The sequence below is a fragment of the Mobula birostris genome, chromosome 20, assembly GCF_030028105.1.
Source record: "Mobula birostris isolate sMobBir1 chromosome 20, sMobBir1.hap1, whole genome shotgun sequence".
Classification (NCBI taxonomy): Eukaryota; Metazoa; Chordata; class Chondrichthyes; order Myliobatiformes; family Myliobatidae; genus Mobula; species Mobula birostris.
Window position 1 is genome coordinate 6,537,060 of NC_092389.1, and position 123,471 is coordinate 6,660,530.

The window sequence follows — 123,471 nt, forward strand, 5'->3', positions numbered from 1 at the left end:
TGCCATCTTATCTGCTTCCACCAATTCCCTTGACAGTGTTCCAAACACATACCACTATGTAAAAAAAAAAAGCCTCAAAACCTTCACCCGCTCACCTTAAACTATCCCTTCCTATTTTTGACATCTCCACCCGGGACAGTCTATTAACCCTTCCAACGTCTCTTGTAATTTAATATACCAATTTAAAAAGTGTCAATCATTTGTGGAGTTGATTCTTACGGTGATGCTCAGAGACCAGTGGTAGAGACCATTTCTGCACATTTACAATTCTATGGCATCAGGTTAGAGGACCATAAGCTTGGTCAAAGAGGTCAATTTTAAGGAATATCTTCAAGGTGGAAAGAGCAGCAGAGGACAGTTTAATAGGGGGGAAATTCCAGAAATCTGGACATTGGCATGTGCCATCAGCAAAAGTTCAGCAATTACAATTGGCACGAGTAATAGGGCAGAATTAAAGGAGTGCGGGTAACCCAGAAGCTTCTGCAACTGCAGGAGTTAGAGGATTAGAATATGTTCTACAATCACAGCAGAGACCTTGTCAAATAACATTTTTATTAGAGTATTTCTACTTAAGTGCAAGTTCTATGGAAAGATTTCAAAGCATGAGCTGAAGAGTAATTTAACTGTGGCATGGTAGCATAGTGGCTAGTGTAACACTTTACAGCACCAGTTAGCAGGGTTCAGTTCTAACCTCTGTCTGTAAAGAGTTTGCCTGATCCCCCTGCGACTACACCTCTGGGTGCTCCTGTTTTCTCCCACAGTCCAAAAATGTAGATCAATAAGGGTTAGTAAGTTGTGGCACGCTATGCTGGCAACACTTGTAGGCCCGCAGCATATATTTGGACTGTGTTGGTCGTTGACGCAAGCAATGCATTTCACTGCATGTTTCGATGTACTTGTAACAAATGAAGTGAATCAAATTCTGAAGTTACGCCTTCTTTGTACATCTGTGAACATCTGCAATGCTGACGGGCAAGGCCTGAGGTTCAAGCCCCGAGATGGGTTGTTCAGTAACTGTATCCACCTGCTCAAATGAGTAAAACAGACAAGGACCTGAATGCTCTAACCCTAGGACCCTGATCACTTCATCCTCCTGCTGCAGCTTGTGTGATCCAATACTGGCCTTGACTTCCATACAAATCTTTTGAAACTTATACAAACACAGGAAATGACAATTGCACACAAGGAAATAAAATACAAATTGTATTTATTGCACAACAAATACAAAATTTAAAGTTGCATGAAAACAAATGTGCCCAGTATTTCATGTAACTAATGCTATTTCTCCACTCTCTCTGACCAGGTGTAACAGATAGAGGATCAATGCTTGTGAAGTGCTTTGGGACTCAAGAACCACATAATTCAAAGGATCAAGAATTCAAAATCCCATTTGCCCCTTATCAGATGGAGGGACTATTTGACAGTGACAGGTGAGGTGCTGTGAATGGACTCCATTACTGCTGCAAACCTGTTACACAGGTCGTGGGGCGAGTTTGGCCGGATCTTTGGCGGCTCTCGTAGGATTCGAACTTCTACAGAACAATCCAGAAGCCTCGGGAGGAATTCAGTGAGTTTCTCCTGCAGGTGAGCTACAAAGTAAAAGCATAAAATTTAACCAAGATTATCGTTTCAACATTTGAGAGTATTGACTCCACACAGATGGAATATATTTCCAGTATATCAGAAAAAACTGTCAAATAAATTACTTCAGGAATTCAGTTAACAACACCAAGTATTATGAATATCTAGTTAACTTGACTTTGGAGAAGCTGGTTGATGGATCAATTGGACTGAACATCAAACTTTCTACTCATCTTGCACTGGTGCTGTAGAATCTCATGGATCTATTGAGGCAGCTTGATTTGCATTTTATCCATGGTACAGTGATTATGCTAATAGTAATTACTATGCTAGCTATAATTACTATGCTAACCATTACTTAAAATTATACAAAAGGAGTGAAATGGGCTTAATCCCTGCATGGATAATTGCAAGATACATACAAATGCATGTCTTCAGCCAGAAGGTGGTGAATCTGTGGGATTCATTGCCACAGGCAGCTGTGGAGGCACAGTCATTGGATATATTTAAAGCAGAGGTTGATAGGTTCTACATTAGGGAGAGCTTCAAAGATTATAGGGAGAAGGAAGAAGAATGGGGTTGAGAGGGGGAAAGAGATTGGCCATTATGCAATGGTGGAACAGACTCAAAGGGCTGAATAGCCCAATTCTGCTCCCGTATCTTATGGATGCTGATTCTAGAGCAGCCATTTTAAAACATCAGTCTAGGAAGATCCTCAAATTCACCTATTTGCAGAAGTAGTTTTTTTTTAAACTGGTTATCTTCACCTTCAAATGGTAACACAACACAACTCTAAATCCTGAGAAAGTCTCTCTTGCTAATGACAGTCCTACTTCCTCTTATGCCAGGGGTAGTGATGGAAACACACACAATAGTGATTTTGTTTATTTCACTTCTTCTGTGTCTTCTTTTATTTTAAACGTGTTTCTGGTACTGTTAGAGCCAGTGATCTACAGTTTGAAGATGAATTGAGCGATCTGGCACTTTGCTGTCTCCGAGAAGATTCCAGAAGGTGAGCAGCTTTGAGGTGAAGAAGCTTGGAGACAGGGCGCGAGCCCGTGATCAACTCCATTTCTCCCAACTAAAGCGTCAAGGCGAATGCAGAAGGCAAGTGTTCAGCGATGACTACCAGCCTCTCGTTCACTGCTGCCGGAGAAGATGTCTATGTGTGATGGACTCTTATTTGCTGCTCCTGAGGGAAGGCCTCTGTGTTCAAATGGTCTCTCATGCACAACGCTGTTGGAGGATGTTACCGAAGTTCTGCGATCTATGGATTGGACTCTTTCAGTTTTATATTTTTATATTCTGTGCTTTTGCCTGTTTTTTCTCGTTGCAGTTTCTGCGATTTGCTGTTTTTTTTTGCGTGGGGAAGGGGGGTTTGATGTTCTTGTTGCTGCTTGCGTGATTTGTTTTCTATTTGTGCGTGGGGTGGGGGAGGGTCTATAGTTTTGTTTCGTGGCTGTCTGGAGAAGATGAATCTCAGAGTTGTATACTGCATACATACTTTAATAATAAATGTAACTTGAAGCTTGTGGTTAAGAGGCTTTTGGATGAACACATGAATATGCAAGCAATGGAGGAATATGGGTCATGAGCAGGAAAATGGATTGAGTTTAATTTGGGATCATGTCCACTGCAGACATTGTGGGCAGAAGGGGCTGTTTCTGGGTTGTATTGTTCTGCATTCTATGCTAATAAGAAGGAACTGCACTGAATCCAAAGCATTCTTCTACCAAATGAACTACAGACACATTGATCATAATCAAGAGGGTAACCAAACAAAGGGAAGAGGTGAAGGAAAATGGGACTAATTCAACAATTTTTTCAAAAAGATGACACAGAGAAGTCAAATAGCTCCTTTTTGTGCTGCCCTTCGAGGAGCAAATACTAAGACTTACAATCCATGTCTTCACCGAGGTAGGAGCACCAGTGGTTTCTCATCATCTCCACTGCAGCCAGGTCTTCTTTAGACAGCTCATTTGTGACGATCAGGTGCATGCAGGGAATGACCAGGTCATTCATTATACTCAATCCTTCCGCCACATCGCTCTCACTGCCACTTTCAAACAGGTTTGCTGCATATGCGTTCAGCTCCTGCAATGAGAAGCGTGAAGTACAGGTTAGTATATTATTATTGAAAGCCAGTTAAATACTGTAATGTAAAATATTGAGTCCTGATGAAGGGTCTCAGTCTTAAACATGGACTGATTATTCCCCTCCATAGATGCTGCATGACTTGCTGAGTTCCTCCAGCATTGTGTGTGTTGCTCAAGATTTCCAGCATCTGCAGAATCTTGTGTTTATAAGTACTGTAAGAATTGTTCTACTCGATTGATACCTGTAGCTTAATCCAAACAATTCTTTTCCTGCTTGTATAGCTATCAACACTAAAATATTATCAGGACTAAGGAGCAACCTTAATCACAATATACATTTACATGTATTAGGAATTTGCTGTAGTGTGTTGATGTGACATGCAATAAAAACATTCAACAATTATAAATAATAAAGACTTTATAATTCTACATTCTATGCCAATGAGAAGGAACCCCACTGGATCCAAAGCATTCTTCTACCAAAAGAACCACAGACACAATGAGGAGAGGATTTAAACTAGATGTGCATTGGGGGTGGGAACCGAAGTGAAGAGACAGACAATAGGGTGGTTAGCACACAAGTACAGACAGCCTGCAGGGAGTTTGTGAGGAAGGATAGGCAGATGATAGAGCAAAGATGCACTCAGCCTGATGTTTTGAGATGTGTCTATTTTAATGCTAGGAGTATCATAAAGATGGCGGATGAACCTAGAGTGTGGATCAATACAATATGCCATTGTGGCCATTACAGAGACTTGGATGGCTCAGGGGCAGGAATGGCTGCTGAGTGTGCCGGGCTTTAGATGTTTCAAAAAGGACAGGGAGGGAGGCAAAAGAGGTGAGGGAGTGGCATTGCTAATCAGGGATAGTGTCACGGTGCAGAAAGGGGGGGAAGTCATGGAGGAATCATCTACTGAGGCAGAGTGGGTGGAAGTCGGAAACAGGAAGGGGGCAATAACTCTACTGGGTGTTTTTTTTTATATAGACTCCCCAGTAGTGACAGGGACATCAAGGAGCATATAGGGAGGGAAATTCTGGAACGTTTCAATAATAATAAGGTTGTTGTGATGGGCGATTTTAACTTTCCTAATATTGAGTGGCATCTCCTTAGCGCAAGGGGTTTACATGGGGTGGAGTTTGTTAGGTGTGTCCAGGAAGGTTTCCTGACACAATGTGTAGATAAGCTAACTAGAGGGGAGGCTGTACTTGATATGGTATTGGGAAATGAACCTGGTCAAGTGTCAGATCTCTCGGTAGGAGAGCATTTTGGAGGTAGTGATCATAATCCTATCTCCTTTACCATAGCGCTGGAGAGGGATAGGAGCAGACAATTTGGGAAAACATTTAATTGGGGTAGGGGAAATATGATGCTATTAGGCAGAAACTTGGGAGCATTAATTGGGAGCAGATGTTCTCAGGGAAATGCATAGCAAAAATGTGGCAAATGTTCAGGGAACAATTTGTATGGTGTTCTGCATAGGTATGTTCCATTGAAGCAGGGGAAGGATGGTAAGGTAAAAGAACCACCTTGTGTGGAAAATCTAGTTAAGAAGAAATGAGAAGCTTACAAAAGGTTCAAGAAACTAGGTACTGATAGAGCTGTAGAAAATTACAGAGTTGCTAGGAAGGAGCTTAAGAATGAAATTAGGAGAGCTAGAAGGGGCCATGGGAATCCTGCTTGCCAAGGCCTTAAGGAAAACGCCAAGGCATTCTATAAGTATGTGAAGAGCAAGAGGGTGAGCTGTGTGAGAATAGGACCAATCAGGTGCGATAGTGGAAACATGTGCATGGAGTTGGAGGAGGTACCTAATGAATATTTTGCTTCAATATTCACCAGGGAAAAGAACCTTGGTGATTGTAGGAATGACTTACAGCAGATTGAAAAGCTTGAGCATATAGACACTAAGAAGGAGGATGTGCTGGAGCTTTTGGAAAGCATCAAGTTGGATAAGTCACCGGGACCAGACGAGATGTACCCCAGGCTACTGTGGGAGGCAAGGGAGGAGATTGCTGAGCCTCTGGCGATGATCTTTGCATTATCAATGGGGACGGGAGAGGTTCCGGAGGTTTGGAGGGTTGCAAATGCTATTCCCTTGTTCAAGAAAGGTAGTAGAGATAATCCAGGAAATTATAGACCAGTGAGTTTTACTTCAGTGGTGGGCAAGTTGTTCGAGAAGATCCTGAGAGTCAAGATTTATGAGCATTTGGTGAGACGTAATCTGATTGGGGTTAGTCAGCATGGCTTTGTCAAGGGCAGGTCATGCTTTATGAGCCTGATTGAATTCTTTGAGGATGGAACAAAATACATTGATGAAAGTAGGGCAGTGGATGTAGTGTACATGGATTTCAGCAAGGCATTTGATAAGGTTTCCCCATGCAATGCTCCTTCAGAAAGTAAGGAGGCATGGGATACAAGGGGACATTGCTTTGTGGATCCAGAATTAGTTTGCCCACAGAAGATAAAGAGTGGTTGTAGACGGGTCATATTCTGCATGGAGGTCAGTGACCAGTGGTGTTCCGCAGGGATCTGTTCTGGAACCCCTCCTCTTTGTGATTTTTATAAATGACCTGGATGAAGAAATAGAAGGGTGGGTTAGTAAGTTTGCTGATGACACAAAGGTTAGGGATGTTGTAGATAGTCTGGAGGGTTGTCATAGTTTACAGTGGGACATCGATAGGATGCAGAACTGGGCTGGGAACTGGCTGATGGAGTTCAACCCAGATAAATTTGAAGTGGTTCATTCTGGTAGGTCAAATTTGAAGACAGAATATAATATTAATGGTAAGACTCTTGGCAGTGTGGAGGATCAGAGGGATCTTAGGGTCCGTGTCCATAGGACACTCAAAACTGCTGTACAGGTTGACAGTGTTGTTAAGAAGGCATATGGTGTGTTGGCCTTCATCAACCGTGGGATTGAGTTCAAGAGCAGGTCATGTTACAGCTATATATGAGACTTTAGTTAGACCCCACTTGGAGCACTGTGTTCAGTTCTGGTCACCTCATTACAGGAAGGATGTGGATACTATAGTGAGAGTGCAGAGGAGATTTACAAGGATGTTGCCTGGATTGAAGAGTGTGCCTTATGAGAATAGGTTGAGTGAACTTTGCCTTTTCTCCTTGCAGCAACAGGGAATGAGAGGTGACTTGATAGGGGTGTACAAGATGATGAAATGGGGCATTGCTTTAAGGTGCTTGGAAGTAGGTACCAAGGGGATGTCAGGGGTAAGTTTTTTCACACAGAGAGTAGTGGGTGTGCGGAATGCAATGTTGGTGACAGTGGTGGAGGTGGATACAAAAGGGTCTTTTAAGAGACTCGCAGATAGATATATGGAGCTTAGAAAGATAGAGGGCTATGTGATAGGAAAATACTAGGCAGTTTCTAGGTTAGGTTACATGGTCGACACAACACTGTGGGCTGAAGGGCCTGTAATGTGCTGTAGATTTTTATGTCTTATGTTCTATATAAATAAGCACAATCTGCTTTCTTGCAAAAGCAAGTCCTGCATAGACTTGAGATACAAAAGGAGCACAAAATTCCATGCAGAAAGCTGATCAACAGCACAGTATAACAATATTCACCAGATTGATTCCTGGGATGGCAGGACTTTCATATGAAGAAAGACTGGATGAACTGGGCTTGTACTCGTTGGAATTTAGAAGATTGAGGGGGGATCTGATTGAAACGTATAAGATCCTAAAGGGATTGGACAGGCTAGATGCAGGAAGATTGTTCCCGATGTTGGGGAAGTCCAGAACGAGGGGCCACAGTTTGAGGATAGAGGGGAAGCCTTTTAGGACCGAGATTAGGAAAAACTTCTTCACACAGAGAGTGGTGAATCTGTGGAATTCTCTGCCACAGGAAACAGTTGAGGCCAGTTCATTGGCTATATTTAAGAGGGAGTTAGATATGGTTCTTGTGGCTACGGGGGTCAGGGGGTATGTAGGGAAGGCTGGGGCGGGGTTCTGAGTTGGATGATCAGCCATGATCATAATAAATGGCGGTGCAGGCTCAAAGGGCCGAATGGCTTACTCCTGCACCTATTTTCTATGTATGTTTCTATAATATGGCAGCAGGAAAAATGTCGAAGTTGCAAGAGTCTAAAATGAAATAAGATTAGATATGACAAAGGGCTGAGAGCAAAGGAGAAAAATCATTAACTCTCTTGGATAAGGAATTTCAAAGGTTTGTAAAGAAGTCTTAAGTATTAACCTACTTATTTCTAATATTGTGTAATAAATTCATTTTAAATAAAATATTTTATTTTATAATAAAATATTAAATCCTATATGTTCTGAGATTCTCTCTTCCACAGCATCAACTGACCAGAAGGCACTTTCTCCTGTAGAATGCAATCAATGCCTCATCAACTCCCCGATTTTCCCCATTCTTCAACAGCTTCAGGTTGCTGTGGTATGCATGGACCAAGTAAGTGAGGGATTCACGGCATCTGCAAGGTACAAATATTTGGATTCAAGCGCTATTTTGAACAAGTAATCCTATCATAGACAATACAAGATCATTTAGTCTATTCTCCCAACACCTCTTCCCTGTTGAGTAGCCCTTTAATGCCTCTAAATCTAGGAACAAGGTTCCACCAATGACATCAAACAACTAGCCCACTTCCAAATTCCTTTCAGTAAAACCCTCAGTAGGGCAGAAGAAGAACTTGGTCTCAAATTTCTTCCACTCCTGCCTCCAGAATGATGTCCTGAAATAGGTTTCATGACCCAGGCTAGTTTGGAGAGGTTTCCCCACGGGGAGTCACTATGATAAACTCAACTTCTGAACTCTCAAAGACTGTGGACAATGCATTTTTAAAACAAAGTTCCAGAGTCAGAGCTTTAGCCTGGCTTCCAAGCATTCAATACATACTTTCCATTTTGGTAGCACTCAAGTCCAGTCAGGAAGTAGACAGAAACTTTCCGAAATAGGCTGTAGTCCTCATGCCATTCCTGGAAACGACAAGGGCAGCACGTCACTGAATTAGTAATGAAATGTGGTGCACAAAAAGATAAATTGCACCCATTAAGGCTGCCATTTCAGATAAAATTGGCATTCATACACTGTATGGAGATGTTTAAAAAATATAATAATGTACTGCAGGAAAAGCAAAGGCAGGAGCATTTGACATTTATAATAGGCTTCCTGAAGCCAAAACAGAAATGGGAGAGAAACAATGAAGTGAATTTATAGCAAAGGTTAAAAACAATATACTTAGTTGTCAATAGCTATTTTCCCCCTCCACATTACAGGGCTTAAAAATCTAGTTAACAAAAATCATGCATTAGACAAGAATAATCGTACCTTATATTCCTGCATGTCCATATCAGAGGGTCCAATAAGCTTGAGCTTTGTCTGTGCCACTTTCATTATACTTATGGATCTGCAAATTGAATAAAAAGGGATTTACTTTAATATTTTGCAATAGTGTTGATGAATATGTACATATATTTGCTCCATTACATCCATTATTGCCCATCCCCAGTTGCTCTGAGAAAGTAATTCAGTGGCTTGTAATGTCAGTCCATGGAAAAGAGCCAAACACACTCGTATAGGGTTGGAGTCACATTAGGGCTCGTGCCAGATGAAGTTGAAGTTTTCTGCTAGAACTATCAGATCAACCACAACTTTACTGAATGTCAGAGTAAGTCCAGAGGCTGTATGATCCACACCTACTTATGTTTTTACATAAGATCCATGACAGCTTGCATTTAACACAGATGTCACTTCATAAGAGTGTAAAGTAACTTTCAAAAGATAAAAGCTTAGAGGACATTAATGGTTGTGGGAAAGATGTAGAGTAGTGGTCGCCAGCCAGTCGATCGTGATCGCCCGGTCGATTTTTGAGACTTTCCTAGTAGATCTCAAAAAAAATGAAAAATAAATACACAAATACATTATGTCTGATAAACCTTTTGATGCAAAAGCAAATTTTACCCCTAGAGCGCATATGTGAGTCATTTTTAACCCACACTAAGTTGCTTTCCCTGGTTATTGTGTTTCTCTTTTTCCACTGCCCAGCGTTGTGAACTTGCCGCCGTCTGTCAAACTTCCATGGAGCGTGGGAGAGCTGAAACAGCGTTTAAGGTAAACAAACAAATGGGCAAACTGTCCAGTGGCGAAAGAAAACAACACGTGTGGGTAAAAATGACTTGCTTATGCATTCATGACTTAACTAGAAAATTTCTCAGTATAGCACAGACCTCTGCCGAGGGGACAGTTAACTGAGGAGTAATTGTTAAAATCTGTAATTCAGATAACGTAATTGCAAAATGCAGTCCTCATTGTCATAAAAATTTGATCAACTTTAATCGGTTTTGACTCTATTATGCTGCTATTTATATTACGTCAGCTATGCAAAAGTTTGATTAGTTGTACTGCTCTTTCTTTCTTTCAAATTTTTTGCCTTTGATAGTGTGAATTTATATTTAGAATTTCAGATAGTGTGCTAGTAATTAGCATTAATTTTAGTTTTTACTGAAAAGTTAGCGCCTCTCTCTCTTTTGATTTAGCTGTTGTATTTTTTTCAACGTAGCTTGTGCTGCATCAAAGTGACCAATTAGATTAGATTAGATAGACTGTCGCAAACATCAATATACGGCACTTGCTGGTGATATCCTGCAAGGTAGCTAGCTAGCATGGCGGAGGCTCCACAATAGAAAGCAAAAACGTACAACTTCCATCCAGAATGGGAAGAGGAATTTCTATTTACCTTGGTGAAAGACAAGTGTGTATGTATGTCGTGCCACCAAACACAAGCACCGACTAAAAGAGGGAATCTGGAGCAGCACCACAACACCAACCACCAGGAATTTAAAGACACCTACCCCTCAAAGAGTGCAATTTGTGCCAGGAAAGTTGAGGAGCTGAAATCGGGGTTGAAGGCCCAGCAATCGTTTTTTTTTTACAAAACATGCTGCTCAAAATAAGGCTGCTATTGAAGCATCATTTTGTGTAAGTCACCTTTTGGCTAAACACAAGAAGCCTTTTACAGATGGTGATTTATTCAAGGAAGCAATGGTCATTACTGCAGAGACTGTTTTTAATGACCTTAAAAGCAAAAACGATATCACAACCGCAATACGTAATATACCGCTTGGCCCTGCAACAGTGACAAGGAGGGTGGAGTCACTGTCAGAGGATGTGGATCGACAAGTGTTAAAGGGCTTGTCACTCTGTGAATATTTTTCACTACAGTTCGATGAATCCCTGAATGTAGTGCAAACAGCTCAGCTTGCTGTATTTGTCAGAATGGCTTTCCAGGATTTTACAAAGGAGGACTTCTTCACTTTTTTGCACTTAAAAGAGAGAACGAGAGGTGAGGATATTTACAATGAGTTTAAAAGATATGTCCGTGAAAATGACATCCCCATTCATAAACTGGTGGCAATTACTACTGATGTGGCCCCAGCAACGCACGGTGTGTGGGTTGGTTTCATAGCACTGTGCCATAATGACCCTGATTTTCCCAGCTTCCTAGATTATCACTGCGTGATTCATCAGCAGGCCTTGGCTGGGAAGGTCGTGGATTTTTCTCATGTAATGACACCGGTGGTCAAACTGATTAACTTGATTCGAGCAAAAGCGCTTCAGCACCGCTTATTCAAGGTGTTATTGGATGAGCTCGATGCCGCTTACGGAGACATAATTCTTCATGCTGATGTTCGGTGGCTGAGTCGCGGCAAAGTGCTACAACGATTTGTTGACCTGCTGCCTGAGATACAGACCTTTCTGTCAACAAGAAACAAGGAGCACGAGGAACTGTCCGATGATGCATGGCTACTGGATTTAGGGTTTCTGACAGACCTAACGGCTAAATTAAACGCACTTAACAGTGAGCTCATGGGAAAAGACCAACACCTGCCCCACACGATAAGCGAAGTAAATGCGTTTAAGGCCGAGCTCGGTACTCAGATTTTAAATTTAAAGAACGGGAGGCTGACACACTTTCCCAATTTGGAGAAAATGTTACAGGCCATCAAGAAAAAAAATGCTTTTCGCCCTGAGCAGTACTGTGCTTACCTAGACAAACTGGCAATAGAGTTCGATCAGCATTTTGGGGAGTTAAACGTCAAGAAAGATATTGCTGCATTTATTTCAAACCCATTTCTGCCGATTGATATAGAACAGATAGCAGCAAAATTCCAGCAAGTATTTGGTGTGCCAAGTGATACTGAAATGGAAATATTTGATTTGCAAAATGACATCAAGCTTAAAGCAAGATCAAGGGACGGTGACTTTTGGAGTCTTGTCAGCAGGAAGAATTTTCCTCATCTCACCACATGTGCACTGGAAGTCAGTGCCTACTTCGGGTCAACTTATCTGTGTGAAATTGCATTTTCACAGATGAAAATTATTAAATCTAAGTACAGGAGCTGTCTTACTGACAGACACCTCACAGACCGTCTCAGACTGGCTGTCTGCAGTTATGAGCCAAATTTCAGGGAACTAGCAGAAAGCATTTAGCCCCAGTCATTACACTGAGTGCAACAGTCAATTTTTATTCATTTATTTTTCATGCTGAAATAAAATTAAATAATGAAACTTAGAATTAAAGGTATGAAGTATTGTAATATTCTTAAAGAAAGACAGCTATGGCCTCTTTGATATGCTAGTTACAGTGTTTTCTTGGTTGAATTAATTTAAAAGTTTGACAAAAGCATTTTATGTAATTCAAATACAATTAGCCCAAATGAAAGGCCTCAAGTTGGAAGTACAATCTGAGCTGTTTTTTCTCTAAACGATTTAGTAGGTCGATCTTGCCTTTCACTAAGGCTGAGGTAGGGGATATTGGGCTTAAAAAGTTTGGCGACCACTAATGTAGAGGAATGAGATTAACTGGATAGCTTTTCAAAGAGAAACAAAAGGCTGACTTGTCCAATTCTGTTATGCATGGCCCAACTCATCCACGCCAACAGCATTGCCCATTGAGCTGGTCCCATCTGCCAGTGTTTGCTCAGAGCCTCTATCAACCTCTCCTATCCATCTACTTATCTGGATGGCTTTTAAATGTTGCTAAGGTGCCTGCCTCAACCACTATTTCTGGCAGCTCATTCCAAATAGAAACCTCTCTTTGCATTAAGCAGCCGCCCCTAGTGTCCCTTTTAAATCATGCCTTCTTGTTTTCAGCAACCCCTCCATGGGAAAAAGACTGTGTGCTTTCATCCTTTGTCTCTTATGATCTAGTAGATCTCTACTGGATCATCCCTTAATCTACATTCCAGGGAATAAAGTCCGAGTCCATATTCCATGAATCCAAGCATTACCACTTCTGATCAGTTTTTATACAAATCCCAATGGACAACGTCAGTTTGTGCTACAACAACACCCTTAAATTAAAGTAGTAAAGTGATTGGATAAAGCAACATTACACTGAAATTGTGACATATCTAATTAGAACTAGAATCGGGTTTAATGTCACTAGCATATACCATGAAATTTGTTGTTTTGCGGCAGCAGCACGTTGCAATACGTAGTAATAAAAACTATAAATTACAATAACAAGTACAGTATATATAAAAAAGAATTAAATTAAATAAGTAGTGGAAAAGGGAGGGATAAAAAAAATAGTAAGGTAGCATTCGTGGGTTCATTGTCTATTCAGAAATCTGACGGAGGAAGAGAAAAGCTGCTCCTGGAGCACTGAGTTTGCAGCTTCAGGCTCCTGTGCCTCCTTCTTGATGGTAGCAATGAGAAGAGGGCATGACCTGGGTGGTGGGGGTCCTTGACGATGGATGCCACATTTTTGAGACATCACCTTTTGAGGGTGTCCTGGATGCTGGGGAGGCGAGAGCCCATGATGGAGCTGGCTGAGCTTACAACTTCCTGCAGCTTTTTCCGATCCAGAGCGGTGACCCCTCCATACCAGACGGCGATGCATTATGTTGAAGTTTTTATACCATAATTAGAATGGAGGATGAAGCTTCATTCTAGAATTGGGGAGTCCCAGCTCTAAACTAACACTGTACAAATTGATGCAGACTACTTTGTATCTGAATAAACATTGAAGAATTGATTGCACTGTTTGAAGATTCAAAAGAAAGTGTCAAAAGAAATCATTCACCCAACAAAGCTGTTCCCCTTCCAGCACCAATGAATGTGGACAATGATTAGTTGGTATAAAAACAGAAAACGTTGGAAACACTCAGCAGGTCAGGCAGCATCTGTGGAAATGAGGAACAGTTAACATTTCAGGTCTGGAACTCTTATTCAGAAAGATCAGCACCTTTCATCATAACTCAGGTTTTTATCTGCAAACTGCTCCAGGAGCGTCCGCTCAATTACCCGCTTGGAAGCCTTGTTCTGGAAAAAGTAAACCAGGACATGCTGTAGTCGAGGATCATTCTGGGGTGTCGGTTTGTCCTTGGCCAAATCAAACAACCGTGAGTACTCTTCGTGGAATGCCTAGGTAGGTAAGGGAAAGAGAGGAAAGAGACATATAATTGAGTACCAAACAAGAGAACAGAAGCTGGAAGCAAAATAGGGGTGAATGGTGGATAAGTTCATGAAATTACTCAGCATGCCTGAGGTATCTCGCCTTTTTGAAGATGATGGGTAGAGATCACAACTGGCATTTAGCACACAAAAAAGGACATTTACAGAAGAGATTGAGGCTTACAAGGGAAAGAAGCACTAAGGGAAATGTGGCTAAGCAGCTCTGCAGAATGGCAGGATGGAAATCATACGAAGATTGGACAAGCTCTCCTTAGACTAGTGGAAGACCAAAATTCACAAAACTACCTGGGCAGACATTCAGTCTGAGCTCACAGGTTAGTGACACTAGAAGCAGAATAGGTGTTACTGACAACATGCAGTTCCATTGATTAGAGACTGAATACGAAATGCAAGTCTGGGGAAGAAGACACACCAGAGAGACACACACATAAACACAATTGAGCCTCACCCTGCCGCTACCTTATTTGGAGAGTTGCTTTAAAGCTTCACCCGAATTCATTATAAAATCATAAGACCTTAAGACAGAGGAGCACAATTAGGCCATTTGACCCATCGAGCCTGCTCCGCCATTCCATCATGGCTGATTTATTAGACCTCTCAAGACAACTCTCCTGCCTACTCCCCGTAACCTTTGACATCCTGACTAATCAAGAACCTATCAACCTTCATTTTAAATAAACCCAATGACATGAGACTCCACAGATGTTTGTGGCAATGAATTCCACACATTCCGTGGATTCACTATGCTCTGGCTAAAGAAATTCCTCCTCATCTCCGTTCTAAATGGACATCCCTCTATTCTGAGGCTGTGCTCTCTGGTCCTAGACTGACCCACCATGGGAAATACCCTCTCCACTCCACTCTATCTACGCCTTTCAATATTCTTTTAGTTAGTCCTGACGAAGGGTCTCGGCCCAAAACGTCTACTGTACCTCTTCCTATAGATGCTGCCTGGCCTGCTGCGTTCACCAGCAATTTTTATGTGTGTTGCTTGAAATTCCATCATCTGCAGATTTCCTCGTGTTTGCCTTTCAATATTCAATAGGTTTTAATGAGATTCCCCTTTATTCTTCTCAACTCCAGTGAGTACAGGCTCAGAGCCCTCAAATGCTCCTCAAACATTAACCCTTTTATTCCCAGAATTATTCACATGAACCTCCTCTGGGCCATTTCCAATGCCAGCACATCCTTTCCAAGATAATATGCCCAAAACTACTCACACACTCAAGTACGGTCTGACCAATGCCTTATAAAGCCTCACTATTACACATCTCTGTTTTTATACTGTATTCCTCTTGAAACTAATGCTAGCATTGCTTTTGCCTTCCTTACCACTGACACAACCTGCAAGTTAACCTTTAGGGATTCCTGCACAAGCACTCCCAAGTCCCTTTGCATTTGTAATTTTTGAATTTTCTACCTGTCTACCATTCCTTCTACCAAGGTGCATGACTGTACACTTCCCTACACTATATTCCATCTGCCACTTCTTTGCCCATTCTCCCAATCTGTCTGTCCTTCTACAGACACATTGTTTCCTCAACACTACCTAGCATCGTATCACCTGCAAACTTAGCCACAAAGCCATCAGTTCCATCATCCAAATCATTGACATATAATGTGAAAAGAATCAGACCCAACACAGACCTCCGTGGAATACCACTCGTCACCAGCAGCCAAACAGAAAAGGTTCCCTTTCTTCCCACTCTTTGCCTCCTGCCAATCAGCCAGTGCTCTATCCGTGCTAGTACCTTTTCTGTAATACCATGGGCCCTTGTCTTGTTAAGCAGCATTGTGTGCGGCTTTCTGAAAATCCATGCAAACCACATCCACCAACCCTTCTTTGTCTATCTTGCCTGTTATTTCCTGAAAGAATTCCAACAGATTTGTCAGGCAAGATTTCCCCTTAAGGAAACCATGCTGATTTTGGCCTATTTTATCATGTGCCTCCAAGTACATAAAACCTCATCCTTAATAATAGACTCCAACATCTTCGCAACCACTGAAGTCAGGCTAACTTGTCTATTATTTCCTTTTTATCTGCCTCCCTGCCTTCTTGAAGAGTGGAGTGACATTTGCAATTTTCCAAACCTCTAGAACCATTCCAGAATCTAGTGATTCTTGAAGGATCATTACTAATGCCTCCATGATCTCTTCAGCTACCTTTCAGAACCCTGGGGCGTAGTCCATTTAGTCCAGGTGACTTGTGTACCTTCAGCTTCTCAAGCACCTTCCCCCTAGCAATAGCAACTACACTCACTTGAGCCCCGACACTCTCAAGTTTCTGGCATATTGCTAGTGTCTTCCGCAATGAAGACTGATGCAAGATATTTATTAAGCTCATCCGCCATTTCTTTGCTCCCATTACTATCTCTCCAGTGTCATTTTTCAGCAGCTCAATATCCACTCTTGCCTCTTTTTAACTCATTATATATCTGAAAAAAACATTTGGTATCCTCTTTGATATTATTGGCTATCTTACCTTCATATTTCATCTTTTTCCCTCTTATGGCTTTTTAAGCTGTCTTCTATTGGCTTTTAAAAGCTTTCCAATCCTCTAACTTCCTGCTAATTTTTGCTATATTATATGCCCTTTCTTTTGTTTTTATGCCATCTTTGTCCCTTGTCAGCCATGCTTGCCTCATCCTCCCTTTAGAATACCACTTCATCTTTGGATTGCATCTTTCCTGCACCTTCCAAATTGCTCTCAGAAACTGCAACCATTGCAGTTCTGCCATCATCACTGCTAGTGTCCCCTTCCAATCAACTTTGGCCAGCTCCTCTCTCATGCCTCTTAATTGTAATACATCTAAGTTTAGAAACACAGAAAACCTATGACACAATACAGGCCCTTCGGCCCACAAAGTTGTGCCAAACATGTCCCTACCTTAGAAATTACTAGGCTTACCGGGAACAGAGGTGACTAACATTGGCCCTCCCACCTTGCCATCCAATTGGTCAAGGCAAAAAGGCCACGGAGGAGTATAACTGACCCCAATCAACAAGTCAGAGCAGTGATAACTCCACCCTGGTGGTCTCCAGTGAAGACTTTCAACAGCAACCACTGCTTTTTGACCTGCCCGAAACTTCCTGTCCTTCCACCAAGATATACATACGCAAGTACTGCTGACTAGTAGATTCCAGACTACAGGTGAGGGATGCACTGAGGCTTAGTGCAGCCAGTGCAGTGGCTCTGTGGAAAAGGGCCACAGTCCTGGCTCCTTCCACTACACACATGGAGTGGCTGAGATGGATGGGGAAGACCCTCAAAACGCCAGGGGGGCACACGAGTACAATCATGTTAACATTCTCTTTAAACCATGGTGCCATCAGAATCAGGTTTATTATCACTGACATACAGTATGTCATGAAATTTGTTTCGTAGTAGTTATAAGACATAATAATTACAGTAAGTTACAAAATTAAAAAGTGCAAAACATGGTGGAGTGAAAGAAGCTATTCTTAAAAAGTAGAGTGAGAGACTTCTGGCTCCTGTAGCACCTCCTTTTGTTTACATATTTAATTTGGAATTAAGTTTATAGTCGAAATAATAAAAATGAGCCTCAACAGCAACCATTAAAGCCAGTGAGGATCGCAGCCAGGCTTACTGTAAGACTCCAACAAAGTGTGGGGAGGCACAATAGCTTTACAAAGCCAGCGATCATCGATCGGGGTTCACTTTCTACCGCTGTCTGTAAAGTTTTTTTTGTGTTCTCCCCACAACTGTGTGGGTTTCCTCCGACATTCCAGAGATGTAAGGTTTGGGTTAGTAAGTTGCGGCCATGCTATGTTGGCACTGGAAGCACGGGGACACTCATGGGCTGTCCCCAACACTTCCTCGGATTGTGATAGCTGTTGATGCAAAAGACACATTTCACTGTACATTTTGATGTACGTGTGACAAATAAAGCCAAACTTTATCTTTAATCTTTATCAAGCCTAATGTTTAACATTTCTACATAGATAATCTATTTACATTCCAACTTCCCATATGTCAGAAAGCTATCTCTAAGAATCTGTCAGCCAAAAGATGATTCACTGATGAACAACAGAGAGACGATGACAAAAAAAGTACAAAAACTGTTCCTTAAGGGATATTTGCAGACTTTTATAAAAAACCTTGACAATTTTTCAAATTTAGTTCAAACTTCAGTTTTATATGCCTCATTATTTTGCAATTCCAGATATATATGTTGCTAGATTATCTTACTACAAGAAGAAAAATTGGTAAGTGTTACCTTTGCAAGTAATACAGATGTTGAGTTGACCCTAGACATTACAGGTGTGTTGAATTATACATATCGTCATGAAGCAGCTCAGCTTATTGACAAATATAAACTGCTTGACTCAATTAGTGATTTGGAGGTTGAGTTGGCACACACTGACTAATAATACAGATCCATTGGAATGAAAATTAAGTTGCCATTTAGGACTTGTGCATCACTAACCTGACCACCCATCATTGTGAGCATAGCAGTTCTGGTACATAGCATTTACATGCAATGATGGAGAACATGCCATTCTGACCTGGACAGGATGTTGTTGGGTTGGTCAGACAAGCACACCAACATTTGCTGATTTAGATTACTTGGGGGTAAGTACACTGAGGCCAGACATTGTACAAGAACATATTTATTGTCCAAAATGTACTGCTGTGAAGGAGATGGCAAAACAAATTCATAGTTCTTAAAAGGTAACAAAATGGAAATAAATAAGGATATGTCAGGACAATACTGAGTGGAATTAACTGGATAGTGGTTTGAAAGAACCAAAGGAATATCAGTCTCTTTCTACAACCAAGATTCCAGAAATAAATGGCATATGTTAAGATGAAATAGGCAGCATATTAGAATAAATTAAATCCCAAAAATCTACCAAACCACGACAGTAAGATTGTTAATCAAAATAACTCTACACAAGACTTATGTACAGTAGCATAGTGGTTAGCACGATGCTATTACAACTCAGGCATTGGAGTTCAGAGTTCAATTCTGGCATCCTCTATAAGAAATTTTGTATGTCCTTCCTGTGTGATCGTGTTTTCTCCTGCAGTCCAAAGACATACCAGTTAGTAGGTTAATTGGTCATTATAAATTGTCCCATGGTTAAGCTAGGGTTAAATCAGTGGGTTACTGGGTGGCAGAGCTTGGATGGCCAGAAGGGCCGTCTATAAAAATAAAGATCCATGCAAATTACAAGCTTTGCAAAAGTACAACAGAACAAATACCTTTCTTAACCCTGCCTCAGCACCATCCCGGTCATAGACTTGTCTGGACTTGGCAATAGCTAGAATGATGCCCTGCATAGCCGGACTTAACATTTCCTGCCATAAGACAGTGATAGAAAGGAAAAAATGCATCAGACAGACAGAGAGAGATGTCAGAAAAGAAAGGACCGAGACGTATACAAATTTTAAAAGCATTACGGGAGCTGAGCTAAGAACTTGATGCACTTCTGATCATATTAACTTCTGTTTGATAAAACTGCTTGTGAAGCAGCTTGAGATGTTTTACTCTGTTTACATGTGCTGCACAAACGAAGTTGATGCTGCTTTATATTCAAAAAGTATAGGTTTTGAAACTGGGGTGTTTTATCTACTGCTCAGAAGCAAAACAGACAGAATGAAATGAAGTCTTTATACATGAAGGTGGTACTTGTTTGAAAAGGGAAGCTATTAATGGGAATAGACAACAGAAGAGCAAATATAGTGGCATATATAGCCTGTTTCTGCGCTGTACTTTTCTATGACTCTATGACAAATCAAATGACTGAAGCTCATGATTTACTCCCATTCCCATATTCGTAAAAGAGCTCTCTGTCCCTTCAATATTATTTCAGGATTTTACATTTCTGATCAGAGTAGATCAATGATCAGATTGCTACATTCTGGACACAATTCTCAAGCAATTGAGTTATTTTCCATACTCAGCTTGAGTAGCTGTTCATACACATATCTTTATGCATACATAAAGTACAACAAAGCAAATCCTGACCTGGATAGCAAGCCGTCCTGTATTGATAGTATGTCAGTTTCACTTAGCACAGTCTGAACAAAGACCAGATCTACTGCAAAGAATGTGCAACTGACTTGGCTTCAAACTGAAATTTGGTCTGGTCTAACTGGGTTATGTTGGTAACCAGGCTCCACTGATAAGCAAAAATTTGCAATACTAGGGGTATGAAATCTAAGTACTCAGGTCAGGGAATGTCAGTAGAGACAGCAGAGCTAACATTTCTCTAAAAAGCATTTCTCTCATCATAGTAACTGTCGCAACTGCTGAGTATTTCCACCAGTTTTGTTTGAAGCCCAGCACTACCAATGACCAGTTAACACCATTTCCAGATCAGAACTGTTCCACTCTTTGAAGGGTTACCCAAGAATGCCACAATATTTCTAAGATACTCAGATCTCCATTCAGTATACTGTAGCAAAGTGCCAATACTTTCCAAAGTCCTACCATTGTTGGTACTGGATGAAGGTAGGGAATAGGAAGGAATTTGATTGTGGGACTATCAACACTTTCCCCACACATTTACAGAAGATCAACAGGAAATAGTGATATAGTCAAAAGGCTGGCTTCAATTCCAGTGTTGTGAAATAGTTAGTGGGATTACATATCACATCACGATTGGAGTAAAGGCAGGTATTAAGGATAAAGAGGGGGCAACTTTTCACCATTTGCAGTCGTCTCTATTTTCTTTTAAATGTTACTGCTGTAAATCTTTGCTACTTTTGGAATCATGTAAGCTCCTCACTTATATCACCCATTGGCAACACAATATGAAGCAGTTTGGCCTCACGTTGGCACCGGCTTTAACGACAAGAGGAGTCAGTCTTGGAGCTTGAATCTCAAACTAATACTGGAGCAATGAATTGTGAGACACCATAAATGAACAAATTGACTCCGGACTTTGTTGCACCAATATTTGCAATACTAATGATGCCTTTAAAATTCCAACGTCAAATAAAACTTAGCTAAGTTTCCTCAAAAGTTATAAATTACTACTACAATGTACTAATTTCATCAGGCAAAGAATTTAATGTTGCCGGTCTTCCATTGACCTAGTACCTCCTCATTGTAGCCATCAGCATCATGGCGAACCTGAACCTTTCCAATAGTCGGAATGTCCACCTCTGTTATCTGGGTACCAGTGTGTTCAGACTGCTCTTCTTGCTCACTGACTGCCTCCGGCTCTGGCAACTGCTCTGCTTCAGGCTTGAGCTCAGGCTCAGACTTCTCTTTGGTTTCCTTGGTCTCCAGGCCTGGTTCTGACTAGCTCAGAAAACAATGGGGAAAGAGCAGAGGAAGTGAAAGGAAAGGAAGGGAAAGAAGAGGACAGAGAAAAGCAAGAATGATAATCAAGGAAAGTTAAAAGTGTGTGCTTATTAGCAGCATTTGTGCAAAATATAAGTATCTTCAGTAGAAGCATTTGGATAGGGTAGTATTGGAGCAATAACCATGGTCTGATAATCTTAAAAGTTGAGTTTAAATCCAACTCTGCACTGTGAGAGTGAGAAATTAGTTGAAGAACAGCTCCCAGCTCTGGAGGACACCTACAGCTCTCGCTACCTAAGGAAAGCTACAAGCATCTGTAAGGACAATACACACCCATGCAAATATCTGTTTGAACTTCTTCCATCTGGCAGACGTTATAAGATTTTCTATGCCCACACTTCCAGACTGAAAAATATCTTTTTCCCCAGAGGTATAATTGTTCTGAACTAATCAATCAAGCATCATCCATAAATTTGTTATATTGCTACTTTAATACTGGTTTTATGGGAGTTGCACTTTTGTACTGCTGGACATTGCTTGTACTGGCTGGTTACTTGATTTTATTAACTGTTTATTTATTTTATTTGTTGTTTCATAGCATTGAGTATGAGAGTTGCAAACTTATTTTTGCTGTATTGGTGCATGACAACTGTACTATGCAATGACAATAAAGATATTTCATTTCAAATAAATTGTTGTCAACCATGAAGCTATTGTATTGTTGGAGACCTAACTGGCTTGGTCTCGTACTTTTGACAAGTAAGGCTGGACTTGCTTAGAAGCAATTCTGCACCCACAGCCCTCTGACCTAAAACCCTTTTGAAATGATCTAATAAAATTTTGGTGTATCAAACAAATCAAGAGTCAAGCAGTGGAGAAACAACTGAGACTGCAGATGCTGGAAATTCAGAGCAACGCACACAAAATGCTGGAGGAACACAGCGGGTCAGGTAGCATCTATGGAGAAGAATAAACAGTTGATGTTTTGGGCTGAAACCCTTCATTGGAACCGGCCAGACCCCAGTCCTGATGAAGCATCTCGGACTGAAACATTGACTGTTTATTTCCCTCCAAAGATGCAGCCTGACCTGCTGAGTTCCTCCAGCATTTTGTGTCTGTTGATCCAAGTAGATGGTTCACCACTATCTACTAGAAAGCTAGGAATGGACAATAAACTCTGGCATTGACTGCAGCTTCCACATAAATTCTTAGTGATGTCTATATTAGAATCCAAGAAAAAACTTCCTTGATGTAATCCACCAGAAAGGGGTATCAGATCCAGGCACTGAAGAATGGTGCATCTCACCCCGAAGAGGAGTTTACAAAAGGTGGTTAACATTGGTTACACAGGCTTCCCATAATATCAGCATTGCTCCCTAATGGGGGATTTCTCAATTATTCCATTAATTTATTAATTCATTTAAATGGCACTAAACACAATTTAAAAAGGATTGCAAACAGCCCCACTTCCAAAGAGCAAGACATTGCCTTGCTTTGCAGCAATATACTACAACAGGAATTTATTGCATTGATATAAAATATCAGGAGCACCTACAAATGATAAGCTGCAATAGATATTGTGCTCACTCCAACCTCTCAGCAAGTTACAGAAATTCATAACATGGTAATCACAGAATCAGTGTTCACCTACATCGGAATAGAAATAATCGCTGTTTGGTGAACCGGAAGGATGCTGTGCTTTAACATAACCATACGATTTCAATGGCCACTTTAGCCACCAGATCATCTCATCAGACTAATGACAAAGCAGCCCTCTTGATAATACAATGCTTTATGAATTGCTTTACAGCGACACTTCATAAGAACTGGGGACTGGCCGGTCCCAATGAAAGGTCTCAGCTTGAAATGTCAGCTATTCATTTCCCTTCTTAGATGCTGCCCAGCTTGCATTCCATTCAACTGCTCAGATTTCTACTACATCTCACAGTTTGTCACATCTCAATGTAAATTGTCCCCAGCGTGTAAACAAGTGCGAGAATTTGGGGAAGTTGCTAGGCAGAATAAAATGGGTGAGGATAGGATTCATCTATTATTGTGGTTGATGGTAGGTGAAATAACAATGGGCTGAAGGGCCAGTTTCTGGGCTGCATCTCTTTACAACTCTTGATCAGAAATTAAGCCTTATTTAAATTTGACTCAACGAGACAATGCAGGAGACATATTCACAGCTAAACTGCTTAAAACTGAGCTTATGGTCTTTTTCTTGCGCTAAAACTTCTACACCAGTAACACGCCAAAGAAATAGTTGTATGCAGCTCTAGTGCTCTCACCTCCTTCAGGGCAGCCTCAGCACCAACGTTCTCATAAGACGTTGCAGCTTTCTCAATGGCTTGGGCTGTCTGATCCTTGACCATCACAGCGTGCTTGGCAGAGGCAGAACATGTACTCTGCTGACTGGCAACAGTCTGTTCTGTAGGACACAGGGCAAAACCATAGGAGATGAGAGAACTGCCGGACTTTACTGCAGTGTGGCTAACACTAACCTGTCAAAAAGAGAACTTAAGAATTTTAGTCAGATTCCTTGAAACTTTAAAATTATGATCTTTTCCAAGTGTTTCAGAGCACTGCAATTGTGCATGCAGCATATTCATCAGATATAAAGCACTCACCTGTTCCATCATCGACTACTCCCAACACCCAACCCAGGCTCCCTTCTCACTTGTGTCATTGGGAAGGTGGTACAGCAGCCTCAGGACCCATACCACCAGGTTCAGGAGCAGTTATTATTCCTCAACCATCAGACTTCTGAACTAGAGGGAGTAACTTCACTCACCTCAACACCGAACTGATTCCACAATCAATGGACCCATTTTCAAGGATTTTAATGCTTAAGTTCTCAGTATTATTTATTTATTTATTATTACTACTTGGTTATTTTTGTGTTTGCAGTTTGTCTTCTTTTGCACATTGGCTGGTTGCCCAACTTTGTGTGAAGTTTTTTCATTGATTCTATTGTATTTCTTTTCTCTACTGTGAATGCCCACAAGAAAATAAATCTCAGGACATTTACTTTGAACTTTGTTGTTAGTTTCCAAATCCTTTCATATGCTTTCAGAGGTTAAAACCATTGAAAACTCAGAAGCAGTGAAGCATTTTCCATTACAAGGAAAAAGTGCTCTTGCCCCACTATACTCATACCACATGCTGGTCTCCGAACCATCAATAACCCTGTGCTCTTACAATTGTGGTCTTTCACACATTGATAATTTTCCTGAGTCCTTCTTTGGACGTAGTCCCAATCAGCTAGACCTCAAGCTCTGTAATTCCCTCCATAAGCTTCTGCTCTCTCTGTACTTTTGATGGTTATAAAACTAGCTCTTTAACAAAGCTGCAATCATCTACCCTACTTTCTCCATGTATGGATCTTCCCCTGTTATACTCTTACTTTGCAGTGAGAGATCCTATATAATAAGCTATTTTCATTCCTCATATGTTCATCTTCCTGCCCTATATTTACAGAACTTTCTGCAGGTATTTCATATTTACAATCATCAAAATTGTTCTTAAACATTTAAGTTTGCAAAGTCACAAGTTCCCTAAAATTTAAAAAGACTGAGGTACATTGCTCAAGTTGTATAACACTTGACAACTCTCTCACATTGAATGATATCCCAGTCCTGTGGCCTTTCTCCATATTTGTGAGACTTTTTCTAACCAGATATTTATTCACATTCCTTTATGCAGTTACTTCCAACTCTACTTCTATCACCTTTGTTAAGTTTTATATTGCAGATCATAACAATTAATTTCATTTAAAAATACAGAATTCCTTCAAATTGCAATTGTTTTACCTTAAATTTGTGTTTACAATCATTAAAGCTTTCCCAAATCTTTCATATTTCTGATTTATCAGCTCTACTGTAAGGTGAACAATCAGTTACTTTGCTCACTGCACAGAAATGAAGTGCCTCATCTTGGTACAGTTCCAGTTAATCTTTCCTGTAAATCCTTTCCTTTCAAAGTTCAGTGTCAATTACTGGATTCTGATTATGCTCTGCAACATAGGCCCTTGGCTCTCAAGCCAATTCCCAACGAAATCAAATACCTTCAGTCGCACTGCCCGTAGGTTCCTGAACTTGTGGCATTGGAACCAGTTCCTTCTGTGGGATTTTTCGGACCTGCTCGTCATTCCACTCTTCCAGTTCCTGCAGAAAATGCTGGTTATCTTCACAAACAAACTCCACAAGTTCAGGTGGAAGGGCGTGGATGGATCTCAAAATCTGTCCTGTCTCCACATCCGTGTCCTCTGTAATGTTGACAACACTCATGATTTAACAAGCGAAGAATTGGAAAACAACATATCAATATTATTGCCCTCTTGACCAACAGCATAGTCCAATGAGCACACACCCACAGAATAACTGCTCAAGAAACCTTCACAAAATGATAGTTTCTGCAGCTGTGTTAGCATTTAAGCCAATTTAATCAACACATAATGAATATAATCTGTAGCATATGGAAAGACTACACCGCAAACACCATTTTAGGGTCTTGTCTTACTTCTGAAAAATGATCTAAATAATGTTGAGTAGACACTGGAAATTGCAAACAAAAACAGAAAATGTCACAAATGCACCATAGGTCAATTTAGGAAAGAACATCCCTTTCATCTACACCAGGATGGTCTAAAGCAGCAGTTCCCAACCCTTTTTTAAGCCATGGACCAATACCATTAAGTAAAGGGTCTGAGGACTTCAGGTTGGGAGACCTGATCTAAAGGCCATTCACTTTCTCCTTAAAGAGAGGTCCAACACATACACTCTGGTCAAGTCCTTGCAGCTAGAATGACAGAGCATACTTGACCAAAGGATTAATAAATCCAATCTAATGGTGCGGTGGAGCCCAATGTCGGGGTTGAAACTTTTAAGCGATTTGTAAATGGGAAGAAAATGCCCAGGTATTTGTTGATTTAAAAAATGTAATTTTTCTCTGGATATTTACTGCGACACTATTACCCAAGCAATAAGCCATTATAAGAACAAAGATGACTGTGATGTGTCTAGCTCTGTCCTCTCCAGTCATTTGCAGGTTTGAATATTCATGGTAAACACAAGAGATTCTGCAGATGCTGGAAATCCAGAGTAACACACACAAAATGCTGGAGGAATTCAGCAGGTCAAGCAACATCTATGGAAACAGTCGATGTTTCGGACCAAGATCCTTCATTAAGACTAGAAAGTAAGGGAGAAGCAGCCAGCTTCTTCCCTCTTCCTTTCCCGTCCTCATGAAGGGTCCCAGCCTCAAATATTCATGGTATATTTGATAACAAGTTTTAGACTCAAAAAGATTTCAAAGCATTTTTGTTGTGCTAATGTTTGGACATCAAACACTTCTACTTGTGACAATTAGAATGGAGATGGTAAAAATAATAGAAAAGTTTGAGTGAATCAAATTATTTGGATGCAATTGTTGGATTATAAATTTAGTGCTTTGAGGGTGAAGCAGCTCCAGTTAAGGGTTAAAGTGCTGTAAGAGACTCCTTGTAAACAGGCAGAGGCAGAAGATCCTGAATATGTATTTTCATTAATGTCATATGGACATAGAAAATACACCCTATCCTCGTTATATGCATCTTCAGACAATGCGGATTCACAGTTATGCGAGGAACCTATTTCTACCAACGTCTCTTTATATGCGTCCAAGACTCACACAGTTATGCAAGGAGCACTGCTTTCCCGCCAATACAAATCACGTGCGCACGCCTCACAATCTCTCTCCCGCCACTCTTTTTGGCAAGGTGTGGATGCGCAATCTTAAACTTCTGTTGGTTTTACCTACGGTGCAGTGATTTTGTGCTTGAAATATTTAACTCTGCCTCCTAAGCATCCAATATCATTTCCTAGGCCATCAGCCGAGCAGCAGAGAACCACATTAACACTTGAAAAAAAAGTTGGAAATTATAAACAGCGCGGCATCAGCTGAAGGTAACACAGCTCTGGGACACCACTGCCGGGAACAGAATCTTGCCTTTAAAGTTCTTTTGTTGCTTGGACAATGCGCCTGCCCATCCTAAACATTTGGACAGCATTCATCCTAACATAACAGTACGTTTCCTGCCACTTAACATCACTGATTCAACCACTCGACCAAGGTGTGATCCACATTCAAGGCGTACGTATTTTTTTTTAAACGGCGAACTCTCTCTCAGATGCTGCAAGCAACAGACCATAAGACCATAAGATATAGGAGCAGAAGTAGGCCATTTGGCCCATCAAGTCTGCTCTGCCATTCAATCATGGGCTGATCCAATTCTTCCAGTCATCCCTACTCCCCTGCCTTCTCCCGATACCCTTTGATGCCCCGGCTAATCAAGAACCTATCTATCTCTGCCTTAAATACACCCAATGACTTGGCCTCCACAGCCGCTAGTAGCAACAAATTCCACAGATTTACCACCCTCTGACTAAAGTAATTTCTCCATATCTCTATTCTAAATGGACACCCTTTAATCCTGAAGTTGTGCCCTCTTGTCCTAGACTCCACTAATCCCGGGAGTTTACCAACGGTGAGGGAATGGTGGAAGTCGGAACACTTGGCACAAATGGCGATGGACATGGACCCAAGTTTAGAATGGAGTCAGCATTTCAGTCGTTCCCTGCCGTCAACCCTTCTTCCCTACAAGCAAATTTATGCTGAAAAACAAAATCCTGCCAAGCAAACAACCCTCACCACTTTCTTCAAATCGGTGTCATCTCCTGCTGCCGGCAGCTCTAAGAGTTCTGAGAGTCTTCCTTCACCCCTTGCTGTGCTTGATATGATCCTGACGACCTAACCATCCACCTTATCCATGTAAAGCTGCCCGGCACCACAACAACCACTCATCTCCCGGAGCAAACACACCTGCCACTGTTGGTGAGTACTGTACACCCTCGGATGTTAACTTTCTATGATTTATTCAATTGAATATTACCTTAAATTGATTAAATATAATACAAATGTTGTCTTGTGGTACTGCTTTTGTGTCGTATTGGTATGAAAATGTGAATAAGTTACAGATAAAACATATTTAGGAAGCCCTCTGGAACGCATCCCTATTTTCTTCATTTAAATATTTATTCACATTATGCGATTTCACATTATGCGTCGACTGCGAGGAACATATCCCTCGCATATAACGAGGATAGGGTGTAGTCACATTTAAGGTTAGCTACCAAGACAACAGGAAACAATATTGCCTCCATGTACAGGAAGGGGCCAGCAGCAGCATTTAAGGATTAAAGCATGTAAAATGACCAGACAGGAGACCTATTAGAGTGTAATAGGTTGCAACATTTTAGAACATTACTTTGATAATATTGCATAACATCATAAGCAACATCATTTGTCATTATCATCATCATCATCAGGTGCCACGCCCAGTTTGAGCTTTGACTGCCATGGCCCACACACTCCTGTTTCGGGTCAAGTGGATCAATGCATTGGTATTCATTTCCAGTTCTCTGGCTGCTGTCTCCATCATCATTTGTCTTTGTCTTCCTCTTGCTTTCTTCCCTTCAATCTTTCCCATAAGTACCGTGCATTCTAACTCCTCTTTCCTAATCACATGTCCAATGAAGTTACACTGCCTTTTCATGATCTCATACATTATTTCTCTTTTTGTGTTTGCTCTGTTCATGACATCCTCATTAGATATTCATTTCATCCATGATATTCCTTGCATTCTCCTCAAAAACCACATCTCCGCTGCTTCAATTCGTTTCCTCATGTTACTAGATATTGTCCAACATTCTGAGCCATATAACATAACTGGATAAACGTAACATTTCAGTACTCTGAGGCTGGTTGTCATGCCTAGTTTAGTATTGGTCAGTATACTCTTCATTCTCGTAAAGGTGTCTTTTGCCATCCCTATTCTTCTTTTGATGTCCATGTCGCACCTGCCATCTGACGTCATCTAGCTTCCTAAGTAGCAAAAGTTCTGTACTTGTCTTATATCTTCCCCGTTTATTCTCAGCCTGCAGATAGGATTCTCCTTCTTTCTGGATATCACCATACATTCTGTCTTTTTGCAACTGATAGACAGATCCATTTTTGCACTTTCTTCAACAATTATATCAATTAAGTTTTGTAGCTCTTGTATTTAGATTAATTTGCTTCTGACATTGAGTAAGGCTTTAATAAACAAAAGAGTTATGAGGTTTGCTGCTTGAAAATTATTATAAGATTTTCCCTGCCAGAATAGATTCACACAACTCAGAAAATAAAAACTAAAGCATGTCTACACCTCTTCCAGTAAAAGGTCCTGACCTGCTATGCGTTTCTACAATCTTTTGCTTTTTTTATTGTTTGCATTTTGTAGTTTTGTCCAATGCAAGAAAGACTGAAAAATGGCCTGTGTTACTGCTAATTCTACAGGGCACCTTCATCAACTTCATTGGAGCTTAGTCTAAAATCTTGAATTTAATGTAGTCTCCATTACTCATCATTATTATGTGCCATGTCATATGACGTGGGCGATCATTGTCTTCGATCTGTCTTTAACCTCTACTACAGGGGTCCCCAACCTTTTTTGCACTGCGGACCGGTTTCAAATTGACAATATTCTCACGGACTGGCTGACCTGGGGGGGGGGGGGGGGGGGGGGGGGTAGGGTTGCCAACGGACAAGAGTAGCAGTCAAATACGTTGTTTCCCCCAGAGGCTACAATGACCATGAAGCCTTGCGTGGGCACCAGTGCGCATGCGTAATTTGCGCATGTGTGTACGTGCCGATTTTTTCTACAAATCGTTTTTGGCGATCCTGTTCGGGGATGGGGGGGTGTTAATCACGACCGGAATATAGGTGATAAGTGGCTAATACTCTCAATTTCGTTTCTAAAAGGGTTTATCTAACGAATTTAATATTAAACACACAGCGCATATTTTCCTCGCATGAATATAGTGATAAGTCAATTATCAGGGGAGGATAGGGGAGCTTGAAGTAAGTGTTGAACGAACTTCTAGTAGAAGTGGCAGAGGTAGGTTCGATATTATCATTTAAAGAAAAATTGGATAGGTATATGGACAGGAAAGGAAAGGAGGGTTATGGGCTGAGTGCAGGTCGGTGGGACTAGGTGAGAGTAGCGTTCGGCATGGACTAGAAAGGCAGAGATGTCCTGTTTCCGTGCTGTAATTGTTATATGGTTATATAAGTCACTTGTAAGTCAATAGCATCATAACATTTTAAGTAACGTTTGGATATTAAACACACAGCACATATTTTCCCCGTATGAACATATAAAATCATTGCAACACACGAATATTGCTGAATCAGTGGGAGCCCTGGGGTTGTTTTCCTGCAACAAGACGGTCCTATCGAGGGGTGATGGGGGACAGCGATACTCGACCGGGGCTTCCTTGCGTCCAGTCTATTCTGCAATTTAGCTTTCATTGCATTCATTGCAGAGATATGTTGGAAATGGAAGCAACGTTTTCAGTGCTTTCATGGCTATCTCAGGATAGTCAGCCTTGGCTTTGATCCAGAATGCCGGCAGAGATGTTATGTCAAACATACTTTTCAGCCCGCCGTCATTTGCAAGCTTGAGGAGTTGATCTCCTTCCCGCGCTGACATGGATGACGCGCGGGTAGTGACCTCGCGTGCGTAATGGCTCAACAGTGGGTGTGACAGGGAATGAGGAAAGGTGCAGCTGACTCATATCGCCAAATCATATTGTTTCCTCGCAGCCCGGTAGCGCATGCTTTGCGGCCCAGTGGTTGGGGACCACTGCTCTACTATCTCTACTACTAATGAACTAAAATATCAATCCAAGTGCTTAAATTTTCTGGTAGGAAATGATGCAAAGGCCTTATGTGATAATGACCTCAACAACCTGCATTTGTATTGCACCTTTAATGATGTAAAATATCTCCTGTCTTCTCAATTGAGGAAATACTCAAAGAATGTCCACAAAGTTGATTTTCAAGGGCAGACTAAAAATAATGAGCTGTGGAGGGGCAGAAGACTTCAGTAAAGTTTCTAAAGTTTCTGTTGAAGACACGGTAATTAATGGCTGGACAAGGAAAATCGGCGATATAAAAGCCGCCAGAGTTAGAGGATCAAAGAGCTAGAGCAGAGTACAGAGATGGGAAAGTGTAAACCCACATAAAGAGTGAGAATTTCAATAAATCAAGTCTTTGTTATCCACCAACTCATTATCTGCTGATCAAATACTTGCAATATACACCCAAGGTTCCACTTCAGATAGTTCTAGAGGCACCAAAGAGGGGGTGCAATACTGTACACACGAAGTCAGTCAAAAGTGTCAGCTGGGCACTCAGCCAGAAGTGAGGTTGGAAAAACAAGCTGGGTGCATGACAACATATAAAACTTACAAGGGTGTTGCCAGGAGTTGATGACTGAGTTACAGGGAAAGGTTGAACAGGTTAGGACTTTATTCCTTGGAGTGTAGAAGAATGAGGGGAGATTTGATAGAGGTATACAAAATTATGAGGGTATTGATAGGTAAATGCATGCAGGCTTTTTCCACCGAGATTAGGTGAGACTAGAATTAGATGTCATAGGTTAAGGGTAAAAGGTGAACTGTTTAAGGACATACTGAAAGGGAACTTCTTCATTCAGAGGATAGCAGAATAACAGTTCAGCACAGACTAGATGGGCCAAAGGATCTAGTTCTGTGCTGTAGCGTTCTATGACCGGGGTGCAGTGCCAATTTTTTAGGTGCCGGAGCTATACGAGGGGTGATTGATAAGTTTGTGGCCCACGGTTATACAGCTCGCGTTACATGCACGTGTAGTTCAACTCTTTGATTGATTATGCAGAAAGTTTAAAGTTAATAACTTTTGTGGTATTTCTGTTTCAGATAATTGAAAATTGCTAGGTTTTCAAAAATTGACTCCTCCTACCTTAGGCCACAAACTTATCAATCACCCAAACTTGTGCACCTGCTCATTTCATGTACTGGGCAACTTCCTTGCCCCATTCATGTAATGAGCAGGTACACAAATTAGGTGTGATTGATATATATAATGTCTTATAATGTCAAGCACTAAACCAAGATGAAAGAAATATATGAATTCCAGAGCTCCACAGAAATATAGTGATAGTTAAGACATTAACAAGATTATAGCCCATCACTACATTTCAGTGTATAACTGGTACAATAAAACATATAATATTTAATTTAATAATATGACAAAGTATTGCACGGTTGCACTCACTAATTATCATAAAATATAATTATCACAGCTTTTGTCACTTTTACTGTTATCTGTCTCTTGTATGTTATTCCTGTTACACTCCTCAGCTTGTTTACGAAAGAAAGTTAACATTGTTTGCTAAGAAGCCATAGGGTTGTTAGTGAGGAAAATTAACTTTTGTATTAGCGAGTAATCCATGGGCCACCACAGATGTAGCCTTACTAATACGACTGAGTCAGAGCAGACAGCAGGGCCCGCAGCACTTAGCAGTGTTCCTAAGCAGGTATAAAAATAACAGAAATAAAGCAAATAAGCTTTTTACACTTCTAACCACCTGAATTGGAACCAAGTAATAAAGTATGAAAGAAGAACATTTAATGAACGATTGCTAAAGCCACGAATATTGCTGAATATTAGCATCAAAAGCAGTAGGTTGGCAACTCTGCCTCGTACCGTTTCTCTCGCAGAAAAGGTTGGACAGGAAGTGTACCTGTGAGCATTGATACTCACAATATCCTCACACGTCGGGTATTACATGGTTAGACAAATACCAATACAGATCCTGTTTAGTCTTTAAATATACAAGTTAAAGAAGCTTGAATCTTTACATAAATTATTATCGTATCTATACGAATAAAAAATATCGTATTTTCGAAGTGACAGATGTTAACGGGGAGGAGAGCAACCATTTGGAAGGTTTGGAAATACGTTTCATCTCGTTCATTGCCTCCCTAAGTTACTCTTTTTCCTATCAACACAAAGAGAAAACGAGCCTCTTTCCGATCAGCTATAGTTGGTGGAGCTCGGCCAAGGGGTTGACCCGTTATTAATGATAGTTGAAGTGACGTAAAACTAGCTTATAGCAAGTGTCTTTTTTTCCCCATTTGGCTTGTAAAAAAAAAACTAAATTCACGTTATCCAGGTGTAGAAGAGGATTTTGGATGATTACCTTGAGTATTTCATCAAAATCTTGCAAAAGATAAGTGAGGAGTGAATTTTTCTTTCATTATTTTCGACTCTTAACCTTGGGTTTCGATGTTCATTCCTTGCTTAATATAGCTCCAACCTGGAATCCAATGGTACCCATTGGAAAGAGCAGAAAAATGCTCACACTTGTGTACAGTCCTCCCGCGGCTAGAGAGAGACTGAGGATCTGTGAAATGGCGGGAGGCTACAGCAGGGCATGCTGGGAAAACAACGGATCGAGCAAGGACAAATTTCACAAATACCTAAATAAAAAAAGTCACAGCTCCAGGATTTCAACAAAAATGATCAAAATATCCTATCCTAATGTTATTAGTGGTATTTTCCCCACCAGTCACCAACCCCTCTCCCCAACCCCCACTTCTGTAACATTCCCTCTATTTAATATGTGGCCGCTGTTAAATTTCCCGCTTGTTTATTTTGACTTTTTTTTTATATACAGAGGTGCCGGAGCAGTGTTCCAGTGTGCTCCAGCAGCACTGCACCCTTGTCTATGACTCTATACAAGCAGAAACTTACATACTTATATAAATATTATAACAGAGGGATCTTCACCAGCAACAGGATTGATATTCTTGTCTGTGATCCATGGGAAGCCCATGATACTATTCACGGATAATGAAGACTTAATATGCACAGAGGTATTGCCAGATGAATTCAATATACGTCAAGCTGCAACCACAATGACTGAATAATCTGGCATGGTACAAGGGCAGCATGGTAGCAATGTGGCTAGTCTAACACTTTACAGCGCCAGTGACTGGGATTCAATTCCCACCAGAGTCTGTAAGGAGTTTTTAAGTTCTCCCTGTGATTGCATGGATTTCCTCCAAGTGCCCTGGTTTCCGCCTACTTTCCAAAGATGCATGGTTAGAGTTAGTGAGATGTGGGCGTGTTATTTTGACTCTGGAAGCAACAGCACTTGCAGGCTGCCCCCAGCACATCTTCAGATTGTGTTGGTCATTGACACATTTTACTATTTCGATGCGCATATGACAAATAAAGGTAATCTTTAAATCTGGGAAAGGTGCTGCCTTCTTAACAAATGTCAGTCACACAACTGCAGAGAACTGTGCTGAGCTCTGTCCGTGTCACAGAAACCAGCCCCCTCTCTATGGACTCTATCTATATTTCTCACTGCCTCAGTTAGGCAGCCAGCATAATCAAAGACCCCACCCACCCATCAGGCAGAAGATACAAAGCCTGAAAGCGCAGATCACCACACTCGAGGGCAGCTTTCACCCATTGTTACTAGACTATTGAATGTTGGCCTAGTATGTTAAGATGGACACTGAACTTACAATTTACTTCACTATTGCCTTGCACGTTATTGCTTCCCTGCACTGCACTGCCTCTGTAACTGTAACACTTTATTCTACTTTCTGATATTGTACTACTTAGTACTACCTTAATACACTGTGTAGTGAATTGATTTGTATAAATGGTATGCAAAACATTTTTTCCTTTTCTTTGGCATGGCAAAACATTTTTTTCATTGTACCTTGGTGCACGTGACAGTAACAAACCAATTTACCAATTCAACAGAAAACATGGAAGGGCTTTTTTCTTTACCAGCGATAAGCTGAGGTAAGTTATCATTGATGTACATCAGGCAATATGCGCTAGCGTTCCGTGACCCTCCATATGAATCTCTCTGCAGCTCTTCCCATGACGAGACAGAGACTGAGACATCATTGTACTTGAGCCATATTTTCTTGCTGTGGTCATAGATGTAGGCCCAATAGTGTCCAGCTGAAGCCTGACCTTCGTGCACAAGCACTGCGTGAAGCCGATAAGGAACCTAGTTGGCAGAGAAACATTCACCAAATTAACAATGTCTTAACAACACTCCAGAAAACTTATTCCACCAGCTTCAATGTAATATAGCTGACCCCAAAATTATTCATCAACTCTGAGACACAGTTCTGGGTTCTGCAGCACTGCAACTCGGCATGCTGTGATACAACATATTTCAGTTGTTTCTTATTATCACGGGAAGGGAACTGGAAACTGGACATCTGTGACATTATGAGGCAGCAGAATCAGATTTAATATCACTGACATACAGTATGTCATGAAGTTTGTTGTTATGCAACAGTACAGTGCAAATTACAATAAGAAATATATATCAAAATTAAATTAAACAAGTATTGCAGAAAGAGAACAAAAATAGTGAGGTAGTATTCATGGGTTGGTTCACTGACTGTTCAGCAATCTGATGATGGAGAGGAAGAAGCTGTTCCTAAGATATTGAGTGTGTATCTTAAGGATCCTGGTTGAAAATGGTTACAAAACTTTCCGCCTTATATTTGGCTCTCAAGTGCCGTGTGTTATCATTGAACATATATGTGTATACTGACTGGCTGCATCACAGCCTGGTATGAAAAAACCAATGCATGTGAACGGAAGATCTTACAAAAGGTAGTGGATTCAACCCAGTACATCACAGGTAAAGCCCTCCCAACCATTGAGCACATCTACATGAAATGATGCTATAGAAAAGCAGCATCCATCATCAGAGATCCTCACCACCCAGGTCATGCTCTTTCCTCACTGTTGCCATCAGGTAGACGATACAGGTGCCTCAGGACTCACACCACCAGGTTGAAGAACATTTACTATCCCTCAACCATCAGGCACTTCAACGAAAGAGGATAACTGCACTCATCTATTAAGATTTCCCCCAGAACCAATGGTCTCACTTTAAGGACTCTTTATCATTTATTTTGTGCTCTTGTTATTTATTGCTAATTTATTCATATTTGTATTTGCACAGTTTGTTGTCTGCTATGCTTTGGTTGATCTTTCATTGATCCTATTACAGTTACTATTCTATAGATTTGCTGAGTATGCCTGCAAGAAAATGAATCTCAAGGTTGTATATGGTGACATTTATGTACTTTAATAATAAAATTTACTTTGAACTTTCTCCTCTTCCCACCAGTCCTCAAATGCTCACCGTAACATCATTGGGTGTGACAGGACTTCACTGCCACCTGGCTCCACGATTAACTCCAGATCATTTTAGACCTGGTAGGGGAACACAAATACCTACTGTGCACTGAGCCATCATTAAGGACCCTCACCATCTGAGATATGCCCTCTTCTCATTGCTACTATCAAGGAGAAGATACAAGAGCCTGAAGACCCACACTAAATGTTTCAAGAACAGCTTCTTCCTCTCCGCCATCAGATTTCTGAATGGACAATGAACCCACGTACACTACCTCACTTGTTGCTCTCTTTTTTGCACTAGTTATTCTATAATTTTATATATTTTTTAAAATTTATAATTTAGAGTACTTTTTGTATTGCACTGTACTGCTACCACAAAATAACAAACTTCACAATATATGTCAGTGATAATAAACTTGTTTCTGATTCTAAGTCAAAAATGAGCGAAACCCACATTATTTTCTATGGCCATTTTCTGTTTGTTTTACACTCAAGATTCTCAAAGAGCAAAACTGTGTGGCACAGTAGCACACTGCTTTACAGTACAGGAGACCCAGGTTCAATTCCCGCCGCTGCCTGTAAGGAGTTTGTACATTCTCCCCGTGACTGCTTGGGTTTCCTCCGGGTGTTCTGGTTTCCTCATGCAGTCGGCAGGTTAGTTGGTCATTGTAAATTGTCACGTGATTAGGCTGAGATTCAATCAGGGGATTGCTGGGTGGTGCAGCTCAAAGGGCCGGAGAGGCTTGCTCCACACTGTATCGCAATGAGTAAATAATGATGACTGTACCTGACACATTAAACTGTCCGTGTACATTTGTTCAATTGAATGTTTGATCTGTGTGATCTTGTTCTTCAGATCTTAAATGGAAAAAATTAAGAGACTGTAAAAGATGCAACTCCATAAGTTCATTTAACTGACTATTCTTTCCAACGGTTGCTGAGATTTCTGTCTCTCATACACACACAAAAACTCTAGGACACATGTACACATTCCAAAATACATACACACAGGCAAATGCCTATATACACATTTTGATTTTCCATTTGCTTACCTGCAATATCATGCTCGACCTCTGCCCTCCAGCGCTGAAGGCAGTTCTCCAAGAAGGTAAGCTCTTCGGCCGTGATGTGTCGGGGTGCTGGGTGTGCAGGCATTTCCATGGGAGGCTTGGTCTGGGTGAAAGGCTTGTGCAAGGTTGCACGCTGCAACTGGGGTGTGCTTGTGGGGCTTGCACTTTCAGGCAATTCAGCATTTGTTAATTCTGAGTGACTGAAAAGGGGGAAAAAAAATTAACTACAATCATTGATGGGGAGGTAGCAGCCTCAATGCAGAAACATCCCTCAGGAAGTTCAATGGCATCCAGAATGAAGTAATCCTAGTAACTACTGCAATGTGTAACATCCACAAGGTGTACTGCACAGCCTAAAGCCATGACCTCCATAAACTAGAAAGATACAGACAGCAAGCCCAGGAGAATACCATTAACCAGGTTACACAGCTAACCACGACTTATCCTTCGAAAAGCCGGTACTCATCTTTAACACAACACCAACATGAGACTGGACAGAACATAGACAGAGCCAGGACTTATACTTAGACAAAGTAAAGGCATGTCAGATGTTACTTCAACACTGCTGGGTCAGAAACCCTAGAACTTGCTGCCTAACAGTATTGTTCTGCATCGAATGCGGCAGCTCAGGAGGAAGGTTCATTACTGTACCATATAGCCTACAGTATAATAAGGGACTATAACCATATAACAATCACAGCATGGAAACAGGCCATCTTGGCCCTTCTAGTCCATGTCAAACTCTTACTCTCACCTAGTCCCACCGACCTGCACTCAGCCCATAACCCTCCATTCCTTTCCTGTCCATATATCTATCCAATTTAACTTTAAACGACAACATCGAACCTGCCTCAACCACTTCTGCTGGAAGCTCGTTCCACACAGCTACCACTCTCTGAGTAAAGAAGTTCCCCCTCATGTTACCCCTAAACTTTTACCCTTTAACTCTCAACTCATGTCCTCTTGTTTGAATCTTCCCCACTCTCAATGGAAAAAGCCTACTTTATGTTTTAGTAACATGTCGTTGCATGCGCTATTGGGCACGTATTGAGCTGTACGTGTGTGCTGAGTTCGGACTCTCCAGTAAAGAACCATGAACCTTAGCTCCCGTCTTCAGCGTTTTTATTAACAGCATTGTTGTGTAAGCAGGCCACGTACACAACAAATTGGTGACAAGGTTAATGAACCTACATCGTATCGGAACGCCGTCTTTTAATTGATAACGACATTCAGAAGAAGAGTGCAAGGAACAAGCCAAGGAGCAGGAGAAGGAGGCAGAGCAAGGCCCCGAGTCAGAAAGAAAGCGGGAGCACAGCTGGGGTCGGGAATGTCGGGAGACCAAGAGACACAGTCGGAGTCGCAGCACGTCCAGCCGAGACCACAGCCAGCGCTGACCCCCAGGGACTGAGGATCTGCCTGCCCCAGAAGGGAGATAAAAAGGAGCGACACACACACATCTAGACAGAGTGCACTCGTGACACTAGCAGAAAGGACACGTGAGTCAAAAAGGAAAATAAGGGGAGAACGGGGCTTAATTAACATAACAAAGATGGTGATGATTGGAACCATTACAGCATTTGATAGTGGCATTGAAGACTGGGCAACTTACATTGAAAGAGTGGAGTTATCTTGTGACGCTAACGGTGTTAAGGATGAAAAGAAAGCCAGCATTTTACTCAGTATTATGGGAGCAAGAACATATGGGCTGCTACAGAGCTTGTTAACCTCTGGAAAGACAGCTGACAAAACATTCAAGCAAATAGTAGACACTCTCCAACAGCATTTAAACCCCAGACCACTGGTCATTGCTGAAAGATTTAAATTTCACAAACGGAATCAGAGCAAAAAATGAAAGCATTTCTGAATATTGTGCTGAATTGCGCAAATTATCAGAACATTGTCAATTTGGAGCTGGTCTATCGGACTCATTGAGGGACAGGTTAGTGTGTGGCATGCACTGTGAAACCACACAGAAGAAGCTTCTGTGTGAAAGAGACCTTACATTTGAGAAAGCGCTAAACATTGCAATATCAACGGAAACAGCAGCACAGGGTGCTTCAGAGATACAACAAAAATCTCTGGAATATGCTACGAATAAAATGTCACTGAACAGAAATGAAGGAAAGAAATGTTACTGTTGTGGGAACAGGTCACATGACCCTGATGACTGTTGGTTTAAAGATAAAGAATGCAGAAACTGTGGCAAACAGGGCCACATTGGCAGAGTATGCAAAGCTAGTAAACAGCAGAAAAAGGGATAAAATACAGAGAAACAAAAAACCTCAAAGGAAAATACAACAAGGTACACAAAATGAAAGAAGGCAGTTCTGATGAAAGCAGTTCTAATGAAAATGACTCCGACGAAAGTGAAGTCTGCAACTTCACAGCGTGAAAGAGACAGATGATCGAAGAGTAATAAGGACCATTCCACAAGTGGTGGGCGTGAGACTGAAAATGGAGTTGGACACAGGCTCAGCTTGTGATCTCTGTACACGACTGCGAACAACTGTTTTCTCACATACCCCTGGAACGAACTAAGCTACTGCTAAAGATTTACACGGACAGAAAGTGCGTCCCAAAGATAAAATTAAAGTGACAGTGACCTACGGAGACAAAACACAGCAGCTGAACCTCTACATACTGAAAAATGGAGGACCACCATTGCTGCGACGTGGATGGCTCAGGAAAATACAGTTGGATTGGCACACCATCAAGGCACTAGATGTGTCAACAAAGGAGGGCAGCAAGACTACATCTGAGAGACTGTCACAAATACTTGCTGACTCTGGGGATGTGTTCATGAAAGGAATAGGAACACTTCAGGGCATGAAGGCAAGGATTGAGATTGAGGAAAATGCATGTCCAAAATTTCACAAAGCCAGACCAGTGCCGGTCAATCTAGAAGAGACCCCTCCCCTCCCCCAGAGACTCGAGTTATAAATGGGTCTTAGACCAAAAGTAAAAAAACAGGTTTGTTATAATTTGATATTATTAAGTTACTAAGTAAACAAATGGTCGGCGTTTGTATGTTAAGGGTAAACATATTTGTTTAGCATAGTGCCTCAGTAAAAAAAAAAGTTGATACCCTATTAAGATAAAAGGGGAGGGGTGTACCGTAATGGCTACAGTATCATAAGAGACTACTATGTTTTAGTAACACGTCGTTGCATGCGCTATTAGGCGCGTATTGATCTGTACGTGTGTGTCGAGTTCGGACTCTACCAGTAAAGAACCATGAACCTTAGCTCCCATCTCCAGCGTTTTTATTAATAGCATTGTTATGTAAACAGACCACATACACAACAATTACCGTCCTCTCAATGGTTAACTTGCTCAGCAATAAATGTGGTGATGCTCACATTCTGAGAACAAATTAAAGAAATACTGGTCACAATTTTAGCCTCTGGGCAAATGGTTTCTTTTCTTCCGCAGTCAGTGTCCTGCTCAACTGACTGGAAAATCCTAACACTGACATGTCGACTCACTCTCTGACCTCACTGTTTATCTTGCACCTTAAGACCATAAGACATAGGAGCAGAATTAGGCCGTTTGGCCCATCGAGTCTGTTCCACCATTTGATTATAGCTGATTTATGATCCCTCTCAACTCCATTCTCCTGCTCTCTCCCTGTAACCTTTGATGCCCTGACTAACCAAGAATTGACCAACCTCCACTTTAAATATACCCAATGACTTAGCCTCCATGCCCGTACACAAATTGCATCCCATCTCTACTACCTGACTGGCATCGGCAGGGCCACGTTCGTGTCAGGCTGTGGCTTTGGAGGTGGCGTAATCGTGGCATCTTGAGTAGGAGGCATGCTTGATGGTTGAGTGCTGGCAAACTCCCAGACGTATTGTAGCATGTCTGCCAGAGGGAACCGACTGGGACCAGACCCATAATTCATGTACCTAAAGAGAACCACAGGGGAGAAAACAAATTACATTGTAGTAATGGGAAAATGGTTTCAAAGAATTATATAGGATTTACAACACAAAAACAAAACTTTAATCAAACTGGTCAATGGGACATAGAACAGTACAGCACAGTACAGGTCCTTCGGCCAACAATGTTGTGCCAACTTTTTAACCCACTCCAAGATCATTCTAGCCCTTCCTTTCCACATAGCAGTCCATTTTTTCTTTGATCATGTGCCTATCTCAGAGTCTCTTAGATATCCTTAATTTATCTGCCTCTACCACTGCCACTGCCAGTGTGTATCAAGTACCCACCACTCTCTGTGTGAAGACTGTACCTCTGACATCCCCCTTATACTTTCGTCCAATCATCTTAAAATTATGCCCCCCTTATTTCAGCCATTTCCACTCTGGGGAAAAAGTCTCTGGCTGTCCACTTTATCTATACATCTTATCATATTATACACCTTTATCAAGTCACCGCTCTTCCTCCTTCACTCCAACTATCCTCATAAAACATGCTCTCTAATGCAGGCAGCGTCCTGCTAAGTCAGCTCTACGCCCTCTCAAAAGCTTCACATACTTCCTATTATGAGGAGACCAAAACTGAACACAATACTCCAAAGTGTGGTCTAACCGGGGTTTTCTGGAGCTGCAACATTACCTCACAGCTCTTCAACTCAGTTCTCCAACTGATGAAGACCAACGCACCACCCTATCAACTTGTGCAGCAATGTTGAGGGATCTATGGATGCGAACACCAAGAAACCTCTGTTTGCCCACACTACTAAGTATCCTCCCATTAATCTTTACTCTGTGTGACAGAGCAGGTCTTCCTCCTCCCCACCTCCCCAGAGCCCCGTAATTCCCATTATCTCTTTCTGGCAATGCTGATGTTATGTTTATCAGCTGCACATGTTAGACTAACGCTTTTGTTTGTACTTGCACACTCCAGGACAGGGGGATTCTTTGATGTGTCCTGCTTGTCGTTGCTTCCAGTTTCGGGGAGGGGGCCTGACTGATGGGTTGGGTGTCTTCAAAAAAGGTGCCTGTTTGTGGTGGCACGTGCTCTGTGCTGGCTCAGTGAAAGTGTTCATTTTGGGGATGGGGGTGGGGGGGGGTGGGGGAGAAAGAGTCCTGGCTCCTGGAAAATGGTTAGTTGCGGATTGATTTTGTTGCACAAAGTCATTGTGATCTTATTGTGATAACTGCTATTTGTGGACATTTGTGATTGTGAAGAAGGATGTAAATTCCTGTGTTTTGGTTTTTGTGTCATGGTTCAGGCTCACGGTAACAACTCCCTCCACATTCCAAAGAATGGAATATTCCTCTTCTCCTCTAGTAAAGGAGATCCCAGCTTAAAGGTTCATTTTGGTGTAAATGGTGGGGTGAGGGGGGGGGTTGCAGAGAGGCTGTGGTAAGGTGAGGTGAGATGTGTTACATAACAACATACGAAATAGGAGCAGGAGTCGGCCATCTGGCCTGTCGAGCCTGCTCCACCATTCAATAAGATCATGGCTCATCTGGCCATGGACTCATCTCCACCCACCTGCCTTTTGCCCATAACCCTTAATCCCACTACCATGCAAAAATCTATCTAACCTTGTCTTAAATATATTTACTGAGGTAGCCTCCACTGCTTCATTGGGCAGAGAATTCCACAGATTGACCACTCTCTGGGAAAAGCAATTCCTCCTCATCTCCATCCTAAATCTACTCCCCCGAATCTTGAGGCTATGTCCTGCCTCTATCTTATCAATCCCTTTCATAATTTTATGTTTCTATAAGATCTCTTCTCATTCTTCTGAATCCCAGCAAGTACAGTCCCAGGCAACTCAATTTCTCCTCATAGTCTAACCCCCTTATCTCCAGAATCAGCCTGGTGAACCTCCTGTGCACGGCCTCCAAAGCCAGTATATCCTTCTTCAAGTAAGGAGACCAGAACAGCACGCACTACTCTAGGTGCGGTCTCACCAGTACCCTGTACAATTGCAGCATAACCTCCCTGCTCTTCAATTCAATCCCTCTAGTAATGAAGGTCAACTTTCCATTTGCCTTCTTGATAGCCTGCTGTACCTGCAAACCAACCTTTTGTGAATCATACACAAGCACTTCCAAGTCCCTCTGCACAGCAGCATGCTGCAATTTTTTTTTTTTTACCATTTAAATAATCTGATCTCCCATTTTTCCTTCCGAAGTCGAAGACCTCGCATTTACCAACATTGTACTCCATCTGCCAGACCCCTGCACACTCACTTAACCCATCTATATTTCTCTGCAGACTCTCCATATCTTCTGCACAATTTGCTTTTCCACTCAATTTAGTATCATCAGCAAACTTAGATACACTATACTCAGTCCCTTCTTCCAGATCGCTAATGTATATCGTGAATAGTTGTGGGCCCAGCACCGCCCCTGCGGCACACCGCTCACCACTGATTGCTGACCAGAGAAACACACACGTATCCCAACTCCCTGCTTTCTATTGGTTAACCAATCCTCTATCCATGCTAATAAATCAACCCCAACTCTATGCATCCTCATTTTATGGATAAGTCTTTTATGTGGCTCCTTATCAAACCCCTTCTGAAAATTCAAGTAAATAATGTCCATCTGTTCCCCTCTATCCACTGCACTCATTATATCCTCAAAGAACTCCGGTAAGTTTGTCAGACAGGACCTGCCTTTGCTGAATCCACATTGTGTCTGCCTGATGGATCCATTTCTTTCCAGATGCCTCACTATTTCTTTGTTATGATAGCTTCAAATATTTTCCCAACTACAGGTGTTAAACTAGCCTACCTAGTTAACTAGGCAGGTAACTAGTTAATTACCTAGGTAACTAGTTACCTGTCTTTTGCCTACATCCTTTTTAGAACAGTGGTGTGACATTTGCCATCTTCCTATCCGCCGGGACTTGCCCAGAGTCCAAAGAATTTTGCTAATTTATCACCAAAGCCTCTACTATAACTTTTGCCATTTCTTTCAGTACCCTGGGATGCATTCCATCAAGACCAGGGGACTTGTCTTTCTTCAGGCCCACAAATTTGCTCAGCACTACCTTTTTAGCGATAGTTACTTCAGATGGATGGTTTGGAGCTGTAGGCCTAAAGGTCTGATGGTATACATCTGTATTTTCTCTTTTTGACATTTTTTGTTATTTTGCTATTTTTTGTACTGTAAATATTTTTGGATTTTTTCTGAAATGTTTACCTCTGGCATACCATTAATATTTTTGCACTGAATGTGCTTTTGCAGACTGCCATCTGAATTTTAAAGTTTTAAAACCTTCATAAGGGCACGTGACCCTCACCAGGATCTATGGTGTGACACTCTGCCTTCAAGTTTGACCTTCCAAAGTGAATCACTTCACATTTTAACAGATTGAACTCCATCTGACATTTCTCAGCCCACATCTGCATCCTATCAATGTCCTGTTGTAACCCTTGGCAACCATATATACTATTCACAGCACCACCAATCCTCACACCATCTGCAAACTTACTAACCTAGCCCTCCACATTCCTATCCAAGTCCTTTATAAAAATTCACAAAGAGCAGGGATCCCAGAACAGATCCCTGCAGAACACCACAGGTCACTGCCCTCCAGGCAGAAAACTCTCCACCTACTACCACCCCCTGTCTTCTGAGAGTAAGCCTACTCTGAATCCACACAGCCAATTTTCAGTGGGTTCCATGCTTCATGTCGTTCTGGATCAGCCTACCATGAGACCTTATCAAGTTTTATTTATTTATTGTAACAGTATTTAGAGTTACAGCTTGGCATAGGCCCTTCTGGCCCTTCAAGCTGCCCCTGATAACCGCAATTTAATCCAAACCTAATCATGGGACAATTTATAATGATCAATGAAACTACCCGGTACATCATTGGACTGTGAGAGGAAACCCGGGGAAAACCCACCCATTCCACAAGGAGGACGTACAGAGACTCCTTACAGAACGGTGCCTGAATTGAACCCTGAACTCCGGAATCCCTCAAGCTGTAAAAGCGTCACGCTAACCGCTACACTACCATGGCCGGGATTTAGAAATGCCTTACTAAAATCCATATCTACTGCTCGATTTTCATCAAATTGTTTTGTCATTTTCGCAGGATCCAATCAATTTCTTGGTCAATTAGTCTTCAATAGAAAAATCAATAGATTTTGGTTATCAATGGGATTCCAAAGCACCTAGAGTCAAGGTAAGTAAAAGGGGTGAGATGTGGATAAAACATAGTTTGACAAGATGAATTAGCAAACAGGCCTAAGGCTGGAATAACCTCAGCGCTTCCTTTAATTTTCCTACCTTATTAATTTTAGCATGATGGTTCACACAATCCTCTCAGTTTGTTCTGTCAGTACACTGGTCATGTAAAACCGCATGAAAGAAATAGCACAGGGGTTCCCAACCTATTTTTATGTCACGGATTCCCTATCATTAACTGAGCAAGTTAATTACAGGAGGAAATTTAATTCAAATTAACCAGTCAGCAGGGGAAATTAAACCTGTTTGTTGCAAAATGATGCCACACCCAAAGGATGATGGGATATGTTATAAAAGATGCCAAGGGTAGAGAACAGTGTTGGATTGAAAACAGAATCCAGGGCTTCAGTAGATGGAGAAGGGCCTGGTTTGTTCTTGGAAGAAAACATTTCAGGATTCCAAGATTATTTATTGTCATGCCGAATGAAATAATTGTTACTCCATGTCCAGTGCAGCATACAATAACACACTAAGATAAAGAACACAGTAATAAAAAAACAATAAATAGAAATACATAAGATAGCTTTCATACATAGACTGGTTGTATGTCCATTAAGAGACACTAGGTACAAGTGTCTGTACATAAGGTGACTGACAGGAAATGATAAAGTAGTGATGGTGGTGGGAGGTGTGGAAGGGTGGGTTAGTGGGTGGAGGTGTTGATCAGCCTTAGTGCTTGGGGAAAGTAACTGATTTTGAGTCTGGTGATCCTGGTGTGGATACTACACAGCCTCCTCCCTGATGGGAGTGGGACAAACAGTCCGTGAACAGGGTGGGTGGGATTCTCATGATATTGCTGGCCTTGTTCCATGTTCCTGATGGCGGGCAGGCTGGTGCCATCAAGTCAAGGTAACTTGGAGGTGTTCAGGATAAAGGATAGCTTGAAAGCATGAGTAAGGAAACATTGTTTCAGATGGCAGGAGAGGAGTTGGCATAACCAGAAAGGATAACAAGCTTCATCCCTTCTGCATCTCTCAGTGACAATTCTAAGTCAATACACTTGAACCCTCGCTAATACAAAAATCAGAGAACTTTCTCTTTCGATAAGTCTGAAATGACTAACTTGTCAATGAGTGATGAAAGCATCTGTATCACATTGAGCTTACTGCACGGGTTTTACCACAGCTCCAGTTTCCTCCCACCTTCCAAAGGCCTGCAGGATGGTAAGTTACCTACACTGACCACTCTGAATAAAGCAGTGCAGGTAGCCTGTGAGAAAATCAGGGTGGGGTGGGGGTATTGGAACGGGCATGGGAGAAACAATAGCTCTCAGGAAAATACATGGATGATCGATGGGGCTCCTTCAGGAACCAGTATAGGCTCAATAGGTTAAGTAGCCTATGTATTAAGAAAAAAATTGACAGAATTATGGAAATAACCTTTCTAATCGCTGCAGGAGGACAGCTGATTGTTCTTTGAGCTTCTTCACCTCTTCCCTTCTGCTGCGAGTCAGTTCCTTGTTCTTGTGTAGATACCTATGGATACATAAGAAAAAGGTGCAATGCAAGCAGATTTTCAGTGCCAAGTGAGAATACTTTACCAGACACATGACAATTATGATCTATATTCCTCCAAATCTTGCATCCTCAACAGAACATACTGGCTTTGGAGAGTGGGACATGCTTATGCACTTTCATATCATAGTATGTGAAACTGCAAACCACGTCCCACTACACAAAGTCAATATTAACACCACGTGGTGGTTAGTGTGACATGACTACAGCTGGGAGAGTTGGTGTTCAGAGTTCAATTTCAATGTTGTTTATAAGGAGTTTGTACATCCTCCCTGTGAACAAGTGGGGTTTTCTCGGGGTGCTCCGGTTTCCTCACACAGACCAAACGTGTACCAGTTAGTAGGTTAATTGGTCATTGTAAATTCTCCTGTGATTAAGCTTGGGTTAATTAGGTGGGTTGCTAGGTGGTGCAGCTCGTTGGACCAGGAAGGGCATGTTCTGTGCTGTACCTCTAAATAAATAATATATTCCTTCCCTTGAACCACAGAAACTGCAGATCGTTTTATGGTGAATTGCCTTATCCTGTACAATTTATAACAACATTAACAGTTAGACACTAATTTAAAGACAAACTTTGCTTAAATCTCAATAGCAATAAAGGCTATCACAGGAAAGAAGAGTAGATAATGGGGTCTAGCAATCAAAATTTCATTTAATAATTAGCTTGAAAGGTGTAGTAGTACTACATTATCACCAAGATGCAAAAGCATCATGAAAGACTAGTGTAGATTAAACCATGGTGAACACCCACTTCCTGAAGGACAGTAATGAACCAGTTGTTTTAAATAGTGAAGCTTTAAACATCAATGCTCATTAGCTGAAACAGACTACCTCCTGATATAGTAATATCTAAATACAAGCTCCAAGTTACTAACCCATCCTCAATTATCAGATCTTTATAATTCGGAAATAACTTGCCTTTACAGAGAACTTTTTACAGCTTTTGAATATCCCAAAGCGCTTCATAGCCAGTGAATTACTTTTGCAATAGGTCACCTGTACTGCAGAGAAATACAGTTGATAACTCAAAGACACCAAACAACAAGAAATGAGATCCGTGCTGGTTCTTGGTCAGGGCACCAGGGAAAAATGTAGTTGTTATTCGATAAATATCTATCGATGTCCACCAGGGTACGTGAGAACCAGATTCCAATTGTTTCACCTGAAAGATGGCATGATGCTCCCTCAGCATACATCACTTTGGATTACAAACTCTGGTCTCTGGTGTGGCTTAGAAATTATCTTTCTCCCAAAGGCTGGCATTGGTTTAAACATTTGGGATGAGGGAGTAGGGTTTGGGGAAGTTAAAATGGAGTATAGCCCCAGAATCGTAAGAAGGTTGCAACAATGAACTGGAGTCTCAATTCCAAGCAGGAAAGAAGAGATTTTGCAATATTATTCAAATTGCTGTTTTATTTTGGAATTTACATGAGAAACCAGAGATTTACTGAATTCCTTCCTGCCTCTTGGAAAGAGGCATGTGGCACCTCAACACAGGTACCAAATCACCTTTTACCCGTACTTTACTGGTTGTATGCATGTGAGCGGGTATAAATGAAACAATCTGAAATAGTTTCACTTGGCTAAACTTCCATTCCCACCTTGCTATCAGCACATGCAACACTGAACATTCCAAATTCACCTGCAACAGCCACATGAAACGTAAATCACCATCTAACTGTTGGGCTTCTAAGCAAACATCAAAGATTCATTAAGTAAAAAGTGGAGTCAAGTGAAATTGGAAACTAGCATATCTCTACTGTGTCAAAATTATCTGATAAATTTAATGCAAAGCGTGCATTAAAGTGTAGGAAATAGACTGGTCTGTCATAAATCAATGCAATTTTCTAACAAATCTCTCAACCTTGCAACAAGATTCCAAATTATAAACACAAAAGATTCTGCAGATGCTGAAAATCCAGTCATATACACAAAATGATGGAGGAACTCAGCAGGGCAGGCAGCATCTATGGAAAGGAATAAAAAGTCAACGCTTTGGGCCAAGATTCTTCATCAGGGTTGGAAAGGGGGCAGAAGGCATTATAAGGGATTCCGGATATACCATTTTAGCCCCATCTCATAGACATATCATGCAACTATCTCAACTTTTGTAATACATCTGGTATAACAAATGACTATGCTTCATAGTGAAAATACATCTGTAGCATTCGAATATATTCTGAATTTATAATATGAATCTTACTTACTCTGCGCCTGTGTTATAAATCAAGCTGCAACATCAGAAGACCAACCTTACACATAATTTGGATATTAAAGACCTGTGATCTTTAAGGTATTGTAAATTATAAATTGGTTTATTGTTGTCACATGCACCAAGGTAGAGTGAAAAACTTTTGTTTTTCATGCCATCCATACAGATCATTTATCAAAATAAACCAATCATTAATTCTCCATAAATATTTTCTGCTGACCACCGGTTGAACCTACCTGTCCATATAGATGATGTGAGGAAATTCCAGTTTCTTGTGAATTTTTTCTGGCCTTCCCAAGGATTGATTGAACTCAAATCTAGAGAGTTCAAAAGTCAGCACAGGAGGCAATTTTGTGAACCAGTTCTGGAAAACAAAATGGCAGAGCTGAATATCAGAGTTTTAGTGAGAACTGAGGTTAATTTGAACACTTGACAATTGAACTTGTCCATTCATGGATTAAACTTAAAGGTTAGTAAGGAATAAACAGAAAGGAAAAATAAAATAAATAAATAGTACAAAAGAGCAACGCAACCTCTTTGCATTATTCATTTTTTTATTGTAACTTAAAGTAATTTTTGTTATGTTTTGCACTGCACCGCTGCCACAAAACAAATTTCAAGACATATGTCAGTGATAATACACCTGATTTTGACAAAGCTCATACACAGATATTGATTTTTCACGTCTCCTCTCAAACTCGATGGCACTGAAAATCTCAGACATTCTGCACATGACAAGGTCCCTTGAAATAGTAATGAAACTCATGTTCATTTACTGGATTAAAAAGGTGATGAGAAGAGAAAAGAAAATGAAAATATGGATAGAGATAAATCCCGGTCTTGAGAGGCCCCAAAATAAGACATAATTTCCAAGATGGAAGACAAAATATTGGGGCCATAACCAAGCTGTTGGGACTTTCCTGCATTTTTCCAAGAAAATCTAGACAGAATATTTCCCAGATGGCATCTTCTCTTATGGAGATGGACTGTCACCATGGATAAGAGCAGTAGCAACAGAGGCAAGAAGATGTGGCACCTACTGTTCTTTTCTTATTCTCACCTCTTGGCCAGATCTCACTGACTGATCTGAATGCAGAGTCTCAATCTCTCCAACAACCATGGCTCCTTCCAGACACTCATGGAGATCATTAAATCCGTTAACCTGCAGAGGATACTGTCCGAACGTTTCAATATTAGAGAACATCTTGCCTGCAAAAGTGACAATAGGACAAACAAGACTGTAAGATGGCTTCAGGTGGCATAGCTGATAAAAAAGAATGGCACCACATAAACTCATATTTCGCAGGGAGTACATTTTATAAAAGATATTTTTCACATTGACAAGAGTTAAGAATTGAAACAACTGCATTGTTGAAGAAAGTGAAGTATCCCAGTTCATGTTGGAAAACCTATCATTAACTTTTCATCATAACGACACTCCTTTTGTATCTGACCAATACAAATAGCCAGGTGCACTTTTTATAGACTTTAATAAAACCTTTATCTCACTTACATGGGTCCATTTTAACCTTCAGACATTTTAGGTGCCATTCCCCATTAAGAACAAACATGGAGCCAGGTCTTAATGTAGTATTTATTTGATGATCTATTTTCAAAATCTGACAGAGATTTTGGGAATGTGGACAACCAATTCTTAAGGGAATACAGAATAAATTTTATCAAGAATAAACATCATGGTATGAATGAAGAAATGCTTCCGAATATTTTTTTAACTTTCACTAAAAGTATCAGGGAAGGTTCCACAACATAATGGCATGACATGTTATCATTGCTGATCTAAAAGTGAGTTGAAGATTGAATAAGACCAAAAGGAAATAATTTATTTTACAATGCACAAATCTTTTAAGTTACCAAACGGAGCCTATTTGAACTGCACGATAATGCTCTACTGAATAAACTTTGCAATTTGCTGAAGAAATTGCCAAGTGAATGGAATACAAATTACATGTAAAAAAAAAAGAATCTCCGTGATTTATCATAGTGAACCAATAAATTAACAATCCCAATGAGTGTAGTGGTGTCACAATAAATACGATTAAAATGGGCACTGTATCATGCTGCAGTTCTCTACTCCAGCTGTATGAAGGTAAAAAGCTAACAAATAATTCTACAAAATCAACAGAACTGGAGGGGGAGGGAGTAGATAGACTAAATGAAAAGAGACTGACACTGAAGGTGTGCTAAAAGATCATCAAGTTTAAAATAAACTGTGCTTTCACTTGGCCACGGTGTATGAAAGGAAAGGATCTTGTTCATCACATTTGGGGAATGCCACACTTCAGTATTAATGAACTATCAATTATCGGCTCCTTGGCTTCTTAACGTGGCTCAGAAGTGAACCACCTCCTATGAAAATGAAACTCTCACTTTCACATCAATGAGCTCTATAGCCTTTCCCATGAAAAAATACAGCAAAGTAACAGGAACGCCAATGAAATGACCTATACTGGGCTTGTGACTTCTTGAGCTGAGTCAAGTTCATCTGGCATAAGGGTCTTGTAGGAGTCATGAATCCATTCTCCATCTGCACTTGTATTCAGTGTTGCGTGTTTATTATGTGTATTATGGCAACTTGTTACATGAATATGGGAGCGGGGGGAATGCGGTAAAAGCAAAGGGAATAAGTTATCTATTCACACTTATTTCATAGCCGTTTGTGGCTTGGGACCAGGGGCGGTCGTATTTTTTGCTGACTGCTGAGGTAACGCTCAACAATGCTAAATATTGTTTAGCTTACACTTGGGTAGCCTTCAGTTTCATTGCTTCAAGACTGTATGCTTGCTAATTGCTAAAGGATTCGACTCCTTGGAATAACCATCTCAGTGGAGCTGAGGGCGCGCCATGAAAATATTACAACTCCATAGTGGTCGCAAGCTAGTAGCAGTTGTTTAGTTTTGCCACTAAATTTTGTCAGCAAAAGCTTTTGAGTTATACCAAATGAACACTCATTCGCTATGTCCTAGAAATTAGGAGCACTGCAGCTTGGAGCAGCTTGTAGCAAGTAACGGCCATTTGCTGATTCATGCTATGTATTTGATTTTCGAACACAGTTTTTAATGGTCATCATTGCCGTGTCCAACTGGTTTGGACTGAAAAGCTATATAGTAGTGGTTGCCTGAAGATTTTGCCCTTGGTTTTGTTGAAAAGCTGAAGAATTGAATTGCTTCCATTGTTGAAAAGCTGAATTGAATTTGCCGTTGCTTTGTCTGGTTTGCGCACTTAGAAACAACATGAGTCCAGCTGGAAGCAGTGACCTTGAAGCCAAGACAAAGAGAGAAATTAAACAAACATGCGATGTTGATGGGCAGTTTGTTGGAAGAAATGAAAATATTTACAAAGCCAACGAACAGGCTGTGATTACATACAAAGGTAATGAACTGCAGTATGGCGACACTGACGTTTCAGATGATAAAAGTCTAAATGCCACGCTGGAGGCCACAAGGACCCGAAAGGAAATAACAAGCATGGTGATGCAACAACAACACAATGCATCTCTGCCTAAAAGAGAGAGTCACGTCTTTGCTGGTGATCCATTGCAGTATCATTCATATATGAGGACTTTCAAGAACAGCATTGAAGGCAAGATTGATGATTCTGGTGGGTGTGGCCATTTTCCAGAACAGTTCACTGGAGGTCACCCTAGAGAGCTTGTCAAAGATTGCCAGGGGGACAGCCTGGAGCAAGGATATCTAAAGGCCCAAGCTTTACTACAGGAACATTTAAGTCATGAGCACAAAATTGCTGTGGCATACATGGAAAAGGCTCTTTCTTGACCGCATATCAAATTGGAAGACATAAAAGCTCTTCAAGATTACAGTCTTTATCTTAAAGGCTGCTGCAATGCCACAGAAGACTTGTAGGACATGTGTGAGTCGGACGTACCTGCTAATATGAGGATTGCTATAAACAAATTGCCTGATAAACTTTGGGAAAAATGGAAAAAGAGGAAATTGGCTGTCTATGAACTGCAAGAAAGATGCACCCACAAGATTATTTTCACTGATATTGTTGATTTTATTGAAAGGCGAGTAAAGATTGCTACACACCCAGTGTTCGTAAAAAAAATACAATGCCTACAAAAATAGAGGCTATGCGGTAGGGAAATTCCAGGCAGCTTCTAGAGTAGGTTACATGGTCAGCACAACATTGTGGGCTGAAGGGCCTGTAATGTGCTGTAAATTTTCTATGTTCTACATCGCTGGCAGTAAGCAAAAGCGTGAACAAAACTGGATCACAAATACATTCTAAAGCTAAAGAAAGCAGCTTTGCTGCTACAGTGGAATGTGAAGCTACAACTGAGCTCGGAACTGATGAAAAGGGGGCTGATTCAAAACAAGCTGAGAGAGAATCAGACACAGCAGCAAGTAACACCCTGGTATCGAATGGCTTTATGGGAGCTGGCGATCATGACTGAAAACTTCCGATAATTCCAGTTCAGGTGAAGAGTAACAAGACAGTGGTTATTTATGCTTTCCTAGATGACGGAGGTGCAGCAGTGTTCTGCACAGACAGCCTCATGAACAAGCTGAAGCTGACAGCAAAAGGAATTACACATTCTCTGACGCATGAGGGGTCATGAGAACGCTATGAGTAGCTACGCCATTTCAGGATTGGAGGTGGCTGGTTTAGATGGTGAAAACTTACTGTGAACTGCCTAACATCTCCACACAGGAACGTATGCCTGTCTACAAAGGAAACATTCCTCGTCAGAGAGATGGTCAGGAATGGTCTCACTGAAGCAGACAGCCAGAAACTGAGCTGCTGATAGGGACGAAGGTGCCGAAAGCACTGGAGCCACTGCAAGTGATTTGCAGTGTTAACGACAGATCCTAATGCAATCAGAACAATGCTGCGTTGGACTGTTAATGGACCACTGAAACGAGACGTGGTGGTGGAAGGGACTACACTCGGCCAGCACCGACAATTAACGGGATTTCAGTTTTGCACTTCGATGAGCTTTGGCAGCAGCGATTCAAGACAGAATTTCCCGAATGCAGTCAAGAGGAACAAGCTGCTTTGGCAGAAGAAGAGTGCCATCCAGGATAGGCCACGTACCAAAAAAGGACATTTAAGATTTCATGTCTCCTGTGTTTTGGCAGCATGTAGTTGTAATTATTATAGTATAATAATTGGTGGGCTGGGGTGTAGGAGCCATGTGTCTGTTCTCTATCTGCATTGTATTCTGTGTTATATGTTTATTATGGTAACCAGTCACAAGTGGGGCCACGGTAAAGAGAAGGGAACAAGTTATGTGTTCTTGCTTCTTTCATGGCTTGGGACGGGGGCGGGGGGGGGGGGGGAGAGAAGTCACATCTTTTGCTGACTGCTGAGATAACGCTCAACAGCGCTAAATATTGCTTAGCTTACCCTTGGGTAAGCTTAAGTTTCACTGCTTCAAGATTGTATGTTTGCTAATTGCTAATAAAGGATCGAATAAAGGATTTGACTCATTGGAACAATCATTTCATTGGAGCTAAGGGCTCCGCAGCAGTCGCAGGCTAGTGGCAATTGATCTTGAATTAGTTTTAGTTTAGTTTTGTCGCTACAGGTCTTATAACCAAAAGAAGCAAAGTTAAAAGAATCAGCCCACTAGGTATGTTTCATGCTCCTTTGCCTCCCAGCACCTAAGGATCCAAATGTCATTTGACCTTCCTAATTACATGCAATTTACAAAATTAACAAAATAAATGCAACCTTTTAAATTATCTAAATTATTTTATGAACTCTGTACCGTCATGAATGCCTTCAGCCAAAAATGTGCCATAGAAGAGTTCCACCATTGGATTTTGCGTCGTTTTGCATGAATTTCTGTAGCACACAGAGGACAAACATTTTTAAGCACAGTCATAGGCTTCCTTTTAATGCAGGGGTTGTCAACCTGGGGTCCACAGACCCCTCAGTTAATGGTAGGGGTCCATGGCATTAAAAAGGTTGGGAACCCCTGATTTAATGGTTAATTGAGAGAAAATACAAAATAAATGATTTTCACAACAGGCACCTGAAGAAATAGAAGACAATGGCATTAAAGGGAAAATGGGAGTCTGGATATTACACTCAGTGGTCACTTTATTAGATGCTTCACGTGCCTAATAAAGTGGCCACTGAGTGTATTGTTCATGGTCTTCTGTTGCTGTAGCCCATCCACTTCAAGGTTCGACATGTGTATGTTCAGAGATGCTCTTCTGCACACCACTGTTGTAATATGTGGTTATTTGCGTTACTGTCAGCTTCAACCAGTCTGGCCATTCTCCTCAGACCTCTCTCATTAACGAGGCATTTTTGCCCCGCAGAACTGGCGTTCACTGGATTTTTTTTTTTGTTTTTCACACCATTCTCTGTAAACCCCAGAGACTATTGTGTGTGAAATCCAAGAAGATCATCAGTTTCTGAGATACTCAAACCACCCCATCTGGCACCATGGTCAAAGTCACTTAGATCACATTTCTTCCCCATTCTGATGTTTCATCTGAACAACAAATAAACCTCTAACTATGGCTGCATGCTTTTATGCATTGAGTTGCTGCCACATGATTGGCTGATTGGATATTTGCAGTGACGAGCGGTGCACGGTGTACCCAATAAATTGGCCACTGAGTGTATGGTTTGACAGGCCGCAGACAACAGGTGACGGAGCAATATATACAGTGACAGCCTGACGGGAAGTGCTGATTATATATTCGCAGAAACTTTGTAAAGTGACTGCAAAATTCAAGAGAAGTTTGAATAAGTACATGGCTGAGAAGGGTATGGAAGGCTATGGTCCAGGTGCAAGTTGATGGGACTAGACAGAGTAGATGAGCTAAAGGGCCCATTTTTGTATTGTAGCACTCTATGACTTTAATTATAGCTCTAGTAAAGTTAAACTATAAAACATTCATTTGCCCCAACTAATTTTGTACCAATCTTTTCAATGATTTGGAGAAAATTATTGGCGACAAGTGCATGATGATGATGATTCCTATTCAAATGTTTTGTTTTAAAATATCAAGTTCATATTAAAGCAGAATCTGCTGTCTGCAAGGTTCGTCTACTGAGTGTTTTTACGACAGTGAGCATTCAGGTGCAAAGAGGTACACTTACTGACTGAGGTTAGTAAGTTGTGGACATGCTATGTTGGTGCCTGAAGCATGGCAACACTTCCAGGCTGCATACATCCCAGGTGGGCTGGTCATTGACGCAAACAATGTTTTTCACTGCATGTTTTGATGTATGTGTGACAAATAAAGCTAATCTTTATCTTGCTCTTTACTTACTTCGTACTTGCTGCCAATTGGAAAGAATCTTCCAACCAATCCAGGAGTTTGTGTGTAAACTCACTCACATCCTGCTTAAAAGCAAAGACAAGAATCATTTCATCTGATCTCCTCTTTGACAGTTGTTCAACAAAACCCAGCTGTTTTCACCTTTAATACTGTACTTAAACAAGATGGAACCTGTCAGAAGACACATCTGCAAAGGCAGCATTCCCTTTGTTGTGCATAGATTCAGTCTGTTGGTTAAAAGTCTACGGGATTCAAATCCGTAATCTTATGATTCGAAGTGTTGACAACTTTGCCAAGCTGCCAGAAGAACTAGAGCAGCACACACACAAAATACTGGAGGAACTCAACAGGTCAGGCAGCATCTATGGAAAAGAGTGAACAGTTGACGTTTCGGGCTGAGACCCTTGTTTGGGACAGAAAGGGAAGGAGCGAGATGCCTGAATTAAAAGGTGGGGGGAGGGGAAAGAGGCTGGAAGGTAATAGGTGAAGCCAGGTGGGTGGGAAAGGTCAAGGGCTACAGAACAACCCCAGTAACAATATCACAATCTAAACAGTCAGCTAATAAAAACCAAAATGCTGAAAATGTTAACACATGTTGAACTACAAACTGGATCACAGCTTAACTTCTTACCCAAAGGGACATCACCTGCATCGCCCCTTTTCTTCTGTGCTCAGACATCAATCACCACCTTCAGAGGTATAAGTGGTAGCAACCTAGCCAAGCCAGGATCTTTCAAACTTCACTCAGCAACTCCTTCTCAAAGATGAAATTGGTAAGCACTTTTCATAACTCCAGTTATGATGTACCAATCAGTGTAGTTATAAATACTAAGATAGCTACGTTATAACTGGAAATGGAGAAAAGGTTACTCAAAATATTTGAGGTATATTTGAAAAAACTTGGAGGCCATTCATTCAGCATTTTCATTTGATGTAATTTGACCATTTCCAAACTTGTTTTATCTCTCTGTACTGTTGTTGGAGGGGAATGGAGTCATCGACACTAAGGTTTTCTTCTTTTCCATTTTTAAGTTGTTAGTTTTGCCCAAGTCTTTTAGTTTAGTTGATTAATTTTGTTTTTCTTTGGGGATGGGGTTTGCTTTTTTTTTGTTTTGTTTTTTTTTTCTTTTCTTTTTCATGATTTTTTTTCCAGTTTTTTTTTGCTTTGTATTATCCATGGTTAGTTCTACATGTTTGGGAGCTTTGTTAATTTACACTACTTGGTTTGGCAATTACTCTTTTTAAGTGTAACAATATAGCTCCTATTATTTGTATTATTGCTATGTTTTGTTTTTATATTTTGAAATTAATAAAGAGATTGAAAAAGAAAGAAAAATATTTGAGGTATGAAGAAATCAATAACACATCACACATGGAACAGACTACATTGCGGTATGAAACAGGACTAGGATATAAAAGCAATGATGATGCTTTATAAGGCATTGATCAGACCACATTTGGAGTTTTTTTGAACAGTTTTGGGCCCTTTGCCCAAGGATGGATGTGCTGGCATTGGAGAGGGCCCAGAGGAGGTTCACGAGAATGATCCTGGAAATGAAAGAGTTAACATATGAGGAGCATTTGTGGCCTCTAGGCCTGTACTTGCTGTAGTTTAGAAGAATGGAGGGGGCGGGGGAGTAGTGTCTCATTGAAATCTACTGAATAGTGAAAGGCCTAGATAGGGTGGATGTACTGACGTTGTTTCAATAGTGGGAGAGTCTAGAACCAGAGGGCACAGCTCAGAATAGAAGAATGTTATTTTAGAACAGAGATTAGAAGGAATTTCTTTAGCCAGAGGGTATCTGGGGAATTCACTGCCACCGTTGACTGTGAAGACCAAATCATTAAATATATTCAAAGCAGAAGTTATAGGTTCTTGATTCGAAAGGGAGTCAAAGGTTACAGGAAGAAGGCTAGAGAATGGGACTAAGAGGGATAATAAATGAGCGATGATCGAATGGCAAGCAGACTCCATGGAATGGCTTAATTATGCTCCTGGTCTTATTAAGCATATTTATATTGAGCATTCTGTATCTAGTCAACATTAAAAATTACCCAATAGTGTCAATTGATCAACAAGCAGGTAGATTATCTCCTGAAGCCTCAACAACTGTGGCAAGTCCACAAGAGAAATATTAACCTCTCATTCTATTCCAGATGGTTTCTGATTCACCAAGCATTTTAACATCTTCTGCACTTATCAGCATTGAACACTTCTGTTTAATTAGCCAGTGTATGCCATGGATGACAGTATTTCCACATGGTACAAACTCACCTGCTGTGCTTCAGCTGACCGAAATGCATCTTTAAGAAGGTCTACTGCATTTGAAGGGTCAACATACTTCCGTTTGGAGGCAACCATCAATGCAAACAGGCAGCGAAGTTCCTGCATAAAGGCCAAGTTTCGCAGCTCCTGTTAAAGAAGAAACACAGTCAGAAGTCTTAAATAACTCACTAGAGTAAATATACTCTGTTGTAAGAGCTGAATAAATTGCTCAACATTGCTTTGCAAGAACCAGAATGAAGTCTTGTAATATCTGAAGTGAACCATTTCCAAAGAATAAGAGGGTTCCAAATGTACGTTTTTTTTCCTGACTAAGGAGTGATGCATGCAGTTTACCTTCCATCATTTATAAACACAAGAGATTCCAGAGTAACACACACAAAATACTGGAGGAATTCAGCAGGACAGGCAGCACCTATGGAGGGGAATAAACAGCCGATGTTTCAAACTGAGATCCATCAGCAGGTCCATTATTTATCCCTAAATTTCTTTCCTAGTGACATTGCAGTTCATTCTCTTCACCAGAAGCAGAAAGACTGAGAATTGGAGAAGATCCATTGAAATGAAACAAAGAATGATCCTCTTTAAAACCTTAAAAGTTCAATCTGAGCAAAAGGAATAAATCTCACTTCTGTAAAACCATAGTTTTAAAATAGATTACATTAAAAAATTCAAACAAAGACTGATGTAACACTGCAACATCATGACAGAAGTGACTGACAGCTGAATAGTCAGAAAATATACCCTGCTATAAAGGGTCAACTATTTAGGACAGAACGTTCATGAAATGTTTTCAGTCAAAAGTTTGAGAAAACAGTGGATGCATTAATGTCCAAACTATTTAAGATTGGTTATCAATGGCCAAATTTTAAAGAGGTAAGATTGATAATATTCACTGTCATTTCATAACATCATAAGATATAGGAGCAGAATTAGGCCATTTAGCCCATCGAGTCTGCTCCGCCATGCCATCATGGCTGATCCAATTTTCTTCTCACCCCAAATCTTCTGCCTTCTCTCTATATTCCTTCATGCCCTGACCAATCAAGAATCTATCAACTTTTGCCTTAAATATACATACAGACTTGGCCTCCATGGCTGCCTGTGGCAGAGAATTCCACAGATCCTCCACTGTCTGGCTAAAGAAATTCCTCCTCATCTCTGTTTTAAAAGGACACCCCTCTATTCTGAGGCTGTGTTCTCTGGTCTTAGACTCTCCCACCATAGAAAACACCCTCTCCACATCCACTCTATCAAGGCCTTTCACGATTTGATAGGTTTCAATGAGGTCACCCCTCATTCTTCTGAATTCCAGCGAATACAGGCCCAGAGCCATCAAATGCTCTTCATATGACAAACCATTCAATCTCAGCCTCTCTACTCCACATGGGATAATGAACTCGTGTACACTACCTCACTACTTTTTGGCCCTATTTTTCCACTACTTACACTACTTTTATATAAAAAATATATACATACAGTGCCTATATGAAGTATTCACCCTTCTTGGAAGTTTTCACATTTTATTGTTTTACAATATTGAATCACAGTGGATTTAATTTGGCTTTTTTTTGACACTGATCAACAGAAAAAGACTCTTTCGTGTCAAAGTGAAAACAGATCTCTACAAAGTAATCTGAATTAAATACAAATATAAAACACTTTACGCAGAGAGGGGTGAGTGCGTGGAACGGGCTGCCGGCAACAGTGGTAGGGGTGGATATGATAGGGTCTTTTTAGAGACTTTTGGATAGATACATGGAGCGTAGAAAAATAGAGGGCTATGGGTAACCCTAGTAATTTCTAAGGCAGGGACATGTCTGGCACACCTTCGTGGGCCAAAGGGCCTGTATTGTGCTGTAGGTTTTCCATGTTTCTATGTTTTTTTGTCAGTCACCCTCTCAACCTTTTTTATAATCATGCAGTTCATTGAAATATATTGTAAACCACAGAATAAGCTAGCAGAATTCATAGGAGTACATTGTGAAGCCAAGAATCCATTGGACACAGCCACTCCATGTTGCATTCAGATCTCCTTACATCTTCATTGACAACATTGCCTATTCCCTTTTGGGTCACACAGCATCTGTGGAGAGAAACGGACAGTCCACATTTTCGATCAAGAATCTTCATCTGGGATGCCCATCTATCGTCTATCCAATTCCTTCCAAAGATGCTGCCTGACCTGCCAAGCTCCTCCAGCAGCTGTTTTATCCTCCAGATTCAAGTGTGTCCAATCTCCTACGTTTTGACCTAACATACACAAGATTCTGAAGAGACTCAGCAGATCAAGCAGCATCTATGGAGAGGAATAAAGAGTTGAAGTTTTGGGCCGAGACTATTCATCAGGACCTGTCCATTCCTTTCCATGGAATCTGCCTGACCTGCTGAACCCTTCCAGCATTGTGTGTTACTCCAGATTTCGAGCAACTGCAAATCTCTTGCGTCTGTTTCCACCTGTTCCTTTCTCCCTCTCAGATTCACCTGCCACCACATAATGTAGTTTGTGGACCATTACTGTAATTTTTCTGTGAACTATTGAGCCCTTTCTTTCATGTACTTACAGTGCGGCTTCTGCAGTTTTCGTGTGGATTTTCTGGCACCTTGTAGCTCAGCACAAGGCGACGAAACACAGGTAGTTGGAATAGTGACTGAAAACAAAACACACACAGATGTTGAACCAAAGAAATTGAATGAAATCTGAAACAGAATTTGAACCCAGAATAGCTCCCTATAGATTGTAATTGTGAAATAACTTCATTCTGCTCTCCTGTCCCTCAACTTCTAATCACCTTTAGCTCTACAAACTTCCAAAGTTTTCCTGTTCTGACCTCCTATGTGTCTCCTATTTCCCTTTATTCACTATTGGAAGCCACAAGTTCGGAACTTCCCTTTCTAATTGTTAAATTACATAGGAATCCTGACTTGCTCTCCAGGAGCTCTGTATAAACATTGGCCATTAATGGATTATCAAAGCAGACTCTAATCTATACAGTCATTATTATTGAGGCTTACTCATGAAGAATGGCCACCGGAGATGCTGAGAAGGCACAGCGAGCTATAAATGAGAGTGCAAGTTAAGATAGAAACATGATAAAATTCCTCATTTTCAAGGCGGAGGTACATCCAGAGATTAAAGACAATACCAAATGGAGTAGAAAGGAAGAAATGCCTCAGATTATGATAATGCTGGAGAGGTACAGGGAAAACTAAATTTTTCAGATATTTTCCACCTCATTCAACACAATTATTCAAAGGCAGTAAATATACAGATTTATAGCAATTAATTGTGGATATTGTTACACAACAGGAAATATAAAAAATCACAAACAAAAAGGGACAAGATGAGGAAAATCATCTTGAAAAGGTTTTGGAGAGCTGCATTGTTAAACGAGGTTGCTGGAGATGGATTTGGATCAAGTTGTCCCACTACCTATTCCTGAGCAATTATATTCCATTAAGATTGTGGAGTGAGCTCATCTGTTCCGATAAACAAGAGTGTTCTGCCTCAGCCTATTCTCAGCACCCCGTACCAAACAATACTATCCCATCCGCTCAATGAGACATACAGTATATCAGAGATGCCAAGTTATAATTCAATTCTATAGTCTAGCTTGGCTAGAAATTAAAGTAGTAATTACTGCACAGATTTGATCTCTGTCAATATTATTTTACACCGCTCTCTAATCAGTGAATTTGAGCACAAACTCAATTTGCATCCCTGCAGCCTTGCAGATCTTCCTGTAAAATCTGCCACTGCAGTTTATGCAGTGATGTATAAAACACTGCGATGTCCCAAACGAATCCATCAGAAAATGTGGATAATAACTCAAACCAAGTAGCATGAAGCCAACTGTCAGCGTATACTGTTTTCTACAGGAACTTTCGAGCACAGATTAACTAAGAAAAATAACTGTCAGGGTAGTATGCTGAAAGTTTACTGAAGGAAAGAAAGAGTGCAATAAGTTCATTTCATTTATTCATTACATGTACATGTAAACTTTCAGTGGAACGCATCATTTGCGTTAACAACCAATACCACGTAAGGATGTGCTGGGGCAGCCTGCATGTGTCACCACACTCTTGAGCACCAACATAGCATGTCCACATTGCTCAGCAGAACAACAACACTAAACAACAACAGTAAAACAAGCACCTTTCCCCCCTCCCATCTACCCACCCAGTCACATACACTGACAGTCCTCCAGCCCCAGGACAGGCCATCTCAAGGCCTCCAGGCTCCAATGGATTTTCAGCCTTGCAGATATCAGGCTCCAGTGGACTCAAAGACCCAGGGCTTCGGCCATTAGGCCTTGACTTCCGGACTTTCATTTTTGGTATCGACCCCAGAACTTGCTGATAACAGGGTGCCAGACTCCTCAAACTGTAAGAATGACCTGGGATTCCTTTCTTCCCCCAGATAAATTGTGTCTTATAATTCCTTTGTGTTGGCGCGTGGCCAAATGGTTAAGGCGCTCGTCTAGTGATTTGAAGGTTGCTAGTTCGAGCCTTGGCTGAGGCAGCGTGTTGTGTCCTTGAGCAAGGCACTTAACCACACATTGCTCTGCGATGACACCGGTGCCAAGCTGTATGGGTCCTAATGCCCTTCCCTTTGACAACGTTGGTGGCGTGGAGAGGGGAGACTTGCAGCATGGGCAACTGCTGGTCTTCCATACAACCTGGAAACTTTCCAAGGCACAAATCCATGGTCTCACGAGACTAACGGATGCCTATATATACTTCCTTTAGGATAAATTATGCCTTATATTTCCTTTAGGATTAATTGAGCTACATAAATAGCTTGTATCTCTAGTTTTGCATTTCTTTTGTCATTTACAAAACATCTACCCTATATAACCTTTAAGCCCACCATCAGCTTGGATCACAATTGACAGACCACCTCATGCACTAAGCTACCCACACAAGGGTGATGCTAACTTGTGTAAAAAGCCAGTTAAACATGCGCGCATTCCCACATTAACTTGGAGGGAATGAAGTAATTATTTAAATTCAAGGAGAAATAAAAATAGAAAATACTGGAAACACTCAACAGGAATCTGTAGAAAGAGAAACAAGAGTTAATGGTTCAGACTAACATACACAAAATGCCAAAGGAACTCAGGTCAGGCAGCATCTGTGGAAATGAGTAAACAGTCGACGCTTTGGGCCGAGACCCTTCTTCAGGACTGGAAAGGAAGGGTGAAGATGCCAGAATAAAAAGGTGGGTGGGGAGGGGGAAGGAGGATAGCTAGAAGGGTATTGGTGAAGCCTGCCGGGTTTGAAAGATAAAGGGCTAGAGAAGAAGGAATTTGATCATAGGAGAAAGGGGAGGAGGAGGGGACCCAGGGGGAAGTGACAGGCAGGTGAGAAATTGAGGATGGTTCGAGACTAATGAACTTTCATCAGAAACAGACTCCCTTAACTACAGCCCTCATAACAAAACCCAAGCTGAACAAAAAAAAAATCAACCACAGAAGGGTATCCCAGGGACTGTCTTGTACTGAAAATCCATTGCCAATCCAAAGCAAAAACAAATTCAATAAGAAATGGAGGAATCAGATAAAAAAAAATTCAGAGTTAGACATAACTCACGAAATAAGCCAGACTCAATTACAATCTATAGATATAAGATACAAGCAAAATAAAAAGAATCAGAAAATCGTAAATACCAAGAAAATTCATTGCTGGTCAGCAGTGCTAGGCGCTTGTTCTCTAGAAAAGCAGCAATGCATTCCATTCCAAGCTCAAGAACTGATTATTTGTCTTCACTGGAATCAAATTTTATAAGTGACATAGCAAATGCTGCTTCTATTATTAGAATGATTAATACTTTTAATCTCCCTTTCCTCCTCTTTGCCAGATGGCTCCATATTGCTCTTCAAAGAGGTATTCTGGAATACTTTACTATGTTAAAGACACTATATAACCATGATTATTCCACTGTGATAACAGAGAATAGCCACAGGGTTATGGATAACACATCGTTCCATTGGCTTATGATGATTCTCAACACTCAATGTCATTACCTGTATCACAGCACTGAACCAGCAGGTGTTCCCGACATTCTTGAGTCCCACTGGCCACTGATCCTCCCGTTTACGATCATGTGGGTTGGGAGAATCACCCCACACTTCACACCTCTTCCTTTTCAAGCCAGCTTTACTCTCAGCAGCATTTGCATCACCTGCTCTATAAGGCAAGGAGATATTTTCATCATCTTTCAATCAATAAGAGCATAATTAAGTAGAAAGACATGAAAACAAATTATATAAAAGGGCAAAAAATCTAGGTGTTGTTTTTTCTCGTGGAAGATGGGAGTGGGTGATGTTCAGGGACTTGACAGAATCCAGAAGTCAAGGGCAATGCTACAGATTTACTGGCATTTAAATTGTTGGAAATTTTGAGTTATCCACATCCCAATACTAAACGTAGCAGTGACTAAAGTGATGAAGGAGCTATTGTGAAGAAAATATGGGAGCCAGTGGAGTTAGAGCTCAGTTTATGATTTTGGTTACTTTCCTCGCATCATATTGCTTCATCTGAAGCAGCTGGAATATCCCCTCCTATTGCTGTAGTACTGAACTGCTTGATTAATATTGCAATGTCATCTCCTCATTTACATCCCGCCCCCCCCAATTACCCTCACCCAGGAATGTCTTACCCGTCTTTGAATCACATTACCTCAATATCACAATGCCTTCAGTTCGTCTGCCCCACAGGTAAAACTCAGGTTAAAGTAGATGCAATCAAGCCTCACTTTCTTGCCTTGCCTTATCAAGTATATGTATGCTTCATGCATTTTCCTTCTATATCTTGCTGTTTCTCATCCCAGCTGTACTCTTACTGTGTTTCAATCCCCTGTCAAATTAGCACCTGTGTAGCACTACCAAACCCTTTCCCTTTAGGATGTTTGTGGAGTTCATACTGGTTAGGGTCCTGATTCTCGACGGCAATCCCAGCTTCTTTCTGCAGCTTATTGCTTTCCTTCAGGCTCAGTGCAATCGCTTTTTGAAGGTCCTCCTTTTCATCACCAGTGAGGTCAATGACACCTGAAAGAGACAGTGGGAATTTATCAGGTCAAGCTCATTATCACGTGTGTACGTGCAGTGAGGTGTAGGTACAATGAAAAACCTGCTTGCAACAGCATCACAGATACGTGGGTTCAGATAGCATAGAGAACATAGATTATACCAGTGAAGAGAAAAACAAAGACTGTGCAAAATAGACAATAGTGCAAAAAAAAAGTCCACAGTAATGCAGGAGGTGCTCCATAGTGTTCTGTCACTGAGGTAGGATTTGGGTAAAGCAGGTTGGTTCAAGAATCAGTAGCCGAAAAGGACCAAAACAGAGATTATCTTCAAGAGATTAGCTTTTTATTTAGCGCATCGAAACATCATTATATACAGTGAAATGCGCACATGATTTGCGTCGAATCAAATCAGCAAGGATTGTGCCAGGAGCAGTCCAGAAAAGTCACCACAGCACGACCACAACCTCACAACTTACTAACTCTAACCCTAACCATATGTCTTTGGACTGTGAGAGGAAACTCAAAGCACCCGGAGGAAACCCACATGCTCGTGTGGAGAACATACAAACTCCTTACAGACAGCGGTGGGAATTGAAGCCCAATCGGTGATTGTTGCCGCTGTAAAGCGACTATGCTAACCACTATGCTACCGTGCTGCCCTGATCATTTTCAGTGGATTCCAGTTAATTGGGACATATCAGTATCAGTGCATTTTGGCCCAATTAAGCGGCTGCCTCAATCAGACGAAGTTTCACAGAAATAGCTAAAAGGGTACGCATAAAAAAGACAAACTAAGTAGCAAATTATGTATTTAAATGAAATACCAAACAAACTGTAACACTACCAATACTACAGCAGTATTATAAAACTGTATTAGTTTCTAATAGTTATTGACAGAGGAATTTATCTGCAGTGCATTCTTCTGACTGTAAATGAACAAAGTCAGCTCAGACACCTAATGCAAATAATGAACAGCCTTCATACAATGTGGTCAATGACTGCATTCTCCAAAACTTCATTTTCACTGTAACGCTGAATACCTTTAAATTCTTTGTCGTATCTAACTTGTTGAAGTTGTGAAATCATTTCATTTTCACTCATGGCCGTTTCTCACATCCCAAGCCTGAATTCTTGAAACCGCAGTGAGCAAAACGGTTCTGAGTTGTCTTATTGCTTACTTCTCGCCAACTATCAGTAACAAAAAAAATCACTGTTTTTTTGAACATGAGCACACGCAACTGATTCTATTTAAAAACTGTTCACCCTAAGCACAGTGTAGTGTCTAACAGCCACACAAGTGCACGCACCTAATGTTAGTGAGAAACTGTTCGGCAAAAGTCTCCTGTCCAATTAATTGGCATAGTGTCCCAAATAAATGAAAGGAATCCTGGCTATTTCTTTGATTCATTTTTGTTCTTTAAGAGTTATTCCAGATAAGTGGTGCCCCAATTAACCAGAATTCAGTTACTCTGCCTTTTGGCGCAGAAGTAAAGTAAAGACAACTGCAGGCATAAACTACTTACTGCTGCGCGAGTGGTTATCTGTGGTTCCACTGCACTCACTGTCCGGTTCAGTGGCTGTTGCTCCATAATCTGGCTCCCTGGCACTTTCATCAGTGAGGAAGCTCACTGCCTGATTTATGTCACCATTACTGACCTGCAAGAGGCAGGACAGGCAATAACCATGTTAAAAGATTACAGCAACGATTTAGCATGCTTATAATCAACACTTAAGAAAAGAGAAAACAGGAAATGCTAACATTCTACCTACAATTCTTAAGGGAATGAAACATTTGAACAGACTTTAAATACACAAGGGGAAGCTGCTTTAGAGGCAAGGACTGAGATTAAATACTTTCCACCTGGCTCTCCTTCAGGACAACTTAAAACCTACTATTTTGTTCAAGCTTTTGTTAACTTGTGTGGCTCAGAATCAAATTTTGTTTGGGTCAGATGCTAGGGATATTTTACAATGTTAATGGTATGATATATTGCTGATTTTGGTAATATACACTCCAAGCAACCCATGTCCCACGAATATCAAATAAAACTGCAAACACTGGGAATCTGAAACAAAGCAAAATACTAAAAACACACTGCAGGCCAGGCAGCATCAGTGGAAAGTGAAACAGTTAACATCTCAAAGATCAAAGTAAATTTATTATCAAAGTACATATGTCACCATATACAATCCTGAAATTCATTTTCTTGCGGGCATTCACAGTAGAAGAACTACAATACTTTCCCCCGGGATCAATGAAGTATGACTATGACTAGGATCCATGAGAAAGTACACACAAAGACAAACAATGTGTAAAAGTAGATAAACTAAAAACAAAAATACTGATAACAAATATTGTAAACTTGAAAGAAAGTTGTAAGAAAGTTGTAGAGTCCTTGATAGTGAGTACATAGGCTGTGAAATCAGCTCATTAGATGATTCTCATTTGACACAGAATGTGTAAGCCTTGTCTGACGAGAGTGGAGATCAAGCTGGTGAAAAGGACTCGTACTGAAAAGTGTTTCAATTATGTTGGGAGACAATATCAAATGAAGAACATAATTCTTGAGCCGTTTTCTTTGCAATGGGTATTATACCAGGGAATTAGCCAACCTTTGATGATATTCCAAGATGACTAGGATCTCTGGGCAGCCTAATCCATGTTTCATTTAACCAGTGGAGCTAAATGCGAATTAAGTGGTCACTACCAATGCTGCACGTAGGATCTTGCTGTTTGTAACCACAGTATTCAAAAGTCATTGTATATCAAAGCAAACCATCACAATCTCCCACAGCCCCTGATGACTCTGTGATTTCAGTCTCTGAGGCCGACCTGAGAGCAGCCTTCAGGAGAGTGGACCCACGGAAAACACCCAGCCTGGGCGGGATACCTGATCGAGTACTGACCAGCTGGCTAGAGTGTTCACTGAGATATTTAACCTCTCACTTCAGCAGTCTGAGGAACCCACCTGCTTCATGGAGGCTTCAATTATACCTGTGACTGAGAAGAACATGGTAACCTGCCTCAATGACTAGCATCCAGTAGCACTGACATCCACAGTAATGAAATGTTGTGAGAGGTTGGTGATGAAACACATTAACTCCTGCCTGAGAAGTGACTTGGATTGGCTCCAATTTGCCTAACAGAGTAACAGGTTCACAGCAGGTGCCATTTCATTGGCTTTTCACTCAACTCTGGAACACCTGCACTGCAAAGATGTATACATCAGGATGCTCTTCATTGAATACAGTTCAGTATTCCAAACTACCATCCCCTCAAAACAAATTAATAAGCTTCAAGTCCTAAGCCTCAATTCCTTCTTGTGCAATTGTATGCTGGATTTCCTCACTTGCAGGCCCCAGTCAGTTCAGATTGGCAACAATATCTCCTCCACAGTCTCCATCAGCACAGGTGAACCACTAGGCTGTATGCTTAGCTTCCAGGTTCAGGAACAGATATTACCCTTCAACCATCAGGCTCTTGACCCAGAGGGGATAACCTCAAAATTTCACTCAACTTCACTCATCCCATCATTGAACTGTTCCCACAACCTATTGGCTCACTTTCAAGGACTCTTCATCTCATGTTCTCGATATTATTTTTCTTTCTTTTTATATTTGCAGTTTGTTGTCTTGCACACTAGTGTCTGCCCTGTTATTGTGACTGTGTTGGCGCGTGGCCCAGTGGTTAAGGCGTTCGTCTAGTGATTTGAAGATCGCTATTTCGAACCTTGGCTGAGGCAGCGTGTGTGTCCTTGAGCAAGGCACTTAACCACACATTGCTCTGCGACAACACCGGTGCCAAGCTATATGGGTCCTAATGCCCTTCCTTTGGACAACATCGGTGGTGTGGAGAGGGGAGACTTGCAGCATGGGCAACTGCTGGTCTTCCATACAACCTTGCCCAGGCCTGCGCCCTGGAAACTTTCCAAGGCGCAAGTCCATGGTCTCATGAGACTAACGGATGCCTATACAGGTGTCCCCCGCTTTTCAAACGTTCGCTTGACGAAACCTCACTGTTACGAAAGACCTACATTAGTTACCTGTTTCCGCTAACAGAAGGTGTTTTCACTGTTATGAAAAAAGGCAGCATGCGAAAAAGGCAGCACACGATAAAAGGCAGCGCGCGCCCCGAGCAGCCAACCTCCTCCCCCGGAACTGCATTCCAGCCGGCATTGCTTAAACATGTGCCTGTGAGCAGCTGTTAGCAAGATGAGTTCTACGGTATCGGAAAAGCTTAAAAGAGCTCATAAGGGTGTTATATTTAGGGTAAAACTAGACATAATTAAGCATTTTGACTGTGGTGAAGGAAGTAAGGACAAAGTGAGTTTGGCTTGTAGAAGTTGACGAAGATGCTGTTGAAGAGGTTTTGGCATCCCATGACCAAGAACGGATAGATGAAGAGCTGATGCAATTGGAAGAGGAAAGGATACCAATCAAAACCGAACGTAGTAGCGAACGGACTGAAAGTGAAGTCGTCCAGGAACTGAACGTGAAGCAACTGCATGAGATGATAGAAAAATGCGTGAGGCTAGCAGACAATCATACTGTCGTTTTTCAAGCCTTCCACGTCAGCCACAGCAGATGATGAACCTCAGGCAGCACCCAATTAATCAGCTTGTTTATTTTGGCTTTTTTCTTAAAGATGTGCTGGGTGCATCCCGGCTACCGCTGTACCGCTGCATTCTTTGCAGTTCGGTATCTGTCGGTGGCCTGGAGGGTGGGGACCACTGCACCATCCCAACCTCCGACGACTCAGTCTAACACACCATCATCAGTGTGCTCGACGCTGTCTTCCCAATTCCAGTAAGTGATACTACACTGTACATACATTATTTTTACTTTATATAGGCTGTGTATTTTTGTGTGTTGTTTGGTATGATTTGGCAGCTTCATAGCTTAAAGGTTACTGGAGAGAGTGTTTCTGCCAAGAGCACTTGCATGAGATTTTCGCTATGGAGAACAGTGCGGCAATGATTGTAGAAAAGTATTTCTACTTTATATAGGCTGTGCATTTATCATATCATTCCTGCTTTTACTATGTTACTATTATTTTAGGTTTTATGTGTTATTTGGTAGGTTATTTTTGGGTCTGCGAACCCGCACACATTTTTCCCATATAAATAAATGGTAATTGCTTCTTCACTCTACGACATTCCGGCTTACGAACCATTTCATAGGAACACTCCACCTTCGGATGGCGGGGGAGGGAGAGAGAAACCAGGGAATTATAGACTGGTTAGCCTAACATCGGTGGTGGGGAAACTGCTAGAGTCAGTTATCAAAGATGTGATAACAGCACATTTGGAAAGCGGTGAAATCATCGGACAAAGTCAGCATGGATTTGTGAAAGGAAAATCATGTCTGACGAATCTCATACAATTTTTTGAGGATGTAACTAGTAGAGTGGATAGGGGAGAACCAGTGGATGTGGTATATTTGGATTTTCAAAAGGCTTTTGACAAGGTCCCACACAGGAGATTAGTGTGCAAACTTGGGGGTATGGTATTGATGTGGATAGAGAATTGGTTGGCAGACAGGAAGCAAAGAGTGGGAATAAACGGGACCTTTTCAGAATGGCAGGCAGTGACTAGTGGGGTACCGCAAGGCTCAGTGCTGGGACCCCAGTTGTTTACAATATATATTAATGACTTGGATGAGGGAATTAAATGCAGCATCTCCAAGTCTGTGGATGACACGAAGCTGGGCGGCAGTGTTAGCTGTGAGGAGGATGCTAAGAGGATGCAGGGTGACTTGGATAGGTTGGGCGAGTGGGCAAATTCATGGCAGATGCAATTTAATGTGGATAAATGTGAAGTTATCTACTTTGGTGGAAAAAACAGGAAAACAGATTATTATCTGAATGGTGGCCGATTAGGAAAAGGGGAGGTGCAACGAGACCTGGGTGTCATTATACAGCAGTCATTGAAAGTGGGCATGCAGGTACAGCAGGCGGTGAAAAAGGCAAATGGTATGCTGGCATTTATAGCGAGAGGATTCGAGTACAGGAGCAGGGAGGTACTACTGCAGTTGTACAAGGCCTTGGTGAGACCACACCTGGAGTATTGTGTGAAGTTTTGGTCCCCTAATCTGAGGAAAGACATCCTTGCCATAGAGGGAGTACAAAGAAGGTTCACCAGATTGATTCCTGGGATGGCAGGACTTTCATATGATGAAAGACTGGATGAACTAGGCTTACACTCATTGGAATTTAGAAGATTGAGGGGGGATCTGATTGAAACGTATAAAATCCTAAAGGGATTGGACAGGCTAGATGCAGGAAGATTGTTCCTGATGTTGGGGAAGTCCAGAACGAGGGGTCACAGTTTGAGGATAAAGGGGAAGCCTTTTAGGACCGAGATTAGGAAAAACTTCTTCACACAGAGAGTGGTGAATCTGTGGAATTCTCTGCCACAGGAAATAGTTGAGGCCAGTTCATTGGCTATATTTAAGAGGGAGTTAGATATGGCCCTTGTGGCTAAAGGGATCAGGGGGTATGGAGGGAAGGCTGGTGCAGGGTTCTGAGTTGGATGATCGGCCATGATCATACTGAATGGCGGTGCAGGCTCGAAGGGCCGAACGGCCTACTCCTGCACCTATTTTCTATGTTTCTATGAAACCTGCATATACTTCCTTTAGGATAAATTATGTCTTATATTTCCTTTAGGATTAATTGAGCTACATAAATAGCTTGTATCTCTAGTTTTGCATTTCTTTTGTCATTTACAAAACATCTACCCTATATAACCTTTCAGCCCACTATCAGCTTGGATCACAATTGACAGACCACCTCATGCACTAAGCTACCCACACAAGGGTGACGCTAACTTGTGTAGAAAGTCAGCTAAACATGCGCACATTCCCACATTAACTTGGAGGGAATGAAGTATCTGACACGTGTCCACTGCGCTGTCTTATAGTTCAATTAGATTTCATCATGATATCTGTCAACAGTGTGTAATGTGCATGGAACAGTTTGCATGAACATATATCTTGTTGTGTATGTTGTCCAGGTGTTGGCACGTGGCCAAGTGGTTAAGTTGTTCATCTAGTGATCTGAAGGTCGCTAGTTCGAGCCTTGGCTGAGGCAGTGTGTGTGTCCTTGAGCAAGGCACTTAACCACACATTGCTCTGCGATGACACCGGTGCCAAGCTGCATCAGCCTTACTGCCCTTCCCTTGGACAACATCAGTGGCATGGAGAGGGGAGACTTGCAGCATGGAACTGCCGGTCTTCCATACAACCTTGCCCAGGCCTGCACCTTGGAAACCTTCCAAGGTGCAAATCCATGGTCTCATGAGACTAACGGATGCCTATTAAATTATTATGAGTATGCCTGCATGAAATTGAATGGCAAGGTTGTATATGGTGACATATATGTACTTTGATAATAAATTTACTTTGAACTTTGATGGTACTCACTCAACAAAATGGGTGGCTGCAGTTTCAAACTTCTACCACAAGAGGCCACACTTTAGCTGTCACACAAGCTGATTGTGAAAAGGGTCAGAATCAGATTTAATATCACCGGCATATGTCATGGAATTTACTAATTTAGCAGCAGCAGTACAATGTAATACATAATATAGAAAATAAATATGTAAATCAATTACAATAAGCAAATTGTAATTCCTCAGTCAGTCTGGACAGAAGCAGCATCTCCAACACCATCACACTGAGCACGGGGGCCCCCCAGGGCTGTGTGCTCAGTCCACTGCTGTTCACTCTGCTGACCCACGACTGTGCTGCAACACACAGCTCGAACCACATCATCAAGTTCGCCGATGACACAACCATGGTGGGTCTCATCAGCAAGAACGATGAGTCAGCATACAGAGAGGAGGTGCAGCGGCTAACGGACTGGTGCAGAGCCAACAATCTGTCTCTGAATGTGAATAAAACAAAAGAGATGGTTGTTGACTTCAGGAGGACACGGAACGACCACGCTTCACTGAACATTGACGACTCTTCCGTAGAGATCGTTAAGAGCACCAAATTTCTTGGTGTTCACCTGGCGGAGAATCTCACCTGGTCCCTCAACACCAGCTCCATAGCAAAGAAAGTCCAGCAGCGTCTCTACTTTCTGCGAAGGCTGAGAAAAGTACATCTCCCACCCACCATCCTCACCACATTCTACAGAGGTTGTATTGAGAGCATCCTGAGCAGCTGCATCACTGCCTGGTTCGGAAATTGCACCATCTCGGATCGCAAGACCCTGCAGCGGATAGTGAGGTCAGCTGAGAAGATCATCGGGGTCTCTCTTCCCGCCATTAGAGACATTTACACCACACGCTGCATCCGCAAAGCAAACAGCGTTATGAAGGACCCCACGCACCCCTCATACAAACTCTTCTCCCTCCTGCCATCTGGCAAAAGGCACTGAAGTATTCGGGCTCTCACGACCAGACTATGTAACAGTTTCTTTCCCCAAGCCATCAGACTCCTCAATACCCAGAGCCTGGACTGACACCAACCTACTGCTCTCTACTGTGCCTATTGTCTCATTATTTATTGTAATGCCTGCACTGTTTTGTGCACTTTACGCAGTCCTGGGTAGGTCTGTAGTCTAGTGTAGTTTTGTGTTGTTTTACATAATTCAGTGTAGTTTTTGTATTGTTTCATGTAGCACCATGGTCCTGAAAAACGTTGTCTTGTTTTTACTGTATACTGTACCAGCAGTTATGGTCAAAATAACAATAAAAAGTGACTTGACATGTATATTAAATAGTTAAATTAAAAACAGTGCAAAAATAGAAATAATAGAAGTGAGGTAGTGTCCAAGGGTTCAATGTCCATTTAGGAGTCAGATGGCAGAGGGGAAGAAGCTGTTCCTGAATCACTGAGTGTGTGCCTTCAGGCTTCTGTACCTCCCTCCTGATAGTAACAGTGAGAAAAGGGCATGCCCTGGGTGCTGGAGGTCCTTAATAATGGGTGCCGCCTCTCTGAGGCACCGCTCCTTGACAATGTCTTGGATTCTACAGAGGCTATATGGAGCTGACTAATTTTACAGCTTTCAATCCTGTGCAGTAGTTTCCCCCCTCCACCCACCACCCCCCCATCGCCAACAGTGATGCAGCCTGTCAGAATGCTCTCCACAGTACAGCTGTAGAAGTTTGTGTGTCTTAGGTGATAAACCAAATCTCCTCAAACCCACTGTCTTGCCTCGATATGTTGGGACCAGGTTAGATCCTCAGAGATCTTGACACCCAGGAACTTGAAGCTGCTCACTCTCTCCACTTCTGATCCCTCTATGAGGATTGGTTTGTGTTCCCACATCCTATCCATTCTCAAGCACACAATCTGTTCTTTGGTCTTACTGATGTTGAGTGTAAGGTTGTTGCTGTGACACTACTCAACCAGCTGGTTTACCTCGCTCCTGTACATCCCCTCTTCTCCATCTGAGATTGTCATCAATGGTTGCATTATCAGCAAATTCATAGATGTCAGTTTGCTTCAACACCTGATCCTTACTGAGTGTGGTGTTGTTCTTTCACGGTAGTAAACATTCATTTTGCACATGGCCATGCTTCATGTGGGTGACTGCATTTCCAGCACATTCCCCAGAAAGCCTTCAACATCCCGCTTCCTTGTTCACAGTTCAGACCAACGATCAGCTTTGATTTTGGCTTGGATAATACCACAAAGCATTTATGGCACTGCTTGGCAACACATTTGTTCAGTCAGTGGCTCCTTCGGCTACTGAAGGTGTTATTTCATTATTATTCCCAGCACAAACTTGTACCATTTGGCTCAATTTGTCAAACCATTGTTCATATCCAACGGGGCTCCTTCCTCATCTCCATCTATTCCTTTCTCCCTAATTTGTGTTCTTGAGTTAAATATACTGAACTACAGTGCACTCTTTCTTGTGTAAAATAGGTTTTTCTTGAAGAAACACTACAAAATCTATCACAACCATTTATTCCCGAACAATAGTTCATTGTTATTAAACTGCTGAACGCTGATGATGTCAACAAAAAATAACACTTAAAATGCAGCAGTTTTCAGGCTATGTAAAAATTTGCAGCTCAGAGCAATGAGCGGTCTGCGCAACTGTAAAAAAAAAGTTGATGCGAGAGAATATTGGTTATAAACCTGGACCTAAAGCTGAGAGGTTAAATTGACAAACCTAATCAATGCATAGTGACCCAAGCTAGCAACAGCATGAAGAAAAAAATCAGCACCATAGTTAAGGTGTTCAGAAGGAATTAAATCCTTTTCCAGTTTACCCATTGCTGTCAATATACACAGCAGACAGTCTCTATATACACCAGATTTACCCAGAAAGATGTGTGATCATAGCATGGTCATCCACTAGCTGAAAAGGCGGCTCAGCTTAGTTTCAGAAGGTCAACCGGTCTACAGCATTGCAGTTGGTGTGTTAGCACTATTTTCTCTGAAGGATATACTACCTGACTCACTGTTAGTTACATCAGTGCTCAGCCTGAATAAAGTCAAAAGTAAGTTTACTACAAAAGTACTATTGTGCGTGTCTGTGTGTGTGCGCGCATGCCTGTGTGTGTGTGTGTCTGTGTTGCACTATCTTGAGATTCATTTTGTTGGGGGTTTTCACAGCAAGTATAAAGAAATACAATAGATTTTATGAAAAACTATAAACAAAGACCGACAAGCAACTAATGTGCAACGGGGGTAAAGTGCAAATAAAAAATACAAATAATACTGAGAACATGAGTTGTAGAGTCCTATAGGTTGTGGAATCAGTTCAGAGCAGGAGTGAATGAAATTATCCACACTGGTTCAGGAGCCTGATGGGTGTAGGGTAATATCTCTTTCCGAACCTGGTGGTGCGGAACCCAAGGCTTCTGTAGTTCCTGTCCAATATCAGTAGCAAGAAGAGAGCATGGCCTGGATGTTGCGAGTCTTTAATGACGGATCCTGCTTTTGTGCGGCAGCACTCCATGTAAATTTTCTCCACGGTGGGAAAGGTTTTGCCTGTGATGGACTGGGCTGTATCCTCCACTTTTTATAGCATTTCCCATCCAGGGGCATTGATGCTTCCTTACCAGGAAACACCAATGCATCCAGTTAGGATACTCTCCACTGTGCATCTATAGAAGTTTGTCAAAGTTATGGTCACATGCCAAATCTACGTAGAATCCAGAGGGAGCTGACTGGAAAACAGGGAATGTTGAGATGCTGTCATGCCTTCTTTGTGATGGCACTTACGTGCTCGTCCCAGGACTGAACAGGACTGACCTTGCAGGAGTGCCTCGTAACTTTGTTAACACTTTCTGCCTTGACACATCCTTAAAGAGTGGCCAGTTTAGGATGTTCCAAAAAAAAACAAAAACCACACAAATGCTAAATCCAATAAGGATGGTTTTTACTCAAATAGATTCTCAGAAACTGAAACATCATCCTCCTACGCAGACGACATGTGTAGATGCTCCAGTATCTATTCAGAAGGAACTTGGGGAAAGGTGGCTGGGAATTTGCAGGCCATGGTGCATTTTGCATTTCTGGGTTTCGAGGCAGTGATGGATGGGCTGAGAAACATCATTTCACACCAATCTGTTGTGCAACACACCAACAAGGGGAATACTAACCTGGAGAGCCTTCTGTAGCAACCAATTGTCATGGACTCCTGTGATCTCCCGTAGCTGGCTGATGATTAAGCAACTGTTCTGGGAGAGAAAAGAAGAGAAAGTAATGTGAGACAGTGTAATCAGACATGCTCTAGTGCTCTGCAGGTGTTGACCCATGTAGCTTCCAAAGCCAATGAAATGGATGAATGGTTGATCATTGTAAGGCATAACACACAAATGGTCATAGTCTCAAGACTGCCAACAGAAACTCACACAAAATGCTGAAGGATCTGAGCAGGTCAAGTAGCACCTATGGAAAGGAATCAACAGTCAAAGTTTCAGGTCGAAACCCTTCATAAGGACTCATGCAGTGACCTCTCATTTGACAAGTCCTGATGAAGGGTCTCAGCCTGAGATGTCAACTGTTTATTCCTCTCCGTAGATGCTGCATAGTTCCACCAGAATTGTGTGTGTTACTCTGGATTTCCAGCATCTGTAGAATCTCGAGTCTATGATGTTCAACCAGAAACTATTAGCAATCAGTCTTCACTGAAGTTTCAGCACTTGAAGGCCACTTAGAACACTGTGCTAGTATACTGAATAACCCTTCGAGTGTTTTCGGTGTTCGACTCTAGACACATTTACTTTTAAATATACTGTTCCAATAATTCTCTTTTTCTCTAACACAACACAACCCCTACAGACTAATTTTCAAGGACTCAAGCTTGTTTATTTATATTTGCAGTTTGCCGCCTTTTGCAATTGGTTGTTTGTCAGTGTTTATGTGTAGTTTTTCATTGATTCTATTGTACTTCTTTGGTCTACTGTGAATGCCTGCAAGAAAATGAATCTCAGGGTAGAACATAGTGACATATATGCACTTTGATAATAAATTTATTTTGAACTTTGAATTACCCAAACTCCATAAAGGTACAACTAGTAGAGCCACTGCCTCACAAAGCTAGAGGCACAAGTTCAACTTAAACCTGGGTCCTGTCGGTGTGGAGTTTGCACATTCTCCCTCTAACTGTGGGTTTCCTCCGGATGCTCTGGTTTCCTCCCACATTCCAAAAACATACAAACTGGTAGGTTAATTCACGCTTGCATATTGCTCCTTGTGTACAGGCGAGAAGTGGAATTCAGAGGGAGCTGACTGGAAAACAGGGAAATAGAAACTGGAATTAAGATGGGGAGGGGAGACTGATGGGTTTGCATGGACTCAGTCATAGTTATGGTTGCCATGTTGTATCTCTCTATGACTCCACACCTTTATTCAACAAATGAACAAATTTGCATTTTGATAGCAACTTAATCCCTGTGCAGCCTATGAAGTTCTGAAACTTTGGAAGCACAGCAAGTACACTCACAGAAAATACCAAGGTGATAATGAGTAGATAACTCTTCTTGGTTTAAGGAGAAATGCTGATCAAAACCCAGGGATAACTTTCTACACATCCACAAAATGCAGTAGAGTCCATACGCCCAAACCAGTGAAAGAGTGTATTTCCAACTGCATCGACCTCCCTCAGTACGGAACTGACTGCTAGCCTAAACTCGAGGTAGTGCCCAGCCAAGAGGGATTGGAACCAGGCATGAGTGCTCCCAGCTCAGGAACAACTGACCAGTGTGATGTGATCAAAATCCATACTTGTGTTACAACTGGGACCATCAACCATTTTTCATGCAACGATTTCTTCAGAAAGACATAATTCATAGTTTAACACAATCAATTCTTTATGAAACTATATCAGATGTTCCAATTAACTCATTTCTATGTATTCAAGTTCCTGTCTGAAGCCAAGGGTGCTGGTGTTGTGTACTGAATCTGAATTTTACTCCAGAGACAGTGTAAAAATTAATCTTCTTATAGTATATTGCTTTTTCAATGAGGATAGAAACTGCCCCTAGACTTTCCCTCCATTTAAATTATGCTTCTGGGATTTCTTATCTTTCTCCACAGACACCAGCTAAGCCGCTTAAAGGAAATGAAGTTTGTTTCCTCCCTTCTGTTAACAAGGTATATCAAACCACAAAGCAGTTTTTTCTCTTTACCCTGGAAGAAATGCTGTCCCAAATCCTGAGCTAATGTACAGTGAAAACTGATAATCTGTTTAGTAATCTGGCTGACCAAGTCATGTTATTTATACCTCCTTCCTAACTGGGCAGCTAGTTCACACACTCCCCTTCCCACACACCTGACCTCTCAGTTCACACACCTCTTTTGAACTTATCTGATTTACTGGAAAATTTATAATGTTTCTCTTGCGATCGCAAGACCCTGTTGGACATTGATAATGTATGATGCCGCAAGCCAGTTTCCATTGTTTGGTGGTAAGACAGGTGGCATGAGAGCTGCGTAGCCTCAGTTGTAGCGAGGACCAGGCTTTCCTGCTGCTGCAGTCCAGGTGAGGAAATGCTGAAGGCGGTATAGTGTGGCGTCCATGCTTGGCTGGGGGCTGGCCTCTCCCATTGGTGCTGCCTGCCAGTGTTCGATTGATGGAATGACAGGCAGGATTGCCAGAAACTGTACCATCAATTTGCCAGACATGTCACTCAGGGTCTTAAGACTATTACTGGGGTTTTTTTACATGGTTATGTTTTTTTTTGCTTGCTATTTTGAAAGTACTGTGTATGTTTTGCACCTTGGCCCCAGTGGAATGCTGTTTCATTCGGCTGCACTCATGTATGGTTGAAAGAAATGTGCTGGGATATCAAGAGAAATATTATCCAACAGTATGGACAATCTGGAGCCACAAGAGACCACAAATGCTGGAATCTGAAGCAACACACAAATCACTGGAGGAACTTGATGGGTCAGGCAGCATCGATGCAAGGAAATGGACAGTTGACGTTTGAGGTCGGGAATGGATAATCTGAGAGTCCAACACCACCAATGTGAATATTGCACAATGTTTTCATGGACCGTTTCCTTAATAAGAGCTTGTTTCCTGTGTTCTCTCATTGTTAAAATAATACCAACAGGACAAAGATACAACCGAGAACTGCAATGTGCCACTCTACATATCATTTCTGTTCACCAATAATAATGCTGGGGGCAACTCAAAATGTAATTTACTCCAATAAATCCTTTCTCAACAATGTAATTATTTGGGAGAAACCCCTTTACCCAATGTGCTTATTATGTGGAAATGCTATCCTGGACAACAGCCGATGGAACACAATAAACGAGAACTGAGGAACCCGAGATAAAGCTGAAGAGACCTAGAAGGAGCTTCTTACAAATTATTTGGGCCATAAGGCCTGCCTCTATACTGTGGCTATGAAGAGGTGTTCAATGGACTTAGATTGTTTTCTACGAAGTGTTGGAGGGTGAGGAAAGACCCAATGGAGTTTCATAAAATTATCAGAGGCAGAGATAGAATAGACAATCGATGTCTTTTTTCCAAGATATGACTCTCAAATGCTAGAGAATATAACTTTCAGGTGAGAGGGGGAAAGTTCAAAAAGAGATGTGTGCAGTAATTTTGTTTTGAAAGCTCAAGAGTGCTGGGTGCTTGGAAGGGGTAGAGGAAGAAACTGAAACAAGTGGCATTTAAGTAGTATTTTGACAAGCATATCAGGGAATGAAGGAATATGGATCATGTGCAGACAGACATATTTAATAAGGCATCAAAGTTAGTGCTTTAATGCAGTATCACATGGTTGAATACATGACTATAAGGTGTAGGAGCAGAATTAGGCCATTCAGCCCATCTGGTCTGTTCTAACATCCAATCACAGCTGATTTCTTTTCCCTTCCAACCCTATTTTCCTGCCTTCTCCCATAATATTTGACACTCCAATTAACCAAAAATCCATCAATTTCCATTTTAGGGGGAGGGAGGGAACATCAACTCAGACGATGAGAGGCCTGCATCGGGCATTTTAAATATACCCAATGGTGTAGCTTCCATCAGGCATATAAAGCAGCGAGAGCAACATGGAATAAAATTAATCATTAAAAGACATCAAGACCAAATGCCTTCAACATAGACTAAGAAGCTGTACCCAGCTGAGACCAAGGACAAACTTTGATCCTTGTCTAATTCAGATGTTCCAAGCTATTGTAGTGCATGTGAGCAGTTAGCCTCAGTGTCCAATGAGTAATGGGTTGGGGGGGGGGAAATATCTTGCATTTCAGCAAACACCTTCATTACAAAGGAGTGAAGGCATTCAGAGAGGAAGGGAAGAAGTTTACAAGGTACTGCTCTGAAGCAAGATGGGTTTCCAAAAAGGTCTCACTTTAAATTTTCAACCATTCAACTATTTAAAGGGTACCTCTACAAATGGGTTAGCATTAAAGAGGGCCCCCAGAGACTGTCAAAACTTAGAAAGTGCCTAAGCATCGGTCATTATTGAAAGAAGAGGCCCAGAGAGATCACAATATTTAGAGGGAGTCTTAAGGAGTATGTAAAGGGAAATAAAGGTTGTGTGGAAGTTTAGAGGGCATGCCTAGAAATATGTCCATATTTAAAAGGGAAGTCATTCAGAATGTATCAATACTTAGTGGGATGATGTAAGGGAAGATGCCACAGTCATTAAGTGCCAATATTTACAAGGTCTCGAGGTGCTAAATGGAATCATTTGCACAGAATAAGTTTGCCAGGTGTGACACATGGAATGCATCACATAGAGACCAACAGAGCAAGGGTTTAGCTACATTATCATGGCAGATGGCTATCAAGAACAGGGAGAAAAGGGTTATGTGTGTGTCTGTGGTGGGGTGGGGTGGGGTGCAAGAAGGGCAGACACTGTATTGGATTACATTGAGGAGAAGCAACATCTTCCCCAGACAACTCCACATCCAAGATTCAACCTAATGAGGCTTTTGTTGAGGATTGTGTACAATATACAAGGATACCTTTTACTTGTAAATCAACGGCGAAATTCTGGTGATTTATTAAGCATGCCCTTTACAACAGTTAGACACTTCCATGAAAAATTGCTACCAATATACATCAGAGGCTAAGAAAAGCCACAGCAAGGTTTGTTTACTTCTGCTCAGGAGCTAGGCCATGAGGCATCAGACATATATGGAACTAATGCTGACACGGTGCTGGCAAGAGATTTATTTTCAGCAGGATCACGAATACCATCTCTGTTTGTCATTCCACTTCTCACATGACATGTCACAGAAGAACTGTTCAGAACATTTCTTTAGAGGGAAAGCAAAGCCATCAATCTATTTATTTCTTCAGAAAATTATCCCCTCCATGGAGTCCGTTCTCTTTAGGGTTATTGTTCCAGGACCAGTGGCCACTGTAACTCCTGTCAAATGGAAGTTCTTCATGGTCAGGAAAATCAAGGAGCTATGTTTGATTCTTTGCTCTTGCTCGAGTCCCAAATATGTGCATTTTTTAAAAAATGTGTCGGGGGAAATCACGTGTTCCTGGGTGGAAGAGTGTAGAAGAGTGTTATTACCAAATGATATTTATGTTAACGGATCATCTAATGAGCAGGTCCCAATGGGGGGTGGACGATAGGGGTAGAGAGTGACCCTTCAGCTGCAGAATAGTGACTGGAGTAATTATTTTGTTACCTTAAATCACACTAAATCTGTGCTGTTGTTTTAAAAAAAAACAAACTCAGTTAACCTCATTCCATAGCTCTTTCCCTTCGAGTGTCTATCCAATTCCATTCTGAAGGCCAAACTATCCAAACTGCAAATATTTCTGGGCACACAGTCCGGCAGGAGATACACAATGGGCCAACCCCACCCCTCAAGGTTTGACTAGATACCCCAATTGCACTGCAAACCCATGGCGTACAACACAGTCTGATAATTGAGCCAGATGCTAAACCATCAAGACTCCCAAACAATTACATGCCGGATTAGAGCCTTACTGTAGCTTTTTGGGCTTCTTCCGAGGAAGCGACATTCCTAATCTGCCTTATATGCATTTCCTGCCAGAACAATTTTCTGCATTGTATAGTAAGGAACCCAACTGAGGCTAGTTAGGTACAGACAACGTGGATGGGCCAAACTAGCTCTACCTACACCCGTTCAATAAAATAGCCAATCCAGGTTCTTAAAATTAGATCACACTACTTGTCTGAACTTCAGGACTAATGGCCTAAAAGCATTAGGAATTTGCTGTTCCCTTCAAAAAAAAAAAAATCAAACATTTTTATATACAGGTAAAATTGAGGTACTACACAGATGACTGAAATAGCACATGCTATACGATGGCTGTGAAAGCAGGCAAACCGGCCTGTATAAAATTCTGCACGTTATCGGAAGTCATCATATTCGGTATTTTCCATTGCAACACAATAACAGATAACATATGAGAAAATACATTCCTAGCCTACTATAAATAACGTAAGGAATAAGGCCACTAGCCCGTTCCCTGGTGGGATCACTCAATTTGGAAACACTGCACATCTCTGATTGAATGTGTTTGCAGCTGTGACATGCAGTGACTATTTAAGAAACGCTTTACATGCACGTTAAAGTTGCTGGGTAAGGTTTTATAATTAACAAGTGACAGAGTGTCCCCTCAACATGAAAACAGACTTAAAAGCCCCACCTGCCTTTTCAGATGATTTTTTAAGATCTCATAACAATCGAAAATACAGGAATTAATGCTAAGCTCATGACTCACACATCGCAATGTCTAATACCACTTCCAGAAGCAACAGCCAGCATTATATCTGACTGACATTGCACAGAAGTGGTATAATTACAACCACTTTTATAAAACTATTTAGTATTCTTATGTGATAATGTGCCACATAAATACTAAGGTTCTTTTTGATTTTTGATTCAACCATTGTCTGGAGATAGATGGCATTGGGATTGTAAGGAACTTGCAAATGTAAATTCTATCCAGCTGCGATATTAATTAAAATACCTTTTATTTCCCCACATCATACTCTACAGAAGTGCTCTAATCATGTAAACGAATATTAGGAATGATGAAAGGTTGTCTTTCATACTCACACTTTCTGCAATACCTTCAAGTTAGACATTTTTTTTACAAAAATATTTAAGTAATTTTCCTTACATATTGGAGGCTGACCTGTTAGATACTATTATCAGTATGAATCCTTTGATTAAGGGTTCTATTGGAAGAATTTATAATTTATTATTACAATGGGATGAGCATCCTTTATCTAAGATTAAACAGGATTGGGAAAAGGAAATCAATTTGACTTTTATGACGGAGGATTGGATGTGGATTTTGAAGTTAGTTAACTCTTCTTCAATTTGTGCTAGCTATTCATTGATTCAACTTAAAATTGTACATAGTTATCATTTGATGAAGGAGAGAATTTCTAAAATCTTTTCTAATGTTGATAGTCATTGTGATAGATGTAAAACTGAGATAGCTACACTGACACATATGTTTTGGTCTTGTTCTATGTTAGAACAGTTCTGGAAGTCGGTTTTTTCAACAATTTCTAAAGCACTTAAAATTAATCTACAACCTAATAAATTAACTGTGCTTTTTGGAATAATTCCTCAAAATATTCATGGTATTTCTGTGTCTGACCAACTTGTTATTGCATTTGTTACATTGATAGCTAGGAGGGCCATTTTGTTGAAGTGGAAGGATACATCAGCTCCCACTTTGTCACAATGGTTCTCTCAAGTGATTCTATGTCTTAGTTTGGAGAAAATTAGAAGTTAAACCTTTGAACCTTTATTTGATTTTGAGAAAAGATGGGGTTCATTTGCTTGTTATCATTTGAGCTAATTGATATAATTTTTCCACGATCTAATTGCAAATTTTTAGTATATTTTCTTTTCTTGCTGGCGGTTTGATGTTTATTTTCAGAAGCTTTTTGTATGACACATGGCTCCGGGGTTGTACACTTAATGGGTTCTTTTTTTTTCCTCACTTTTCTGCTTAGTAGGTTTTTTTGTTATCACAAAATTTTTTTTCAATCTTTAAGATAATGCCTTTGAGACATTGTAAGTGTTGTTACTTCAATGTACTCATGTTATTTTTCTCTGTATAATATAACAATAAAAAGATTTGAAAAGAAAAAGGTTGAGTATAGATTATCAAAGAGCATGTTAAGGATGCAGAATGGCAGTGGCAGTGGGATCTTGTATTTCTGAATCACAGCATACAAAAGTCCTCTGATTATAGTAAACACGAGATTCTGCAGTTGCTGAAAATCCAGAACAACACACACAAGTTGCTGGAGGAACTCAGCAAGTCAGGCAGTATCTATTGAAATGAATAAACAGTCCAGGTTTCAGGCCAAGATGTTTCATCTGGACGGAAAAGGAAATAAGGAGAGGCCAGAATACATTTTGGGGGGAGTGGTGGAGAGGAGTACAAATTACCCATGATAGATGAAACCAGGTGAGGGGGGAAGGGTGTATGAAGTAAGAAGCCAGGAGGTGATAGGTGGAAGTAGTGAAGGGCTAAAGAAGGAATTTGATAGGAGAGGACCTCACCTGGTTTCACCTGCCCCTCCCCTCCCCACCTTATTCTGACTTCTTTCTCCTTCCTTTCCAAGCCTGATGAAGGGTCTCGGCCTGAAACATCCACTGTTTATTCCTCTCCATAGATGAGACCTGACTTCCTCCAGCATTTTGTGTGTTCTCCTCGGATTATAATCATTGATTCCCATCCAAGTTAGCTGTGCATAAATTCACAGTTTTCATTTCAAAAGATATTTAATTGCCTGGAAAGTGTCAAAGTTTCCCCATGGTCATTAAAGATGTTACGGTAAAAATAAGACCTTGATTTAGGACACTATCTGAAAAGCAGTTCATTTTCCCACCTGTATCCCACATCAGTTGTTGTAAATACAGAAATTCTAACAGGTGTACAGCATGGAAATTTTGACCCGAGTAATCCCACTTCCCTGCAAACTCTTTCTTGGCAGATGCTTATCCAGCTCCCCCTTCAATGGAACAATTGGATCTGCCCTGACTACAGTCTCAGCAATTCATTTGACATGTCTGATTTAAAGACAAAGATGAAAGATTAGCTTTATTTGTCACATGTGCATTAAGGCATACAAGGAAATGTATCATTTTGCATCAAGGATCAACAGTTCAAGGATCGTGCTGGGGGCAGCCCACAGATGTCACCATGCTTCTGGCACCAACATAGAAACATAGAAAATAGGTGCAGGAGTAGGCCATTCGGCCCTTCGAGCCTGCACCGCCATTTATTATGATCATGGCTGATCATCCAACTCAGAGCCCTGCACCAGCCTTCCCTCCATTTCCCCTGATCCCTGTAGCCACAAGGGCCATATCTAACTCCCTCTTAAATATAGCCAATGAACTGGCCCCAACTGTTTCCTGTGGCAGAGAATTCCACAGATTCACCACTCTCTGTGTGAAGAAGTTTTTCCTAATCTCGGTCCTAAAAGGCTTCCCCTTTATCCTCAATCTGTGACCCCTCGTTCTGGACTTCCCCAACATCAGGAACAATCTTCCTGCATCTAGCCTGTCCAATCCCTTTAGGATTTTATACATTTCAATCAGATCCCCCCTCAATCTTCTAAATTCCAACGAGTACAACCCAGTTCATCCAGTCTTTCTTCATATGAAAGTCCTGCCATCCCAGGAATCAATCTGGTGAACCTTCTTTGTACTCCCTCTATGGCAAGGATGTCTTTCCTCAGATTAGGGGACCAAAACTGCACACAATACTCCAGGTGTGGTCTCACCAAGGCCTTATACAACTGCAGTAGTACCTCCCTGCTCCTGTACTCGAATCCTCTCGCTATAAATGCCAGCATACCATTCGCCTTTTTCACCGCCTGCTGTACCTGCATGCCCACTTTCAATGACTGGTGTATAATGACACCCAGGTCTCGTTGCACCTCCCCTTTTCCTAATCGGCCACCATTCAGATAATAATCTGTTTTCCTATTTTTGCCACCAAAGTGGATAACTTCACATTTATCCACATTAAATTGCATCTGCCATGAATTTGCCCACTCACCCAACCTATCCAAGTCACCCTGCATCCTCCTCACAGCTAACGCTGCTGCCCAACTTCGTGTCATCCGCAAACTTGGAGATGCTGCATTTAATTCCCTCATCTAAGTCATTAATATATATTGTAAACAACTGGGGTCCCAGCACTGAGCCTTGCGGTACCCCACTAGTCATTGCCTGCCATTCTGAAAAGGTTCCGTTTATTCCCACTCTTTGCTTCCTGTCTGCTAACCAATTCTCTATCCACATCAATACCTTACCCCCAATACCGTGTGCTTTAAGTTTGCACACTAATCTCCTGTGTGGGACCTTGTCAAAAGCCTTCTGAAAATCCAAATATACCACATCCACTGGTTCTCCCCTATCCACTCTACTAGTTACATCCTCAAAAAATTCTATGAGAATCGTCAGACATGACTTTCCTTTCACAAATCCATGCTGACTTTGTCCGATCATTTCACCACTTTCCAAATGTGCTGTCATCACATCTTTGATAATTGACTCCAGCAGTTTCCCCACCACCGACGTTAGGCTAACCGGTCTATAATTCCCCGGTTTCTCTCTCTCTCCTTTTTTAAAAAGTGGGGTTACATTAGCCACCCTCCAATCCTCAGGAACTGGTCCAGAATCTAACGAGTTTTGAAAAATTATCACTAATGCATCCACTATTTCTTGGGCTATTTCCTTAAGCACTCTGGGATGCAGACCATCTGGCCCTGGGGATTTATCTGCCTTTAATCCCTTCAATTTATCCAACACCACTTCCCTACTAACATGTATTTCGCTCAGTTCCTCCATCTCACTGGACCCTCTGTCCCCTACTATTTCTGGAAGATTATTTATGTCTTCCTTAGTGAAGACAGAACCAAAGTAATTATTCAGTTGGTCTGCCATGTCCTTGCTCCCCATAATCAATTCACCTGTTTCTGTCTGCAGGGGACCTACATTTGTCTTTACCAGTCTTTTCCTTTTTATATATCTATAAAAGCTTTTACAGTCAGTTTTTATGTTCCCTGCCAGTTTTCTCCCATAATCTTTTTTCCCCTTCCTAATTAAGCCCTTTGTCCTCCTCTGCTGAACTCTGAATTTCTCCCAGTCCTCTGGTGAGCCACTTTTTCTGGCTAATTTGTATGCTTCTTCTTTGGAATTGATACTGTCCCTAATTTCTCTTGTCAGCCACGGGTGCACTACCTTCCTTGATTTATTCTTTTGCCAAACTGGGATGAACAATTGTTGTAGTTCATCCATGCAACCTTTAAATGCTTGCCATTGCATATCCACCATCAATCCTTTAAGTGTCATTTGCCAGTCTATCTTAGCTAATTCACGTCTCATACCTTCAAAGTTACCCCTCTTTAAGTTCAGAACCTTTGTTTCTGAATTAACTATGTCACTCTCCATCTTAATGAAGAATTCCACCATATTATGGTCACTCTTACCCAAGGGGCCTCTCACGACAAGATTGCTAATTAACCCTTCCTCATTGCTCAAAACCGAGTCCAGAATAGCCTGCTCTCTAGTTGGTTCCTCGACATGTTGGTTCAAAAAACCATCCCGCATACATTCCAAGAAATCCTCTTCCTCAGCACCTTTACCAATTTGGTTCACCCAATCTACATGTAGATTGAAGTCGCCCATTATAACTGCTGTTCCTTTATTGCACACATTTCTAATTTCCTGTTTAATACCATCTCCGACCTCACTACTACTGTTAGGTGGCCTGTACACAACTCCCACCAGCGTTTTCTGCCCCTTAGTGTTATGCAGCTCTACCCATATCGATTCCACATCTTCCCGGTTTATGTCCTTCCTTTCTATTGCGTTAATCTCATCTTTAACCAGCAACGCCACCCCACCTCCTTTTCTTTCATGTCTATCCCTCCTGAATATTGAATATCCCTGAACGTTGAGCTCCCATCCTTGGTCACCCTGGAGCCATGTCTCTGTGATCCCAACTATATCATAATCATTAATAACAATCTGCACTTTCAATTCATCCACCTTATTACGAATGCTCCTTGCATTGACACACAAAGCCTTCAGGCGCTCTTTTACAACTCTCTTAGCCCTTATACAATTATGTTGAAAAGTGGCCCTTTTTGATGCTTGCCCTGGATCTGTCGGCCTGCCACTTTTACTTTTCTCCTTACTACTTTTTGCTTCTACCCTCACTTTACACCCCCGTCTCTCTGCACTGGTTCCCATCCCCCTGCTGTGAACTAACCTCCTCTCGTCTAGCCTCTTTAATTTGATTCCCACCCCCCAACCATTCTAGTTTAAAGTCACCTCAGTAGCCCTTGCTAATCTCCCTGCCAGGATATTGGTTCCCCCTAGGATTCAAGTGTAACCCGTCCTTTTTGTACAGGTCACTCCTGTGCCAAAAGAGGTCCCAACATAGCATGCCCACAACTCACTTAACCCCAACCCTAATCATACACCTTTGAACTGTGGGAGGAAACTGGAGCACCTGGAGGAAACCCACGTGGCCACAGGGAGAACATACAAACTCCTTACAGACAGCATCCAGATTTGAACCCCTATCTATGATAGTTGGTGCTGTAAAGTGTTAGACTATGATAGCAAAGAGACAATTTATATTGTTTCCTCCCATTCTTCCTATAAAATGTAGATCATATTTGTCATGTTACCTGTAAATTTCATACATTTCATCTGTTACCTGTAGGACCTTTCCACCAACCTGCCTGTACCTCCTTAATTCTATTTCCAGCCTCCTCAACGTCCACTATACCTCCCAGTTTTGAGAAGGGAAATTTCCTCAACCTAGGCCGATGGATATTCCAAAAGCAAAGATTCAAACACAGCTGAGGGATTTAAAGTTGGTGATTTTTTTCCCCTTAGGGAAGAAGGTAGAGACATAAAAGCCAGAAAAGACCTTCTACAGGAGAAGGCATGAATGGCTCTTGTAGGAGCCAACAGGCACTAGAGCTGCAATCCTTGACCTGCTGTCTCTCATTTGGCTAATTCTGCTCTGCACTGCTGAATCTGACATATTGTCACCTAGTTTCCAGGTAATGCTCAAAGTTGATGAGATGGGTAAACACAGAAGATGAAACATTGCCAGCCATTTATAACTGGCTTCATTAGAAGATCAGAGGTTTAAGGATGGCCTACAAGCTCATTCCATTCATTCTCTATAAAAACCTAATTATACTACTTAATGCACAGCCACAATAATAAAACACATTTTGCCCGTTTACTGAATAAGAATACATCTGGAGCAAACTATATTAACACAAAACTAAAATTGCTTGGTGACTGTCACAGTGCATGCACTATAATGTAACAGGTTATCGAATTTGATTAAAGTTGACTCTCCTAATGTGTTCCTAATGTTGCTCATTTGTCAAGAAAGGCACGGCGGCGTCTACACTTTCTGAGGAGATTGAGGTCTGCAAGGCGTCCAGCCTCCATTCTAACAACTTTCTACAAGAGAATCATGGAGAGTGTCCTGTCTGGCTGCATCATTGTGTGCTACGGAGGCTGCAAGGATTCAGACTGCAAGAAAATAGTAAAACCACTGACAGGATCACTGGGATTTACTGGGAACACTATATGAATGGCCTGAATCATTGTTGAGGATCCCTATTACCTATCTCACAACCTCTGACCTACTACCGTCAGGGAAGAGGTACAGGAGCACCAGGACTAGGACTTCCAGACTGGCTAACATCTTCTTCCCTCAGACCCTACCACTACTGAGGACTCATCACTAGGGCAGTATGCTGTTTACTGTATGTACTATTCACCTGTGCTGTACACTTCACATGCATTTTGAATTACATTTTAACCTGTATGTGGTAATATTTTTGTTTTACGTGCTGTGTGTGATACACATTTTGTGGGTGTTCTGTGGTCTGGAGGAGCGTTGGTTATATAGGCGTATAACTACAGTCAGATTACAATAAACTTGAACTTGATGAGAGTTCACAAAAATGATTTAAAATTGTGCAGTGCAATATTTGCAACAACTCATTAGAAGCTTGTTAATGGCACCTCAGGACAGTTTCTGGCAAGGCGCATTGTGAAGTGGCCCAGGATACCAGTACTACGTGGCATTAGCATTGAGTTTTGCCTTGAAAATTTAGCAATTTAGCAAATTTACTGCACAATCTCAGAGAGATGCTCATCTTTCCCTCCCCACCAATTCCTCACTGACCACATTCATAGATGCATGCCTGTTCTTTGCAGAGTTTTGGCCCTATTCCTATACACCCAGATTAATAGAGGTACTTTAAACCCCCTTACCCCATCTTTCTGGGTGGGGAAATGATTTCCTTGGGAATAAATCTCAAAGAAGGACCTTCAAGCAGGTAGAGGTGTAGGAGGAAGACTGACATTGCTCCATTCAACGATCGAAATGACACTGAATATTCCAGAACACCATTATCCCGCAGACTCACTGCTTCCATAGATGCTAAGCCTATTACTGACACTTCAGTGCTCCACTGTTCCATCTCACCCAGAGTATATCCCACAGAGCCACATTGTGTTCACCTGTACACACAAAATGCTGGAGAGTGAGGAGGAGGGAAAGATAGATGTGCTTGATGGTGAGGCTTCATTGCAGATGGCAGAAGTTACAGAGAATTATGTGCTGGACACAGAGGCTAGTGGGGTGGCAGGTGAGGCCAAAGGAACACGATCCCTGGCAGGGTGGCGGGCGGATGGGGTAAGGGCAGACATGCACGAAATGGAAGAGATGTGGATAAGGGCTGTGTTGATGGCGGAGGAAGGGAAGCCCTTTTCTTTGGAGGAGGAGGGCACCTCCTTCATTCTGGAATGAAAAGCCTCACTCTGAGAGCAGATGCAGCAGAGATGGAGGAACTGAGAGAAGGGGATGGCATTTTTACAAGTGACAGGGTGGGAAGAGGTATAGTCCGGGTAGCTATCAGAATCAGTGAGTCTTTATAGAAGATAGCAGTAGATTGCCTGTCTCCAGAGATGGAGACAGAGAGATTAAGAAAGGGGAGAGAGGTGTCAGAAATGGACCAAGCAAATTTGAGGTCAGGGTGAAAGTTGGAGGCAAAGTTGCATCTGGAAGGTTAGTGTGCAGACAGCATTGTATTTTGACTGATTGGTATTCTACACCCAATGTATTTACACAACATTTACCAATGAATAGAAAATGTTTAAATTACACACATCAATAACTACAGATAATTGATGCAAAACAGAAACTTCAACTAATCTTATAATTCTTAGCGTTGTTTGTGCAAGCCAACTCTTCACAAATTACAGACAATTTTATAATCAGGAAATCACTGTGTAAATTGGTCTTTCCTGTCTCCATTTCCTGTTTTGCATGAGTTAACAAACTATTTTTATGGACAGCTTTATCAGTACTATTATGTTTTACCTCGGCAGTCTCTCAGGATTGAGAATGTCTTGCAATCACATTAGTTTTGTGGTCCCAATGAAGCAGCTGGGTGGGGATTTGCATGCCTGCTCAACACCACTTCTCACTTCACTGCACCCTGGGCAATACACTGCAATGCAAGTGCAAGCAAAGGGGACAGGGATGCACATCAGATTCCAGCACCAGGTTCCTGGCATAGCAGCAATGCTGGTAATTATCACCACGTTGTCATAGAAATGTACAAGGGGCCATTTTGACCCACCTTGCCCACACTAATCCCATTTTCCCCTCATTAGGATCATATCACTCTATGCCTTTCCAATCCAAGTATCTGCCCAAATGCACGTTAAATATTCTAATTGTATCTGCCTCCACCACCACCTCTGGCCGCTCATCCCAGATATTCACCACCCTGCATATGGAAAAACCACCCCTCAAATCCCCTTTAAATGTTTCCCCTCTCACCTTCAACCTGTGCCCTCTATTTCTATGCGCCCTGTCCTGATAAAAAGTTTGACTAACTTCTATAATTCACAGCTACCTGATTAACTTTGACTAACTCCCAGTTTAGAGCACCCTTCTGCTTCAAAACACCCACCATTGTCCCTGTACCAAAAAAGACCAAGGTAACATGTCTGAGTGACTGGCTTCCTGTTGCACTCACCTCAACAATAAGCAAATGCTTTGAGAGGCTGGTCAAGGACTACATCTGCAGCTTGCTACCACCCACACTGCACCCCCTACAATTCACCTACCGACACAACCAATCGACAGACGACGCAATAGCCACAGCTCTTCACACCGTCCTTACACATCTGGAGAAGAAGGATGCTTATGTGAGAATGCTGTTCTTAGACTACAGTTCAGCATTCAACACCATAATTCCCTCCAGGCTCAACAAGAAGCTCAGAGATCTTGACTTTCACCCTGCCTTGTGTAGCTGGATCCTGGACTTCCTGTCAGAACGCTGGCTGGTGGTAAGAGTGGGCTCCCTCACCTCCACCCCTCTGACTCTCAATAGAGGAGCCCCTCAGGGCTGTGTCCTAAGCCCCCTCCTCTGCACTCTGTATACCCATGACTGTGTCACCACTCACAGCTCCAGTCTGCTAATTAAATTTGCCAACAACATTATACTGATTGGCCTAATCTCAAACAACAACGAGGTAGCCTACAGAGAAGAAGTCATCTCTCTGACACAGTGGTGTCAAGAAAACAACCTCTCCCTCAATGTCACAAAAACAAAGGAGCTGGTTGTGGATTACAGGAGGAATGGAGACGGCTAACCCCTATTGACATCAATGGATCTGGGGTTGAGAGGGTAAAGAACTTCAAGTTCCTCGGAATACACATCACCGAGGATCTCATGTGGTCTGTACATATTGGCTATGTAGTGAAAGAAGCACAACAGCGCCTCTTTCACCTCAGACAGTTGTAGTTTGGTATGGGCCCCCAAATCCTTAGAACTTTCTACAGGGGCACAATTGAGAGCATCGTAACTGGCTGCATCACTGCCTGGTATGGGAACTGTACTTCCCTCAATCGCAGGACTCTACAGGAAGTGCTGCAGACAGCCCAGATGTGAACTTCCCACTTTTCAGGACCTTTACAAAGACAGGTGTGAGAAAAGGGCTCAAAGGATCATTGGAGACCCGAGTCATACCAACCACAAACTGATCCAGCCGCTACCATCCGGGAAACAGTGCCGCAGCATAAAAGCCAGGACCAACAGGCTCTGGGACAGCTTCTTCCACCAGGCCATCAGACTGACTAACTCATGCCGATACAATTATATTTCTATGTTATAATGACTGTCCTGTTGTACATACAATTTATTATAAATTATTACAAATTGCACATTTAGACAGAGATGTACCAAAGATCTTTACTCCTTGTGTATATGAAGGACGTAAGTAATAAAGTCAATTCAATTCAATATAATTTCACGAACCTCCCCTCGGCCTCCCATGGGCCAGTGATAGCTTATCTGAACTCTCCATTTAACTACAGTCCTCGATTTTAGGAAATTCTTCTGCACTCTCGCTCACGTTTTCTGCAGTGCAGTGACCGGAATTGTACACAATATTCTAATTGCAGTCTAACCAATGTATCATTATACTAATTATAATGGTCCCTCTTTGTATGAAATTGTGACATGCTATTCTTTGAAAACTATGTTCTGCATGAAGGAGCCAGTGTACTCATCAAATGATAAGTGAGCAATGTAATTATCAAAATGTAAATTATTTGACCCGAGAAAACTAGACATCCTCTTTAAGCACCTCCAAGCATTTTTGCTTATAGAAATCTTTTGTTATTGTTCCTTCCTGTGCTTTGTGGCGCATTGGGCTGCAAGCTTTTTTGGCATTTGTCTGTTTTTTACAAGGCCGAGTTGCTAGCTTGACATTCAACCCAGCACGGACGGAAAGCGTGCAAGGAGCCGGCCAGATTCAAACCACTCGCCTCGAGGTTCAGTGCTAATGCTGCTACACCACCGGCCGGCTATTAGAAATCTTTTAGCTTAATTACATGTCCTAAGGTGCCACACAGAATCAGGTTTATTATCACTACTTAAATGACGTGAAATTTGTTTTGTGGCAGCAGCACAATGCAAAGACATAAAACTACTGTAAATTACAAAAACAAAGAATTGAATGACGAGGCAGTGTTCATGGACCATTCAGAAATCTGATGGTGGAGGGGAAGAAAATCATTGCATTATTATTTCAGAGGATCTGTCCTGGGCCCAGCATACAAGTGCAATTGCAAAGAAAGGACAGCAGCGCCTCTACTTCCTTAGGAGTCTGCAGAGATTTGGCGTGACATCTTAAACGTTGACAAACTTCTTTTGATGTGTGGTGGAGAGTATATTGACTGGCTGCATCACAGCCTGGTATGGAAACACCAACGTCCTCAAACAAAAAATCCTACAAAAAAAAAAAATAGTGGATATGGCCCACTCCATCATGGGTAACCACCCCCCCACCTCCCCGCCTACCACCATTGAGCACATCTATGCTCTCTTCTCATTGCCACCATCAGGTAGAAGGTACAAGAGCCTCCAGACTTGCATCATTAGATTCAAGAACAGTTACTCCCCCCAACCATCAAGTTCTTGAACACAAGGGGATAACTACACTCATTTGCCCCATCATTGAAATGTTTCTACAACCGGTGATCTTACTTTAAGGACTCTTTATCTCATTATTTATTGCTATTTATTTATATTTTCATTTGCAGTTGATCTTTTAATGATCCTGTTATAGTTACTATTCTATAGATTTTGATGAGTGTACCCACAAGAAAATGAACCTCAGGGTGATTATGTATTTTGATAATAAAATTTACTTTGAACTCTGAGTTTGAGACTAAGCTCCTGTACCTCTTTCCCCTCACGGCAGTAACAAGGATAGGGCAAGTCCCATTTGGTAAGGGTCCTTAGTGATGGATGGCATCTTCTTGAGAGACGTCTTGAAGATGTCCTCATTGGTAATGATGCAATCTACAACACTCTGCCGCCTCTTATTATCTGATTATTGGAGTCTCTACACCAGGGTGTGATGCAACCAGTCAGAATGCTCTCTACCATAAATTTAGAGAAATTTGTAAGAGTTGAAGCACAAGTCTTCTCAAAATCCTAACAAAGTAGAGTCACTGGCATAGCTTATCTGTAGTTTCACCAATGTGTTGGGCCTTAGATAGATCCTCTGAGACGTTGACACCCAGGAACTGAGGCCGCTCACCCTTTCCACCACTGACCCCTTAATGAGGACTGGTGCACATTTTCCTGATTTCCCTTTCTGAAGTCCACAATCAATTCCTCGGTTACAGTTGTGTCACCAGGCAGATTGTGGGTTTAAATCCCACGCCACTTCAGTGCAATTTTCAGAGAAAGCAGCACCTTCAGAAGTGCCCTATTTGAGATCAGGCAAGGAACTAAAACCTCTGTGCTATTATGTGAACATAAAGCATCCTGTGCCTCTGTTGTAAATAGCAGGACGATTCTCTGCTCTGGCCTGGCTAACATTCACCCTTTAAGCTGAGAGAAAATCTGGTCAACATTAAATCATAGTCTGAGAGACCTCTGTGACCCTCAGGCTCGACCAGCATGGGTTTGTCTAGGAGAAAACAATTTCTGGCCTCACTAAACTGAGAAATCTTGTTCGTGTGGATGTTGCGTGATGTGTTGTCCGGTTACAAATCCACACCGCAAAATATCAGACAGTACACCATATGCAGTTAACTGATTGAACTTTATAAATCTTAATCTGACTATAGGGTTAGTAAAGAAAATAAAAGGGCCCATTTTAAGAGAAAAGTCAAAAGTGCATGTTGGAGCTCACTGATACGGCCACTCATCCACCATCGGCCTCCCCCGAGCGTCGCTGAACTTTGGACCCTCGCTCCCGGTCCACTCTGTCCAGTGGTCTCCCAGCTCTCTCCACACACGTATTCCTTCTTCTCCTCTCGCCAACCAAAGACCGCGAAAATCTCTCTTCCAGACTCACAAGAAAAAACAACAGCATTCCAAACCCCGTTAATCTCTAGTCATAACCCAAACATTGCTACTACAGAGAAACCATTACATTATCTGTGAAACCTTACAGCATGTTACACTTCTTTCTGCAGAAATTAGCTGCCAGGTCTCCTTCATCAATTCCACTACTACACTTATGATGCACTTCCCAGCTCTACTGTACTTTGAGGCAATGAGGCCATCTTTTACAGAGATCACAACTGGTGAGTGGTAGTTGCAGAAGAATGATTATATGTGCAAATTAACAGGATAGCAGAAGACCAAGAACCATTGATCTTCAGAGAAAGGGGGAATGAAGGAAAAGTATTTAATCTAAAGATAAGCTTTATTTGTCCATGTACATTGAAACATGCAGTGAAATGCGTCATTTGCATCAAATCAGTGAAGATTGTGCTGAGGGTATCCTGTAAGTGTCGCCATGCTTCTGGTGCCAACGTAGCATGCCCACAACTCACTAATCCTGATGTCTTTGGAGCGTGGGAGGAAACGGGAGCATCTGGAGGATGCCCACACAGTTACAGGAAGAGCGTGCAGATTCCTTTCACAGTGAGTATCAAACTCCAATGATTGCTGGTGCTGCAAAGCAAATACGCTAACTGCTACGCCATGCCCACTAAATTGCCACCCAATGTACCAAAAGTACATTGGGGCTTGAATCAGTCAGTTTCAATGTATCAAATGCAGTCAGCAGTCTACAAATGTGTCAAGCATTCTTTGAAACAGTATAGTGGTGCTACTAATAGAGCCACTGCATCACAGCTCCAGTAACCCAGGTTCAATCCCGGCCTCTGGTGATGTCTGTGTGGAATTTCACATTTTCACTGCAAATGTGGAGGTTTCCTCTGGGTGCTCCAGCTTCCTCCCATACCGGAGGGAGTTGGGGGTTAATTGGCCACTGTAGGTTGTCCTCTAATGTGTAAGGGAGAGGCAGAATGTAGGGGAGAGTTGAAGAAATGTAAGGAGAGTAAAATAGGATTAGTTTAAATGAATGCTTGATGGTTCAAAGTACATTATCTAAGTACGTATATGTCACCATATACTACCCTGAGATTCACTTTCTTGTGGGCATTCACAGTAAATACAATGTAACAATGAAAAACTACACAAAAAATGGATAAAGAACCAATGTGCAAAAGACAAGCTGTGCAAATACAAAATAACAATAGAAAAGTAATCAATAATATTAAGAACATGAGTTGTAGAGTCTTTGTGAGTCCACAGGTTGTGGAATCAGTTCAGCAATGAGGTGAGTGAACTTCTCCATGCTGGTTCAGGAGCCTGATGTTTGTTGGGCAACAACCATTCCTGAATCTGGTGGCGTGGAACCTCAGGCTTCTCGAGTGGAGTCAACAGGCAAAGGACCCATTTCATGTTATATGACTATAATTCTAACGCCAACCAGTTTTTAAATTGACTCTTATGCAGATATTAGCATCACCATGCTTCTCGGGTGTAGGTGTCAAAACATGGCCTACTTTACGTGCAGGATGGGACAGCTGAGTTCACTATTCCAGAAATATCGCAATTGCAATGTGCTGGTCTGCCTGTCATGAGCCAGACTCAGAAATAGAAACTGGTGGAACAGCTGCTCTCGGTGGGAGGGGGGGGAATAGAGCTAGGTAGCAAATTAAAACCATGATTCAGGTACATCAAATGCCATAAGGTTCCAACTAGATAGAACACAAACAACAACTTGAATTAACTTAACATCTTTATTTTAGTTCAACTGCTTCAAGGTATATCCATAGGAAGGTCATAAACCTGACATCAAAACACTCTAGATTATTAAAGCAGTTGTTCAAAAGCTTGCTCAACGAGGCAAGTTTTAATGAGTTCTAACTCATTAGTTAGAAAGGGAGGAAACAGGCTAAAAGACAGAGACAGAGAGAATTATAAAGCTTAGGAACTTGCCAGATAAGGACAACGGTGAAGTTATTATACACTCTCTCCCTCTTGACAACCTCTCCCTCAATGTTGTGGATTACAGGAGGAATGAAGATAGGCTAACCCCTATTGACATCAATGGATCTGGGGTTGAGAGGGTGAACAGCTGTAAGTTCCTCAGCATTAACATCACTGAGGACCTCACGTGGTCTGTACACACCGGCTGTGTGGTGAAAAAGGCACAATAGCGCCTCTTTCACCTCAGACGGTTGAGGAAGTTTGGTATGGGCCCCCAAATCCTAAGAACTTTGCATCGGGGCACAATTGAGAGCATCCTGACTGGCTGCATCACTGCCTGGTATGGGAACTGTACTTCCCTCAATCACAGGACTCTGCAGAGAGTGGTGTGGACAGCCCAGCGCATCTGTAGTTGTGAACTTCCTACTATTCAGGACATTTACAAAGCCAGGTGTGTAAAAAGGGCCTGAAGGATCATTGGGACCCGACTCACCCCAACCACAAACTGTTCCAGCTGCTACTATCTGGGAAACAGTACCTCAGCATAAAAGCCAGGACCAACAGGCTCTGGGACAGCGTCTTCCACTGGGCCATCAGACTGATTAATTCATGCTGACATAACTGTACTTCTATGTTACATTGACTGTTCATATTTAACTATATTGTTACTGTCCTGTTGTACAGAATATTACTATAAATTGCACATTGCACATTTAGATGGAGACGAAACCTAAAGATTTTTACCACTCATGTGTATGAAGGATGCAAGTAATCAAGTCAATTCACTCAGTGGCCACTTTATTAAGTACACCTGCTCGTTAATGCAAATATCTAATCAGCCAATCACATGGCAGCAACTCAATGCATAAAGCATGCAGACATGATCAAGAGGTTCAGTTGTTGTTCAGACCAAACATCAGAATGGGGAAGAAATGTGATCTAAGTGACTTTGACCATGGAATGATGGGGTGGTTTGAGCATCTCAGAAACTGCTGATCTCCTGGGAATTTCATGCACAACAGCCTCTACAGTTTACAGAGAATAGTATGAAAAACAAAAACAAAAAAAAAAAAAAAAAAAAATCCAGTGAGCAACAGTTCTGTGGTCGAAAATGCCTTGTTAATGAGAGAGGTGAGAGGAAAATGGCCAGTCTGGCTCAAGCTGACAGGAAGGCAACTGCATTTCAAATAACTGCACGTTTCAACAGTGATGTAAAGAAGGGCATCTCTGCACAGCACCTCAAACCTTGAAGTGGATGGGCTACAGCAGCAGAAGACCATGAACATACACTCAGTGGCCACTTTAGTGACCACCAAGCGTATATGAGATGATCAAAGGTCAGAATCAGAGGAATGTACATCTCAGGATGTTGCAGTTGCTGGTGGGGGAGGTGGGGGAAGGAGAGGTAAGAGGTTTGAGATCAATGAACTTTAAAATTGAGGCATTGTTGTTCCACAACCATTTGTAAGTCAGCATGCACAGTAATGATGAGCCCCAAGAATTACTCCAAAAGGCTGCAGAATTTCCAGTGATAAACGTAAACCAGCAGATGTTAGAATAGTTCAGCTTAAATTGGGTGTTTAAGTATCAGCTGACATGGACAAAGTTGGTCAATGTTACAGAGCCAGAAATTGGCATCTTTGCTGATGGTATAGATATGTGGTCCAAAGCCATCCTCAGGCCAAATATAATTCTAAAAGGTGTGAACAAATCTGGTTCACTTTCAAACTGTCGACAAGAATCATGGTTAGGAATCAGCATGTGGCTTCCCAAATATTAAGCTGTTATAAATTGTCTTTCATCAGTACTGTATCATTCATTGGAGGTTCCCCCGTCCCAATGAATCCATTGCTAAATGCAGCAGCATGAAGCAAGTTCAAGCAAGAAGAAATACAACTGCAGATTTTGCTGATGACATTGAAATACAATTAAATCCTCGACAAATCTTAAAGAGTGGATTTAAATTGACAAGTGAATTTCAATGGGTCCTAATTAAGGGTCTCAGCCTGAAACGTCAACTGTTTATTCCCCTCCATAGATGCTGCCTGACCTACTGAGTTCCTCCAGCACTTAGTGTGTGTTGTTTTCAATAGGATGCAAGATGCTGAAATTCAGTAGCAAGAAAAGTGAGCAACATGGTTCTTGGAATGTAAAAGAAAATAGAGTGGGGGAATAATGGAGCCAAGGTGCACAGAAAATCTGATATTTAAAGTAGTCAGATTAGTAAAGCCATATTAAAAGAAAAACTACTGGGTTCAAACCAGAGTACTGGAAAAGTGGCATGTACATTTCCTGTATTATTGTGTTGTGTTAGTATTTTTCCTGTCAATGCCCGAAAGAAAATGAATCTCAAGATAGTATATCGTAATATGTGTGCTTTGATTTTAAAAAAATTAGCTTTGAAATTTATATATGATCTTAATTATATTATATTTGCAAAGCTTCACTGCCAGGTCACAATATCTTAAACACCAAGGAAGCTCTGGTAGAGGCAAAAAAGAATGAAAGGATAACACCAGAACTGAACATCATATCTACCAGGAAAAGATTAACACAATTGATCTCTTTTCCACATAAAACAGTTAGCCTCAGGGGCATTCTGATTGAGAACTTCTAAGATTTTGAAGGGATTTGTTGAAATTCCACATTAGGAACCATGGGGGAAAAAAAAGAGGCATTAGTTACTTTCAAAGTTAATTCAGAAGTTCATTTTATTCCAAAAGTGGTTAAGAATCTGAAACTCACTATGCTATGGATGAGACGAGTTAAGTAACAAATGTTTTTGAGGCAAAGTGGATTTTAAAAAAATGAAGGAAGTAATAAGTTACTTGGACATTTGATGCAGAGGAAGTTCATGTAGAGCATAAATATGAGCACAGAAATTCAGTTAACCCGAATGACATATTTTACTACTTTGATCTCTATAACCATACAATTCAGATTCCGCACACATACAAAAAAGGATGAACTTCTAAAAAGAGCTCCTTTGAAGGGTTTGTGGTGATTACACTAAAGCACACAGATTATAAAAGTCCCAGCTTTCGCTCTTGGCCTCTACCTTTATTCCAGCTATGGATGGTGATGCAGACCAGTGTTGAGAGATGGTGGTGGGAGAGGAAGGGGAAGGGAGTGTAGGCAACTGGTGCTACAAGTTATACAAAGGGAAGGGTTGGTCTAACAGCCACACGTCTCCCTCGCCAACAGAAGAGGAATATGCAGCTGCACATGGGTGGGATGGTATATACACAGCTCTGGATGGTAGTTACATCTGGGATCCATCCCTTTCAGAAATGAAGCTTGGAATAGCCAAGTGATTGTCGATATTTAAGCCCTCACCTGAAAGTACCACACTTTAGTAAAGTATTACAGAATCCATACTGCCTATTAATACATGATTAGATTGGTCTAAATGATGAAAGGGGGTTTAAAAAAAAACTTGAGTATTCTAATAGATTCTTAGCTTCAGATTACATTAGTCAGCTGCAGCCACACAAGCCTCCTTTACAAATTTCCTGCAATTCAGACAAGAACTAAAGCACATACACAAGAACTCTTTATTCAACACTGACACGTGTCCTGAGCTTCGGCCAAAGGAAACAAAGGCGTAGTGTTCTGACAGATAATATTCAATTCAACATCAGTCCAAGCAATAAACAGGATAAAAAGCCCAGGTGTGGAATTAGTTCCATCTTAGACCATATAACATAGGAGCAGAATTAGGCCATTCAGCCCATTAAGTCTGCTCCACCATTCGATCGTTGCTGATTTATTAACCCTCTCAACCCCATTCTGCTGCCTTCTCCCAATCTTGAACCTTAACATGCTGCAAAATCAATTATTGCATCATGCCTATTACAAGGAATGACATTTGCATGAATTAAATGCTCATGCAGTCTTCTAATCCAAATTAATTGATATCTAGTAGATAAATAAATTTAGTCATATAGCACAGGAACAGGTCATTCAGTCCATATTTACACTGACCAATGGGCACTCATCCACATTAATCCCAACTGTAAATGCCCAAGCAATAGACAACCTCTTAAATCCCGTCAGCAACTCTGCTTCTGTACCCCTCCCCCCTACCAAGCAATGCAATCCAGGTCCTCACCATGATTTCGCACCCTCAGATCTTCTTCAAATCTGATACCCTTTCACATAAATCTATGCCCTCTAGTTTTATTCACCTGATACCTGTTTCACGAGCACACAACTCACGCATACTGCATTGTGCGAGTTCTGTGCATAATTCTGGCGACGGTCCCCGTGGAAGTGGGTCAATGATGCAGGAGAGAAGTCTAGGTTCTGGGATGGATATAAACTAGAATAATTATGAAACAGAGTTAATGTTGCTTACAGAGTAATGCTCTTTGCAAAATATTGTGGGGGTAGCACAGTGGTATAGTGGTTAGCACAACACTTCACAGTACAGGCGACCCAGGTTCAATTCTGATGCCCTTTGTAAGCAAGTTTGTACATTCTCCCTGTGACTGCGTGGGTTTCCTCTGGGTGCTTTGGTTTCCTCCCACAATACAAAGACATACAAGTTGGTAGGACAATTGGTCATTGAAAATTGTCCTGTGATTAGGTTACGGGTAAATTGGGAGATTGTTGAGCAGCATGGCCCAAAGTGCCAGAAGAGCCTGTTCTGCTCTTGTTTTCATTAATTAAGTAAAACTCCTTCATAGTTTTAAAACCTCTGCCATATTCCCTAGGAAAGGAAAGACTGAAGACAAAGGAGTGCTGCTCTGCTTGGGTGCACTCTGCCTGGTAGTAAACTTTGCAGTAAGTTCTGCTGGATCAGCATCTAATTGGGGCGGGGGGGGGGAGCAACATCTTTATTTATTGCCCTTCATAATTGTCTGGTTACCTTGAATAGAGACCAGAAACAACTCAGCATGGAATGGAAGTTGGGAATAACTTTCTCAATCAATTAGTCTAAGGATTTCACTCGGCTGTGATTAGGCTCGGATTAAATAGGGCTTTGCTGGGTGGCATGGCTCAAAGGGCCAGAAGGGCCTGTTCTGCTCTGCATCTCAATCAATAAATAAATAACAACACCTTAAATTCTGTCAGAGGAGCCTCCAAGCTGATAGCATGAACATTGATTTCTCGAACTTCCAGTAAGGCCCCTCCTCTTCATCAATCCCCATCCCCTCTCTCACCTTATCTCCTTGCCTGCCCATCACCTTCCTCTGGCGTTCCTCCCCCTTTTTCTTTCTTCCATGGCCTTCTGTCCTCTCCTATCAGACTCTCCCCTTCTCCAGCCCTGTATCTCTCTCACCAATCAACTTCCCAGCTCTTTACTTCACCCTGCCCCCTCCCGGTATCACCAATCACCTTGTGTTTTTCTCTCCGCTCCCCCACCTTTTAAGTCTACTCCTCAGCTTTTTTTTCTCTAGCCCTGCTGAAGAGTTTCAACCCGAAACGTCAACTGTACTTTTTTTTTTCCATAGATGTATCCTGACCTTCTGAGTTCCTCCAGCATTTTATGTGTGTTGCTTGGACTTCCAGCATCTGCAGATTTTTTCTTGTACCTGGAAACAGGAGTGAGCATTCCTGGAGAATGTTCAAAAAATGAAAAAATAAACTGGGAGAAGTGTATAATGAGCATTTTCATACCATATATTCCCAGATGTGGAATGGCACATCATTCGTTATATAATAGCTTCTTAAGTCAAAGACATAGACCCCAAAGAGCCAGGGGCTTTTTAGCAGAAATTCATTAACTGAAAGTTCAGAAATCACAGCACAACAGCAATTACATTCCACAAGTACTTCATCAAATACAAAGTACATCACATACTACAGGTTTCATGATCTCCTTAAGGACTCGGCAGACTTAACTCTACAGAAAGCAGGTACTGCAACTTTATAAATGCAAACACGAGGAAATCTGCAGATGCTGGAATTTCAAGCAACACACATAAAAATTGCTGGTGAACGCAGCAGGCCAGGCAGCATCTCTAGGAAGAGGTACAGTTGACGTTTCGGGCCGAGACCCTTCATCAGGACTGACTGAAAGAAGAGTTAGTAAGAGATTTGAAAGTGGGAGGGGGAAGGGGAGATCCAAAATGATAGGAGAAGACAGGAGGGGGAGGGATGGAGCCAAGAGCTGGAAAGTTGATTGGCAAAAGGGACATGAGAGGATCATGGGACAGGAGGCCTAGGGAGAAAGAAAAGGGGGAGGGGGGAGGGGAAGCCCAGAGGATGGGCAAGGGGTATAGTGAGAGGGACAGAGGGAGAAAAAGAGAAAAAAAATATATATAATAATAACAAATATATAACAGATGGGGTACGAAGGGGAGGTGGGGCATTAACGGAAGTTAGAGAAGTCAACGTTTACGCCATCAGGTTGGAGGCTACCCAGACGGAATATAAGGAATAATTAAGGAATATAATTGCTGTGTTCACCAGCAATTTTTATGTGTGTTACTGCAACTTTAGGTGGGCAAAGGTTCATCACCATGGCTGGAAGCGAAGCTGGGGGGGGCAAATGGGGGAAGCACTCCAAGCCAGGCTGAAGCACAGGGAAATGAGACCCCCCCCCCCCTCCACTAGCCAAGCATCTTGTTAGCAAATGTGCAGTTGCTGCAGAACAAAATTGAGGACCTGAGGGCAAGATTGTTGTAACAGAGGGGGAAATGAGAGATTCAAGCAACACACACAAAATGCTGGAGGAACTCAGCAGGTCAGGCAGTATCTATGGAAAAGAGTACAGTCAATGTTTTGGGCTGAAACCCTTCGGCAGGATTGTTGTGTTCTATGTGTAATCGAGACATAGATTACTCCCAGCACATAAGATTTGGTGATTAGATCCAAAGGCTTCTCGATTCACAGAATGGACTGAACCACTGATTTGGAAGAGGTGAAAGGTAAAGGTGTGTGGTTTATGATAAGCTCTCGGCTGAGTTCCAATATGGCAGTTTTGTCAACCTTGAAACATCCCCAACCTTGAACATCTGATGATCACATGCTGTCTGTTCTATTTACCTAGAGAGTTCTCCTCCATAATGTAGGCTGACTATAATCAAGCACTTGAGACACCGAATGATGCTGTCTCCAAACAAGAAACAGTCCATCCCAATGCAGTTCAAATCATAGTCAGGGACTTCAACCAGGCTTGTATGAAGAAAACCTGCCCAATTACCATCAGCATATAACCTATAGCATCAGAGGTCCCAACACACAAAACCATTGTTATACTAAGATAAGGGATGCCTACCGCTCCATGCCCAGACTGCATTACGGTAAATCTGATCTCTTGACTGTCCTTCCACCTGCGTACCGGCAGAGGCTAAAGAGTAAAGCTCCACAGGTTAGGACAACAAAGAGGTGGTTGCGGGAGTTAGAGGAGCAGCTACAGGATTGCTTTGAGTTGGTGGACTGGTCTGTGTTCAAGGACTCATCTGTGGATCTGAATGAAAACACCATGCTTGTCACGGACTTTATAAAAACAGTTGTAGATGAGCGTGTCCCCACAAAACCATTCAGAGTCTTCCCCAGTCAGAAGTCCTGGATGTACCATGAGATCCTCAATCTGCTGAGGGCCAGATCAGAGGCACTCAAGTCTGATAACCAAGAAAGTTACATGAGGTTCAGCTGCAATCTCTGGAAGGCCATCTCACTGGCAAAGTGGCAATCCCACACTAAACTTGAATCAACAAAGGATGCTCGACAGGTGTGACAGGGCTTGAATGCCAACTCCTCTTATAAAGTAAAATCAAGTGACATAGGTGACTACAGGACTTCGCTTCCAAATGAGCTCAATGCCTTCTATGCTTGTTTTGCCCTTCAATACATGCAGGTATCGTCACAGTCTCCCATAGCACCCGATGAACCTGTGATTTCAGTCTCTGCAGCTGACGTGCAAGCAGCCTTTAGGAGGGTGAACCCACGAAAAGTACCTGGCCAAGAACTAAAGACCTGTGCTGATCAACTGGCTGGAGTGTTTACTGACATTTTTAACCTCTTACCGAGGGGATGTTGTATTGAATGCGAAGTTGTAGTCAATAAAGAGCATCCTGATGTATGCATCTTTTCTGTCCAGATGTTCTGGCTTGAGTGAAGAGCTGTGGACCTGTTGCTCCAGTAGGCAAATTGGGGAGCATGCCTTGAAGCAGTCTGAGGAACCCACCTATTTCAAGCAGGCTTCAATTGTACCAGTGCCCAAGAAGAACATGGCAACCTGCCTCAATGACTATTGCCCAGTAGCACTAGATCATAGAAACATAGAAAACCTACAGCACAATACAGGCCCTTCAGCCCGCAAAGCTGTGCCAAACATGTCCTTACCTTAGAACTACCTAGGCTTGCCCATAGCCCTCTATTTTTCTAAGCTCCAAGTATCCATCAGCAGTGGAAAGGGTGAGCAGTTTCAAATTCCTGGGTGTCAACATCTCTGATGGCCTGTCCAGGGCCCAGTATATCGATACAGCTACAAAGAAGGCACGACAGCAGTTATATTTCATTAGGAGTTTGAGAAGAATTACTATGTCACCATAGACACTCTCAAATTTCTACAAATGTACCATGGAGAGCATTCTAACTGGCTGCATCACTGTCTGGTATAGGAGAGGGGCTACTGCACAGGATCAAAATAAGCTGCAGAAAGTTGTGAACTCAATCAGCTCCATCATGGGCACTAGCCTCCTCAGCATCCAGGACACCTTCAATGAACGATGCCTCAAAAAGGTGGTATTCATCCTTAAGAACCCCCATCACCCAGGACATGCCCTCTTCTCATTGCTACCATCAGGGAGAAGGTACAGGAGCCTGAAGGCGCGCGCACGCGCGCACACACACACACGATTCAGGAACAGCTTCAAGAACATTTACTGTAATTTACAGTTTTTATTATGTATTATAATGCACTGCTGCCACAACACATGCCAGTGATTCTGATATGTCACATGTACCAAGATAGATTGAAAAGCATGCTTTGCATACTGTTCATACAGATAAATCATTACACAGTGCATTGCACAGTAGAACAACAATGCAAAATTAAGTGTAAAAACTACAGAGAAAGTGCATTGCAAGTACAAGATCATAACGAGATAGATTGTGAGGTTTTGGGTCCATTGTATCATACAATAGGGTCCATTCAATAGTCTAATAACAAGTCCATAATTAATCTGCTTGAAAAGTGTAATTATGATCTTCAATAGCTTTAAAACAAATTACACATAAAAAAAACATCTGAAAGGATTAAGACATTCCTACTAGCCTCCTGCAAATACCTGCAGACTGCTTGAAAACCCTTACAAGCATATTTCTGGGAATCCCCTACCTTCATTTCCAAAGCACAGTGTCAAAAGAAAACATTGTTGTCATGACAGAATGGATCATGCTGACAAGTTAAACGCCAATGGGTGGAAGGGGGTTGCATTAGAATAGAAAAACTGTCAAGACAAAAAGAAAACAAAAGTCTGTCTATGCACTCTATGACTACGATGTCAAAAAGATGTGGAATTACAAGTTTGGGTTGTATGACTGTTCAGAACCAAGTCAAATGTCACAAGGATAAATCAGGCAATAAACACAGTTTACCTTCAACACAATAATTAATTTTAAATGCAATTCCATTTTCCTAAAGTTATAAAGTCAGGGTCAGAGAGCTCTGCAATACTGAAACAGATCCTTCAGCACAGAGTCTGTGCTGAACTATTCCCATCAACCACATTTGGACAATACCCCTCCCATCATGTACTTATCCAAACTTCTCTCAAGTGGTGCAATTGGACCCACATCCAGCACTTCCATTGGCAGTTTATTCCACACTGTCACCACCCTGAGTGGAAAAAAATCCCCTTCAGCTTCTCCTTAAATGCAAGGGGTGATTGATAAGTTCGTGGCCCACAGTAGGAGTCAATTTTAGAAAACCTAGCACATTTATTTTTCAACATAGTCCTCTCCTACATTTACACACTTAGTCCAGCGGTCGTGGAGCATACAGATCTTAGACCTCCAGAAAGTGTCCACAGCAGGGGTGATTGATAAGTTTGTGGCCTAGGGTAGAAGGAGATGAGTTATACAGCTCTCGTTACACGCATATGCAGGTCAACTCTTTGAGTGATTATGCAGAAAGTTTGAAGTTAATAACTCATCTCTTTCTACCTTAGGCCACGAACTTATCAAGCATCCCTGTTGTGGACACTTTCTGGAGCTCCAAGATCTGTATGCTCCACGACTGCCGGACTAAGTGTGTAAATGTAGGAGGGGACTATGTTGAAAAATAAATGTGCTATGTTTTCTAAAATTGACTCCTTCTACCTTAGGCCACAAACTTATCAATCACCCCTCGTATTTCACCTTTCACTCTTAACCTAGTCATAGTCATACTTTATTGATCCCAGGGGGAAGTTGGTTAAACCTACGACTTCTAGTTCTAGTCTCACTCATCTTCAGTGGAAAAGATCTCTCCATTTCTTCTAAGGAAAGCAACATCTCACAATTGTTTCCACAGGCTCTACACTATCTTACTCAAGAGAATTTCCTTGATGACGATTATCTAGGTAAAGCAAAATTGCTTTGTGATTTTGAGAACCTCACTGCTACTTCCAGCGGTACAAAGACATGACAGTGCATCTACCAACTCAGTCATTTGGGCAGCTCACATCTATCTTGGGCAAGCTTGCTACTGGTTTTAGATGCTACAGGAGGCACTAATTTTTTTTAATGGGTCAGTGATTCTTTGACTTTTAACATCTGACTTCTAGCCAATAACCCTTTGTGACAGGCAATAATCTTTGTAGTGTAATAATCTTTTCATTCTCCTAACCTTTGTCACACAAGCTCAAAAATCTCTGCTTGAGGCAGGACATGTAGGTTAATTAATTGAAATCTATTCATCACTAAGTATACTCAAGTATATACAGTAAAAATGTGCAGTAGATACAGTAAAAATGTGCTCCAAAACAAAATTAACTACCTCCATGAACATTACTATGGATATTTTTAGGAACTCAGTATGTGAATAATTCAAGACACTAATGCAGCCACAAGAAACTACCCTGGAGTGAGGTGACATTTTGCAGGCAGTAGAACATGTATGCATGTAACATGTCTGTAAGAAGCAAATGACTTCATCCGTATGTTCTCCAAAACTCTCACCACATCAAGTTCATTGTCCTTCAACTGGAATCATGTATACCACCAAATGAAACAATGACCAAGGTGCACAACACAGTACATATAACTTACACACAACACAAAACAATATTACCACAAATAAATTAACAAATAATAAATTATTATTTGTTAGAAGTTTGACATTTAGCATAAGGTGCATTTATGGCACAAGTTAAAAAATAAACAGTATAACGCTACTGGCACTACATATGTGCTGACACCTGGGTGGTGGCAGGGAGTTCAGTAGTCTTACGGCCTGGACAAAGAAACTGTTTCCTATCCTAACAGTCCTTGCTCTAATGCTATGGTATCTCCTGCCAGATGGTAGGGGGTCAAAGAGATTGTTAGACAGATGGAAAGGATCACTGACAATGCTAAGGGCCCTGTGTACAAAGCGCATGTAGTAAATATCTCAGATGGAACAGAGACCCCAGTGATCCTCTTAGCAGTCCTCATAATCCTTTGTAAGGACTTGAAGTCAGATGCCTTGCAATTTCCATACCAAACGGTTAGGACTCACGACGGTGCTCCTATAAAAACTGGGTTAGAATGGGGGATGGGGAAGCCTCATTCATCTCAATCTCCTTAGGAAGTGGAGGCACTGCTATGCCTTTTTTGACTAAAGAGGTGGTCTCGATGGACCAGATGAGACTACATATATTTATGTTTTGATCAGTTACCAACACCAATAATAATAATAATGAATATCAGTTGTAAAGGTGTACTCTAGTATTACAAGTCATAACAAGTACTTGATAATGTCCCAAAATGTTACTCATGTTCAAACTACTACAAAGTAAAAGCTAATTGTAGTCACATATAGAGTTTGGCAAAGATCATAGAAGATGATACTTATTCGCCAGATGTTCTTCTGTATTTATAGTAATATTGTCTTGGTCAATTTCATCCAGAAATTAGTATTTATGTATACATGTCATTATTAATATTACAGAAATTACTAATATGCAATAAAGCATAGTGCATTGTTGATGACTCAAATTCCAGTCTCTGCAGTTATTTCATCCAAGCCCTTGGTCAAATTACTGTCTTGTGATCATACTCCATGGTATCATCAAGTCACTGCATAACACTCTCTCTTCCCGTGAATTCTAACATGACAGAGCTTGTATAGAGTAAGTAAAAGTGGGCCTACTTGAGCTGAAAGATCCATAACTGGGTTGTAACATTCTGTCTCTGAACCTTTGAATCAGATTCACTTTGAAACAAATTATAATCAGACTTAGGACAAGGAACACTGCAGCACAGGACCAGGTCTTTTCGGCCATGATGTCTGCACTGAACACAAAGTCAAATTATGCTATTTCCTGCCTGTACATGATCCATATCTATGGTGTCTATCTGGTGCATTTCTTTCCAGCACTCCCCTTGGAAACTGTTCCAGGCACCTACCACTCTGCATGGAAAAACTTTGCCCTTCTCCCTTTAAAACTATTCCCTCCAATATTAGAGATTTCTACCCTGGGAAAAAGATATGTGGCTGTCTCCTCTATCTAAGCCTCTTATAATTTTATAAACCTCTATCAGATCTCCCCTCAGCCTCAATGCTCCAGAGAAAACAAGCAAAGTTTGTCCAACTTCTCCTCATACCCTTGAATCTGGGCAGCACCCTAAGAAACCTTTCCAAAACCTCCACATCCTTCCTGTAAATAGGGAACCAGAGCAGCATACACTAAATACAACTGAAGAATACCTTGGCTTTTCCACCAGACTCAGACACACAAACAAGACCTCTACAGTGATCTTCACCTACCCCTTTGTTGTTGATGTTTCATATGGCATTCACACTTCTAATTGAAGTGAGGCCTGGGAGGGGCAGATGCAAGTCTGTCCACTCGGGGGCCAGGGTTGGATTGATCTTTGTCCACAGCCACTCCAACATGGGTGACCCTGAGTTGGCATCGCCTGATGGAGTCCTTGAAGCACGCAAGCCTCCACACGACGTCAATGTCTTGATCCAGGTCATGGAAGATCCATCCCCTTGCACCTACGTTAATCCCAGATTCTCATCAACTTCCCTCAGATTGAATCACTCACCTACACACCAGAGGCAATTAACCTACCAACCTGCACTTCTTATTACACAGGAGGAAACAGAGCACGTGAAGAAAACACTTTAGGCCACAGCAAAAACTTGCGAACTCTACACAGTCAAAAACAACCAGGGTCGACTCCTGCTTTTGCGCATTGTGGAGGTTTTAAGAAGGGTTTCCTAGGGTGCTGCCTGGATTCAAGTGTATAAGCTATGACGAGGAGTTGGGCAAACTTGGGTTGTTTTCTCACGAGCATCAGAGGCTAAGGAGAGAACTGATAGTTTACAAAATTATGAGAGGTATAGCTAAAAACAGAAAATTCTCAAATACTAACTAGAATAAGTTTAAGGTGAGAAGGGGAATGGCTTTCCACACAGAGGGTGGAAGGTGTCTGGGATGGCTGCTAAAGGGAAAGCTGACCAGTCGGTTATCTATCAGGAACCGAATATTTCTTGGATAAGATACTTCTCTTTCACAAATGGATGCCTTGAGCAGAAATCGGAAGAGCTCCCAAATCTGGACATGAGCTGGCCTTCTATATGGGACTGAAAGCAGACCAACAACAGGAAAGACAAAAAAAAATTAAGGGAACAGCTGTATTATTATTGTGGGCAAGCAAATAATTAAAAGTGATGACTATGTTGCTTGCAACATTTTCTCAGCCATGGTATAGACTAGGGGTTCACAATCTTTTTTATGCCATGGACCAATACCATTAAGCAAAGGGTCTGTGGACTCAAGGCTGGGAAACCTTGACATTGAGAGAAGACTCATGCTCCTTAGTCAAGTTGCAATTGAGGTTAAAGGGTGTTATAACAATCCAAGTTGTTGTTATGTTACAACTGCTCAAAACTGACACAGTTGTCGATATTATGGAGCCACTTTCCAAAGGCAACTGCATAATTCCAGGGTATGAGAGTTAACCAAACAAGAAGCCATTAATAGATAACAGTCAGCAACATGTCATCATACTTCAATTTAACTTAGAAAAATGTGACTGACCAGTAGTTCCCCTAGCCATATCAGTTTTTGGATGACCTTGTGGACCACAAGATACACAAACCAAAAAATAGCATGAAAGGCCATGACCGCCTTCAAGGGGCTTTTGCTGTAGCTCGCTGTCAAGAGGCCTCTGAAACAACATCATGAGATGAATTGCTGTGCAGTTAATACAATTTGGTTTCTGAAATGTCTTCTTACCCCATTTTGAAAAAAAAGTTGGTTTTCTTTGTTATCTCAAGCAAACTATAGCTTGAAACCAATTCTGTGTTACATATAGTCAAGTGGTTGGTGAAGCAACAACCCATTGCCAGAATTACAGACATTTATGATATATCAGGAAATTATTCACTCGTTAAATCCATGTCTGACAAAAGAGCCATACCTTCCCTTGCCTCACTGATCGTAATCCCTAATGGGTTAAGGGATCTTAGTGAGAATCAAATGTGATCATTTTCTGCCTCCACCATCTTCCCAGGAATGGATTCCATTCTTGAGGTAAAAATAAAAGTACTTTATTTCCTTCAAATGCCTTCTAAACATGTTACTTTAAAATCTATGCCTTGCAGTTCTGACACCTTCACAAAGGAAATCCAGTAGTAGATTAGTAGTACTCTCCCTGGGCGTTGGTGACTAGTGGTGTTCCTCACGGATCAATTTTGGAACTCCTGCTCTTTATGATTTTTATAAATGACTTGGGATGAAAAAGTGGAGGTGTGGTTTAGTCAGTTTGAAGATGACACAAAGGTCGGTGATGCTGCAGACGATTTGGAAGGTTGTCATAGGTTACAATGAGATATAGGCAGGATACAGAGTTGGGCTGAGAAGTGGCAGATGGAGTTCAATCCAGAAAAGTGTGACAACATGCACTTTGGAAGGTTGAATTTAAAGGCAGAGTTCAAAGTCAATAGCAGTGTGGAGAAACAGAGAGATCTTGGGGTCTGAATCCAATGCAGTTGATAGAGTGGTTAAGCAGGTGTATAGTGTGAGTTGATAGAGTGGTTAAGGTGTATAGTGTGTTGACCTTCATTACCCAGGGGATTGAGTTCAAGAGCAGTTCTATAAAACTTCAATTAGTCAAACATAAAGTATTGTGTTCAGTGTCGGCCACCTCAATATATTAAAGATGTGGAAGCTTTAGAGAGTATGCAGAGGAAATGTATCAGTACTTTGCCTGAATTTGGGAACACGTTTTATGAGCAAACTAGGGCTTTTGCCTTTGGTGTGATGGAGGATAAGATGCGACTTGATAGAGGTGTATAAGACTATGAGAGGCACAGAGTAGGCAACCAGTACCTTTTACCCAGGGTGTCAATGGCCAATACCAGAGGACATCCTCTCTTAAGGTGAATGGAGGAAAGTTAAGGGGAGATGTCAGATGCAGTATTTTTTTATATATATACACACACACACACACACACACACACACACACACACACACACACACACACACACACACAGTGGTAGGTGGCCTGGAAAGCACTGTCAGAGGTGGTGGTAGAGATCGATACAATAGGGAGCTTGAAAAGACTTAGATAGGCACAGGTAAGGTTCATGGTGTAGGTTTACATTAGTTGATCCAACATCAACCAAAGGGTTTTGGACTGTGCTGTACTGTTCTACATTCTTACTTACCTGAACCAGGCCTCTCATCATTTTATATCCTTTTATTAAAGCTGCTCTAAAGAAAACATCACCCGAACAAATGTTCCCATACAACTAAATTTCTTCAACCCTGGTAACATTACAATTAATCCCTGCACCCTCACTAGTGCCATCACATCCTTCCTGAAGTGTGGTGAGAAGAGCTGGATGGAGTAATCTAGCTGTGGCCTAGCTGCTGTTTTATACATTTCTAGCATGCCGTATGCCTCTCCAGTTTGGGAGAGTCTGCATTCAAATTGCTATGTGCAATCCAAAGTTCACTGGAGATGAGGAATGGGGAATCAATGAGAAATCATGGATACATTCTATCCCTCTCAAGGCCACGTACACTCAGCGGACACTTTACTGGGCACCTCCTGTACTGAATAAAGTGGCCACTGATTGTACCTTCATGGTCTTCTGCTGCTGTAGCTCATCCACTTCAAGGTTTGACATGATTATGCATTCAGAGATGCTCTTCTTCACAAGTGATTATTTGAATTACAGGTGGCCCCCGTTTTCCGAACGTTCGCTTTACGACACCTCGCTGTTATGAAAGACCTACATTAGTTACCTGTTTTCACTGTTACGAAAAAAGGCAGCGTGTGCCCGAACAGCCAGGCTCCTCCCCCGGAACGGCATTCTAGCCGACATTGCTTAAACCGTGCTTTATCTCGATTTATTTTGTGCATCCGTTAGCAAGATGAGTTCTGAGGTATTGGAAAAGCCTAAAAGAGCTCGTATGGGTGTTACATTTAGCGTAAAACTAGACGTAATTAAGCATTTCAATCGTGGTGAACGAAATAAGGACATTGTCCGTGCTTTGAATTTGCTTGCGTCCACCATTCGCATTATTTATACGCAGAGAGAAAGAATTTTGAAAGCTGCCGATGTTACTGTTGGTTCTGCTCGCAGCAAAGTGGTCTCTCTTAGTTGGCATCCAATAATGGATAAAATGGAAAATCTATTGCTTGAGTGGATTGATGGGTGTACAAAGTGTGGTGTTCTGTTAAGTTTTCTTATAGTTAAGGAGAAATCAGTCTTTTCAATAAGCTGAAACAGAAAGCACTAGACGATGGTGATGAAGATGTTGCGAAAGTGGAATTTAAAGGTAGTCATGGGTAGTTTGATCAGTTTCTGAGGCGAGGGCAGCTTCATAGTTTAAGCAGTGGTCCCCAACCTCCAGGCTGCGAACCGATACATTGCCGCGAAGAATGCAGTGGTGCAGCGGTAGTTGGAACACACTCAGCACATCTTTAAGAAAAAAGCCGAAATAAACAAGCTAATTAATTAGGTGCCACCCGGCATGTAAATGTAGGCCCAGATCAGAGGCGATTGCCGATTGCGTCAGATAGTTATTCGTATAAGCAAATGTTTAACTGTGACGAAACTGCAATTTATTGGAGTCTTCCCGATTCCGGTAAGTGAAGTTACACTGTACATACATTATTTCTATTTTATATAGGCTGTGTATTTTTGTGTTATTTGGTATGATTTGGCAGCTTCATAGCTTAAAGGTTACTGGAGGGAGTGTTTCTGCCGAGAGTGCTTCCACGAGATTTTCGCTGCACTAGACCGTGCTGCAGAAAAGTATTTCTACTTTATATAGGCTGTGTATTTATCATCATTCCTACTTTTACTATATGTTACTGTTATTTTAGGTTTTATGTGTTATTTGGCATGATTTTGTAGGGGTTTTTTTTTGAGTCTGGGAACGCTCAAAATTTTTTCCCATATTAATAAATGGTAATTGCTTATTCACTTTACAACATTCCAGCTTATGAACCATTTCATAGGAACACTCTACCTTTGGTTAGCAGGGAAACCTGTACACTGCCTTCCTGTCAGCTTGAACCAGTCTGGCCATTCTCCTCTAACCTCTATCATTAACAAGATGTTTTGCCCGCAGAACTGCTGCTCACTGTTTTTTTTTGTTTTTCACACCATTCTCTGTAAATTCTGAGACTGTGGTATGTGAAAAATCCCAGGAGATCAGCAGTTTTTGAGATACTCAAACCACCGCCTCTGGCACCAACAATCATTCCACAGTCAAAGTCACTCAGATCACATTTCTTCCCCATTCTGATGTTTGGTCTAAACAACAGTTGAACCTCTTGACCATGTCTGCATGCTTTTATGCAATGAGCCGTTGCTATGTGATTGGCTGATTAGATATTTGCTTTAATAAGCAGCTGCAACTAATAAAGTGACAACTGAGTGTATGACAGAGGTCTACACCTAGCACAGATCTCTTTTCAGTTTTCACTGCTCCTGCTCAGAAGCACTGCTGGAATAAAGCTGAGAGACGCCAGAGACGAGGAGTGCCAGTGATATTACTTTCAGCATGAGATGAGAGGAAATTTCCCAGGGTATCCAAAACTCAGAGGCAACATGGTAGAGCTGCCAAATCTAACTCTGATCCACTGTTCCAAAGTCTGAAGGGTTCTTCAGCTGCTGTCATAAGACAAGGACCAAGAGCATATGACCTTTAGTCTCACTCGCTAGCTTGGGACCTGGAACAGAATGTGCTGGCTAGAATCAGAGCTCAACAAGAAATTTGTCTCTCCAAGTTCATAGAATTGTACAGCACAGAAAGGGGCCCCATGAGCCCACGCATCCATGCCAACCGTGATACCCACTATGCCAATCTCATTTGTCCGAACTAGGCCCATATCCCTCCACGCCTTTCCTATTCAACTACATGTCCAAATGCTCTTTTAAACATTGTAAACACTGCCTCCATCACCTCTGCTAGCAGCTCATTCCAGATATTCCCCACCCTCAGCATGAAAACTAATCCCTCAGATCTACCTTTAAATATATTTACTTATTGAGATACAGCATAGAATAGGTCCATAAGACCCTTCAAGCTGCACCTCCCAGTAACCCATCTATTTAACCCTAGCCTAATCACAGGACAATTTACAATGACCAATTAACCTACTAACTGCCACATCTTTGGAATGTGGAAGAAAACCAAAGCACCGGAGTAAACCCACGCGGTCACAGGGAAAACGCACAAACTTCTTCCAGGTAGCAGTGGGAATTGAACCCGGGTCGCCCGTACAGTAAAGCATTGTGCAAACCACTACACTGTTCACTCACATTAACTGTGTGCCTTTTGCTTCTGGACTCTCCCTGCTCGAAGAAAACGTTTTTGCCTAACCATCAGATCTATACACCTCCACATTTGCAAGCACCCATAAGTTTTTCCCTAGGTCATGGATTTAAGTCTCAAGAGATGTATATGCCAAGGCTAACAGTCTAATGTTATACGAAAGGAGTGCCATAGTATTGGCAAAGTCACTTTGTGAATGAAATGTTAAAATAAATCCCATCCAAATACTCAGGAGGACGCAGAAGATCTCACCACATTATTTCAAAGAAGAGTAGACAAGTTATCCTGCTCTCCTGTCCAATACTTTTCTCACAACCAACACCACTGAAAACAGACTGCTTGTCATAACCACGCAGCTAGCTGTCTTTGGGAATTTCTATACATAAATCCAATGTCACATTTCCTACCCTACCACAGTAGCACCCATGAGCTAATAAGACCATAGAACAAAGAAGCAGAATTAGGCCATTCGGCCCAACAAGTCTTCTCCGCCATTCAATTATGGCTGATTTATTATCTCACTCAATCCCATTCTCCTGCCTTGCCCCTGTAACCCTTGACGCCCTTATAAATCTCCGCTTTAAGTATACCTATACTTAAATAAAAAAGAGCAGCTGCCTCACAACTCTAGTGACCCGCATTTAGTACAAAGTGGTAGCATAAAATCAGTTATTTTACTGAGAGGCACAGCAGGAGGTATAACTTACTCCTGAATCAACTTTTCAGTTCTGGATAGAAATAAGGAGGCCTGACGATACTACCTGACCTGCTGCGTTACTCCAGCACTTTAAGCGGGTTACAGGCAGTTTAGACAAGTTGAATGACCATCTTCTGTATCTTATGCCAACGGCAGACTTTTTAAATCAAAGGCTGCAGTCACACCATACACTAATCACAACAACGTCTGCAGCCCATTCCCCTCCCCAAACCCGCAAACACGGGGACAACTATTCAAAAAAAAACAGCATTTAAGCAAACAAAAAAAAATCAATTACAATTTTAAAAAGCAAACACGCCATGTGGCCATTTACAATGCAGGTTCAGACAAAGATCAGCAGGATCACAGGTGAACTTCGAGAAGTTGCAGGAGAAACATTAACTTGGCTTTAAAGGATCAGAAAACCGCGGGTGAGGAAAATATTACAAAGTAACTCTGCGATATTAAACTTTGTAACATTACTGCCGGCGTGTTGTTACCTTTTCCTCGCCGGTCTGCTCCGGCCGGCTCTCCCCCGCCGTCATGATCACAGCTTCCTCTTGAAGAAAATGATTTTACTTTTTTTTCGATAAAAGTTGGTGCTAAATGAGTCTCCAAGCCTATACCAGGGAGGTGGAAAGGAGCAGCAACAACAACCCCCGCCACCGGCCGCACAGACCCACTCCACCCCCCCCTCCCAGCTCGTGCCGGCGGTCCCGCGCACGCCACATTGCGTTCGTGCGTGCGCGCCACCGCTTGAAAGTGAAGGAAATGGATTGCTTGCGATCAGCGAGCCGGAGCTGATAGGACTTTCCCCCTTCCCTGGTGTAGGATTCAGTGAAGCAAGCTCAACTGATTGAATCTCTCTCACCTGCTTCAGTTTGCCGAGATTACTTGCCCCATCTTCCAGCAGATTTTATATATTTGGGGAGGGAAAGACTTGCCTCTGTGTAGCGCCTTTCATTTCCCTTCCAGAAAGATCAAACGGGCAGTAAAACGCTTTTTTGAAACCGTGGTCGTTCATGTGAGAATGTGCAGCCACTTCTGAAACCACAACTGAGTTAGCAGAGGGACTTGGACAGATTAGAGAATGGGCAAAGTGGCAAATGGGATCGTTTAGTGAAGTGTGTGGTCATGCACTTCAGTGAAAGAAATAAACGTAGAAAACCTACAGCACAATACCGGCCCTTCAGCCCACAATTCTGTGCTGAACATGTACTTACTTTAGAAATTACCTAAGGTTACCCATATCCCTCTATTTTCTAAGCTCCATGTACCTATCCAGGAGTCTCTTAAAAGATCCTATTGTATCCGCCTCCACCACCGTCGCTGGCCGCCCATTCCACACACTCACCACTCTGCGAAAAAAACTTACCCCTGACATCTCCTCTGTACCTACTTCCAAGCACCTTAAAACTGTGCCCTCTTGTGGCAACCATTTCAGCCCTGGGAAAAAGCCACTGACTATCTACACGATCAATGCCTCTCATCATCTTATAAACCTCTATCAGGCCACCTCTCATCCTCTGTGGCTCCAAGGAGAAAAGGCCAAGTTCACTCAACCTATTCCCATAAGGCATGCACCCCAATCCAAGCCACATCCTTGTAAATCTCCTCTGCACCCTTTCTATAGTTTCCACATCCTTCCTGTAGCAGGGTGACCAGAACTGAGCACAGTACTCCAAGTAGGGTCTGACCAGGGTCCTATATAGCTGCAACATTACCTCTCAGCTCCTAAACTCAATCCCACGACTGATGAAGGCCAATGCACCATATGCCTTCTTAACCACAGAGTCAACCTGCATAGCAGTTTTGAGTGTCCAATGGACTCAGACCCCAAGATCCCTCTGATCCTCCACACTGCCAAGAGTCTTACCATTAATACTATATTCTGGCATCATATTTGACCTACCAAAATGAACCACCTCACACTTATCTGGGTTGAAACCCATCTGCCATTTCTCAGCCCAGTTTTGCATCCTATCAATGTCCCGCTGTAGCCTCTGACAGCCCTCCACACTATCCACAACACACCCAACTTTTGTGTCATCAAAACCTACACAATATGACCAAAATTAGAGACTTTCATTCCCTAGGAACTTTGAACTGTAAAGACATTTTATTACTTAAACATAAAGGCAACAAAAATAAAGTTACTTCTGATTTATCTTCCAACTTAAATAAATTCACTGAAGAAACAAAATGACTGCATAAGTTGAACTTATTTACAGTGTTCATACTTAGGTTAGGGCAATAAGTCAGGACTTCAAATTTGAATATATGAGCTTTTGTAAATCATCATGATTGTTCATTTTAAATAATTTAATAGAGGAAAGTAGAGGAAGGAATGAAAACCATGATAAATAGTAAAACAATGTAACTGGTACATTCTACAAATAAAAATTTACTCGAGAATCCTCAAAACAGAATACATTTCAACTTTTTTTCCAGTTAGCTTTTGGTATTTAAAAAGGATGTTAATACAAGGCAATAACTAGAGTAGCTGACAGCATATAGGTGTAGACTATTTTGTAAATATATTTACAAAATATATGACTCTCTGATGGTGGTGTCTGAAAAGAGCATGCTGTCCAAGTTGCATGCCATCTTGGACAATGTCTCCCATCCACTACATAATGTACTCATGAGGAATTCTGCAGATGCTGGAAATTCAAGCAACACACATCAAATTTGCTGGTGAATGCAGCAGGCCAGGCAGCATCTCTAGGAAGAGGTACAGTCGATGTTTTGGGCCGAGACCCTTCATCAGGACTAACGGAAGGAAGAGCGAGTAAGAGATTTGAAAGTAGGAGGTAGAGGGGGCGATCCAAAATGATAGGAGAAGACAGGAGGGGGAGGGATGGAGCCAAGAGCTGGACAGTTGATTGGCAAAAGGGATACGAGAGGATCATGGGACAGGAGGCCCAGGAAGAAGGAAAAGGGGGAGGGGGAAAAAAACCCAGAGAATGGGCAAAGGGTATAGTCAGAGGGACAGAGGGAGAAAAAGGAGAGAGAGAGAGAGAAAGAATGTGTGTATATAAATAAATTACAGATGGGGTATGAGAGGGAGGTGGGGCATTAGCAGAAGTTAGAGAAGTCAATGTTCATGCCATCAGGTTGGAGGCTACCCAGACGGAATATAAGGTGTTGTTCCTCCAACCTGAGTGTGGCTTCATCTTTACAGTAGAGGAGGCCGTGGATAGACATATCAGAATGGGAATGGGATGTGGAATTAAAATGTGTGGCCACTGGGAGATCCTGCTTTCTCTGGCGGACAGAGCGTAGGTGTTCAGCGAAACGATCTCCCAGTCTGCGTCGGGTCTCACCAATATATAGAAGGCCACATCAGGAGCACCGGACGCAGTATATCACCCCAGCCGACTCACAGGTGAAGTGTCGCCTCACCTGGAAGGACTGTCTGGGGCCCTGAATGGTGGTAAGGGAGGAAGTGTAAGGGCATGTGTAGCACTTGTTCCGCTTACAAGGATAAGTGCCAGGAGGGAGATCAGTGGGGAGGGATCGGGGGATGAATGGACAAGGGAGTCGCGTAGGGAGCGATCACTGCAGAAAGCAGAGAGAGGGGGGAGGGAAAGATGTGCTTAGTGGTGGGATCCCGTTGGAGGTGGCGGAAGTTACGGAGAATAATATGTTGGACCCGGAGGCTGGTGGGGTGGTAGATGAGGACCAGGGGAACTCTATTCCTAGTGGGGTGGCGGGAGGATGGAGTGAGAGCAGGGTGTGCGTGAAATGGGGGAGATGTGTTTGAGAGCAGAATTGATAGTGGAAGAAGGGAAACCCCTTTCTTTAAAAAAGGAGGACATCACACAATGTACTTGTTGGGCACAGGAATACATTCAGCCAGAGACTCATTCCACCGAGATGCAACACAGAGTGTCATAGGAAGTCATTCCTGCCTGTGGCCATCAAACTTTACAACTCCTCCCTTGGAGAGTCAGACATCCTGAGCCAATAGGCTGGTCCTGGACGTATTTCCTGGCATAATTTACATATTACTATTTAATTATTTATGGTTTTATTACTATTTAATTATTTATGGTGCAACTGTAACGAAAACCAATTTCCCCCGGGATCAATAAAGTATGACTATGACTATGACTATGTAAATGGGGAGTAAATTCAGAAATCAGAGGTGCAATGGGATTTGGGAGTCCTAGTACAGTATTTCCTAAAGGTTAACTTCCAGTTTTGAGTGTTAACAAAGGCAAAAGCAATGTTATCATTCATTTTGAGAAAACTGGGATATAAAAGCAAGGATGTAATGCTGAGGCTTTATACGGCATTGATCAGACCACACTTGGAGAATTGTAAGCAGTTTTGGGCCCTTTGTTCATGAGGATGACCCCAGGAATGAAAGGGTTAATGTGTGAGGAGTGTTTGAGAATTCTGGGCCTGAACTCACTGTATTTCAGAACAATATGGGTTTGGGGATCTTACTGAAACCTTTCAAATA

The 123,471-nt window shown here is 41.7% G+C and overlaps 1 protein-coding gene across 8 annotated transcripts; it reads right to left on the reverse strand.

Annotated features, from left to right (window-relative positions):
- Positions 1-1,190: 1,190 nt before the first annotated feature.
- On the reverse strand, positions 1,191-119,687 carry usp28 (ubiquitin specific peptidase 28). 8 transcript variants are annotated; one of them, XM_072283913.1, is made up of 26 exons: positions 119,501-119,687; positions 77,651-77,728; positions 67,607-67,739; positions 65,979-66,102; positions 65,080-65,242; positions 61,618-61,704; positions 59,045-59,182; positions 56,761-56,831; positions 55,239-55,315; positions 50,547-50,695; positions 49,723-49,850; positions 47,140-47,235; positions 41,315-41,488; positions 37,560-37,777; positions 37,295-37,365; positions 35,125-35,353; positions 25,478-25,678; positions 23,703-23,842; positions 21,205-21,408; positions 19,362-19,457; positions 13,905-14,083; positions 8,984-9,062; positions 8,552-8,631; positions 8,003-8,126; positions 3,480-3,675; positions 1,191-1,589 (listed from the first exon to the last, which is right to left on the reverse strand). In XM_072283913.1, the coding sequence occupies exons 1-26, from the start codon at positions 119,543-119,545 to the stop codon at positions 1,414-1,416; spliced, it is 3,456 nt and encodes a 1,151-aa protein (XP_072140014.1). In that variant the 5' UTR covers positions 119,546-119,687; the 3' UTR covers positions 1,191-1,413. The 8 variants fall into 8 exon arrangements, with proteins under 8 accessions (XP_072140014.1, XP_072140013.1, XP_072140016.1 ...); XM_072283912.1 differs by having other exon boundaries at positions 56,761-56,834; XM_072283915.1 differs by lacking the exon at positions 19,362-19,457 and having other exon boundaries at positions 56,761-56,834.
- Positions 119,688-123,471: the final 3,784 nt, after the last annotated feature.

Excerpts from the sequence above, each read along its gene's own strand:
- usp28 (XM_072283912.1), bottom strand. The coding sequence starts at position 119,545 with ATGACGGCGGGGGAGAGCCGGCCGGAGCAGACCGGCGAGGAAAAG. Across the intron at positions 66,103-67,606 it reads AGATAACCACTCGCGCAGCA|GTGTCATTGACCTCACTGGT; the intron begins GTAAGTAGTTTA and ends TGTCTCTTTCAG. Across the intron at positions 3,676-8,002 it reads ACAGGAGAAAGTGCCTTCTG|GAGCTGAACGCATATGCAGC; the intron begins GTCAGTTGATGC and ends TTCTCATTGCAG.